The sequence below is a fragment of the Macrosteles quadrilineatus genome, unplaced genomic scaffold (genome assembly GCF_028750875.1).
Source record: "Macrosteles quadrilineatus isolate MER2022 unplaced genomic scaffold, UCM_ALF_1.0 Scaffold_1__1_contigs__length_201487025, whole genome shotgun sequence".
Classification (NCBI taxonomy): Eukaryota; Metazoa; Arthropoda; class Insecta; order Hemiptera; family Cicadellidae; genus Macrosteles; species Macrosteles quadrilineatus.
Genome location: NW_026542594.1, coordinates 160,633,732 through 160,777,910, shown reverse-complemented (window position 1 = coordinate 160,777,910; position 144,179 = coordinate 160,633,732). Strand labels below are relative to the sequence as shown.

Genomic DNA, 144,179 nt, shown 5'->3' with positions numbered 1-144,179 from the left:
GGGAAACAGGTCCGCGACGTAGGAAGTGGTGAAGGAAGTAGTCAAGGCGAGCTGTCAGGAGTGAGGGAACTGTTTATGGCGATTAGATAAGGGTATGGGCAATCCTAATGCTATGGGAAGGGAGGGAAACAGGTCCGCGACGTAGGAAGTGATGAAGGAAGTAGTAAATGCGAGCAGTCCGGAGTGTGGGGACTGTTTATGACGATAAGATTAGGGTATCTGCAATCTTTAAGTGCAATAGGAAGGGAGGGAAACAGGTCCGCGACGTAGGAAGTGATGAAGGAAGTAGTAAATGCGAGCAGTCCGGAGTGTGGGGACTGTTTATGACGATAAGATTAGGGTATCTGCAATCTTTAAGTGCAATAGGAAGGGAGGGAAACAGGTCCGCGACGTAGGAAGTGATGAAGGAAGTAGTAAATGCGAGCAGTCCGGAGTGTGGGGACTGTTTATGACGATAAGATTAGGGTATCTGCAATCTTTAAGTGCAATAGGAAGGGAGGGAAACAGGTCCGCGACGTAGGAAGTGATGAAGGAAGTAGTAAATGCGAGCAGTCCGGAGTGTGGGGACTGTTTATGACGATAAGATTAGGGTATCTGCAATCCTAAAATGCTACGGGAAGGGAGGAAAACAGGTCCGCGACGTAGGAAGTGGTGAAGGAAGTAGTATAGGCAATCATAAAATGCTATGGGAATAGAGGGAAACAGGTCCGTGACGTAGGAAGTGATGAAGGAAGTAGTAAATTCGAGCAGTCCGGAGTGTGGGGACTGTTTATGACGATAAGATTAGGGTATCTGCAATCCTAAAATGCTATGGGAAGGGAGGAAAACAGGTCCGCGACGTAGGAAGTGGTGAAGGAAGTAGTCAAGGCGAGTAGTCCGGAGTGCGGGAACTGTTTATGACGATTAGAATAAGGTATCTGCAATCTTTAAGTGCAATAGGAAGGGAGGGAAACAGGTCCGCGACGTAGGAAGTGGTGAAGGAAGTAGTCAAGGCGAGCTGTCAGGAGTGAGGGAACTGTTTATGGCGATTAGATAAGGGTATGGGCAATCCTAAAATGCTATGGGAAGGGAGGGAAACAGGTCCGTGACGTAAGAAGTGGCGAAGGAAGTAGTCAAGGCGAGCTGTCTGGAGCGTGGGAACTGTTTATGATGATTAGATTAAGGTATTTGCAATCCTAAAATGCTATGGAAAGGGAGGAAAATAGGTCCGCGACGTAGGAAGTGGTGAAGGAAGTAGTCTAGGCGAGTTGTCCGGAGTGTTTGAAATGTTTATGACAATTAGATTATGGTATCAGCAAACCTAAAATGCTACGGGAAGGGAGGAAAACAGGTCCGCAACGTAGGAAGTGATGAAGGAAGTAGTCAAGGTGAGCTGTCCGGAGTGTGGGAACTGTTTATGACGATTAGATTAAGGTATTTGCAATCCTAATGCTATGGGAAGGGAGGAAAACAGGTCCGCGACGTAGGAAGTGGTGAAGGAAGTAGTCAAGGCGAGTAGTCCGGAGTGTGGGAACTGTTTATGACTTTTAGATTAAGGTATCTGCAATCTTTAAATGCAATGGAATGGAGGGAAACAGATCCATGACGTAGGAAATTGTGTAGGATGTAGATGTGTGGATTTATGCATCTCCAATACTACGGTGCTTTCAGAGTGAACTAATGATTTTCCCCGAGCAAAGCTCGGTCCCCAGGTACTATAATCAAATGACGACACTAGCTTGAGGTTCGTGACGTATGAAGAGGTTAAGGAAGTAGTAAAGGTGAACAGTCTGGAGTATGGAAACTGTTTATGACGATTAGATTAAGGTCACAACGTTCCTAAAATGCTACGGAAAGGGAGGGAAACAGGTCCGCGATGTGGAAAGTGGCGAAGGAAGTAGTAAAGGCGAGCTGTTCGGAGTGTGGGATCTGTTTATGACGATTAGATTCAGGTATCTGCAATCTTAAAATGCTATGGGAAGAGAGGGAAACAGATCCGCGACGTAGAAACAGGTGAAAGAAGTAGTAAGGTGAGCAGTGTGGAGTGTGGGAACTGGAAACCGTTTGTAGCAGTTTTAATGTATCTGCAATGCTGAAATGCTATGAGAAGGGATGGAAGCATGCCCAAGACATAGGAAATTGTGAAAGAAGTAGTAAAGTCTAGCAGTACGGACAGTGGGGATGTTTGTTGCAATTAGATTAACGTATCTAAAATACTAAAATGCTATGGAAAGCGATGAATACAGGTCCACGACGTAAGTGGTGAAGGAAGTAGTAAAAGCTGGCAGTGCAGAGTGGGGGAACCGTTTGAGCAGATGGATAAATGAATTTGTAATACTTAAATGCTATGAGAAAGGAAGGAAACAGGCCAATGACGTAGTAAATGGTGAAGGAAGTAGTAAGGCTAAAAGCGCAGAGTGTGGGAACTGTCTTTGGCAATTAAATTAATGTATCTGCAATCCTAAAATGCTATGGGAAGAGAGGGAAACAGGTCCACGACGTAGGGTGTGGTGAAGGAAGTAGTAAAGGTGAGCAGTGTTGAGTTTGGGAATGGATTAATGTATCTGCAATGCTAAAATGCTACGGGAAGAGACTGTAGACTGTAATATGTTAAAATGATTACGAAGCACAAATCGATACATATTTTCGATACATGCAATCGTTTACAATCGAAATTTACAACTGAGTTGACAACAGCTGATTTTTACTCCATAGAGGCTAAAAACGATTTTTACTCCCTAAATATTAAAAATGCTACTTTAGACCCGCAGCGCATGCATGAAAAAATACTGTTTTTACTGCAGTAAGACAAAAACAATATAATATGAACCCTTGATGACTCCGCTCAATTTTGTGGATGCCTCTGCGAACGCCACCTAGTAATGACTACATGGTTGCGGGAGATGATCAGAATGTTGGCGCGATCATGGAAGAATATTAACGTTCTGTGACCGATGCAGATGGCCTACACGTCCGCAGGAGATAGTAAGGATTTGGACGACATCATTGTGGGAGACGATGATAATGTTTCCATTACCACTGAGCGGTATTCAGGGTTTTGCCACGACCGCGGGAAATAGTGCAGGTTTTCCTTGACGAAGGAAGATATTTCAGATTATGCAGTGATCGCTGAAGACGATGAAGACTGTCCCAACTGTGGAAGATGATCACAACATTACCTTGAGTCCAGGTTGATCGAAAATCTCAAGCTAGGCCTATAATAAAAGCTTATTTATAATTTTTGTGTTTGATAGATCTTCATTTACTTTTGTTAGGGTAGTTGTTTTATGTGTTAAGAAAGGAATTTAAATTGGATTAATAGTATTTTTCATTGCCGCATTAATTTTAAATCACTTGAAAACACCCTATCACTCCTAAATTGCTTTTGGAAGGATATAAAGTAGTGGTGTAGTATAACCAATTCATACAGAAAATTTTGTAAACTTTACAAAAATGGTATCGGTATTATGAATTGGTTCTCAAATATCGGTATCAATAATTGAGACATTTCGCTATCGACACCACTGATTTCAATAATATTTTTATACTCCTAATAATGCTTGGGTACGGCCTGAATTTGTAAGCGTCCTAGACACAATCTTTCGTCTTAATGACTTAATTGAATTATAATCACATTGAACTCAACAAGGTACCAAGATATTATCAAGACTGATGTATACAATGTCCTGTTGAGTATTTTCCATAACCAGGTAGCATTGTAAGTTTCCTGGAAGAGAAATATTATCACCACGTATCTTATTGATGTAGTAACATCTATTGCGCATGCAACTCTGCAATCGGTAGTCACTTGTTGTATAAGAAACAATGGTCTTTTACAGTTATCTTTGAGTAAAAACATGTCCCTTAAGTTATCTGTTGATTAAGTATAAACTAGTGTACCTGTTGCTCGAACTCGAGCAATTGCTAAGTATTACAGGCGTTATTTTAAAACGAATACCATCCATAATTTCTTATGACTTTAAAAGATTCGACTCAAAGACTATGGAAATACTCAAGATGTACATAACAGATCGATATAATCAACATTTCTTATAAATATCTTATCACTTTTCAAAAGCTGTTTGTTTTAGTGTTTTCTTCAAATAGCCTTACTCATAGCCGCAATAGGTTGTCCATAATAACGATTATAAATAAAACAAAAAAATATATTTCTATTTCTTCTCCTTGGTGTTAATTCAGTTTTCTTTTTAGAACATCAAATTATCCAGGCTCTCTCGTTTTTTTCCCATTTGTAATATTTACGCCAACCCGAATTCAAATAGTAAATAATTAATTTAAACCAAGTCAGTAAATATGTAGAAAACTGTTAAATTAGCAAACTTATTGACTGTTTAAAATCAACATAATTTCTGACAAGAGCAGCTGGAGTTCCATAACAATGTTTGTTTCCTATGTTAATCTTATGGATAAATACAAACACTTTAAAGTGCCCCAGGGACTCACTCTCTTATCATTTCCATAAAAATAAAGTTTCCTGCACAACTTCACGTTACGCTCTTTCCAATGACACCAAAAACATGTAAATAGTAGTTTCGGAGGAGTAATTGTCACAAAAAACCTGCTTGCGTATTAAATAAGTATAGATAATTACAACTAACACTTTGGTAGTCAAGAGGGCCCAACGTCACAAGCGTTTCAACATAATTTAATTATTTTATAAATTTACCCAAATCTACACGTATTTTGTGGCCGAAATTAAAAGCCTATAGTGAGGAAATTACCCAAGAAATGAAATCAGTAAATCTCAAAGTAGTTGTAGAGTATTATTCAAAGCCCGGCGAGGAAAGAATTGTCCAGAAATATGTTAATTAAACCGCCTCCCCAGAGTGGCCTGGTCTATGTGAATGTTCGCAATGAACGTCCAAGTTTTTTAATCAAGACAAGCATTCTGTACACCTGGCGTCTTAAATGCAAACACTCTCATTGGCTCGCTGGCTCACACCAATTAGGGCGGGTAATTGTTATATGTAATGATATGAAATTGCACCTTACACTGGTAACGTCAAACATAAATATATTTTGTTTTATAGTTATTTACCTCTAAAAAAGTTAAAATTACTCTGCGGCTAAAATTAAAGTGGAGGCTAACGGAAAATACAACCATAATTGTAGCGTCTCGATTGAGAATACATAAGCATTTATTTTTTATTCTTAGCTATAGAGGGCCCACTACATGTGTTTGTTAAGAAGAGAAATAAAATCTCGATATTGAAAGTAAATTTAATAACTCATTTCTTTACAATAAGGGGAAAAATGTTTACGTGTCGTCTAGAAACCATAAATTATTTCAATACGCCATTCATTTGAAAAAGGGCGTTTGAAATGAAATGAAAATCCTTTATTTTTTCAGGCAAAGTTAGGGCCACATGGCCCTTTCTTACACTTAACCTGACATTAAAAATATAACAAAAATAATGTGACATAGGGATAACTTAATCTAATTAAACATAAAATATTTAACAATTCAAGTACCTACACATCTAAAAAAAACACATACAAATTTAACAAATAGAAAAACACATTCACACACTCTCGCATACACGCATCAGCAAACGCGCAAGGTAACAGTAGCCCTAGAAAAAAAGGGCTACTACATTATGAAGCTACAAGCTATTAATGTAGTAGCCCTGCCTAGGACACGCCAGCCGATACCATCTTCTCAAAATAGAGCTTGTTGCTTGGCGTTTGTTGTGATTTCTATAAATGAATAAATTAATTTTTACATATTAGTTTTGATTCCCCAGTAAATGGGCCTTGATATAAATCAAAACGTTTTTCACGGATTATTTTCCAAGGGAGATTATTAATTTTATTCGCTTTAAGCTGAATATTTTTACTTTTCTTTGTAACGAAGCTATTTATTTTCTAACTTTACAAGATTTTTAGATAAAACTGCGGTGTTAGGCCTACTTATTGAAATTTTAATAATGAGTCCACTGTATACCGTTGCTTATACACAAACAAAGAGATTGTTGTTTATAATCCAAACCAAGGCACACCCGCCCTTGATAAGGGTGACGGATCTGCGCTATTCTTCTCTTTACAACGAAGGTCACATTTGCATCACAAGAGACTGGTCCGCCTTTGAGCAGAAATAGAGAGGTTAACTAAATTATACCACTTTTTATATCAATTTAAATATGGTATGCGATCATCCTCTTTATAACAGGCCAATCACATGTAGAGTCAAGAAGTACATACAATCAACATGTACATACAACATATGAACAGGTACATACAATAAATATGTATACTTGCTAATACATTAAAATAAAATAAACTAAATCTAAGTGCAGTACATTAAATTCAAAGTTTGAATGTGAAAATTGCGCACTCATCAAGTGAATATAATTGATTATCAATGAGCCAATTCTTTAAGGTAGATTTGAAGGGTTTCAAAGAAATCAGTTGTACATTCTGAGGATCCATTTAAAGATGTAAAGCCATACAGACACCTCATTTTTCTGACAGTAACTCTACATAAACCAGCGAAACAAGAGTCGTACTTTACCAATCAGTTATATGTTGTATTTGAGTTGTTTACATTATTATAAAGTTTTAATAGTTTTCGCGCGTGTAAGGTCTCGCTGCCGGTCCAGCCAACTTGGACAATTTGTCTCAACTGTCAACTGCACGAGTTGCTTCCTCCTTCCTTCGAGTTGGGCAAATGTAAGGTTAAAAGAGGCTGCCAACCTCTTAAAATACAAAAGTAAACTCATACATATAAAATACCTTTCATTGCAAACGATAACTTTAATGTGCTCAATTAACCGTTATGGTTGTAAATATAGCTATTGTAATATTATTGTAGTCGATAATATACAGAATCTTTCAAAACACTCAACCAACATTTAATGAATAATTCATATAATTTTTTATCCATAAATGATAAAGCCTAGTCAAAATTTTTCATCGGTTTTCAATTCCTAAATTTCAAATTGAAGATACATTTTTTCTTGTTTAATGAGAGCATCATTGATTTGTTAGACAAAATATGAGTTTAAAAAATCTTCACTTTTCCGAATTGGATAAACGAGGCATCCGACGAAATATATAAGATTTTTCCCATGAGCATTTTATGTTTAAGCCTATTTAAATGTTGAATAGCTTTGAACTACACGAACAGCTTGAATATGCGTTTACGATTTCAATTTTTACACCATATATTGCTGTATAACGTGTTTTGGGGGGCTCAATGAGAAGTGGTGGTACGCTCGCACCTTAGGTAGTACGATAACCTAAGCACAGACAATATAATACTTTAATGTTTATTCCATTGTCTGTGACCTACGTTTGAACAATTATAATGCTTCATGAGTTTTCATGACATTTACGCACTGATCATAGTTGTCTGGATGATGTATGGATGAGTTGTCTTAATCCATATCATTAATACGTTACATGAAACTTTGTGAACAATAAGGCTTTTTGTTTTATGATTTAGCCCTCACATATTATATATCAAAATGTTTGTCTAGGTGTGTAAATTTTGAAACTGACCTTACATTTTTGAAAAAGTTCCTTAGTCTCTCTGCCCTAGTGGCTTTTAAAGTTCCCATGTTATCCTTATAAAGAACATATTTGTTTAAATTATGATCAGCTGGATAGTTTAATAGCTGTTACTATTTTAGTTGCAATTTAAGGAAACCTGTGCTACAAACATTTACTAACTTGGTTGAAATGATATATTTACTACTTAAATTTTAGTTGGCGTAAATATTACTACGAAAAAAAGCGAGAAAGCCTGGACAATTTGATATACTGTACTAAAAAGAAAACTGAATTAACATTGTGATGCATTTCTTGATCAATCGTTGAAAGAGCCAATTTGCACAACAATATGGGAACATAGGAAGGTTATAGAACACCACTAAGTTGAAGAAATAGGAATAATCTTTTTTTATAATCGTTATAATGGACACCCTAATGCAGCTATGAGTGGGAAAAACTTTGTATAAAACACTAAAAAACAAGATCAGCTTTTGAGAAATGATAAGATATTTACAATGAATGTTGATTGTATCGAACTGTTATGTACATCGTGAATATTTCCATAATCTTTGAGTCGACTCTTTTAAAGTCATCGGAAATCGTTTTAAAATAATGGCTGTAAGTAATACTTCGCAATTGCTCGAATTCAAGCAACAAGTACACTAGTATGAACTACAAGGCAACATTCGGTAACAAACTTGTTAATACCAAAATGCCAAAGAGACGATACTTATTTACTATTTATATTATTTGGGTATGTTCGAACAGTTTTAACAACAGATCAGTTGACTAATAAAAACGCTTAAACACGGTTTAACCAACAGCTTTTGTTCACTCCTGAATAGCTTGTAAATATCGTCATCTGGTTAGATTATTGCGAAGATAAGTAATAATCGACCTCCAATGAAACACAGAAGGCAGCGGCAATTGCAGCAAAGCATTTGGCGTAGCATTGTCATGTAAATCTTAGCTTTGTTGCTTTTGGTATCGGAATCTCGGAAATCCGGCGCGCTTGTTAACCTCCCTTACTGCACGTCCGGGCTCGTTTGTCCTACTTGGGACAGGAAACTACCTCAGTCTGAGTGTACTTTGGCCAAACATCATGCGTCCAAGGAGATGAGTTCGTCTGTGGAACAGCCTCGTCCCACCACGCTCGGATAGCCAGGTCATTTAGAACATTCGGATTCAAGGTTTGATCTATACAACCATTACTTTAAATATGAGAGACTGCAATACTTCAAAGGTGTTATTAGGTCATTAGTCATTGGGATATCTAACTAAAAGGTCGACGTTAGTTAATAACAAGACCACGGTTTGGACAGTTACCTCACAGCGGGTAAAAAATAGCCATTAGCGTACAAACAAATACAATGTTAAATACAAAGACAACATAAATGGCAGTTCTGCAATAGCAGCTACTCTAAGGAAACAGTGAGAGAGCGGAAGTTTGTGAATTAATAGAATACCTACATTTTAAATATTAATTACAACTAGAGGTCGTCCAGTGGTCGAAAACTCGACCAAAAATATCTTATGTACTTCTATATTTACATCCCACGCTGTAAATAAAACATGTGATTGGAATTTCTTACATTTGTTTTTCTGTGTATACTTCGTTTACATTTCGTCATCAGCATAGCAACCCATAAGGCCCATGTTTATTTATTTTAATTTTAAATTAAATTGTTGTGCTTATTTTTGAGCCTTTTTTAATTTATAAAGGGATTCTGCACATCTACAGGAAATTATCTTTCAAACAATATGCGTAGACCCTGCGATGCACATGAGGAGAGAAAACAGGTTTTAAAGAAACATGTATATTAATACATATGTATATAGATAATGGATGGCAATATCAGATTACTTTTATGTATATCTCATTGAGTGATCAAAAACTATAGCTAATAAATTAAATTGTTTTAATGATCTATCAAATTGATGCGGAATTTCTAAATAGTAACACTCTATAACTTTGTTCACTATTACTAACGTGATAAGGTACTACAAACGCAATATTACTTATGAGAGTGCAAGCTCTGCACTTCTTACGATAAGACCATATAAAGAGCAATTTAGTCCCAGGAGACAATTTTCACTTGGCAAGTCATATCTGCTATTGACAGTTGAGATCCGCCAATCTAATATTCTGATGGAACCATCACGTCCCCGCGTGTTATGTCAGCTGTCAACTCAACTTCTTACCTGTTCAGTTTAAATATAACATCTAGGAAGTAGATACAATTTGCAGTTAAAACAACGATTACAGCAAGGCAAAGTTGGATATAAATCAGAGCTGTTACTATATTTCTGTTTGTTTGAGTTCAATAAATTGTGCAATTTATTTATTTTAAGATACTACAAGATCAGTATACAGGACGATTTCCAAAGGGCTATGCCTTTCATGCTTCCAAGATCAAGTTATTTTAATTAAAAAATGAAACCCCTGGTCAATGCAATTATTACGAGTTTGTTTATTTACTTGAAAGGATGTTTTTTTTTAATTTATTTTGTGAAAATTGTTGTGTTATTTAGGAAGAGATTTATGTTTGATTAAAAAAATGTTGTTACAGTTTTGTATGATATTTCTCACAGTTTTCTTGGTAATTAAAATAATAAACTATAGGCTCGACTAACATTGGAGAGTTAAGGTCAAACATATTTTTACAAAGCATCAATATCAATTAAGCCTAACTAGAGCTCGCCCCGTGGTAGAAAACTCGACAAAAATATGAATTGTGCAAACTTTTCTATTTTCACCCCATTCTGTAAATAAAACATGTAATTGGAATTTCTTTTTTTTCTGTGTATATTTTGCTGTTATTTCATCACCTATAATAATTAATAATTGTTAACATCACCATGTTAATAAAAAAAAAATGTAAATTCATTTTCTTCTTATTATTGAGCCCATTTTAATTTATAAAGCGATTCTGCACATCTACAGGCAAATATCTTTCTAACAGTATGCGTAGATTTTCCCTGCGATGCACACGAGCTGAGAAAAAATGTTTTAAAGAAACATGCTTGTCTATGAAATATGGCATGTACAGACTTCTCTTTTTTCACCCACACTGTAAATAAAATATGTGATTGGAATTTGTTTGGATTTTCTGTTTATCTTATGTTGTCATTTGTCATCAGCATGGTAACCCATAAGGCCCATGTTATTTTGTTGTTATTTCAAATACATTTTTCGTTTAATTTAGCCTATTTTAATTTATAAGGGGATTCTGCACATCTACAGGAAAATATCTTTCATTTGGTATCAACCACGTGTAATTCGGTTAGTTGTCATAAGTTTTACAAAAGTTTTTTTTAAATATTACGTCTAATTGATCTGGTATGCTGTTAGAATCTTTCGGAACTATTGACACCAAACATATGCCTATTGTTAATATATGCCTAAGCAGGGTTTTAAAATATGTAGGTCTACACTTTTAAGTAGGTTTATCTTTTAGAAAATATACAGTTGCGGAATTTTAAACACACATCAGAGCCACTTATACACTGTAACGGTTTCCTTAAAAATCTCAACCCCTTCTCTAATATATAACAAAAATAATATATTATACACAAATAAATGAATTTTACTACAATAAGTGGTAAGATTAAGTTTTGAATATATAATGAAGAATAGTTGTGTAACTATAGCATACAGCAGATCTAAAGCAGCATTATATTATCTTCCGCGTCCTTATCCCTCTGCGAAGCACGGGTATAGCAGCTCGTTTTTATATAAAAGCTGGTTGTTGTTTGCATAGCTACTAATCTAGAATGGTTTGAAATGTGTCTTTCTTTGTTTCACTTACAGATAATGTAGGCCAAAAAGGCCAGGTTTAAATAGTATAAAATATTATGAAATATGTAGTGAATGCAGACAAAAGAGTGTAATTTTGTTCAATTTCTCAGTAGTTTGGGAAATGTTATTATAACTTGTGAATTTGACGGCCGGCGAAGAACTGTATTCAGCGTCAATTGCCATCTTGGACTCTAACTACACAAACAGACATAGGTACGTAAAACTATGATATAAAACGAAAAATAATCAAAAACTTCATGATTGTGCATTATGTACAGGTAAAACTGTATTTTTATCTAGATGAAGGAACTCAGATGACAATTTATGGTGAAGATATTACCTGTAGTTCAACATAGAAATGCAAAGCTAACAACAGATATCAGCGTAAGCTAACATCGGTCCGTGTTGGCCAGCCTGGATGGACGGTCTCCTACTCTTGACAGAGTAAATATCCAATAGATCGAACTGGAATCACGTTTACACAATGGTCCGCTGAGGGAATACGGCACTAGAGATAACAACAGATTGTGTAGCAGATACAGCAAGTTGGTATCACAAATAAAATGTTATGGTTGAGGGGAGGATCTAAAACTGTAACTACTTCTTCGAACACATTGTTGACAACTGGTGTACCGGTACTGTTAAAATTCATTGCTTAATGTAGGGCATTTTCAGTAAAACACAAAATAAAGTCAATGATGCATTATCAGTGTTATAGCTACACAAGACACTTAACGATTCTTCATCATGAAATTCACACTTACCTAGGAATACGTAGCTGGAGAATAAAATCACCTAAAATTTGAACCACATGAGTATAAATTCCTTCAGACAGCAGCGCTATACCTGGGTTCTATAAGCTATGAATGCAGTCAATGCAGGGTGATTGTAGAAAGAAGTGAGATGATCTGTGTAGCTTTTTACTGAATGTAAAGAGATGTTTCTTTGGCCAGGATCTGATAATCTTTAAAGAAACCCCACTTAACTTAACATTTTTGTGGACACACTATTTCCAATACAAATTGAACGTGGCCTCGTTGATTAAAAACTAACAACTTGCTTGCATCAAGAAAACTTATAAAATACCAAGGATATTATTAAAAAATATTCCTGCTCCAGCAAAACTAGAGAGTTTTTATTATATTTACGCGTATAATAAAAGCGATAACTTAATTTTAGAGCTGAAGGTAGTATGAGGAATGCAAAGTTCATGTTGAATGAGTTTTCTGTGTAAATAACTGCAACACAATGCAGTTTTGTCGTTCAAAACTATCTAAAAGGATATAGAGTTACTCCTTTATTTCTTTTAACAATTGCAAGCGTAGTTCCAGTATTTTTTTTTTTTTTAGAGAAATAGTGATGGATCTTTCAAAAGACCTAGTTTTGTATCATGTTCGATCTGTTGTTCTGTTCCGCTCTATTTTGTATTTAGAGTGTTGTATTTATACATATCCAACTCTATGGAATAAGGTTTACAGAAGCATTCAAGTATGGTCTGTATGTTTGTACTAGTCTGCTATCGATTCCCTAGACTCAAATATGTTGATTTATTTACTTCATTTACTGCTACAACAATAATTTGTCAACTATGATGTTCAACTATTTAATGATGTTCAACTATGAATGTGTGTTACATTTTATACAGCTTCAGAAGCTATAAATAATCTTTTTTAATTAATAAACGTCCGAAAATTCAAAAATAAATTATGCTCAGTGAGTTGAAAAATATACCATTTAGATCCACTTTGGTATAAATCGTAACGATCACTCGTCTTTTCCCTTCATGAAGAATCTATAGAATGCTTATTAAACTATTATAAAATATGAATTGGCGATAACGATTGTTATATACAAGAACCTATTAGGAGCTAGTTAGACATAAATATCTTCCACAACCAGCGTTGAATGTTGTAACAGTTAGTATTTATGGTGGAAGTTCCAGTCGCAGTTTGTGAGGGCAATTATTATAACGGAGGCAGCATCTGCTGGCAATGATGCGGCGAGGCGCAGTACCTCGGCTCCTATAGTGTGTGTAACCGGAGCAGGCACACATTAAACAGCATAATTGGTTACTGTTGCATGCCAATATAACGTGAGTAGAATATCTAGTAAATTTAAAAATACAAATATTTATATCTAGCTGCTACTAGTGCTTCGCAACGGGAAGACGACGCGAAAGGAAAAATGCGGCTCTTTAGGTCTGCGTTATGAAATACCCTAGTTACACATCCATCATTCATTTTAGAAGCAATACTTATTTTTGCACCTAAGTCTAATACAGTAAACCCTCAATAGCAAGACCCTTGATAACAAGTCATTCTTAATAATTAGTGCCATTTTCAATATCCCTGATTTTTTTTCGTCATACTGCATCAAAAAAACGTTTTTAATGCATACGTTGCAGGTCTAAAGTAGTATTTTTACTCTCTATGGAGCGAAAATAGTTTTCAGCCCCTAGGGAGTAAAAGTCAGCTGTTGTCAACTCAGTTGTTAATTTTGATTGTAATCAAAAATACATATATCGAAAGTATGTAGCAATTGTTTAATTTATTGTAGTTAATTGTTGTCTTTTTGCAAACCGTTCAACATATCGATAGTGTAATGTACACTAACATAATCGTAATAGACAAACGATTGTTACTAAACACCAACTAAACACTAAACAGCTGCTTGTTTCCATTAACAAAATTGAATTGAAAACTAGTTAGAAGTTGTTTTAAGAGGTTATAAATGAAAACTATTTTAGTTTTATAAAATAGTTTTCATCACTCTGTATTCAATAATAGCCCATTTCCTTACAACTGAGATCTTCGAAAGTCGCCAATTTCCATACACCAAAAACTAATAGCTGACTTTTCCTGACATAAACACTACTTTCGCTACACAAACAATACTTTGCCTGACATAAACAAAGTTGCAACTGAAAATATACAAGAAAATCAGCTGAATTGTACACTAAAAATAATTGTGCAGCCGTATTGTGATTAAATTAGAAAAATGAATAGATTTCGAAATATCAGATAATCTTTTAAAGTTTTATGAAGTAGTTTTTTCATCGTGATAAAAATTATCGTTCAATACTCGTCACGAAAGTGTCCCATTTCGGGGCGCAATAGTGTTTCTCATGCTCATCTTCGACTCGCATGTAATTCACTATCTCGCCCCGAAATGAGTCACATTCGTGACTAGTAGTGAAATATACTATTATTCAAACAGTGGTGCAATATGACTAAAATTAAAATGCAAGTGGTGTTTATCGTAAAATTTAAGCTCGGGTCTAAAAGAGTCACTTTAGGCCCTAGATATTAAATAAACTATTACCCCTAGTCACGTGTTATTGCAAACCTCGATAAGAATCAACCTTGATAACAAGTCTTGTTTGATAATCCCCATGAAAGTCTTGTTATCGAGGTTTTACTGTGATAGTGTACTAGCTGCTAAACAGGGAAACGGAGAACCGGCCACCTCTGGCCCTAATCCGCATATAGAAGTTTGGTTAGGTTGGTTTATGTTAAGTTAGATTATATAAATATGGCCCCTGAATTTACGACCGGTGGCCGGGACCCCTACATTTGCTAAACACGTGCTTCGCAACTGGAAGACAACGCAGAAGGTAATAATGTGGTTCTTTAAACCTGCTGCATGAGATAATTATTACACATCCACCATTGATTGATACAAGTAAACCGTTCGGGTCGAAATATTCCGTACCACTCACGGCAATAGCCTCTTTTCTATGGGAAATTCGCTTATACGTGTTTACGTCCGACTTCTTTCTGTATGCCTTAAATCTGATTATATATCCTTGAACCTATAATATAAATACAGTATATACAAACGTTAGCTTACACAAATATTACTAAAACTTGAGAATCCTATTTGTCTAAAGTATCGATTAGAGAACGGAAACAAACAAATACATAAACGTCCTAGTCCGAATGAGGATTATTTATTTCTTAATGACCTTAGCAATCCAAGGAGGTTTTCAAAATAATGAAAACGTTGTTATCATAATGAAGAGGGATCTCTACACTGTGAGGACGCCCGGCATTGTGATGCAAATTCGCGACGTTGTTACGAGACGAAATTACGGATATCCGTCACCCTTATCAGCAAGACGAAAATAAGCAGGCTCTGTTTATGCTCGTTGTAAACCAAGTTTACTTTAATAAATTGACTTATTTGTTTTCGTGTTGCACTTGAGTGCATTGCGTGTTTTAAACAGGTTTAACTTGGATAAATCGTGTTTAAGTTGGTAATATTTTGTTGGTCTCATTTAATCGTTGTTGTTATTGCCTGTTGTAAAGTTACCGTCATTACTGCTTGTTACTTGTTACCATTATTACTAGGCATAGTCTTCTTGTTGTTATTTATTGTAGTTTTCAGGTCCCACTCATGTATTTATTGCCAGCTTCCTTATTTATTATTATTGGACGATTTTTGCACATACACACACACACTCCCACAAATTATACTTTTGTTAATACTTCTGTAATATTTTGCTGTCTTTTGTTATTATTTTCACAGTTTATAATTTGTTATCTTTGTTGCCATAGTCTATTTCGTTGGTCTTATTTAATCGTTGTTGTTATTGCCTGTTGTAAAGTTACCGTCATTACTGCTTGTTTCTTGTTACCATTATTACTAGGCATAGTCTTCTTGTTGTTATTTATTGTAGTTTTTAGGTCCCACTCATGTATTTATTGCCAGCTTCCTTATTTATTATTATTGCACGATTTTTGTAACCACTGATATTAACTTATTATTTGCTACTTATGTATAGTTCATAGTTTGACAAAATTGTATTAATGGAGAAACCGTTGGAATAAATAAATAAATAAATAAATAAATAAATAAATATAAACACCATACTTAGATCTTTACCCCCCTGAATCGAATTAATTGACATACGGGATTTTTCACTTGTGACTAGGGTTGATATAAAGTTAATAATCTTCATATTTCTAAATCATCACCAGAAAATAAGAAGAAAATAGTAAGACATAACAAAATGCGTTACAAAATGAATCTAAGGTTATACAGTAGTAGTTATATTCCACACTCAAAGATGGATTTCTGAGTAAGACCAATCAAATAAATTTTCATACATGCATGGTAAACAATTTTTTACCGTGGAAAAGATTTGAGCCGAGCCTGACAGATGGCACCATAAATAGGGTTTAAATTACGTAGAGTTTCGTCTAGAAATATATCGTATACGTCTGACATTATTCGTGCATCCCATTATTTATTAGATTTTTCCGTTTTGTAAAATCGCTGTCCTCAGCAATATTCTAGTAGCCAAAAGAACAATTTTTTCGGGTTTCGTGTTCAAACTCTTTTTCATCTTGTTAAAATTGTACACCCAGTGAGTCTACTAATAAGATATTTACACTCCTGAATTTGTAAACCAATAATTAAATAATTAGTTGAACGCCTCAAACTAAGGAAGTTTATGGAACTGGGATTAGCCTATATTGACAGTTTGTTTACGATGTTTTAGGATTGGTTTAAGCAAAATGCAAATATGATTTGTGCAATCTGCCCTAGCAACTCACCTGAGGTACGGCGAAACACACGAAAAATATAAACAAGACGTCTCAAGCAAGAAAAGAATCTCAAAGCAAACCAATCATTCAACTGCCTCAGGAAGAATTTTCCGTCTACTTGAAACGATTCTTCAAAATATACACACGTTTATCTTTCTTTTACTTCAAAGCGAGATACCAGATACGATCAACATTATTTCTTGAGGGCAAACGGCTATGACGTGCTTTCTCCTCAATCGCATGGTAATATCTCAACTATAATCTAACTATAACAACGCATCGTACCCCAACACATGTTTATTTCGTCTGTTCATGCATGCGGATAGTCAGCGCAATCAAACAAATAATATGACTTAAATTTGACATTCAAGTCAACCAATTCATAGTGTGTACATTGATATTAATATTTTAACATTTCGACATATCGGATTAACATTATATCTACAGGTTTTAAACATTACTTTAATGTTCATATCTATAGGCCTACTGATAAAGCTAGAAATAAAAGATAAATGGAAAATGAATAATGGAAGATGAATAATGAGATGATTATATAAATGGAAGATCATTTGAATTACTAGTTCTATGCATAGCTGAATGGTTATTCAAAACTTTAACCATAGACAAGCCTAAGTTGAGAGGGATGAAAAAATCCAAAATGAAAACTTCATTTGCGCTTGGACCCTATTCCTAGTAAAAAACCTTAGAAGGTTAAGAACCGGTATCAGGTGGCTCACATTTCTATATCACGTGAAAAGATCACGTAAGCATGTTTTTTTGGACCGCGATTATCAGTACCTAGGATATTAATTTGTAATCGTAATCTGCAAAGTGTTTTACCCTAGTGTGCTTTACTTCTTTGACTTACTTAGAACTCAGGTAGCAACCTTAAGGTCTACAGCTTGATGAATGTTATTTAAATGTTTCTGAACAAGGATAAGTTAGTTCAGTTTGCCTTAAAACGTAATTTAGAAACTATTTGTGTATTAATAAAGCAAAGTACGTCATTGCAGAAGCTTCGTGTGGCTATACATTTTGAGAGCGTCAATGACTAATTGTGCTAGTAACACCATTGACTATATACCATAACGTAACACATACAAGATTTTTCCTACCACCATAACTAACGTATCATAAAGTTGCAATAATTACTTCCTAAAAACGCCTTCGTTCAATAATAATACTATATTGTATGAGAATAAAGCTTGTTTCTTAATTTTTCTTGTGTAAAAACAAGGAAAACTTACATCACTTTAGGTGAAAAACCCACCATGAGCACCATGTGGTTTGCTTGAACTGGTTGGCTGCACTATCAGACAAAGGCATAGCAACAATCAACTGGTTGAAACATTCACCAAGAGGCTGAGACACCTACTAAGGTAGAAACATAGACTAAGGAAACAAAAGGACTAAGGAATAAAGAAACTAAGGAAACTGAAAGAACTAAGGAACAAAAGGACCATAGACTAAGGAAACAAAGTTTCCTTAGTCTATGGTAGAAATTGACAAAACCCATCTTGCCCTCTACCCCTTGCCTCTCCTTCTCCTAGGCCTACATGGATATACGGTGAATTCTAGAAGGGTGTTAGGTAAAAAAAATTTATTGTATATCGGTCCATCAAAGAATGTATGAAATAATAATTACTGTATTCCTATAAAACCAGTGTAAATAAATAAAGTAACATGCCATTTTTGATCGAAATAAGCTTACCTAACGAATCATATCACGTTTTCTGGGAGATAAATAAGGTTATCAGTGACAAGGGGGGTCAAACGAAAGTGTCGTCACTAGCGGTGATTGAATCAGACGCGGCTCTGGAGGGCTAGACGTGGACGTGAACTGAATTCTGTCTTCTTGTCAATTTATTTTTGTATTCGAGAGTTATATAATGTAATCATATTTATTTGACTTTCAAATACAATAAAAACATGACAAGTACTTAGTTTTTACCATTGTCACTTACTATGAAAAAGTTCGATACCTAATGGAGAGTCACATACATTAAACTGTGTATACGCGTTAAAGGTAAAAAAAAAACTCATAAAAGAGCTATTTTTTTTTTTTTTTTTTTTTTTTGTCCTAGGACGCTAGGCACGAGCCTGGGATTGTTTTTCACATTACTTCAGGCTAGACCTAGGGGTTGCGGCATTATCACTTAGAAATAAAAGACATAAAAGAGCTATAAAAGAATATTCGATTGCAGTGAAATAGTTCATTGGGTCAAGTCACAAACGAAGTATAGAAACGAAGATCGTAAGTATGGTGACTCTGGTATGTTACATTTTTCATATATATATATATATATATACTAGCTGAGTACCCGTCCTTCGTGCGGGGTTGGCATATAAGTATAAAATGCTTATTGTAGTTACTCAAGCTTTGCTTTTGCACAGTTTGATAAAATTTCCTTCTTTAAATTTACGGTATACTATAGTATTACACATCTACCATAGCCATAATGTTCTACCAATTCACCTAAACAATAGAGACAAAATAATTATTAAAAATTCGCAAAATATCACAGATTATTCATGAAATTATAAACATAAACATAACTGTAAACAACCCTACTTTGACAGTTCTCATTGTGTATCACAGTTTTTTGTTGCTGCTTATTAGTTATCTATCTATCTATCTATATATTAATAGGCAAGCATGTTTCTTTAAAACCTTTTTTCTCAGCTTGTGTGCATCGTGGGGTAAATCTGCACATACCGTTAGAAAGCAATTTTCCTGTAGGTGTGCAGAATCCCTTTGTAAATTTAAATAGGCTCAAAGATAAGCACAAAAAATGAGTTTAAAAATTTGAAAAAATTAACATGAATCTTATGCGTTGCCATGCTGGTGACGAAATAACAACGAAATATAAACAGAAAATCAAAACAAATGGAAGAAACTCCAATCACGTGTTTTATTTACAGTGTGGGGTGAAAATAGAGAAGTGAGTACATTACATATTTTTGGTCGAGTTTCGACCACTGGACGACCTCTCGTTTTCATAAATGCAAAAAAAATAATAGTGCTGCACCCTGTTGGTAAATCTTATTACTTTTTAATGCTTTTGCATATCATAGAACCAACATTTTTAGTTTAAACAGCTGACTAAATTCTTTAATTCCTTTTAAATATGAATACTCATAAGGTTAACATGGTGAACAACAGAGCCTCTGGGGCAGAGCCCGAAAGGATTTTTGAGATAAGAATATGCCTATATGTTAATCGGGAATGTGAGCTATCATCATGTCAAATTTCAGCCCAATCCGTCCAGTAGTTTATGCGTGATTGAACTTCAAACAAACAAACACACAAACTTTCACATTTATAATATTAGTAAGATAAATATATATATATATATATTAAATTTCTTACTAAGTAGATGTACCCATGAACCTCAACTCACGTATTCAAGAATTCAGCGTTAAGAGCTCCACCCTAAGGCTTGGTCCCTTTGATTATCAATGCACTGCATATAGACACGAGCATAATCTTTATAAATTACTGTACTACACAAACATATTAAACAATGATACTGTTGATGGATGTTTAAATGTACTGTGTTTTATTTGTTATTTTATTTTGTCGATGTGGTACTGAAATGAGAATATATTAACACGATTAAACAGCGATCTGTATCAACAGACTTTTCAACTTCACACACTGGCGATTATCATTTTAATTTCCACCATATAGCTCCTCTTACAAATATAGAATTTAACACAATGTGGATGTTTTGCTTTATAAAGCTGTTCCACGAAAGTTTGCAATATTCAAAGTGATTCGCTAAGCCTTTTACGCATTTCTTTGAACACACAAGAACGCTGATGGCAGAACGAGCGTTTACATTTAAATCTGATATTTCAAATAGCTGAGCTTCTTTTATCGTTCTGTGGAGCTGTTACGAATGACTCTCAAGGTTGTAATTTGGAACACCTGAAAAGATGTCACTGTCAATATATTTCTGAAAATTAACCTATGTATACTGGAATAATGACTTGGGTTTAGTTTACAATATCCGTTTATATGTATGAAGCAGCTTTAAGACGGAGCAATACGTTGAACAAACTATTCCAATGTGTATTTAAAGTAGCAGTGACACTTTGTGGGGGAAGTTTACACTGAGTAAGTTGAAACTCAATGTTTATTGGGAGAAAGTTGGTATCAGTGACATTCAGGCCAACCGCCTTGGTGCAAAACTACCAGGATTGGATGTTGGCTTCGACAGCGAAATGGTCGTATTGTATTGTTGTATTCAAATTTGTAAGAACAAGTCTTTTAATCTTATCAATAAATTTATTAATAAACTATTAAGCTAATTACATGCCAGGTGCTAACTAAATATAACACCAATAAACAAAATAGAATCTTCTATCAGAATTAATATTATTACTGTTTACAAAAAACTATAAGCCATTCGTTTACATAAAATAAGAAAAGTTTAATCCTGATATTTCAAATTTAACTATGAAATCTCCAAGAGCAGCAGTATTTTTTTGTTGAATTAATATTATTGTCATCGACATAAAATGATAAAACATAATATAATTTTTCCAGCAAAAGTTTTTGTATAATGTGTTTTTAGCACTAGAACAATAAGAAAATTTTATGTGAATCTGGCATGGGTGATTCATACTCCAAAAAGTGCATACACTTAAACAAACCGAAAAAATTGTTGACATATTAAATTAAAAACAATTTGGAAAGTCAATCGCATGAATTATTTTTAAGTCCATAAGTTTCTTTACCGAGCAAGTTTACTCCCAGGATATTGGGATGGCTACTTAGTATTATTTGATATTTTTTACTACAAATAAAGGTTATTTCTTGAGTCTTGGAGTTTTATTATTAGAAACATACCTCTGTGTCAGTTCAATCTATCTCAGTATTTTCGATTGAAATCTTTAAATAATAATGACGTTTTAGTTCAAAGTTGCTCTTCAGTGCTTTGCTACCGTGGGTCCAAAAGTAACTCGCCTTTGGCTCCTTCGGTTTTGGGCCCCAGGCCCCCTTTTAATAGTAGCCGTAATGAGAAATGGTCACGGGGGACAGGATGTTGCCCGGGAATTACTTTTCTGCGTCAAAAACCTAATGATAACTTTGCAGTTGCAAAACATTTCATAGAGGAGTTGTTTGTGGTGCAAACCAAACAAGTCTTGACATGATAGAGTCTTGATGTTTGGGGCTGGTGCTATAATGGATGAAAGATGAAATTCTCTGAAAGTCTTCATCTCAAAAAAATTCCATAGCTCAATAAGCATAAGCATATATATAAAGTTATAATGTTAGGAGTTTGAGAAAGGTAAAATATTTTCAATAATCTTCGGACCCCTTCGTAGGTGGTGGGGAGGGGGGTTAAAACTATCGGTATGAAGAATGGCCCCCCATTGGGGCTGACCACGGTGTTGCGTTCAAAACATGAAAAGTAAAAAGTACACTTATAGGAAACGTTATTATTATTGCTAATAATTGTCCCGTTTCCTGAAGAGGGGGGGGTTAAAATATAAGGGATTGACATAAATGAGGATTTTCTAAATGGTTCTAATTAAAAAATTACCGTTCCAGACAATTTTGGTATGTTTCTGATTCTTTTTTAGGGCGTTTAAAAACGTGGTATTTTTTTTAAAGAATTTGTATTTATAAATTATTTGTACCCGAGGCCTGATCCAATAACGTCTCTTCTTGCGGTTAAGCATCTTTTGATAAATTTATTTCTCTTTCACACACATCCTCAATATTAAGTAAGTAGTGCTGGATGAGGACCCAAAAAAGGACGAAATGGCGACAAGAACTGAGCTTCAAAACTAGGCGATTAAAATAGTATTTTTAGCATATAGATTACTGAGCTTAGGTGGTCAGGGAAGCAGGTTATTGATTTCTTAAATTTATTCCAAAACTAAACGTGCTTGTGGGACGTTTCTTTAAAGAAGTAAGAACATCAAATAAGCAGCTTACAGTGATTTGTTACAAAACCTCACAGCTGTTCTGTTCCTTCTCACACATCGTTAATATCACGATCACCAGCGGCTGACAAGCAACCTAGTATGACCCGTGCAAAAGCCGCTGCTTGGTGTTGCTGGTGCCAGCTGCTGATCACCAGCGGCTGCCGAGCAGCCTAGTGTGACCCGTGCTTTAGGTGGCCGGGGAAGCGGGTTATTGATTTCTTAAATTTGTTCCAAAACTATACGTCCTTGTGGGACGTTTCTTTAAATAAGTGAACGTCAAATAAGCAGCCAGTGAGGTGTTGCAAAACCTCACAGCTGTTCCTTCTCACACATCGTCAAAATCACGATCACCAGCTACTGACAAGCAGCCTAGTGTTACCCGTGCAAAAGCCGCTGCTTGGTGGTGCTGATGCAATCCGCTGATCACCAGCGGCTGGCGAGCAGTCTAGTGTGACCCGTGCTTGACATTGTCGGTCAAAGATTAAGACCTCAAGTATTTCAAGTAGGTAAGTAAGTAAGATGCTAACTTTATTGTTGGTTCCGTCCGGTTCCGCTAGAGGATCGTGATTTAGTTTACTTACAATTTGTTTCTTGTTATTACTGAGATGTAAACTTAAATTTAAAAGAGATGTGTAAAAGAGATGAGATGTAACTTAAAACTATATAATCATTAACAATAACTCGTCATCTAGTAAAGTAAAGCACAAATCGTGAAATTAACTCTATAATAATAGAAACAAAATCTCGTAGAAACTCGCCACCAGTGTCAACGGACATGAACTAGACACGAAAAACGAGCTTAAAAATTTACAATGGGATGGGAAGTCTACTTGTGTTGGATAGTCTATGGTAGGGGTGAGTTTTCTATTTCTACTTTTCACATCAAATTTTAAACAATAGTTTATAGTATAATCAATCAGAGGAAACTTATACTTTATTACTTTTTCTGTTTCACTCAACTGTTGTGAGTTTGAATAACATATGTTTTCTCCTTGTCATTCAGTCTCAGTCAGATCAGATCCAATCCAGTCCAGATTCCAGAAATCCAGTCTGTCTCGTCCTCGTCTGTCTTTCTGTTGGAAGTTCGTTCGTATATTGTGTAGTGCGAAAAATCCGTATAATGAGACGTATTACCTTGAGCTTAATGTAAACATTAATTTATTGGATAATTGCTGTAAGTTTTTCTTTTATTGTAATTATATTCTATAGTATGTAAAATTCCGTTTGATTGATATAGTTATTCCACGTCCTTGGCAGATTTGTGTGGTGTTGACGTTTGTCTTGAGTAAGATTTTGTGTTGTAAACGTGTGACACTGGCACTATTCGAAACTGTCATCTTAAACTAAGTATTACTTGCAAGAACACACGTCATAATACTTGCTCATAACATTTTCTCATTATCTAGATCCATTTGGCAACTGCATGTTGTTTTGGTTATCTTGATAAACAATCATAAGTTTAGGTGTAGGCCTAGTCATAACATTTCATGTTATAGGCTTAGTAACTTGCTGGGTAATAGGCCTACCTCATGATATGCTTAGTATAGCTTAGACCTTCTTAAAGCGAATTTTCATCTTGGAAAATTAAGTTTATTAAAATTATAAGTTGATTAAAGGTTAAAAGTTTGATAAAAACAGTCCTAGCCCCAATGCAATAAGTTGACACAATTAGATAGTCGGCTGCACTTTACTTTAGGTCCTACACAAACAATATATCGTTTGGTTAGTTAGGTTAGGTTAACCTTACCTAACTAACCAAACGATATATCGAACAATCGATACATCGATCGATATTTTCGTTCGAATGAGTGTAGGACCTAAAGTAAAGTGCAGCCAGATAGTCTAACTTAGGGCTGGCGTGCACTATCCCGACCACTACCACGACTCCGACTGGTCAGTTTTATAATAGGCGTAACTTAAATGGAACAGCACGCACTGGTCGACTGGTTGGACCCTGGAAAGACCCTAGCAAAGTCCTTGCTGTTAGGTCGGGCCCGACTTGCTGGCTGTTGCAGCCAAAAATAGCACAAAATGTAATGGGACCACGTGCACAACCCCCGACTTGTCTCTGCCCCGACCAGTAACCCCAGTAATTATTCCTAGATCAATCAAACGGTGAGCACTTTTTTTTGTGTAGTTTGTGAAGTGACTTCTTTTATAAAATGTTGCAGGATTTTGACACTGAGAGTTTTGTTATAGCCTAGCTATTAAAGAGAGGCCCTGTTTATGGGATCTAATATGTTCACATATTAGAATTTCCTAATGTTTTTTTCTATAATAAACTTACCTATATATGTAATTACCTTATTGTAACTAGGAGTTTTTCTTCACTTCCTAACTTATACACTGTCTCAATGAAGTGTCTTGTCCCCTGATTTCACCAGCAACTTTTCTAAGTAGGTACGGTAAGTCATCAAAGCTTTTTTTAACAGACATTCTTGTGTAATTAAAAAAACCTGTCTTCATATTGACATAGCTCTTCATAAAATGTTACAAGCTGCCCTTTTGTAGACCTGACAGTTAACATTGGATGTACCCAGTCTTGTTTCTTCTTCCGCTTAACGTACTTCGATACAGATGCACTTCTTCAACATCCATCTTGACACTGAAGTTGGTAAAACATTCGTTGCCTTGGTCGAGTCGTGCTCTGGTGGCATGGTATGTAAACGACAACGACCGGTCGGGCGTGTGGTCGTGGTCGGGATAGTGCGCGCCGGCCCTTAAACACATTCACTTAAAGCCTTTAAGTTATCCATCAAGGTAATGTCAGACGCACATAAAAATTGCTGAACTCTACAATCTGTAGTAAGTTATCTAACACATGAAGTTTACCCGGTTGTCTCCAGAAATACGGAAGTTTAGGTATGGTAACTAAACTTAACTTAGTTTATTGTAATAAATTTCCAAAGATGTCTAAGAATATCTAGGCCTACAATATTAACTTAGTCCTAGTTTTAAGATTGACAAGATTTGATTTTAATGGCTGCTCAAAAAAAAATATTAGAACATCTAAATTTAACAGTATCTTACTTTATATAGCCTATTTAAATAACCTGTCAGTCATCCTCTTACTGAATAAAAGAACGTAGGATTGTTATGTTTATTGACATGAACAATCCAGTTTTCTCTGGGTAAAAGTTCACGACAGAAGGTAAAAGGTAAAGCCTATCAATGATTATAGCATTAGGCCTACACATGTCCTAGTATAAATTTACTTACTTACTTACTCCCTCGACGTCGTTGACCAGCTCTTGCTGGATGGACTGAGTCAAATTAAAATAATAATAATATATATATACATATTTACAAGTTTGGCTGCAGGTTAGACGCAAATTTTATAAAACTCATCTAGGGAGTACAAGGGTCTTGCCAGTAGCCACTCCCTCAGTTCGTTTTTGAAAACTGAGGCCTCAAGGTTTTTAAAGTACAGTGGCAGTCGGTTGTACATCCTAATTGCCAACATAGGAAAGCTGTCCTTTTTTTTTGTTTAGTCTGCAGAAAGGGATATCAAGGTTGGATTTTGACCTTGTATTGTGATCATGTTGGTCTTCTCTCAATGCAAGACTAGAGATGTTGGTCCTTACGTTGTTTAGGGTGATTAGAATGTACTGGCTGTATACTGTAAGGATATTGAGTTTACTAAAAAGAGGTCTGCAATGTTCGTGGTAGTCAGCGGACGAAATAGGTCTGACTACCTTCTTTTGTAACAAAAGTCCTTACATCCAGCTGCATGGCCCCAAACCTCCAACCCATAGCTGATATGGCTGTGGAACAAAGCAAAGTAGACAGTCAGTAGGTATTGCTTTGTCAGCATAGGTTTGAGCTTCCTAAAGAGATGCAATGTCCTCGATAGCTTGGTGCACACTTTCATGGTGTGTTTTTCCCAGGTGAGTTTGGGGTCGATTATGAAGCCTAATAATTTTACTTCAGGCAGGTTATCAGGGATGGGATTCCGAGCTAGACTGCAGGTCATGTGTTGCGTTTTGGTTTCATTTAGGCAAAGCTTATTTGCTTTGAACCACGTCTTGGTTTTCTCAAAGGACTGTACAGCCTTGGCCCTGGCTTCCTCAGGAGTGCTTGCATCCGCAAAGATAGTCGTGTCGTCCGCAAAAAGCAAGACGTTGCCTAACTGTCCGAGGTCGTTTACCATCACCAAGAATAGCACAGGGCCCAACACAGATCCCTGGGGCACGCCATGTTTAACCGGCAATGGTTGTGAATTTGCCCCTTTTACTGCCATGATCTGTTTTCGATTTAGGAGGTAGGATTTAAAGGCAAGCAGTGCTGGCCCCCCAACGCCATATAGATGTAACTTTTCTAGCAGTTGAATGTGGGAGACGCAATCAAAAGCTTTGCTTAAGTCAGCTAGGGTGAGTGCAACTGAATTCCCCTCTTCGAAAGCATCGACTACCTCAGTGACAAGTTTAAGAACTGCAGTAGTTGTGGTTCTACCAGACCTAAAACCATACTGTGAGTCACTAAACAGACCATTTGTTTCAAAGTGTTGAACAAGCTGTGTTTTCATTATAGTCTCATAAATCTTTGCAAACATGGGCACTATGGAAATCGGTCGATAGCTTCCTACATCTTCAGGGTTGCCCTTTTTAAAAATGGGTACTGTTTTAGAAACTTTTAAGACATCAGAGAAAACCCCATGGGACATACAAAGATTAAGTACTTTTGCTAGGGGATCAGCAATAATGTCCGCAACATGTTTCAGTACAATGATGTTTAAGCCATAAATATCCTGACTAGTTGTGTTCTTGAATTGTTTGATTATTTTAATGACATTTTGAGGCGTTACATAAGCCCAGTTATCTAGAGAGTTTATAATAGGCTTGTCCGGTATTTTAGTTGCAGTATTTACATCACTGTCAGGGTTTACTGAGTCAACAATTTTGTCAATTTCCCCCAGAATATGTTCATTGAATTCATCAGGATTTGCGGGGCATTTAAGAGTTGGGGTTGGCTTAGAAACACGATTTACCAAATTCCATGCCGCCTTGCACGGATTTTTCGCAGCTTCAATCCCAGTCATGTTTGCAAGTTTCTTTGCCTCGTCCACCTTTACTCTATACAACCTCTTACTTCTAATGTACAAGCTTAAGTACCTATTTCTATCTATTACCTCAACAGCATGCTTATGTCTATCGTTAAAAGCCAATACGAGTTTCCTCAGTTGATCTAGGTCAGGTGTGTACCATGACTTACCACAGATTAGCTTACTCTTAGTAGTTGGTGAAGGTTTAGGCTTAAGCTTAGGCTTACGTCTAGGCACTATTTTTTGAGGAAAGACTTGGTCAAAACAGTCCATAAAAATACTAAAAAAGGAGTCAAAAGCTGTCAGTGGGTCATCGGTCTGAATTTCCGCATTCCAGTCTTTACTTGATAGAGATAGCCTAAGATAACCAAACTTATCTTCACAAACAGGTCTTATAATTTTGCTGTACATAGTAAACCAGGGTAAAAAATCAGAGTTACTCACCCATTGAGTGGGAACATCCAGGATTACCGGGCAGTGATCAGCCACTATCGAGTCAGCGACAGAAGTCATACAGGTTCTGGTGTCGAGCGAAGTTGCAAAAGTATCCAAGCATACAGGGCCACGTGTAGGAGAGCGATTCGTCACAAATAGCCCATGACTTTTTAGCAGAAAATCGAGTCTGTGCGTTCTTATTTCATCTTGATTTAGATAGATATTAAAATCACCACCCAGTATTATTGGAGTTTTGAACAAAGTCAGCCACATTAAGCATCGGTCCAAATTTGAAAAGAAAGTTTCAATATTCCCACTAGGGGCTCTATATACAGATATTACTAAGAGTGAGAGGTCAACCAGTTCCACTCCTGTAAGTTCAATGTCTGTTTCAGAACAGAATGCACTTAAATTAATATGCTTGTATTTTATGGTGTTATTGAGATATATTGCTACACCACCATTCTTACAATTTGTTCTATATAGGCCGCTCGCCAGTGACATTGAGTTTATCTCACTATAAAATTCAGCCTCATTCTCTTCTAGCCAATGTTCACTCAGACATAGAACATCAGGAGACACATCATTTATAAATAAAGATAGCAGATTTATTTTAGTCCTAAGGCACTGCACATTTACACAAGCCAGCCTAAGCTCACTTTGACTTAGGCCTAATCTAGGCCTAGGCCTACCCTCCAAATATCTATTAGTCTCAGCAGAAGGTAGGTTTAAGTTACCTGTCGTTATTGGGGTGGTTTGTTCCGGGGTCTTTTGAATAAAAAACGTTTTAGCAGGGAATTCTTTGGCCACACTGAACAGTTGAATAAGTCATCTTTCTTGTCAAAATCAACACCAATTTTGAAACTAGCATTTTCTCCTTTACTGTCGAGCTTCTCCACCGATGCTTCAGTTCCAGCAAAAGAATCCGATATGAACTTTTTCACTGCCTCAGCTGATGTGTCACTTCTTAGCCTACCTAGATAAAACCAGGCTTTTTTCTCACTAGCACAAATTGTAGTGCCATTACTAGTTCCAATAACAACTTGAACCGATTTTCGATCTGAATTTCTATTTTTGAGAACATTTACAGCATCCTTCTCGCCATGTTTGCCATTCAATGTTGGTCCACGGCCACGTTGATTATGATGTTCATTGGTTGTCTGCCGCTGGTTGCCACTTTTCTTCTTATATTCTACTTTACTCCACTCTCCCTCAGTAGCATAGGTTTTGTTGGGAAATTCGGGGAAGTCTTCCTTATTTAGAATAAATTCATTGTCACTCTTCTTTCCACTTTTTGATGCTGTTAAAAGCAGGCTAACATCGGTCTCTTGTACACTCAATTCCGCAAAAGATCGATCAGAGCTATCGGATGATCGGTGTGAGCTACTGGATGAATCTATCGGATGACTTGCGATAGCTGTAGTTTTAGGACATAACCTCTCATGTTTTTCAATATTTGTAAGTCTATTGTTAATTTGTACATTAAAACTTTTCACTTCTTTGACCATTTTTACTACGTCTTCAACAATTTTCCGAAGATCAGCATGCTTTACAGCTTCAACTTCAACGTCCTGTTTCTTCATGAGTAGTAGTTTGCCGGCACAGGCTACACATATCCACTTCACAATGTCTTTTAGATCAACTATCTTCTTGTAATCTTTGCTTTCTACTCCAACACAGGCAATATGATGCCATTTGTCACAGAAACCATCACACTGCAAAGCTTTATCACTATCTTTTACTCCAATTTTACAACCGGGGCAAACGAGAACGTCTTCACCTGCCGCCATTGCCACAGCCACCTCAAGTATTAAATAAGTCAACCCTACGTAGGCTATGTCATTTCATTTTCATCCAAATGCTGAATTTGTGTCACAAACAGTGAATGTTTACAGCTGTTATGTTAAGCAAATGGTATTATACAAAAAGCTAGTCTAGAATGTTAGCGTCGGCTGCTAGACTTTAAAAAATAATTAAAACTTACTTAGGCTAGTAAAAAAAAAAAAACTGAAACCCTAAACTAAAATTATGGCTTCAACATTCCCTGGTTCTCAAAACTATCTTTTTCTCAACACAAAAATCATGAAAATCCATCAAGTGGTTGATTCAAAATCATGAAAAAACCCCTGTCACATTTTAATATACTGTATAGTATGATAATTTTATCAGGTGTTCCAAGGATAAACTGCACCAACGACCGACCATGGTAACTTTGGGAAGCCTGTGGGGATGAGTTGCATTGTTGGAATCCTCCTATTTTACTGAATGAAGCAATAAACTTTTTCAATCAATTCCCTCTCAATTTTTTTATTTTTTTTTATTGATTCCTGGCCACCAAACTGTTTCCTTTGCTAAGCCACGGCATTTTGAAATACCCATGTGTTTATTGTGGAGTTTGTCTAAAACCAATTCTCGCAGGCTGTGAGGAATAACAATCCGACTGCCCCCGAGCAATATCAATCCCTCATGATCAGCCAGGCTATCTTTGTATTGCGCATAAGCAACCTGGTCCCAACCGGAATGTATGTATTTCCTTAAGAGTTGGAATGTTTAATCTTAATTGTCTAATAAGTTCTTTTGAGCTCATATAATGTATCTCGCACAGGAAGATTTACCAATTGTTCTGTGACATATTCTTGAAGTTCGTGAGAAGTAAACTCGTTGATTTCTCGAATATTAAGATTCGTTTGTCGGGACAATGTATCTAGAACAGTCAACAGTTTGCCTGGTAGCCTACGTAATTAATCTCATAATCAAACATCTGCAACCGAAGACATAAACGTAAAAGTCTAGTGGAAAGCTCTTGAATAGGTTTATTCCCCAGTAATGTTGTCAAAGGTTTGTGGTGTGTCTGAAGAAGAAAACATTTCCCAACCAAATATATTTTCAGTCTTTCACACACCCACGTACAGGCTAAAAATTCTCGTTCAATTTGAGCATACCTTTTCTCTGTTTCTGTCATCGCTCTTGAAACATACATTACAGGAAAGAACTTTCCATCATGTTCCTGCTCAAGTAAACCACCCAGGGCAAATGAGCTATCATCAGCAGTAACTCTAGTTGAAGCATTGACATTGAATGGTTTTAAAACCGGAGAGCTGGCTTAGGCCTAGTCTTCTGCAACACTTGCTTCTGAGCAGGTGACCAAGTGAAGTCGACGTCTCTTTCCAAGTAACTCTTATGGTTGAGCAATCAAAGCCGCATTGGGAACAAATTTTTTGAGATAAGTTACCATTCTAAGGTAGGCCTACCTCTGTACATCAGTCTTGTGGTGGTTGAAAACCCACAACTCTCAATAATATAAAACAATGACAAACAACATGTTTAACCAAGAGGCTACACTAAATAAACAGGTCGTAATGCTCCTCAAGCATGACGTCATCATAGGCGAGGGCTGACTATGCTGATGTCTTCAAGACCGAAGAAGATATTCATGATTTTGCAGCAATCATGGAACAAGATGACTTTGTCCATGTTGCTGCCGGTTTTACCCATTAAAAGGTTAATAGGCGGTGTCCATACTTTTGCCCAATCCTGTATTATCTGTCCAGTTCACTGTTATTTGGTCTACATCTGCATTAAATAAATTAGGCCTAGGTTTATTTACGGGCAGAAATCCCCCCTCCCCTGAACCTGATGCATGGCCGGGGGTACAATTAATTAAATTATTCTGGCAACCGCATTTTGTAGAATCATGGTTTGTTAAAACAAAACTCGCTTAAAACCATTTAAACAACCTTAATCTTCTCTATTAATCCCCTAACTTAAATCCTCGAAAATAAAGTCAGCTTGAAACATTATTTCGTAGTCAAGGTTATTCCATGTAACCTTATGCAAACAACAACAAAACAACAGTTGTAATAATATTCAGAGGATTCGACAGACCATTGATCTACTTTCTCTTGCCGGTTTATGTTGCAAGCTGAATACAGGAAATGAATTGGGCCCGTTTGTTACTAAACCATGGTTACATTAATAATTACCATGTTATTTAAACTTGAACTAACCATCCGCCGATGTTTTGGTCACAGGTACCTACCTTTTTCTTATCCTGAATTAAAAAGTTTATTATTATTAATATTACTATTTGAGATGGGTATTTGGCATTTTATATGAAACAATTAGGCTGTAGTAAAACTGAGAGTAATCTGTTGTTAAGTAATCAGAGTTATTAATAATTACTACTGTTATTTCCTGTACAAAACAAACATTAAAAGGACCTAGGCCTATAAAAGATTTTTGACATTAAACCTTTAAGTAAAACCTGTGTTTTTTCAACACTATACAACTTGGGATCTATCAAAAAAATTTAATTGATTCATTGCATTTGAGCAAGGCCCCACTAGAAAAAACAGGCCATGCTGCAGCGCGAGTAGCACAACGCTACGTCACAGTGGTGGATAGTTGTACTAAACTCTTACCATTAAAATCTTACAAACAGCCAGCTTGTTTATTTACCTAAAACATATGGGAATGGTGATGGCAATGAATTTATCAATGAAATCTATCCACTAGTGTGACGTCATGGATCCTGCAGCATGGCCTGTTTTTTCTAGTGGGGCCTTGATTTGAGGCAAAAGAAAAGTTAGTTTCATGATTTAAGCTTGCTCAATTTACCTTCTAGTAAAGTGGATGGTTGTAACAAGAGATTAACAAAACTATGTTGTACACATCCTTGGTCTTTAAGAACACTGTCCAAATATAGTTAAGATCTGACAATTAATTGTTAAAAGTGTACAGTACACACCCACAAAACATACAATTACATATGCTGAGTTGAAATAGCTATTTTGACTTGGTTGTCACACTTTGATTTATAAATCAGGTTGTTGTGAAATGTCAAGGAACATTTTTTACATTTATTTTTCATTGGTTTTGATTGTCTCCTATGATTCCGGCAACACCCGTAAACATATCTTTTGAACTCGGCGTCACTGCTGAGAGTTTCGCGATTGCGGGATGTCTGGTAATCGACCTTTTGGTAACCAAAGGAATTACTGGGCTTTGGATAATCAATGCCCTACAGTAAATGCTATTTTTATATTTTGGTGTAGAGTACCAACATCAATACTACAACCAATTACAGTAGTATGTGCTAAATTAACATGGTTTTTTTGGCTTTTGAGGGACTAAATGGGAAAAGTATTATTACTTCAACCAAGATCTTACCACAATGACTTCATTTATATCTACTTCCTTAAGGAGCAGTTTATTTTAGCAAATTTTTTTGCGAATGGAAAATTGGAAAAAATTGGAAAATGGTGATAGCTTATAAGCTATCACCGTCAGAGGTCTCATGGTAAGACCTAGACTCGGGACTGATTTTCTGAGGACAAATCACCATCTGTTCAAATTCATATATACAGGGTGTCTCACGAGAGGTGTCTCAAATTGATTACGGGAAAACGGCTTAACGTACAAGGATGAAATAAAATTATTTCCCGCTAAATCGACCCCAAGGAATAACCTAAAAATATTTTTAACTTTTTCCCAATACAGGGTGTGCCAAAAACTGAGGGTCACTAGTTCGAATCTCGGAATTTCCAAATGTAAACATATGTCATGTTATACATCATTTTAAAGGTATTTGATTGACAAACATTTTGGCGAAAACAGAAATAAGTTATCTTTTCCCGTTTCAAAATGGCGGCAGTTTTTTTTTGGAAAAAATCTATATTTTGTTAATACTCTGTGTTTCCTATACCAATGCATTTATCCCTTCTCCGGTTGAATTTTCTTACTCGTTATGAAATTAGCTTTACTTTGATATGCTACAAGTAACGGTTTTTTGAAATTATAAAAATTCCAAAAAAATTTATTTTTGAAAATTTGCAAATGCTCATTTTTCAAAAATTTCAAATAGCAACATATGTCAAGTGGCACATCATTTTATAGGTTTTTTAATTCCTAACAACTTTGTAATTTACACTTACTTCGTATCTCTTTTAGTTTTTGCGTAAATAACAAAAAACCTAATTTTCCTATATCAAATGCATGTAATTTGGGTTTGACGTGGTTTAACACTTTATCAAATTGGGCCTTTAGTGTTATTTCTGTTTTCGCCAAAATGTTTGCCTATCAAATACCTTTAAAATGATGTATAACATGACATATTTTTACATTTGGAAATTCCGAGATTCGAACTAGTGACCCTCAGTTTTTGGCACACCCTGCATTGGGAAAAAGTTAAAAATATTTTTACGTTATTCCTTGGGGTCGATTTAGCGGGAAATAATTTTATTTCATCCTTGTACGTTAAGCCGTTTTTCCGTAATCAATTTGAGACACCTCTCGTGAGACACCCTATATATATATATATATATATGTGTGTGTGTGTGTGTGTGTGTGTGTGTGTGTCTGTTGGCACGATAACTCGAGTGAAAATCCTCAACTTTTGATAAAAATACATTACAAACACCTGTAAAACTACCTACATTCATTTAAACAAGTTCGCACACCAGCATTATCAGACAATAGGAACACTTTTTATGAGGTACTATTTGACTCCCAAAACTTTTAAATAAAGAAAGAAAATATGTATAATAGATACCTAATTGAAACCTAATACAACCATCTACCATTTAAACATAAGATAAAACAATCAATTTATACAGTGAGCAAGTTAGTTTCTAAAATCAAAATCTTTCAAAATATTTTGTAGAGATTAAAAAACAAATAAGTTAGAATGTTGAAATGTTTTTGTGAGCCTGTAGTTACGGGGGAGAAATTAAAAAAACTGTAAATTTCAAATTTCTTATGTTGTTCTTATGGATAAAAAATAAACTGTCGTAGTGTTCTTGGATATATTTTGATAAATTTTGGCCAATTTATTTATTTCATACCAAGCAATTGACATTTCAATAAAAAATGAACATACATTCCCTATATCAGCAAACTTAAGTACTAGTTGTTACAATTAATGTTATTTTTAAATAGAGAACATTCATCTGTTAATCATAAAGATATTTTAGTGAAAATAAAATCAGTCAAATGTGCTTAGTCTGCAGGCTTTCTACGGCGGGGGTATTTTAAAATAGTAATAATTTTATTTTATAAACAACATTTGTGAATCAAATACATAATAGGTCTACTATGATTTTTTCTCTATTAAGAATAAAGGGCAAATATTTTGCTAGAGTATTTAATAATTATGGCCTAATAGCTATGAACAACTTTTTATGAATAATATTACTTTCAAAAATAAAGAAAAACAATAAGTGCATTGAATTGGACAAGTATAGTTTTTGGCAAAGAGTTGATGCTAGAAATATCGCAAGCACTGAGGAACCAATGTAGCTCAAACTGTAGTGCCTCGCTGAGATGTTTGCGTCCGTGTAGTCCCGACTGTCTTGTGTCTAGTCTAACTTTATAACATGGACTCCCGGCGGCGCCCCCCAGGTAACTTACAAATTTGTGTAAAACTTGTGTATAGGTACAGACTTATTTAACTCGCCTTTTAAATTAATCATTATCTTAAAATTCTGCAGTTCAATCTTTTATATAGAATTAGTTATTTATGGAACTGTACGTTCACCACCCATCATTTAACATTTAATGTGAATTAATTTATTACACTCCAAAATTTACGTTCTATCCACTCATCCAGTAGTAATAAGTTTATTTTTATTTCTAACCAAATAACAATCATCGTTATTTTGTGAAAACATTGTAAATTGGTGGTTTTGACTTAATGTGGTAATATGTTTTTGTTGTCCTTCTTTTCTCCTTGATTTATATAACACCAAATAACAATTTTTAAATTGATATACGAGTCTATAGAAAGTCTTTAAACTGTTATTCCTAAAATTAATTATTATGACCCATTATTGAACTTGTGTTTAAAAAGAATTAAAAAATCAAATTGAGGTTTACTGTGGACGAAATGAGAGCATTCTATTATAAAATTAAACTGTCATAACGTAACCTAACTAACAGAACTTGCTGATAATATAAAAAATACATAAGATAAAAATCAAATGAAGGTTTACTAATCTAAAATATAGGTCTGTTCATAAAATAAAATTATAAAGGCGTCAAATTCCAACAATATCTACAGTAATCGCATTCTAAGCAAAATCTTTGACAAAAAGTTAGTGCCACTGGTATGATTCGAACCAGGTACCTCTTGGTTATCAGACCAATACTCTAACCACTACATCACGAGCACCGATGGCAGCACCACGTATTGTTGTGGTAATGGTGTGGTGTTCATTATGCCTACATTATAACATTCATTCAACCATCAATCGATTGAATCAAATCCATTTGGTCCTAAATAATATCGATAATTAGTATTTCGATATTGAACCGATAGTACACGGTTTTGTACAAAAAAATGCTCACCAAATTGTATACCTGAAAACTATAATCTGTGTTTATCACCTCAGTAGTACTCCAGCCAATTATGTTGTTCATGCATTAATAAAAAATATAATATAAAGAATAAAAAATATTCCAATCAACAAAACAAATAGGCTATTGATATTTTTTTATTTGGAATCATTTCAGCTCCTTGCTAGTTTCTAAAAACCCAATGACTTTGTAAACGTATTAATACTATAGGACATATTATTTATCAATATAAAAATTAAATAAAAATATATTTAATTCTTACTGTCTTCACAATTAGAGGTGATATTGCACTATGTGCACATTGTAGATAGCTTTTTGTTGGGTGTGTAGTAGTACACTAACATAAAATCTTGTTCTTACACTTAACAGGAAATGCCTTCATTTGCATTGTGTCAGAGGTTAAATAAAAATTTGACATATAAGAACAAGATGGTCAATCATAATAACCAAAAACATTTAGAGCACCTGCACGACTAATATTGTTACATTGTTTGTATATTAACATCAGGTCTGATTAATATGAACGCAAAGCCTTTCAATTTATTTTTTGTTTGTTTTAGAGAGACCACGAAGAAAACCTCGCGATAAATCCCCTGCTGTTGGTTTATTATCAGAGGGGTACAGTGTAGATGTAGATTCAGAAGAAGTACCACCAAGATTGATTGACAGCCAGATTGATAAAGTTCTAGAGAGACCAGTCAGAAGAAGGACGGTAAACAAACGAGCTGCTGAAATTACCGAAGTTAAGACTGTACCTAAACAGACACCAAACACTACTGAAGATTCAAACGAAAGTGAAGGAGACACAGTCAAGGCTACATTTCAAGTTCTTGTGAAAGACGTAGAAATTAAAAAAGTTCCACTTCGAGAATTTCAACGACTAGCGCCACGAGAGAAAGAGGGAGAGCTTCAGAAAACTCTACCCGACAAAAACTTAGAAGTTGGGAGTTTCTTTCGACTCCACCATACTGTAAGAGAGGAAAATCAGTTACCCAAAGAAGGCGAGCTGGCACGGTTGGGGAAAAAGGATTTTGAAAAAAGACCGAGTGAGAAAAGGAAAGAGGAGGAAAAAGAGTCTGGTAGAGAAGAAATATCAGACAACATTGAAAGAACAATGTCCGAAGAACATGTAATAGCAGAGCCAGTACAGGTGGTGATTGCCAAGCCAAAACATCAATTTGAGCTTGATGAGGAAGCCTTGGCCAGGGTTCTGTTACACCAAGATATCAAAGACAAGCATGTGGTTGTTGTCTCTGTTGCTGGTGCTTTTCGGAAAGGAAAATCATTTCTACTTGACTTTTTCCTGCGGTATATGAAATCAAAGGTTGGTTTTTCTTAATACAGATCAATTTACTTTTTTAGGTTTATCATTACGTTTAAAATTGCAAATGTTTTAAATTGCAGAGTTGTACCATCATAATACGCCAAAAAGTAAATAGTTGTTCATAGTTGTTTTAATGTGGTAAGAAATATTTTGTAAAAACACTCCTACATAAACAGATTTTTTTTATGAGCTCCCAAATTTACTGAAGTTTTACCCCATCAAAGCTCTAGTATCGTAGAAAAGTCCTCTTGGTTCTTACATTCCTCCTCAGGTATAAAACAAACTGTTAGTCCAGTTTTAATGAAAAGTAAAAGTCAACATAAAAGTTAAAAGTTAGAACAAGCCTAATTTAAAGAAAGGAAGGGTTTATATCGTTAAAATAGGTTTTTTTCCTTATTGTTAATTCAGGCTTAAAATACAAACAAAATAGTGCACATTACTCTACACCGTATTCTACATCATTATCTACTTGCAATATTTACAATCAGGCCATACATAGTTGGAGATGATCGAAGGGAATTGATTATTTCCCATCCAATTAGCCAAGGTTAGGTTCTATATTTTATTTTGATATTCTACAGCAACTAAGTAAGCTATAAGCAATGAGAGATTCAGTTTTAAGTACTAGCTGTTGTTTCCAATCACTTCTGTATCTTCTTATAAGATGCCAACCTAACTGTCTGTTATTTATATTTTAATCTAAATATTTAGATTAAATAGGGTTGGTACGGTCAGGGATAATCTGGAAAACCTGGAAAAGTCAGGGAATTTTGTTGGTCTGAAAAACTCAGGGAATTATGAAACAATTCTGGAATTTCTCCTAAAAGACTACCTTTTTACAAATATGCTACATTTTGCTCTACATTTTTTTGTCAGGGCGATGACTAATAGCAAAAAGAAGGACATAAGCACTGATGCACATTTTTATATAGATAGTTATCGGTACAGAAGGAGAATCGATATGTATATACCGGTAGTTTGAAACAAGTTTTGTTTGGGAGTGATTAAAAATAAGTTATATATTTACATTTGTTCTAATATTATATTGATTTTGATAAGTCAATCTTGACTTACGGTATTCCTAGAAAAAGTATAATATCAGTCTGGAAAATCAGGGAATTTTATTTTCCAAATCTAGTACCAACCCTTTTAAACTATTAAAGCTTACATTTAAATTTAATATGAACCTGTTTAACCCTTTGCGGTCGAATGGTGAGTATAGGTCGCCGCCCACCATGTTCCCGACTGCTCTAAAATGAGAACCTATACTAAGACAAAAAAAATCAAAAAAGTATATTTTTGATGTTGAATGTCGAGTATAGGTCACCGAGTGCCATTTCCCAACTGCTCTAATAGCAAACTATACTCGGCGAAAAATAGGGAAAAAAATTCAACCTCGAAGGGTTAAACTTAAGTTCATAAAAACATTTGTTGAAATAGTGGTAGCCTATAAATTTGTTCTATTTAAAGCCAGTTTCATCATTTCTTTTTTACTTCTACCTGATTTCTAAAGAATTAAACTCATTTGATCTATTTCTCTTCTTCCCAGAATGTGTGCATTTTATGATTGATAGTGAAAATAATATTTGATGGCCCCACTTTTAGTATTCCTCGATCAGTCTTGGCAGCAAAGGGGTAGACTGGCTGGGACCAGATGATGCTCCACTGGAAGGCTTCTCTTGGAGGGGTGGTTCTGACCGGGAAACTACTGGCATTCTGGTGTGGTCCGAAGCTTTTGTCGCTCCTCTACCCTCCGGTGAAAAGGTTAGTTGTTTTAGCCTATCTATATAATCTGTAATCTTATAATAACTGATTGATGGCAATTCTACAACTATTGAACATTTAACTGAATTACTAACATAAATATTGATTTATTCATTCATTGCCTCCAGGATTGATTTTTGATAATATAAATTGGCTTACATACGTCATCAATCCTAATTTAGGCGACTAGTTTCAAAACAACAGTTTCATTGTCAAGCCCCTTGTTTCATAACATCATTGGAATATCTTGTCGTCATCAATACAAAAAAGTACAACATTTACATACACAAACACAGATATCATTTAAATGATGTATTTTTGTGTATGTATGACGACAAGATGTTCCAATGATGTTATGAAACAAGAGGCTTGACAATGAAACTGCTGTTTCGAAACTAGTCGCCCAAGACTACATTAAGATTGATGACGTGAGGTATCTAAACCTCTTTATATTGTTAATTATTTATGATGCGGAAAGTTTCTCTTTCGAATATACTATATTCAAATCTGATAATGAGATGGAATAGTGATGGATTTGTAACCTGTGCAGGTGGCAGTTCTGCTGATGGATACCCAAGGAGCGTTTGATCAGGAGAGCACTGTCAAGGACTGTGCCACTGTGTTTGCTCTAAGCACTATGGTCAGCTCTCTGCAGATATATAATCTATCACAGAACATACAGGAAGATGACCTAATGAACCTTCAGGTATTGTCCAAGAGTGTTGCAAGTAGATCAAAAGTAAATCCTTATGCTGTTTCAACGAGTTAAAGTAATAGAAGTTATTCAATGATTTGTGTGTTGCTTAGTGGTTAGCGTCTTGGACTTTGGTGCGGGTGAAACGGGTTCAATTCCTGTAATATAATTTTTCCTTTAAACCTTTTAAATTGACATCATTATTTTATTTATGCCACTGGCGTAGACACATGCAAAAAAGTAATTGAATTGTTTTACATTCAGCCCATATGTATCAGTCCAAATCCTTGTTAAGTTTTGTAAACAAACATTTATTTACAAAGATGTTGGTCGATATGTATATGGCTGTAAAAAAACGGTACTTTCCTGTTAAAGGGAACATTCATTATCGTCGATGATTTTTTTCTCAATATATCGATATTAACAAATTGAAACATATCAGCTGACAACTACGATAGCCTATATAAATATTAAACAGAATCAACAAACAATAATTTTAAAAAAATATTGAAATGAAACTGTTCTAAACTAACCTAACAAAACTAACCAAACTTGCTGTAACATTTAAAAACTCTGTTTAATATTTTCCATTTGCCTTTTCTGCTATCAAACGGAATTTTTAAATGGTACAGCAAGTTTGGTTGGTTATGTTAGGTTAGCTTAGAAGAATTTAATTTCTTAATCCATATAATAGACTATATTTTAGCATTAAGATCAGCTGTCAATTTGTAATGTATCGTAGGAAAACAAAAATATTGATATATCGAGAAAAAAATCATCGATAATAATGAATGTTCCCTTTAACAGGAAAGTACCAAAAAAACTTTTAGTCAACATTGGACGTCTATTGATGTACTAGTAAATATTTTTAAAACCTATAAAATACATTATTATCATAAACAGTCATAGTATTGGCAATTTGATTATCATTTTAAGGGATAGAGTTTAGCGTGTTTCGGGTAATTGCTTGTAGTATTAATATTTTTACTTCTACTACATGAGGGAAGACAAAGTAAGGGTGATTTCAATTCTTTCTTATCAATTATGTTTTAGTTGTTCACGGAGTATGGTAAACTCGCTCTGGAGGACTCTGGAAACAAACCGTTTCAAAAACTGATGTTTCTAGTCAGAGACTGGAGCTACCCGTATGAGGCCAAGTACGGTTTGCAGGGGGGAGCCCAGCTATTGGCAAAGAGACTACAGGTAACTAAAAAGTAGTTTCTCCAAAGAGTTTCTGGACTGTGGGTTCAGAAACACCCATCAGTTAATGGAAGAAAAAATGTTTTTTAGTTGTTTGTACCAACAGTGAAGATTGAATATTAGCAGTTCAATTTGCAATTTATTGTAAACAGTTAAATTAGCTTTGATTAACACTAGGCTATAACTGAATTCTGTGATACATTTCAGAAGTCAACCAAACCCAGAGTTTACACTAAAGAAGCAATAAAAATTATCACCCTTATAAATGCTGCAATCAGTTTTTTAAAGATCCTCAAAGCATTAAATAGACCCTTGTTGTGAATAAGATGGATAGGTTTTGGGACCGGATTATCAGTTGATGATTTATTCAAGTGAAACTTAAAACAATAATAACAGTGATTTCTGCAAAAGCGCTATTTTGAATGCACTAAAAAAATATTGTTTTGAAATAAAGAATACGGTACTAGAAAAAGATGCAGGTTAAGAAGGGGTTTAATAATGTGAAAATTTGGTTATTTATTAGTGATAATTTTTCTCTGCAATTGCAGAACAGCACCGTATTGGTTTTAAGCTTGACAAATTCGTAATGCTAACGCAAAACAAGAAAAAGCATAACCAATGAAACTCATGAATGTCGAACGACTATAAAACATTGCATAAGATGCAAATGAGTCAAAGTCAGCAATTTTTTGTTCCTAAATTTATACTGTCCACCGTCTTAATCCGTATTTCTAAGACTAACAAGATACCTGTTGCACACCTTTGTGCCATTTACAATAGACAAAACACACATGGAAAAATATACACAAAAGCCTCTCATAGACATAGTTTCTTAATACAGGGTGAGGCAGTGAAACGGGACGATTCCAAAATCAGATGACAAGGAATTGGGGGCTATTAGAGTACGGTGGAGATTACTATAGGTGTCGAGACAAGTGGAAATTTCTCTAGCCTTGGAACGTTGGACGAGTGCACAACATGCGTTTACTGTAAAGGCATATTACAAAAAACGTGGATATTATGGTTTGTGCTCAGCGCACTTTCCGTTATGAGTTCAGTCTTATCGCCTCAGGCTCCCGTGCCATCATGGAAAGCTACCCTGCTTTGGATGAATAACTTCGAAGCCACTGCTAGTATGACAAAGCACTATAAAACGATTGCAGACGTTATGCAAATGCTAAAATACCCCCGCCGCAGCAAACCTGCAGACTTAGCGAATTTCCATCTGCCTGATTGGATTTAAACTAAAATGTCTCCTTAAAAATATCACATTTTTTCCCTATTTAAACAGAATTAGTTTAAGTACTTAGGTTTGCTGCAACAGGGAGGGTAAAAAAGTTTTTTTTATGTAAAATATTAAAAGGTACTGTGGTTTAGTAAAAAATTAATGTATTTTCCAAATTTGATCAAAATATGTTCATAAACAAGCAAACTACAACAGTTGACTTATTCTCCATAAGAATAACATGAGAATTTTAAAATTACAATTTTTTTGAATTTTCTCCGTAACAATTAGGCGCATAATAACGTTTCAATATACTAAATTATTTGTTTTTTTAAGCTCTACAAAATGGTTTAAAAAGAAATTGTGAAATTTTGTGTTTTTAGGGTCAAAAATGGGAAAAACCTAATTTTACCCCATAAAACCCCCCATAAACCCCCGTTCCCATAGTCCGATCATGCTGGTTCGCGAACTCATTCAAGTTTATCCCGCCTTACACCTTCAAACCAAATTTTATCAAAATCGGACAAAAATTACTCAAGTTATCGTGCGGATGGACACATATATATATATATATATATCTATATATATATATCTCTATATATAGATATATAAAAATTTGAACGAATGGTGTTTTTGGCCTCTGGGGACATCAAAATGAAAAAGTAAATCGGTCCCGGGCTTAGGTCTTACCATGAGACCTACGGTAATAGCTACTTCCCTATAGGGAAATTCGCTAAAACGTCATGGGCTGATTTAAATTAATAATTCAACAATGTGTGCAAAACCCAAGTACGCTATTTTACTGACACTGTATTAAAAAATATAATTATTTTTAAGTTGAAAGATTAATTTATACTCATGAACTTAGGATTTATGTCAAAAAAACTATCCCTTTTTTCTAAATGAATTATTTGTGATTTTTCAAAATCGTGCTGTTTTACTGCCTCACCCTGTACTTTCATGCTGCAATAATTTTTATAAAAGATAATGACAAACAGTGTAAATCCTTACCAACGTTGTTTTCAAAGAGAAGTCATAAGCAGTGTATGTGAGGCTATACACATTTTATCACTAATCTGTTGATTAAGCTACTTTACTAACTGAGTAGAAACATTCATATACAAAGTAAGTTCAATCTTATGTCTATCTGTTGTTTCAATCATGCAATATGGCTCTTTAAGGCACACTTTTTACACCACTTTTCTTGACCAACATCAGAACATTTTATATGTACTCTTATTGAAATAATTTATTTTATGGATTTACTCATACGAGTGATTTTCCTCTCAATCTGAAACAGTGACTGTGTTGAACAGATTAAAGAAGACCAAGACCCTCAGCACCAAACGATCCGAAGACATATTAAAGAATGTTTCACAGACATCAGTTGTTTCTTGTTACCACATCCTGGGTTCAAGGTAGCGACCAACCCAGAGTTTGATGGCAAGTTGAAAGGTAAGCAGGGATCCATCAACACCAATTCAGTATATAATGCAAAATCCCTAAAAATAAACATTATGGTGTATGATGTTAATAATAAACATTCTATTATAAAGTAAAAAAAGTAATAATAGTGATACAATGAATTTGGAATCGCTTTTTTTGAATGAGTCGGCTAAATTTGTGATCGTGTCATCCAGTGCTTAATAAATATCCTAGGTAGTTTTTTATCTGCCTAAGAAAATGAGTCAATGAAGTTGCCATTGTTTTCTCTATTGATGCTGATTTAACAAATGTAGTAATAGTAATAATTTAACTCTTTATTTGACATAAGGATATAATATCATTAATAAAGTACTGTAAAGAAACACCAGAGTCAAATAATCAGAAAATATTCTTACAACTTTTCAACCGATAGACACTTGTCAATCATTACTGGTGGGTTGATGAAGCTTAAGACTGTTGATTCATTCAGCTACCAGCTGGCAAAGATCACTCACTGCCTTCTAATGCATCTTCGGATGATTGAATTGCTAAACACTAAATGAACGTACAAGATAATCATTAGTTCACATCAAATGTGATCAACCATTCCCACCCAGCAAATAAAACATAAAAATAATGGCCCGAACCCCAATCTTCTTACTATTTAACACCAACATGTACTAGTATCTTGATTTGTTTATTATCTATTCTTTGATTGTTATAATTTATCTTTGCTGATTGGTATTTGTACCTGCTAAAGTCATAATTTGCATATGTTGCTCCGTTGCTGGTTATCTTTCTTGATGATCTTTCTCTGATGATACCCCAAAGTAGATGAAGTTGGACTTTGTAGGATGGATCTAAAATATATCAAAATCGTTCTGTAAGAAAATTTATGTAGAAGTTAACACCTGCAGGCTAATTAATTTGGTATTTCCAAATTGTTAAAATTTATTCAAAAATTTTGTTTTTCCTCTTTATGTTTAATATTTATTAGACGACTTATTTTAATTTTTTTTTGTATTTTTTCTAAACTTTGGTTAAATTAGTTTAATCATACTAATATATTAGAAAAGTTTTGCTTAAGAGTCGGCAGGAGTCAATAATTTTGCATTGTTGTTGACCGTCAGATGCCAAGCTAAACAGTGTCCTAGCACCTATCAGCAAAAATATGCATTCACGACGTTCACGTTAAAGCAATAATCATGCACCATAAGCTTGATTACCGAGCAGAAAACGTTATGTGATTCTTAAATATATTTTCCGTGTGAATTGGTTTTTGGATTTTTAAAACTCTTGTTTTAGAGGTTGAAAAAATCACAGTTTAAGTCCACATATTTATAGTTTGACAAAATAATAACAATTAAAAGTAAAACGTAGATAGCAAATCACAACCGTGGTTTCAATAGCTTTAAAATTAGATATTTTGCAACTTTTTATCTTAATAAACAATACTGTGATATGCTTCAACCATTAACATTACCGTTATGGGCAGGAAATCCAAGATGGCCGGCGGTCCTGCCGACTCTTAAGCTTTAGTTCTAGTCACTAAATTTAGAAACTATCGATTATTAAAATTAATTGTTATACTACAATCAGTTTATTATGAGCGAACATCTGTTGTTGTTGCTGAGACATTGTGAACATCTCCTGCGATTGCGATGAAATTGTGAACGAATTGTGCGATCATGGCAAAACCGTGAACATCTCCCAGAGTCTCGAATAAAAATAAATTTAGTTAAATTAAGCAGAAGACTTCTTAACCAAGTAAAAGAAAGAACATCTTATTCAAGGCCTAGACTATAACATAAATATGTCACAACAGCTATCGGAGCATGAGAAAATACAGAGAGAATTGAACTTGAATATCAGCACACTTCATGAGAGGATTGTTCAACATTTAAACACAATAATCCAAAATTATAGGATGCCTATCTTCAGTTTCCTAATGTCAATGTTGCTAGGTTTAAACTACAAAATACATTTTAAAATCTGAATTTGTTATGAAAAAGCTTATAATTTGTAATGTTTTTTTGTGTAAATTGATTTGAAACTCGAGTTCCTCATGAGGCTTACTCGTTAATCTAAGTCAGGCGTGACCCAACTATGAATCAAGACTAAACCAATTATGTCTTTCAATCTATGCTAATCACAATCTTAAGCATGCTGTCACAGACCCGACTTTAAATGAGATGAAGGTGTGTCAGCCATCAAAAATGTGAATTGCCACTCTGAGAACAGTAATACAGTCTATGGAAATAATTGGGACATTACAATAGCAGTTTTAGAAATATTTCAATAATAGTGTTTCTTATGTATCTTATCCTTTCTGAGTAGCATAGCCTATATGTTCGAGAAATTTATCAAAACGTGTTTTTTTTTCAGATATTGAACCAGACTTTGTAGAAAACCTGAAAACATTGATCCCTATCTTACTATCCCCTGAAAATTTGATTGTTAAAGAAATTGGAGGACAGAAAGTAAAAGCAAAGGAGTTGATGCAATACTTCAAGTCTTACATGAAAATATACAACAGCAACGAACTGCCAGAGCCAAAAACCATGCTTGTGGTAATATTTACAATTCATCTTATTTACCAGTATTCTGCAACATTACAGTTTGTACAAGATTGACACTCCATAATTCGTATGTCAAAGAGAGGTTAAATAATAAAAGAGTGATTCTTAGACCGTATGCTACAATAGTGATTTATCAAAAAAAAGGACCTGAAATCTAAAATTTTCCTATAAAAAAAATCTATTTTGAGATTTTAACTGTGATATTACGATCAAATTCTCATTTTATTAAGAGGTTTGGCGCCTTGAATGGTGTACACTTTGATTATTATATTTTAAAATACTTGCTACGTCAATCGTGCAGGGGTCAAGTTGTCCTGAAGATGGCAATCTACATTGTGGCTGAATCATCACCCAATGAAAGTGTTTCATCGATTTTGACACATTCCAAAGACCACTAAGCCACAGTAGTAAGACTTGTTGTGTAAGACTAGATTACTTACGTCAATAACTCATTGAATATCACTTCATGTTTCAGTACATGTTTTGACACATTGTCATCATCAGCTGAGTACTAGTGAAGTTTTTATTCACCATATGGTTTCGTCAATGTTCAATTAAATAAACACGTAACACAAATACGACACGACATGGAACATATACATTTACAACACGTAAAGCTTTAAGACATGCAGGCCTGCTCAAACAAAACACACGGTCACGCCGTGGGTCGGGGACAGAATAGATCTGAGAGTCTGTCCCCGACCCGCGGCGTGACCGTGTGTTTTGTTCGAGCAGGCCTGCCTGTCTTAAAGCTTTACGTGTTGTAAATGTATATGTTCCATGTTGTGTCATATTTGTGTTATATGTTACGTGTTTATTTAATTGAACATTGACGAAACCATATGGTGAATAAAAATTCACTAGTACTCAGCTGATGATGACAATGTGTCGAAACATGTACTGAAACATGAAGTGATATTCAATGAGCTATTGACGTAAGTAATCTAGTCTTACAATAATATCTACAGCTCAGGGGCTTAACAATGAATTTAAATAAAGACTTGTTGTGTTGTGTCAAGTAGGATAAAGATTATTGAGTGAAATTTTCAATATGAGGATTGTTCAACATGCCTCAATGCTTGTGGTAGGCAACTGCCGAGGCCAACAACCTGTCAGCTGTGGCTGCTGCCAAGGAGACGTACCATCAGCTGATGGAGGCTGTGTGTGGGGGAGCCAAGCCTTACCTCAGTTCAGCCCACCTGGAGACTGAGCACCTTCGTATCAAGGACAAGGCCATGGAGTTGTTCATCAAGAAACCCAAGATGGGTGGAGAAGAATTCTCTAGACTCTACAAGGAAAAGCTGGAGGAGGTAAGTGTTGATACAAGTAGACTCCAACAGAATGTGCTGATGTCAATAATTACTGATTTATGTTGGGTACGCAAACATTTTAACCAAAGTGAATGAATTACTTATCTTAAATTGAAGCGTATTTTATGTTACATCAAATATCACAGTACAAAAATCGAAAGTAGAAAATCAATTTTCGATAGCAGTTGGCTATTCTGTGAATGGCTCATTTAACTGTTATATTTAATACCAAATACAGTAGAACGCCTAATTTCCGACCTTGGAATTTCTGGTCCTTGGTTTATCCGCCCACTTCCATGAATTGATAGCAAAAATGTTCTCACAGCTGTACATGTAGTCTCCATGATTTTAGTGTTCTCACGGTTTATCTGTTTCCAGAGCAGGTTCACTACTCAGTTGAGCCAGTAGATTCCCAAAAGAGACTTAAACACTACTTTTAACCAATTACAAGTTGTTATTAGGGACAAATCCGTTTTGATAATAAGTTGGTTTATCCGGCCAAAATTTTATCGGGCCAGGGGCTTGGTCCCACATAGGCCGGATGAAGGGTTTTACTGTAATTACAATTTGGACGTCTATTGTTTGTGTATATAAAAGTCAATGCTATTACCAAATCATAGGCATACCTTATATAGGAACTCTCTGAAACGTCACCATACCTACCTAATGTAATAGAAGTTCTAGTAAAATCTTAGATAAAGAGTAAATCTAAAATCATTATTGAAATTTTCTTTGCCAAAGAAGAACTAGTTAAGAGTTTTGGTAAATTACATGTTTTTTTAGCCCCTGAGCTTTAATATGGTACGATATAACTAAAAATAGCTTATTCCTATATTGAGGAATACTTCCTCCTGTTCCTTATTGAGGTGTGTTTTATTTAGCTAATGGGCTTTACTTTCTTCATTACAAAAAGTTTGAAAAAGTTTAAAGTTTTACCCTGTAAATCTTTTAGGCGTACCAGTACATTAAAGGTATTTGACTTACTTGTACCTTAGATGTTGCATATGTTGATTTTTAAAGCCTTGTAAACATTTAGTAAATATTTTAATGTTTTGTTCATTTTTGTTTGAAGTACTCCAGAACAGTAAACTGAGAACTTACGTACCTAGTAACATAGACATGCTGTGGCAAAAGGTTTGTACATTGGAAATGTGCTTTGGGCACTGTGTGCCCAAAGCACATTTCCAATGTACAAACCTTTTTTTACTATATCTTACTTTAAACTTTTAGGAACTACTTAGATTGGAAAAGTACTGTAGACCTAATGTTTTTGATAGTGTTTGTTTACATAAGCTTTACTCAAGCTAAAAATGCTTATAATTCCATAGTTAAAAGCACTATCTGAGAGATTTTATGTCAACGATTTCATAATACTCCCTTTTTCTAAGTAATAGGTAAACCCATATAGGTGTTGAAGTTGCACTCATACATGTGGTTTATTATTTTATTTTTTATTTGGTTTACTTTTAGTTTACATTTTATTTTGAGCTATCAGCAATGATAATGTAGTTCCTTGCTATAATTGGTGTTGGTGTTCTATCTATCAGTATATCCTGTAGCTTGTCCCTCCTATACAACTGTGAGTAGTATGATCCGCTGTACATAATGGCACACATTGGGATCCCCTGCACTTTACAGCAAGATTGTAATAAAGCTTGGCAGAATTTAGTTGGTAAAGGAGACGTTCGCCTCTTCTGCATCTGTGCTTCTACAAATAGTATAGGTAAGCAGTGTCGTTTTAATTTAATTATTTTTTATCTTACTAAGTTATTTTAATTAAATGTAAAAACTTGTTCGTTCCTATTTTTCTAATAAGGCCCATTCTACACGAGCATGAAAACCGTGACGGGATTCTTGCATGAATGCACCAAATTTGTTGCAAACTACATGTGGTGGGATCCCCGTTGCGTGGAGTCCGATTGAAACCCTCAGGGCCATACTACATGAGGCGGTTCAGACGCCGGAAGGACTTGGTGGAGCTCGCTTGTAGAGCTGACCATCCATTAAGCTATACGACTGCTATGGTTGGTATCCATCTCAAGCTATTCAAACTGCTTTGGAAGAAACTAAAGAAAAGATGTGATGGTGGACTCATCCAACTTTATCAAACAGCCTCATCAGAGGGACAAACTATGCCATGTTTAGTGACCATTGGAGGTACCTGGAAATGTTTTTTTTTAGTTTTACAGATTGTCGAGAAATTCGATGAAATTGCCAACTTCGTTCCAATTTTGTGCCTTTATTTTGCGATTAGAATACTCCTTGCTCTTCACATTATATAGGGCACGCCCAGCCTCCGTCTTGCAAAAAAACTAATCCGTGTCTAACATCACACCGCACCATAAAACTCAAAAGCAACTGGAACTGGAGAATAGATGTTGGGGTGTGAGCTTCCGCGCACGGTTACTGCTACGTGTGAAATGGCTGGCGGGATTGACGCCAACATGGACGTCAACTCCGCACTCCCGCTTACGGACGTGTCCAACCACGACGTTAATCCCGCTCGTGTAGGGACACCAATGGTATCTGTTGAGCGTGTAGCCCTGATGTGGGAATCCCGTCACGGGTTTCATGCTGGTGTAGAATGGGCCTAAGATAAAATATAATAAATTAAGATAAATAAAGCTCGTTTTTCATTAAAAATTCTGAAATGCATTGGTTAAAAGTGTAAAACTCCCCTTTTTATTATTTTACCATAGTTGTCATAATACAATTTTGTCTAAGCTGTTGCCTTCTCATAATAATTAAAACCTTTTTACTACTGAACATCCGTCACCTGAAAATAAAATAATTCTGATTTTTACTAAACTGAATGATGTAGCAATTCCTAGGTCATACAGGCTTCTAAACATCATTTATAGAGAAGAAGCCCTTTTTAACAACAATACGCTCGGCTATTCCTGACTGGTTTGGTTCCTCATTTCAGTAGGCAGTCTATTGAGCATATGTAAGGTGAATACCAGATTGGCCTTTATAGTTTAGTTGAGTCTGCAGCATGGAATGGTAATTTCACTCCTGTTTCCAAGGTTGTAGTTAGGTAAATTAAGAGTAGTGCTCTCTACAAGGAGTCAAGGGTATGAGAATGGACCTTGAGAATATAATAGATGTTTTACAACAAGAGGACACTATTGGCTGATCGAGCTTGATAGTTAATGTGATTGTGAAGGAAAGCAATTTCTACCTTGCAGGCCGGATATTTGACTATCACTTTTCCACAAAATCTTTCACTGGTATAAGATTTTCCAATATCCAATAAAATTTTCAGGTTTGTTTGCACTGAGATTGAAAACCCTCTTTTTATTGACTGTTAGTTTCAGTGCTGAGTAACTGCCATTGTATAGGCCATACTTTGACTTAGGTCTAATAAGCACTTTTATTGTTTGTATCAATAGCTCTTTATTTGTATTTGAATTTCTTTTACATGTATTTCCACCCATAGGATTAGAAATTAATTTGTTCAATACATTTAAAAATTATATCATCGTTTATCTTAGGTTTTTGATGTTATTATGCCAATTTTAGGGTTTTTTTGATTGAAATTTCAGTTGTTTAATCTTTGTAATTTGGTAATCTGATATGGATAGATGGGATTGTTCCATTACTCGTATTCTCAGTTTTATTTGATACTTTAAAATAATACGTATTATGTTCACGATATGACGAAAACTTTTCATTACAATATTGAGCCGATCAATCTTGTCAGTACACTTTTTGATATTGATGTACTGATGTTAAAATTCACTTCTTCCAATCAATTTATTTATTCTAGTCTCGTGTTATGTTTCCAAGTTTCTGTGTACACCACTATTTATGACGGTGTACATGTATTGTCCTAAGGTACGATTTCCCTAACCTCATTTTAGACTGTTGTGCTACCATTTCCCCCATCACATGGGTCATCTATGGTTTTTCTATTGTGGATAGCACTTCATAGTGGTTGGTAGGTGCCATGTTTTCAAAATAATTGCAGTAAGGTTTCTTCACTCAGCTAAGTATTGTTCATAAAAATGAATTCAATTATTGTTCCCTCATTTTTGTAAATATGTTCAATGGAAATCCAACAAACAAATCGATCATGTGAATGGCCTAAACACAGACAACCTTTTTGTTTGAACATTCTTTCTTACGAAGAGCAGCCTAAAAGAAAACAGATTTTGCTGTCTTTGTACTGTACATATATTTTCCCCTTTATTAAAAAGGGTTAAACTATTTAAAAGCCTCATTGATTATTTATTACTGTACATCCAATTAAAACTTTATCTTTCTTAGTATGATAAGTCATTCGAAAATCATTGCTGATAACATTATTCTTAGTTACTTTAATTTTCTTATTATTTATATTTTTAATTCTTTACTATTACTATAATTTTTGCACGTATAATATTTTAGTTATTTGGGAGTTTTTTCCAAATTAAAATTATATCTTAAGAACTATCTACTGTAATATTTTAAATTAAATATTCATGTGACCCATGAATTTATGTATACATATTATATAGATAAAAAACATCAGAGTGTGTATTTTCAGGCAAATATGAGTGAAAGACTAGTGGTGAATATTCAGATTTTACACTTTTGTTACTTACAAAGACAAGCAGGTTCTTCAGCCTAAATCATTTATGAAAAGCCTAAATTCATCTGGGTCTATTTTTAAACAATCAAAATGCTGATGATACATTCATTAAATGGAGGCCTATAATCAAGGTGTATAAAAGAAGAAGTGTGCATGCAATTTGTTGATTCAAGGAAATCCAATTTTCCTTAGTCCGCAGTTTATTGCACTAACCACTCATTTAGAGAAAATTTTCTAAACAGTAAGGCTCGAACGTAATGACCGACGTATATAATATTTTGAAAAGAGAAGTAGATTATGACGAGAAAATTTTTCCGAAACCTATTATTATGACCTGGACCAGAAATCGAACATGTAGAAGAGTAAAATAGCTTATATAACACTATATTCAATGCTAATAAGTAACTAATGTCATTGGGAAATTACAAGAAAACATGTGGTTTGGTAAAATAATAAACGTTCAGCAAGCAGTTTGTGTGAGCGGAGCCGGCGAGGCATGGTTGGGGGCTTGCACGTGAAGTAGCTGTGCAAACTGGACGATTTTATGCCTCGCTATACACACACCTTCTTTTATACGCCTTGGTCTATTATAGAACTATTAGTAGGTTAACTAACCTATTTTAATTGCCTAAATTCTATTTGGGTTGCATATGAAAGATCAGATATGTGTGTAAACTGTAATACTAATGTAAAATAATATTTAGCATGACTATTTGTGGCTTTGTCCTCAAAGTAAACATGTACTCTGTACATATCTTTGAGGAGCTCATTATTGTATAAATAGCTGTAAGAGTCCCCCTGTATTGAGGGAGTACTTGATGATTGATGGTGAGCATGCAGCAGTAGAAGGGTTGTTGTTTGCCAAGTCAGCAGGACTCTGACACAGATTCTAAGCCAAATAAAATAAAATGTATTTGTAAAAAAAACTTACAATTTGCATCGTTAACACTATACTATATTGAAACCCTGATTAACCTAAATAGAGAGGTGAGACCCTTTCAGATAACCTATTTTTTGGGTTATGTAATTTAACGACTATTTCAGTTCAAAGGGATCTACAACAGTCGTGTTTTTAAATTATTCCAATTACCGTCATCTTAAAATTTACAACCGTGAACACAAATATATGTTTTTTTGTTTTATGAACTTAATACCTATCACAGCATAAAATATGTATCATAATATTGTAAAAAGGTTAAAATACCTGTAACTGCCTCGAGATTCATCTGCTCCTATACTGGACTACGCGCTTTTCAATGCATTTGCATCATCATCAGGTCACAAAACTTGAAGAACTTAAACCATTCTTGAATTGGTCACATCGAAGTTTACACAAATTACACAAAACATTAAAATGTGTAAAACAAAATGTTAAAAAATTAATGTTTTGTGTAATTTATGTAAACTTTGTCACGACCAATTCAAGAATGGTTTAAGTTCTTCAAGTTTTGTGACCTGATTATGATGTAAATGCATTGAAAAGCGTGTAGTCCAGTATAGGAGCAGATGAATCTCGAGGCAGTTACAGGTATTTTAACCTTTTTACAATATTATGATACATATTTTATGCTGTGATAGGTATTAAGTTCATAAAACAAAAAAACATATATTTGTGTTCACGGTTGTAAATTTTAAGATGACGGTAATTGGAATAATTTATAATATTATTGTCAACTAGATTCGTAATAAACAACACAACATGAAAATAAGTATCGATATTCTCTGTCGTCATTCCGTTGGCCATCTACTTACGCCACGGTTGACCATGTTGCTTAGCTAATTTTGTAATCACAGAAGGTTACCTGAACATCTGATATACATCTTTAGCATCAGTTTTACGATATACTGAATCTTAACAAAATTTAATAAGATTTTTTAAGTGAATAAAATATATTCTCTGTAAACAAACTTACCTATGACAGTTTTGTTTTTGTTTTTTAACTAGCATTTTAGTTCAATTTTTAGAATCAAAAAGATTCACTCCTCCGCATTGTTTGCTTACCTTATAGTACTAGTGTCGTAAATTTTATTTAGTTTGTTTTGATTTAAGTGTTGTAAATAAACTGTTTCAATACATTGAGTATTGCTAAAAGACTTTAAATATTTGCCTAATTATATCTGAAACAGTACTTTTGGCAAAAGTGCTGCCAACATTACCTATTCCCTGAAAAAAAGTAACAGAAAGAGTAGAGGCTATGAGGTTTTTTATAAAAGTAAACGGTAGAATGGTAAAGTAGTGCAAACAACTCGCATAGTTAGCCATTACGGCACTCGGAGAAGTTTTTAAGGCACAAGCCAAGGTTCGTACCTTAAATTTTCTACTTGTGTCGTAAAGACTATCTTCACATGATCGTTGCGTAAACTATTACAGTTGTATGTTTAAAAATCCATTCAAAATGTATGTTACGTATATGTACAGACAATTTAATAAACATTTATGTAAATATTTGTAACTTCTAGTATATTAAAAAAAAAACACAGGACGAGCAATGATTGGATCTTATAAATTTTAGGTTCCATAAATTATAATTAGAGCACTTCTGGAAGAGAATATATTTGTTTGGTATCTAAAAGATTCTAAAGTGTAAATATTTTTTGAACCTTGAAATATTAAAATTCCAAAATGTTTGTATATAAATTAGATATCCTAGAACGTTAATTCTTAGCATCAACTTGAGTTTTAAACATAACATAAAATAGTTGGTTTCTTTGTAAATGTCAAAAGCTGGTAAAACTCTCTTACACACCTACCTGTAAAAAATGAATAGAGTTTTAAGTCATAGAGTTTTCAATTTGGAATACTACGTCTTTTCTTTTAGTATTTTGTGTTCATGAAATTAAAGTAGTTGTTATTTTTGTAGGATATGGACATCATGTTTTCAAGTTACCGTTCACAGAATGATGCCAAGCAGCTCACATTTGGAAGCATGTGGAAGTACATTGTTATTTGCTTCTTCGTCTTTGTATTGGCAGCTTTGATATCGGGACCAGAAAAGAAAGAGTCCTCTTCGATGTTCATGTGCCGAAATTCAAAGAAGTGTTCTTGGGGCAATGACGATAGCTCATACTTTTTTTAAGTTGATTATTATTTTAATTTTTTATTATTTACAAATTGGTTGTGAGTTTTTCTTGTTGTCATATATTGTATATAGGCTAGTAAAAATATTTATACAATTCCAAATAAAATAGTATGAAAAAAAAAACTGATAATCAAGTCGTCAAACTACCAAAGTGATCAAAGCAAGTAAGCTATTAATATTCATCTGGTTGCGGGGCTTAGCTATGGTAAATATGTTAAATTCACTGTAATACTCCAATTCAGGGTTTAAGGATTTTTTGGTGGATACGATAAACAGCAGGCTTTTAGGAACTTCCTGATGAAAATAAATAAATCTTTATTGTCAAATAACGTTTTCATAAATAGTTAAAAGTACTGCTTGAACTCATGAAACTTTGAATTGTCAGCACTACTACCTTCTTCAGTTGTAAGGTAAGCCTGCTGTTCATTCTACCTATCACAAAATCCTTGGAGAGATAATTTAATTTTAAATTTATTTAGAAAAAAAACATGGAACATATTAAACACTGAATTTAACAACTAAGAAAAACAAACAGAAAAAAAATAGATTTATAACAACCATGCCAGTGTTGTTATGACCAAAGTTTGAGATGTCCTGGAGCAGCTTGTGTGAACCCCCACGAACAAAATTAGTGGGTGAAAGATGTAAATTCTGAGGAAATTTTTTTTATTCAATAGCTTATATTCCAATTATGAAGATCAGTATGTTTCATAGTCAAAGAATTTTTAGTCAAGAGTCCTTCTCTTAGGATTTTTTGTCGGGTCACACTTTCAATAGCACTTCTCTACAATTTGCATGGATTGAAAGATGTATTTCTTTAATATCTGGTTTTAGACTGAAGTCATTCGACATTGCTTGATTGTACATTAAGTTGTACATTATACATAAAACTAAACTTAATGAACCTAACAGCCCAGACAATATTAAAGAGTGGCATGTTCCCAATATTGTTTATTTAAACAATCATTAAGAATTTGATCACACCAAAATATAAAAATGTCAGCAGAGGTAAGCAGCAGTTGTTCACAGCAGCCGGCCATTCCTGGTGTTATTAAATCCGACATTCAAATTAATTCACTGGACGTCTCATTCATACATCAGGTACTTTACATTTTTGAATACATAACTTACATTAAGATGGCACAACGCAACGTTTGGTTTTGTCACTTAATGTGTAGTGTTGGGGATCATGACAACAACAACACAAATAAATGGAAATGTAAAACTATCTGTGATCCTCGTGTTTGTTATTTTTGAATAAAAAATTTTGTTGTATGTGGATTGGATATTTGGAACCTACATGAGGTCCACAGTAACTTTTACTTTTAAAATTCCTTCCACATTAGGACATTGCTAAAAAACATACTTCATTTTATTTTCATAATGAAAGATTCAATTGATTATATTATTCTTTATGTATTATTTAATATTTTTATTTACCATACAGTATTATCATGTGATTTATGTTAACTAAAGAGTATAAGTACCGGTACATTAATTTAAAAAATAGAATTATAGAAAATAATCTATATTTGAAACTCTTTACACTTTGGTACATGGTTTTTCATTCACCAAACCATTTAGGCTACCTTACTCACAGTTTGTTTCCAATAAACATAAGTTTATTTACTTGCTAACTAGTGACCGTTGAATCCAGAAAATGTTATTTGTAAATTCAGGAGTCTCACCTTTCTGAACATGTACCATTCTCTTATAATGTCTAAATTTTGTGCTCCTTTTATTTGAGTTTAAAACATTCAAACGTGTTTTTTTACAACAGGAAAGTAGGCTTGCTTTTCCTATATCCTCAAGTGCTAGGCTCCTGTGCTTATTAGTTATATAATGGCAATATAACTTGTGATTTATGTATGTTTACAACAAAAATATGTACCTTTTGAAGAATACTTTTACAGCAGTGTAGCTTACAGTTGTTGTTTAATGTTTATATTATCCCTGCTTTTAATTATTAGCTTTCCAAGGTAAAGGTACCTCAGTAAGACAGGCTGCAGCAGAGGCTTGAATCTTGGCCATTGTATTTTGAATTAGGTTTTATTGTTGCTTGTTTTTCTCTTGGTCATGTTGCATTGTTTTCTTTGTTGCATTGTTTTCTATTTCAACTGTTATGTTTGCATATATTTTTTATGGGTTGATTCCACTGAATATCTTGATGTTTAGTTTCGTCCCCATATGGGAAGAATGAGCGTGCTCCTAGTAAACTATATAGTATGTAAATATGAGTCTTACTATTCTTCTGTTATCCAAACAAGTTTTGATTCATGCTATTTGCTTAAGCACACATTATGAAGAATTGGGTCTAATAAACATATCTCTAAAATAAAGTAAAAAACGTCATTTCGGAATTGGTTTTAAAACCATGTATTGTCATGATGACATGGCCTCTGGATTGTCTGAATTAATGTATAGTGGTTTATGTTACCTTGTTACTGTCCAAAACGATCCTTTGTAGTTTGTTGTGACTACAGCTGTTTCGTGCTTTGGATGGAGCAAATCATCGGGTCAGAAAACCAGAAGGTCATTTCTGACCCGATGATGTGCTCCATCCTTAGCACGAAACAGCTGTATTGTCTATACATGTATTGTCACCTAAAAATAAGTTCACCTAACTTTGCAAACACCTCTCATCAGAAGACATTGTTGGACCTTGTAAACCTATTTCCCATATAAGTAACAAATCTCTCGTTACAAGTAAGTAAATGTGGTCACCTGATAATGCAGGTTATAATGTGGTTATACTGGTTGTAGTGGTTATGTCATTTACTGTTTCATACATAGATAATTTTACAACTTACGTTTTTTGGTTTACGTTTATATATAAAGCTTTTGTATACTTATTCATCACACGACTAATCAAGCTAAAGTAGTTGTATCGAACAAACATTGTTTATTAAGTATTGAATTAAAATGTTATTGGCAAAGTTCATACATATACATGATCATGGATTAGTTATATTTCAAAGTGTGAGACCTCATTGTCGATTGAAAAGCTGTATCTAGCATTCCGATCTGTTATACAATGTGAATCTATAATTTATATTTGCAAACAGTAGTATTATAATATGTGTTCCTACTATATTTTGTACTTTTTTAGTTCATAAATAAATATTTCAACTATAGTAGCATTTTATTTTGATTTGAACCTTATGATTACACCTTTCTCTCACTAATATGTGGACCAGTCAGTGAATATCCGAATCTTCGTATACACACCGTTTTTGTTTTGGATTTTGCAGGTTTGATTGCTCTGTACTGTGAAGTTTGAATTACTCGACTAAACTAATTCATTCCATACCTGATTTTCAAAACTATGTTTAAAGCCCCCTATAAACAGTCCGACATGTCTGTTGACTCATCTGACTTACTGTGGTACATACGACGAACCATGTGTGGGTAAAATAAAACCGGGTCCGCAGATATTGTTGATATTCTTCGATTTTGTTGACAGGCTTCTGGTACTCAACCAAGAATCTGAGACAAAACATAACCTTGTCAAAACAAACTTATAAACACACCCTGCCATTGGTGTAAAAATCAGCTATTTGAAATCACGGAAACAGATGGACCAACCGTTAAGTTTTGCACCATTCTTTTTTAATAACCATGTAGTATATAAAAGCCCTCAGCTTATTTTCTCAGTTCCTTCAACAGTGTCATAAGGCTGTAAACACCTTGTTCATTCAACCATTTCTTTGTCCATCCTTCATTTTTTACGATGAGGTTTGTTATCTTCGAGACAAAAGAAGTAAGAGTGTGATCTCACTTAAAGCAATTTTGTCCCGAAGTGTGAAGGTCCTATGCTGACCGAATAAATCCAAGTCAGATCGTGTGTGGTAAAAACCAGACTGGACATGTTGGACTGTGTATGGAAGGGCTTTAAAGTTCACTGGGAGGGATTCGGAAAGTTACCTTATAATTCCATACTAAGCACTCCTTGAAAATCAGAAATTCAAATCAATTTATTAGTTTACATTTTTTTTACAAAAAAAGCCAAGTTTAATGAATGGAAAACATTAATAAAATTTCACAATTGTAAAGGCATCAGATGATGACTCTTTAAGTCCAGTGTTGGATTATTACTGTGTCGTGTCATGTTATTTTGTGCCAATTTACTATGGGTACTATGGTTTCGCACCCAGTATGCTTCTTCCTGTGAATATCCATGTATCACATCAAACCCGTCACACCATACAGGCTAAACTTACACATCGGCCATGTTGGTCTGCTGCTGTTCTAATTAGCATTTCATGATTGGTGGCGTGTTAGTAGTTATTAGTTAGTATATATTAGTTGGTTCTAGCGTTTTCCAATCTCAATTCCAGTTTATAGTCCATGAAATCAATTCTCAATACAGAATAAAATATTTGTCCAGAAATACCAAACAAGACTTAAAAACTGTTTCTAAGGTTCTTTGAAAAGCGGTTTTTTTCTGCAATGCATTCACATTTTCTTAACACATTTAATACAATTTATCTGTTTAACATTACAGCTTTCACTGTCTCAAGCCTACTTCCTTTCAATGCTTACTTATCTCTCAGGAACATAAAATACAGTCTCATGAGCTACTAGCAAGTCGGGTTAGTAGGGTGGATGTTCCAACACAGGAATCACATGCTTGTAGCTTGGTTAAAAATGACTTGACAATCTGAGAGTGCAGTGTTAAAGGATTCATTATTTACTCTCCCACAATTGATCGCTGTCTTCTTACGAACAACCGAAGAGGTGCTAGAGCCTCAACGCAATATTCATTCTTAGTAATGTAACACAGCTAGTGTTGTTGCATTATTGCTCTTGCATTGTAACTCATAATAAGCATAGCATATATAGCAGGCTGCGCAGGACGGAAAGCTAGAGAAAGTGTTTCTAGAAAAGTGTCAAATCTGAATCTTGGATCCACTGAACATCAGCAAAAAAATTTGAGCTTTCAAATCTCATATAAGGTTACACGCCGTTTGTCTGCCAGTGTTTGTTCAGGGCAGCAAATGTAACGGAATCTAAATAGTTGGGCCAAGTGGATAAAAATGAGTATTTGTCTTTTCATAATTTGAGTATTTACTTACTTCAGAAGTGAATAAGCATGAGTATTTACTTGTACTTGTAACTTTGTAAGTATAGACCCCCAAAGGAGTTATACCCTCTGAAACCTATAAATTTGGTGTTAATAACCACGAGTAAATACTTGCCCAAAGAGTAAATACTTGTTTTTAAACCAGTTATCAGTAACCCATGTTTGTTTGAGTTTACTTGTTGAAAAATGCTTGCAATATTTAGTATAGTATTTGGTTATTATACCATAGGTTACCAGCTAGGTTTATTTATTTTTATTTGCCTCGTAGCTTAGAAATCGCTCATTTAAGCATATAACTTTATTTTTATGGGAGGACCCCCGGACCACCGCCTAGTGGGTAATCTTACCCTTCCCCTTGTATAAAATAATTATTTCTACCAAGTTACTTTCCAATTAAATTATCTACATAATGTCTCTCACCACAATATCAACAATACCTTAATCCTGTAATCATCCACGAGACATTCAAAATTACCAAGCATATTGTTATTCAATTTGTTACGTTTTTATTGAGTGTGTAAGTTAATAATGACTTTCTTTTGTAGGACATTGATGAACAGTTCAACGCTTTCAAAGCACATAATGAAAGCAAAAACATCTTTAAGGCAGCTCGAACACCGGCTGTGTTCTTTGTGATTGCGACTGTGTTCTATGTGATATCAGGAGTGTTCGCATTATTTGGCCTTTACCCTCTCGCCAGCACATGCAACATGGTCATGGGCATCGCTCTTCTAACACTCATCCTCTGGTCATATATTAGGTAAATTAACTGTTAGCTCACTCAAGTTTCAATAAACCATATTCATCATTTCTTCTTAACAAATTCTAAAGCCAAGTTACTTTTTTCCCTTCAAAGTACAGTATATTCTAAGGATAAAGAGGAAAATTGAACCAAGGATACTTTGGAATTAAGGAAGTTTGAATTAAGCTAGCTCCAATGAAATGTTTACCCCAAAATGTCTATGTTTGGCTGCTATAAAATAAAGAATTTGAACGTTTTTATTGCTTACATGCAAAAACTAAGTGAATACTATCTGTTTAATTCATTTTGATTAAAAATATCTTCTTCGTGTTAGTTTATTGTAAAATAAATATTTTTAGGTTCACACATTTTAAAGGCACTTGATGTTACAATTACAGGTACAGTGGAGAAATGAGGGAACTTGGAGAGCAGCTCGATGAAATAGCAAACCTCATTTGGGACAATGTATGTACAGCATTTTATTTTTATTTTATATAAACTAGTTCATCTGTTGTGTAGATAGATTATATCAAATATTTGCATTGAATATGCACAGTTAAAAATGAAATCATAAAACATGTTTATTTATAGGTTGATTTAAGGTAAATTTGTGGATATTTGGTAGTTCAATCACCTTGCAGCAGCTCATTTGATACAATACAATAACATAGCTTATTAATTTGTTTTGTACATTATTAAAATTGTTTTATTTGTTACTCTTAACTGTAATTTCCTGCAAACATTTGGTATCAAATTCAGAAAAAATCCAGAGCTCCAGAGCTTTGTTGCATTGGCTTTTATAGTGTTTTTAAACCTTTTTTTTTAGATGGCATAGTACCATCATTGCAAAGGCATCTGACACATAGCAAAAAACAGTTGTTTTGTCATTGTGATTTTACATTAATTTTATAACTCCATAGCATACTTTTAACAGTAAATTCAACATGTCACCAAAGCTCTAACTCAATATCATATCACATCTGTTCATTTGTATTTGTGATGTGTGTAAATGTGCGTTTACCAGACGACTGGTTAAAGTAATATCTTCCATAAAATGTTTAAAAGCATAGTTACAGTAATTAATACTGTTTCCACAGCATGGTATCGGTTTAACCCAGCATTTAGACTTGTTGAATTAGGAAAATCGTTTGTGTTCAAATAGTTCAAACAAATTCTGTTACCGAAATAAGCTGCAAAGAAACTCTCTTGATTAAGAGTATTCGTTTCTTTCAAATAACCGTAGTTGCAATCATGATTTCATAGAAAAGTGTTTGTTATTTCCCACAAACATTATGTGATTGTTGACTGCAGGTGATGAAGCCGGTGTATCAGCTGTTTGTAGAGAAGAGTCTAGAACACGCTGCCAGTCAGGCTGCCAACCTTGCTACACAGAATGGCAAGGTGAAGGGCTCGTGATAGCGACCACTCACCTACCACACTCACCAGTGCCTCCCCCCCAGTAACAGATCCATAGGTTGTTAAAAACTGTTGTGAATAGTTAACCAAAAAGGCACGATTGTTATCTTGTAAATATATATCTTTGTTAATACATATTTCTTCCCTGGTTATACTTTGCATTTGTTTTTATCACATTTCATCTTCTTATGATAATTTCTATTATAATTAAATTTCTAGCTGTACACCTGTGTTTAAAATTTATTGTGATATCGCTTTTTGATTTATTTACTATTTATTTACTTATAAAATTAATCCTTTATTACTGTTTGTATGGAGTAATGTTTTTTTAATTGGTTTTTGTCTAGATGTCGATTTCCAATTTCATTATTTGTACGTACGATCGGGTAATTTAGAGTAGCATAATTTTATACATTTTTATTTTGTACATAAAATGTCCGTTTTCAAAACATAGTCTTTCATCAAATAAATTATTTAAGTGTGAATTTGTGGTTTGTTATTACTGATTAATGAGTCAAGCAAAAATATATTGTACTTGTACTATATAAAATTGTACATTATGATGATTTTAAATGTATTCAAATGTCATCTTAAACTGGGTACTATGTTTAAATACATGTAAAATATGTCTTAAATACACAACTACAAGTATTTAAATATTTCTACTTTTGTGAAAAATTATATCAAATATATAAACTATAGGATGAAAACCCTTCAGAACTATTTCCTTTAAATATTTTACCCACACATAATCATAATGAATCATTACATTTGATCCTTCCTTATAGTAAAAAAAGAGAGATTATTGATGTCTTCATGATTCTCCCAATATATATGTAAATAGAACATGAACAAAGGTTTATTGTACATCACTATTTAGATTCTCTTCAATATACAGTGCCATTTGTTAGTAACTATTCATAGCCATAGACAAGCAGCTATAGTATTGCCTAGTGCCTTACCAGTGTATTTAATTGTTTGTGGCATAAAATGTGTTTCATGTATTAGTACTAATCAAAAAGTTCAGTAATACTTCTAACGAAACCGAAATAGTTCATTAATTTGTTAGTCTAGCATTCCTCCCTCTGTTTTAAAATGCAATTCAGTTATTTCGTCTTGAGTACAGTAGAACTCCAATAATCCTAATTTCAACTAACCGAATCACAGATTATTTAAATAGCTTACAGAAAGAATTTTAATAGCCTAAAACTTAAGTAATAAGGAATTTTATAGAAGAAGGCAGATCACCAGCAATCACACGACAGCTAGAATTTTTCGCAATATCATCTTTAATAATTATGTTGCGTGAAAATCGAGCCACTCGCACACCTTTACTAAACAACTTATACATCATTTTTAGTATTTGCAGGTGTATAATCTGTAAAAATGTTCTCATTTTATTCACCAGTATTTAAAATTTCTTTCAGTACCAAAATTTAAGTATTTCCTTTAAAATGCCCCAAATTTCGGAAACAATAAAATTATACACATTTGTTATCATCCCAATTTGGTATGGTCCCAGTTGATTGGATAATTGAAGTTTTACTGTAGCTATGTATTTAGTGTATTTGGCTGTCTAAACTTTTATTCTGTACTGAAACTTACAGAAATGAACGCAATATTTGTTTGCCACAATTAACATTTTACTAGTTACAAAGACCATAACTCATCTATTGAGGGTTGTGTGATCAATAAAATCCTCATAGAGTAGGGCTTCCTCATTACTTAGTTTATGAAGGGAGCTACCTTTTGATCATACCATTTCGGTAATTAAAGATTCTCTTAACACATAATTTTACAAAACATTCATTTTTATTCTACAAGTCTATTTTTTTATTTTTGTTTTTTTACATTAAGCCATTATATTGTTAACCCCTCTTACATTACAATAATTCTACAAATACAAATAAATTAATCATAAGGCAAAACATCCGCTAATCCATGATTATCACACAACTTACATGCTTATAATCTTAAATATAAGAAATTTGTTCAATATAAGAATTGTTTATTGCTTTTAGATGATGAAAATAACTATGTTTAAATTTCTGGAATAAGAGTAAAAAAGTTTAATCTATTATTTGTTTAAATTATATTATTTTAAGGTTATAAAAGAATTTAAAAGAAAAAAATATTTATTTTTGTACGATATAGATAATTATAGCCTATGTTAGATTAAATTATTATTCATTTTTTGAACAGCTTTAGTTGAACTTATCGTGCAGTATTTTTTTTAACAGTTATGTTTTAAAAACTTTCCTTCAAAGTCTTTTTGCTTGACAGTTTTACTTATTGTTTTTTTTTTTATGTGTGTTATGTCTGTGTCAATAATTATAATATTAATATTATTATTTTGCTCACTTCCTGTTACATTGTTACAATAATCAAAGTTTTAATTAGTAAGTGATCTTGTGATAAAAATGTTGCCAAGTGTAAAAATGTTGATTGGGTCTTTTGGTAAATAAACCTATTTTTATAAAAATGCTGATGTTATTTACAACCCTTTATATCCTCATAAATAAAAATGAAACATTATACAGGGTGAATAAAAAGTAAAGACCCCCCCCCCTCTAATATTTTTCCAAGTAAATATACAGAGATATCCAAAATGGTAGCCCGTCAAATGTTGTGGAAAATCAATGGTAATATTGGTTCGTAATGGTAATACTGGCTACCATTTTGGATAGAGAAGAGATAGCGACCTCTAGTTTTCACCATTCTTTAAGTTTTTCTAAACACTTCAAAATGAGGTGTCACTTAAAGGGGGTTTACATTTAAAATATTTGAGTTGCCCCCGAAATTCCCCCTTTTGGGGGACTTTCAATTATTTCAAAATCATAAAATGAAACTTCCTGCTTAGATTGCACGACCACCAAAAGGATATATATGTATATTTACTTGGAAAAATATTAGAGGGGGGGGGGTCTAGACTTTTTATTCAGCCTGTATGTATATTTGTCTAATTTAACCTTAACATGTATCCATCTTTTCAAAAAGATAACCACATGAAGCTGTGAGCCTCTCCTAGGATATTGGGATAAGTTGGTCACGGTGCACCCATAGAACAACACTACTATGTAAACAAAATGATGGACGTTTAAAAACCCAATTTCGTGTGACTTTTGTCAAGTTTTCTCCCAATGTCTATCACATAATCATCTATGAAATAATGAACAGCTGTTCGGATCAAGATTATTTTTTCTCACTGTCACTTATATGTTTACATTAAATGTTGTTTACAAATACCGCAAACATTTCCGATGATGTTTTGAAAGAAAAATCAAAACCAAGTGAGATTAAAAAAGATTTTCCTTACATAAAAGATTTAATTAATTGCAAGTTCAATAATTTGTATTGTAACCGTAAATGAAATTAGAGATTCTTTGTGTGTAAAATTGTTCTGAAGTTTTGATAACCGGGAAAAAGACTTTGAATCAGTGTTGTATAGAGCTGGGACACTTAATTTATTAATTCATTGTTGCCAAGAGCTTACTAACAGGGTTTTCACTCATTGACGGTGTTTCAATGCAGTTGTATAAAGTGAAAAATCACAACTGCAGTGAGTGATTGTAACAGAGGTTTACGGATGATGCTAAACTCACTTTTCCAATGTGTCACTTTCTGTTTCTACTCACCGTGTGTGTGATGCAATCGCTCGACCATACAGCCAATAGGCCCATAGCCTGTATCTTGGGTACGTAGGCCTACCCAGTTATTCATAACAACCTATTTGACAACGATCCTTAATACCGGTACTTTTCCCTAGAATACATGGACTACCTACTTAGGAAATAAAATTACAAACTTCCAAAAACCCAACATTGTGTGATTTTTTCACATTTCATTCTAATGTTTACTACATATACCAAACATCGTTTAGAGAATACTTCATCTAAAATTGTTTGGATAAGGTTGTTTTGTTGCAACTGTCACCAATATGTTTACATTAAAAGTTGTTTACAAATAATGCAATTAATGAGAAATAGCTTTGATTTCCGATAACTTTTTGTGAGAAAATCCAAAACCAAGAGAGATCAATAACCTCGGGACTTGATTAACGCATTTAATTGGTCGGATGTACTATAGTTCTTAACTACTATAAACGTTGGTTTTCGGTACTGGTTCTTTTCCTTAAGTGGTACCAGCAAGAATCATTTTTACGCCATACTACACTGTTTTAACGAACTTCCCACGCAAGTATTTAGTCCAGAAAACAGCTGTTTGCCGCCAGCTTAATCAAATGGGGTTTCATTGCGTACTACTGTTATGCAATGAGTTTTACCGGACACCAATCAGCTGATTATACTGTATTTGGGTGGCAATGAGTGATTGTAGACAAAAACATAACCTCGCTTAGAGGTTATGACTAGTGATTTTTAGTCCTTTAGTTGGTGGTAATATATAAGGATTTGTAGAGATTTAGTAGTATGGCGTAAACTATCGTACGTAACTCGTCCAAAATGTGTTTACCGGACTCGTATGGCAATCCCGTACTCGACTTCGTCTCGCACGGGAACGACCACACTCGTCCGGTAAACACTTATTTTCAGGACTAGTAACGTAATATACTATTACATACCAACACATCACTATTTAGAAATTAGTTATCGTTGGTGTTGCACCTTATTTATTACAGTCTTATTCAATTTAATTGATGTCTTAATGTAAGTTTTGCTTTTTCTGTCTGTATTCCAAAATGTTGTTTACCAATCTAAATCGTCTTTAGTACTTCGTTTCATATAGTAAGCCGTCATTTCGACAGCATTTTGGGTCATCTTCGGACTAAGCAAATATTATATTGTTATGATAAAATTTGATAACACTAACAAAGATTTCAAATACTAATACAGTAGAACCTCTTTAATCCGAACTAATTGGGACGGGGGGTAGTTCGGACTATTGAATAGTTCGGATTATAGAACATATTGTTGTTTTTACATAACAATAGCTAGGGAAAAGTGAAAATACCTTATAAAGTAAAATACAGTGTTTTATTAAATACAGTAGTAAACATAGGGAATAAACAGTACTACAATTGAAATAATTATGGTGCGTATATCAATTAATAGAGTATACAATAAAGAACTTCTGTACTGTGTATAGAGTACAGCAATGAGGCGTTCGGATTAGTGGACGTTCGGCGGATTAAAGAGGTTCTACTGTATTACATTTACTTTGCCATGGTTAAAGCGTAGCAAATTCCCCAATCAAATTCTGTATTTTTGTGTGTATATCTGTTGGTAACGCATTAATGTCCTTATTTCTCAGTGTTTCATGGAAAGGACAAGAGCGCCTTTGATAATGAAAATGTCAACTGGAATAAAGAGTTTAATGGTGAGGTTGAGGTAGTATTCTAACTAATTTTAACTATTGTGGAAAGTAACTTTTAACTATAGGCCTACCTTTGGGCTATGTCTCATTGATCTATAAAGCATTTTTTTTTTAGTTTAATCATTTTGGCTATAACATGGACCAACACGATCCAAGTGACATTTAATTGTGATTAATTTATTTTGGCTTGAAACTGTCAGATACTATATTTGTGAAGGTTTATAAATAATAGTTTTGCAAGCATACCTGAAAATATGCTGAAATATGCTGTTCAAAATATAATAAGGTTTCAACTGACTACTATAAGATCCCCGTGCGTAGAACGGACACACAGCTAGTCTATTCTAATTAAAGATAAACACTAGCAAAAAGCTTTTTTGTTTACCACAAGACTGTTGCAAAATGATGACATTAAAAATTGTACAGAGACTTACCTGAATCAGGCTCTCAATTTAAAATAATTTTTGGTCAAGTTAAACATTTTTGGTCAACAAACAACAAAATACTGAATTTTTACAATGGCTTTGGGTATTTAATATCTGTACATAGTATACAATAACATTACTCATGTCGTAACAAATCAATATAAACTCCTCCCTCTACTGGAACATTCTTTTTATAACATTAGCATATTTAATATTCTCTAACTCTAGTCTATGTTGGAGCGTTATCAGTCTTTCCCTAGCGACACCATTGTTAGGTTCAAGCTTTTTTACTTGTTTCAAGTCCATGACTGCCAGCTCCGTGTCGTTCAGTCTTGTGTAGCACTCTGATCTTCTGAGTAATGCTTTTACATTTTCAGGTTCAATGTTTAGAACTTTGTTGCAAAGTGTTAAAGCGTGAGCTATGCTGTCTGCCTTCAAATGACACCAAGCCATGTTGTTGCAAGCTTGGACATATAAACTCTTAGCTTCACTGTCTTCTTCGATTCCCAGAGTAATTAAAAGTTTAACTGACTTATTGAACCTCAAAAACGCATCCCTCCACCTCCCCATTTGAAACAATTGTACACCTTTCAGTTTATGTTGTTTTGCAATTTCTAATTTCATTTCTTTTCCCCATTTATAAATATCAGGAAACTGGATAAAAGTCAGCAATAAAATTTCCAAAACGATGCAACCAGTGAATTCTTTAAATGCTAGTGTTAAAACACACTCTTCTTTCAACACCATACTTCTCACACATTTTTCAATTTGCCTATCCACTTCACAATCAGCGTGACCAACTATAAGTTGACCAAATTCCTTTTTCAAGTACTCAGAGTCCGCACCTTGTGGATGACCTTCTTTTATCCTTATCTTGACTTGACAAGTCGCATTTTCCTTAGGGCGTTCACATAATTCCCCCTTAAAAATCACCTGTTTAGTACATTTTCCGCCATTAAACTCCCACTCCTCCCTTAATGACGCCATTTCCGATGTAAGGTTTTAGCCACCCAAGAGTAGATATCCAAAGTTTGTCTTCTAATTCAACAGATTTTGCTAGAGCAGAAACTTCTGTGTCCCTGCAATCACTGCAAACAGTTATAAAAATGAGGATGGAGAGATGATTGTTTAAATAGCATGAACAGTTGCAAAATTATTAAAACTATCAAATTTTCACACAGAAAGAACCGATGGCACACATAGATTAATCTCAACTGCAGTTTAAAGATACGATAATAACCTCTATAGTTCGGCAATGTCACAGTACTGTATATTTATATTACGACGTCAATAACCTCTATGGTTAGGCAATGTCACAGTATAGTGTATAATATTACGACATCAATAACCTTTATGGTTATGCAATGCAAAGTATATGTCTTATAATTCTATAAAAAAAATTTGACTCTCAAATTTCGTTAATTGAATCTCTAACCCGAATATTTTCTTAAAATTCGGTGGATTCGAGATTTGACACATCCCTATCGTTGAATTTGTTTTCACATTGTAATTACTGTATAACTAAATTTTTCCTAAACATATCTACTCTGTGATTAATTCAAGAAGCATATCCGCAAAGCAGAACACCGAAAAAAGTCAGAATTTAAGAATATTTTTTTAAATCCCACAGTTGTCAATTTTAACAAAGATTTATGCATCTATCCCAGGTCAGTGTTATATTATAACCAGTTTCAGTCCCACAACTAGTGTTTAACTGTGAACATTGCTACGAGTTCAACTGAAATCAAAGTAACTTTATCCAACCCCAAGGATTTTGTTACATACAGACCGAATAAAGATTACTGATTCTGATTCTGATTCATCCATAGATTAATAAAACAAGTGAATCATAATCTTTGTAAGCAAATTTGCAACATAGAAATAGTTTTTAACATTCACCTGAAATATTTTCCAGAGATATTTGAAAGTTGTGGGTCACTGAGCACATGAACTGAAGTTTGCGCTCCTTGGCACGGCGTCTTGAATGTCAGCCACAGCATAAACCGAGAATAACTCCACAGTGGCAGATCTCTTATAGCAGGAAAGTGTCTGTGAATGTTTGACCGAACATTTCCAGGATTTACACTGTTTACTGAAACTCCTGATCCTATAAATGAAAAAAAAACATGAAGTTCAATTTGTATACTAAAAGTCTTACAGAAGTGAATACAGAAAATAAGATAGATCTAACAGTAAGGTGCTAAGTTAGTAAGGTGCTAAGTTAGCACCTTACTGTTAGATCTATCTTATTTTCAACCTGCTAAGGGGATAAGCACAACACTTCTGCTCTGGATCCCACCAACCACTAAAGTTATCTAGCTATTGACCCAATGGCTCATGTGACAAACTAACAAAGTGAAATGTTAAAACTTAATAACTTTGTTTCTCTGGCACAATATTGTAAGCATAAGCTCTAAATTATTGTAGTGCTATAATATATTTGTTTTGTTTTATTCATACAGTGGAGCATTGATTATACAAGTCTTGTCATCCAAAACGTCATTTAAGCGAAAGGAACAAACAAAAGAACTAAATTAAATTGTGTGCCAATCAAAAGATTAATGAGTGACCACTGCTCAAGTGTAGTCTACGTGAATGGATGTACTTCTGCTATGGCTGTGCAACCCATTCCCACTCAGTTGCCTATGGCCATTCGTCAGTGATAATCCAACTTTATAAGTTAATGCTTTGTGTTTCTATTCAACTTACAACATTAGCAGAGTTAAAAATGTGCAAATTCATTATGTTTAGCCCAGGAACAGGGAATTGGAAATGTGACAATATCTGACATTAATAGAACCGTGGAGAGCTATCACAAAATTTGTATGTGTGTGCTTGACAGCGAAAATGGGAGTTAAAATGGAGAACCATGTAAATGGCAAAAACCCATTTAAAATACACATGAAAAAATCTTAAAATAATTTATATGCTATCAAAGTTAAATTATATATCGGTGTATTGACCACAATTTTAATCAGTAAAATACAAGAATTACAAAAAAATCCTAAACGCAACTACACAAGCCTGATAGGGGCTAAAAGACAAGTAAAAATGAAGCTGTAAAAACTTGTCCAATTTGTGTAAAGCAGTGGAAAAGTATATCTACAATAGTAAACTTTTTGTACACATACCAGAAAAACACTCAATAAATGTATTTCTTTGTTTAAAGAAATTTGTGAGAATGTCAAAAAAATAGCAATAGAAATGTAAAAATCAAAAAATGTTAAAGCATGAAAAGTTGCCTATGATTTTCCTAGTGTAAAGACCATAATGTTTTAGTTCAGCAATTCTATTTTTTTAACTACAGTTCAATAAATAGCTTACCATTTAATAATTTTGCTAGTTTAGAGGTAAGCAGCATGATACACAGCTTAGTAGTTCCATAAAACATAAACTCATCAAAATCACCATGCTCATTGTAGTCCTTGATAACTTCAGAAATATTCAAACTAGTCAGGTATCTATGACTCTCAGAACCAACATTAACTATTCTCGAAGGAGAACTTTCCTTTAGTATATCCAACAATAGATAAATCAGGAGAAACGGGCCTGAAAACATGAAATAGACACAAAGGTTTTAATCACCGAAATTCAACAGATAAACAGTCTTTAACTCACCTTTCAATTATATGTACTGTACCATATATACAAAAAACAAAATATACCCTCAAAATACCCTTTGGCTACGGAGGAATGTCACAGTTAATCACAACATAGGGAGTCACTAATTGAAGCAAATGATGTTAACATACTGTGACGGTCCCAAAAATTCCCAGACCCATTACATATCAGTTGGGGAGGTTTTGGTTACACCCTCAGGAAACCCTGTCTTTACCGTCACAGAAGCTTTGCTTTATTTCAAATATAAAAAGAGGGCATGTAATATTGGACTGTTAACCTCCCAGCTTTTTGCGTCAACCAGTTGCCTCACCATGGAATATTCCGTCAGCGTGGCTCAGCGCTGGGTCAGGCCAACGTTCTCGGAAAGTGTAACGCGCATGGCTGGAATTTGCTGATACAGCTCAGCAAGTCGCTCGATGAAATCAGTTAATGCGCAACTATAGTTTGCCTAATGCCCTGATGAATCGTTAGGCAGCAGCACCGTCCAGGGCTTGCACTGACGTCACGCGGCATAGCCGCAACGTGATTGGCTGGTTCCCCTCCACGCCCAACTCTGGGCTATGGGAAGCGCGCACTCAGTTGAGTTAGTCTAAATTCTAAATCCAATTCAATCGGTCATGTAAATTCCGCGTCGCGTCGCCTTTCCCCATAGCCTCCTCGGGAGGCTATGTCCCCCAATAACTTATTTGTGTTGTAAACTAAATTTATAGGATTATACAGCAAGTCGGAAGCTAAACACTTCACTATTGTTTTTATCATAAATTAAGTAAATAAATTATTATTCGTAGTGCATTTTCGTTGTTTCATTCGGCTACCTGTCACATTTGGTGTCAGTGCGGGGTTAGGTTCAAGAGTCCTAAATTAATTGGCTATTTAATTATTATCGTGCAATCAATTACTTAGTCAGAAATCATAATTTCGTTGTAATTCCCTGTCGCGACTCGCTCAGTCTGTTTCAGTACTGCTCCCGTCGTTTTACGTGTTTTAATTCGTTTCGCTCCCACTGCGACTGCAATGAGTCGTCGTCGTCTGCAGTTTAAAACTTCGAACTTCAGAGACTTCGATCGACTTCAGCTTCTGGCGTCTGCTCTGTTGCGGAAAGGTTAGATGTGCGTAAAAAGGTCAGGTGAGTTTATAAATTAACTAACTGGCTTGAATAGTTTTATTTGTTTTTCAAAAATATTTAATTGGGAAGCTTACCAAGGCTAAAGTTTTTCTTAAATAGTTAATTTGTTGTGTAATCAAGGGGTGAAATAATTGAAGTTGTTGGCTTAAGTAGGATAGGCCTTACGTTGTTCCTGTGATTACTGTCTGAGCTTAAGTTAACAGTTGACTAGGCTAATTTTTTTGATGGTTTAACCTAGTAGCCTATTCCTGTAAAGTTTAGGCCGTGCCTTGGTGAAGTTTAACTTATTGGGGGAAGGCGGAATAATTAGATTTAATTGGAGATAAACTAAGTTAAGTTTTGGTAACTCGTATAAAGTTAGGCTATGAATATTTCAATTAAGTGTTCAGAGAAGCTGAGGCAATAATTTTGACTTAAGGAATTGTTTTCTATTATAATGACCGACCGTGAACTTAAATTATTTTGATTAATGCCTACCGGTACAGCTAAAATTATAATAAATTAATGTTGGAATATAGCCTTAGCCTAAGGTAAGAGTAAGTTAAAGGAAAGTAGGGAACATTTTAACTAATTATCGTGGAATATGTAATTTTGAAGCTTACTCAAGAACTTTTGAAGTGTATGGTTACTCGTAAAACTAAATTTATTTTAGCTGCGTTCCAATGATGGCCATCATGTAGGCCTAGCCTACTGTGGCAGGACATGTTCAGATTCTATGTGGTTAGCTTGTTCATTTTAAACTGTTTAAGGTAACATATTTTGTTATTCGGGACAGCTCATTGGGTCGTTCAGTAAACGCCAGTGACTGTTAAATGTCCTTTGAAGTGGTCAATAAATAGAATTATGAAACAGAATATAATTACTGTTGTCTTTGAATGATTAGCAGTGTAGTCCATGGGAATTATTGATTAAAAAATTATTAGTTTAAATGATGTCAGCATTACTGGCCTACTGACGGGCTTGAAGGTTGGGAAATGCCTTGTCTCTTTTGACATAATTTTGTTCTCTAAAGACTTGCCTTCTCACCTCAAAGCCATCCGGGATGTTGCTTGCCTCTGTATTGATGCCTTGCCATTTCACTCGGGTATGGAAAATAAAGTAGGCCTAAGTAGGAAAAAATTTGTTTTTTTCCGTGATGACTGTGCACGTTTATAAATAAATTACTTTTAAAGTAAGGATATCTAGAAGATGGTTTATTGTGATATTTTAGGTACGGTACCTGAATAAATTCCAACTTTTCTTTTACCAGACTTAACAAGTTTTGTGGAACGCAGCGAGAAATAATTTGAGTTTGTATGATTCGTAATGTGATTTGGTCTCTAAAATTTGTGTATATTATGTAAAGTGGACAACTAATGAGTAACAAGTAAAAAAAAAGTAAAAACGAAATACGTAAAAAAAATTGAAGCAACCCTTGGGGTTTTGCTAGAAACTTGGGTTAGCGTGTAAAGGCCGCGGCGTGGGCCAACAAACCTAGCCGCGATTTGTTAAGATATTACGTGATTCAGCAGGTGCTCTGTTGGAACTGTTAGGGGTTCGCAGACCCTCTGATGAGACGTCGGTGTGTACACAAAGTAGGTGTGCAATGTGGAAGGACTAAAAAGAGGAGTTTAAATGTTTTTTTTGTGTAGGTATCCAGGAGAGGGATTAATTTTTGAGTTTTTTTTAGGCATTGCAAGAGGTTTTTACCATTCGTTAAACGCTTGGTCCAAGACTGAGTGAGTATACTGAGTAATTAGAGATGTTTGTGTTTAGTTGCCATTCTTTTTTTTTCATACTGAAATAATGTATTGATCTTTATTTATTTACATTGGAATAATTAGAAATTGGTTATCGGATTTATAAATAAAAACCGAAATTTGAAGAACTGTTGTTTAGCTGCTATCATCAGCTAGCACTATTGAATGATTGAAGTCAGTTCAAAACTCATATGTGATGTTACAGAGGTAAACTATTAATTTGATAGTTTTGACTCACGAGCTGAAAATATAAATTTTTAATTCATTCCGTATTTGTAAAAAAAAAATATAATAATAAATTGTTTTTGAGATGAATTGCTTTTATCTACAGAAGAAACATTAGTTTCCGATATGTTGAGTTTCTAATGAGCCGAGGGAAATGTCACAATTTTCTCACAATGTGTGTTCGGTATGGGGGAAGATTTGGAGTGTATCTTCTTTTGCTCCTGCTTTGGACAGGACCTTAACCTAAATAAATCCGGTACGGTAACATTTGTGATTAAGCCGTGGCTAACCCCTCGCCAGAGGATTCTGTGGTGTATAGTTAGAAGAATACAAATACCGTTGTCCTTGTTTCTTGTTAAGGGAAAATAAATCAAGCAATGCTGATGATAGTAGGAGGAAAATGTTTTTTTATAAAAATTCAATGCTGGAGGTGAATTAGTAGCCTACCAATATATTGATGTGCATAGGATAACCCTTTTTTTGTTTGTTATACAGCCTACAGTTTTGTATAGGAGTGTGAGCCAGTCTCTTGCTGTCTCCGTTGATCGAGGCACATGGAGTCTCCTTGCGGTGGACCAGCTGTTGAAGCAGTAGTTCAACATTGTCCCTGCGGGTGGAATTGGTTTGAGTAGTTGTATAAGTATAATAATAGTAAGTGATTACAAATTATTGGCCCTGAGCTAAGTTGGGGTAAAGTATACTCGCTTTAGCCTTGTTTTTAAATTCTTTTATTTTTTATTTTTTGTTATTAAATAAATTAAATTAAAATTTAGACTCCTCTGGAAAAAAGGTAAAAAAAAAAAGATAAGAATTAAGAAGATATAGTTAATTTGTACATTGTAGGCACGCCCCATTTAGTTATGGGCTTCCTTTGATTGTGCATGGTTGTAGTTTGGTCTGAGCCCTAAGGTGGCTGGCCGTGATTGAGATTGCCTTGCTTGTCCGTACAGTATTACAATACACACGGCGACATGGTGAATCTCCTGTGGACTAGGTCCGGATTTTGTTGAAGCGCTGTTTTTTTTTGTAGTTTGAGATCTCTGATCAGAACCATTAACGATTTGGTTGCTAATAGTTACAGAATGCCTGCCTGATTAATCAGCAGCCTTCTGTTGTAAGCGCTAGCCGTGTTGTTTTTTCTTTTCGGTGGGGGACTGTTCGTGAAGTTGAAGTCGCATGATATGCCTGAGCTCCAGCAAGGACTCTGCATTATGTGAACTGATGAGTTTTGGCCTGCTGTTCGTTCGGCAGCAATAAGCTCGTGTAGGACTCTAATAGTCCTGGTTATTTTTGTTTTATTTTTTTTTTTGTTTTAAGAAATTTTTCTGTCATTAGTCCCTCCCGATGACATGCGAGAGATAGAGTGCATATTTTTGCTCGTGCCTGCGTATGTCTGCCCATCGAAACCCGTTGGCAACTTCCAGCTGCACTGGAGCCGGGAAGGGGAGAGGGAAGGAGAGCCTCCCCCGGTGTCAATTTCATTTTGACTGTTGCTCGCGCCTGCGTACGCCTGCCTGACAGAACCTGTTAGCCGCTACCAGCTGCGCTTGAGCTGTAGACGGGGGTGGAGCTAAGAGCCTCCCTGGTCATGGCCATGACGTGTGTATTTGTGATGTAATGTTTAAAGGACGTCCTTGAGAAGTAGCCAAAATAATTACCAGCTTGGCACTCTGAGCGTAAAGGAGTATTCTTTTGAGAATGCCTTCCAGCTCCTCAGATTCCATAATTTGCAACTAAAGAATGTTGAAAAGTTGAAACTGGGTGGCCTCTCCATCTCGATTATTCTAATAGCTGTTTTTCTCGTTTACAGGTGGAGACGCAGAGCAGCCCTGTGGCTGCGAGCCGCTGTTGCGAGAACTACACAAGATCAGGAAGAGGCACCAGCAGTAAGGGAGATGGAACCGGAGCGCTCCAGTGTAGAGGTCAGGCCTTCCGCGGAGGATAGACAGGGCATGCCCAGCCTGCAACTTGTTGCTGAACTAAACCGCCCCCGATTGCAGTCACATTGGGTGGCGTAAGTTGACTAGTGCAGTGCGCGCAATAAGTAAGTGGCAGGACACTTTTAAATGGAGCTCCAGACATTAATAGATTCTTCTTTTTCTATTATTATATAATTAGTATTCTTTCTGTGTAACTATTTCATAAGTATTTTATTAATGTACTGTTAAAAAGGACTATCGGTTTTACAAGTAGGCGCCATGGGACAATGCACACTCGTGTATGATGTTTGGTAGTAGCCGATGCCTGTAGTGCTGCTATAAATTAATTGATTTTCTATTTTTATTCACACCATTGGGCACTGGTGTGTCCTTATTGTTAGTTTGTTATTGTTAGTTATTGTTAGTCCTGATTGGTTAGTTGATTGGGTTGGCTGTGCTTGTTAAAGTTTGATCCGAAATTTTGCTTTACAGCTATTTATAGGAGGAATTTAAATTCTAAATGAAGAAGATGTACTCCTCAGTGAGTGTGTATGGCCCAAGAGTCAAGGCAACACGGAAAAGTAAGCAGCTGCAGTCCTACTAACTTCCTAATTACCCTTATCCTTCCCTACCATCTAATAATGCTGGACCGTACCCTTGGCCTTGGACTATGATATTTTCTTATCTGATAAAAATTATAATCAAATTTATTTCAATTCAAATAACAAAGGTAACTCTATTTTGGACATTGTCAAGCCAATGTGCCTTGTTTGGAGGTAGGCCGGCACCTTCAACCTCGGTAGCCAGACCCATGACCCAATAAATTGTCATTTAACGGATTTTGCTATTTATTATTATTTATTTATTAGATTTATTTATTTCATTATTTGTTTAGGTAAGTGTTATTTATTTAGATAGGTATCTTTGGTTGGCTTCTTGTTTTAACCATGGAAAGGTTAAGTTGAAGGAATGTAAAAGTTAATTAGAGTTGAAGTAAAAGTAAAAAAGTGAGTTTTAGGAGTTATCAGTTTCCATGTTTAATTAGGAGTTCATGATTGCTACTGAATTTATTTGCATGAACTCATAAGTATTATTCTTTCTTTTATCTAATATGTTCATTAGATTCCAACATGTTGGAAATCCTTGAAAGTTAGCAGAGGGATTATGTTATAGTAGTTTTTTTTCCATTGTTGTTGAAAATTAGTGCCGTGTTCGGCTCTACAGTGCTTGCTTCGTTTCGGCATTTGGTACATTATATTCAGTATTAACGAAACTAAATTAAGTTGAAAATTGTAAACGCCCCTTATATTCGGCTGAGAAATATTTGCTGCAAACCGTATTCGCTTTACATTCAAATTTATCAACCAACTTGTAATACATCCCGTGGTATTACCGGGGGAGAATTTATAGATTAGGCTGTGACTGCCTAAATTCACTGTTACCTTTATATTTCTAAGGACTACTAACCAGCATGGCAGGAGCGCTTGCTCTGAATCATTACCGAAGATAAGTGGGTCTGTGTATTCTCTCATCCGAGGGAAGCAAGCATTGTCCGAGATGAACATAACTATTATTGTTTGTTTAAGCTGTTGATTTATAACTGTATTAATGCAGTAGCGATAATCGTTTAAATTTTACTTGATGAGGATAGCTTTGAATCTGTTTGTTTGATTTTTATTCTTGAAATTTAAAATTAATGTATCGTTACTAAAATGGTTTATTACTGTTAGTGTTAGGTCCAGTCATGAAGGATTTTATCTATTGTAGTTTGTTGTGGTTTATTGTTTTTCATTCTTTTGCTTCGACTTGCTGTTTAAATTGAATAACTTTATATATAATGTAAGGATTGTAGGTTGAATGTTAGTGTTTTTGGAATCCAGAGTTATGGATGTAATTAGTTAAATTTATGGCATTAGCAGGGAAAGGCGATGACGTTAGAGGGTTCAATTATATGATTTTCTTTTAATGGGTTTTTTTTGTTTGGAAAATTTAAATTCATCAAGTTACATTTTACGAGGCGTTTAAATTGGCCTTGGTGTGGCGTTGGGCTTCGCTGACCGGATTTCTGTGGCTGAGAACCATAGTATGGAGATTTGAGAGTCCTCAGGTGCAAGGCTCGCTCACTGCTTCCTGCAGTACCTCTTGCTGGGGTCAGCAAGGTCTGAGGAGGAGGGGGATGTGACGGTCCCAAAAATTCCCAGACCCATTACATATCAGTTGGGGAGGTTTTGGTTACACCCTCAGGAAACCCTGTCTTTACCGTCACAGAAGCTTTGCTTTATTTCAAATATAAAAAGAGGGCATGTAATATTGGACTGTTAACCTCCCAGCTTTTTGCGTCAACCAGTTGCCTCACCATGGAATATTCCGTCAGCGTGGCTCAGCGCTGGGTCAGGCCAACGTTCTCGGAAAGTGTAACGCGCATGGCTGGAATTTGCTGATACAGCTCAGCAAGTCGCTCGATGAAATCAGTTAATGCGCAACTATAGTTTGCCTAATGCCCTGATGAATCGTTAGGCAGCAGCACCGTCCAGGGCTTGCACTGACGTCACGCGGCATAGCCGCAACGTGATTGGCTGGTTCCCCTCCACGCCCAACTCTGGGCTATGGGAAGCGCGCACTCAGTTGAGTTAGTCTAAATTCTAAATCCAATTCAATCGGTCATGTAAATTCCGCGTCGCGTCGCCTTTCCCCATAGCCTCCTCGGGAGGCTATGTCCCCCAATAACTTATTTGTGTTGTAAACTAAATTTATAGGATTATACAGCAAGTCGGAAGCTAAACACTTCACTATTGTTTTTATCATAAATTAAGTAAATAAATTATTATTCGTAGTGCATTTTCGTTGTTTCATTCGGCTACCTGTCACAATACTTTAAAAGTTTCTTATAAAATAGTGATCCAACAACTTCTAAAGTAACGATGAGTCCACAACTGAGGAAAGAAGAAAGTAACAACAATCTCAAAACTTGTTAGCTGTACATCCAAGATTGCCCACCTTATGCTCAGATAGCATTTGAAAAACATTTTAAAATCTAATACATTAAAATACAGGATTTGCAAAAAAAGGCTGTGGTTTGCTAGATATAATTAATTTGGTTTTGCTAGTAATATTTACTTTAGTAATATTTGGCAAAAGACAGAGAAGGGTGGAAGAGGCTGGTACACGAGGCGAAGAATCAACTGAGATTTGTGGAGCCACGGCAGTAAGTAAGTAGTAATATTTACCTAGATAGTTAGTTTGCAAGGTGACATCAAATCCATCTTTGGTTAACTGGTAAGGAACATGAAACAATCCTGCATTATTCAAAAGGCCATAAAGCTTACTTCCTGCAACAAATAAGCAAACTGACAACAAATATTCATGAATATTCTGTACAACTTGATATAGTTTTAAAAGTATCACAAAAATAAGTGATATTTTGATATTTTTGTATTATGTTGTTTGTCTTAATCATGCTTTATGGACTAGAGTTTTGGGACAACTGCACACAAGTACAACAATATTCAAATAAATCAAAATACAAAAAAGGTCCTTCGCAACATTTTCAGGTCATAGACAATTCTGTAGATAGGCTATCTATAAAAAACGGTATTCTATTAAAAATTTTCAATGTTTTTGTGAATGAAAACAAAATTCAAGACTACTCATGACATAACTTGCAACTGCCCATTCACACTTGTTTCATTTGAAAATCATGCCTATACACAACTAGAAATCATTAAAATTGGCAAAAACCACTCAATTAAAATTGAAGTCTTTAATTTTCTAACAAAGAATGATTAGACTGTGTCTGTATTGTTTTACTGTTAAATGATTAATAGGAGATTTATGGGAATATTGAACTATGTCAGAAAAATGTATAAAACTTTAGCAGATATTGAGCATTCCATGACAGAACTTTTGAAAGAAGCCATTACTTTGGTTGGTGTGCTTGTCGGGAAGAATTTGATCTGAAACTATTCAAATAATGAACTTGTAATAGGCCTAACTTCAAACAGGAGCCTGGTTAAGCTTTGTTGAATACAAACTTCACTATCTCTGAGGTACAAACTGCCTAGATTCTACTGTGTGTCTGGTCAAAAGACCAAAAGACCCAAAGTGATCAATTATGAATGCTGTTTACCTGTTTGCTTGAATCTGTTTACAAAATTGATGATGCTTTCAAAACTAGACAGGTCTAATTCCTCACTTCGGATCAATGTATTGCCTGTCTTCTGTTTAATGTCATTCACAGCTTCACGTCCCTTCTCCAAACTCCGACAAGCTAACACCACTTCAGCACCTGCAAAAACAATGATTGTGTTGATGATTTTGATCACTTAATATTTTTTAAATTCTTCATATTTTATTAACGATTTTAACTAATAATAAACCTAAACCTAATATGTTTATTTGATTTATTTTTGTTTTTATTACTTGATACAGCACATATACAATGAATTTATAATACAAAAACTGCATAAGCCTTATAAAAAGGCTTGTCCGCAGTGTTTCTTATAATACTAATTGTCTTTTCCATCCTTATCTTGATCTCGAGTCAGTGTGAACTTTTAACTGTACAAGAATATATTTTCTACTTCTTAAACAGTAACAAATTTGGCTTACAGTAGACTCCCTCTTATACGGACACCTTTTAACCGGACATCGGTTTAACCGGATGATTCGGCGGAAAAGACATCTCTTTTCCGGAAATTTTTATCAGCACATCGGTTTAACTGGACTAGATCGGCAGGAAGTGGTTAGTACTGAAACGATTGTTCTCGTGGGAAAGATTTGAGAACAGTGATCACGTGTCTAAATACAATGCTCTCCTAAATTTATGTCATTTAAGTATGCATTTATACGGTCCGTTTCAACAAGTTTTTGAGGACGTCGATTTGTCAACTAGTACATGATAATTATCTACTAGTTGGTATATGGCCTTAGAAATTCTATTTACAGTAAAATATTTGTTTAGGATGGATCCTTCGTCATAAAAATGTAGGAATATTTCATTGATACAGGTGGCACAACTATTTGTAACATACTTACCATTGGAAAAAATAATAATAATTAGGCCTACCTAAGTTCTAAAACATCTTAAGCTCCTGGTACAAGTATAAAGTCCCATACAAGAATGTTAACAATTAATTAATTTAGGGCTATTGATTTGATTTTCAAAACCATGGAGGATAAAAAACATCATAGGGGTAATCCACTTAAATCGCAAACATTTGTCAGTAGCCAATCTTAAGATCAATGTAGTACCTACTAACATTTTTTTATTCCACAGGCTATCGAGAGTATAATTTCTTGCAACGCAAAAGATACTAAAAACAAATTGTACTAGTTTGCACTGAGTAAACAAATTGGAGAATCAGAATAAATCATAACTGAGCTAAGATCATTTTATGAAAATGACACTTTTTCTAAGTTATTACAGAATAAATAAATCACATTAGCCTACCTCTTGAAGCTAGTATTGTGGCAGTTTCTTTGCCGATCCCTGAATTGCCTCCAGTTATTATTATAACTTTGCCTTTCAAGCTAACATTGCAGTTACATGATTTTCCGTTGTAGTATTTCCTGCAGAAGTGTGTATCAATCAACAATTCATTTTTTAATCACTAACTTAAAGGCTCTAATTTTCATAAACGTTTAAACCAAGAGTACCCGGAAAAAGTCTGAAACCATGGAAAACATAAGTTAACTGACCAGTAGACATTATGCCAAATTGGAATGTTTATCAATAATACGTTACTCATTTTATCTTCAAAAAGGTATACGGATGTATATTTTCACCAAAGCAAGAAGTAATTGCCCTGAAACCTGGGTACTAGAATCATCTAGTACTAGGTAGGTATTTGATAAAAATGTTCATCATATGTTGTACCTATTATCATAAATTATCTCTTGAATATGTTTGAGTTAGTGGAACTTTGATATACGGTACTCTGAATTTATAAGGAATAAAGACTGGTATGTAGAAAAAATCTATATATTAATAGGCAAGCATGTGTGCATCGCAGGGAAAATATATGCATCCTATTGACTTGGTTAAAATTAAATATTTACTATTTGAATTTGGGTTGGCGTAAATACAATGGAAAAAAGCGAGAGCCTGGATAAATTGATATACTAAAAAAGAAAACTGAATTAACACTGTGCTGCATTTCTTAGTAATCATTGAAAGAGCCGATTTCCAAACTATGGAAACATAGGAAAGTCATAGAATACCACCAAGGAGAAGAAAAGAAATAATGTTGTTTTTTTTATATTTATAATCGTTATTATGGACAACCTAATGCGGCTATGAGTAAGGCTATTTGTAGAAAACACTAAAAAAACAAGACCAGCTTTTGAAAAATTATAAGATATTTACAACAAATGTTGATTATATCGATCTGTTATGCACATCTTGAGTATTTCCATAATCTTTGAGTCAAATCTTTTAAAGTCATCAGAAATTATGACTGATATTCGTTATAAAATAACACCTGTAATACTTAGCAATTGCTCGAATTCGACACTAGTTATAAATACTCTTCATGAAATTTTGTGAACAATAAGGCTTTTTTGTTTTAAGATTCAACCCCACTATTATATACCAAAATGTTAGTCCAGGTGTGTAGATTTGCAACTGACCTGACATTTATTGAAAAATTCCATTGGGCTCTTTTTCAAGTGACCATGTTATCCTTATGAAGAACATATTTGTTTACATTATGATCAGCTGGATAATTTAATTGCTGTTAATATTTTAGTTGCGTTAAGGAAACGTGTTCTACAAACATTTTACTAACTTGGTTGAAATGAAATCTTGTATATTAACATTGACAAAAAGAATTAAATATAGACTGTCAGCCGTGCTGCAGTTACCATGGTTACCATAGGTTTTGACGCACACGCCGTAACTAAATGGCGCTCCCAGGGGTGTGCGCCAGAACCTATCGTAACGGCTGACGGTCTATATTTAATATATTATTAAATATATATGTGTCCGTTAGCGCGATAACTCGAGCAAAAATGGTCCGATTTTGATGAAATTTGGTACAAACGTGTAAACCTACGTTTAATATGTCTTATTAATGGAACAGGGTGTCTACTACATTCTGGATAAAAAATTCATGGACAATTCCCGTACATTTAAGGACCTTTGTTGGTGTGATTACAGAATAATATTCCTGATTTGTCAAACTGTATTAATCTTGTTCTTCGTGGTTGTTCCAGAGAGAAAAGTAAAATATAATAGACAAGAATTAAATTTCAAAATAGAAACTTATTGAAGTAAACAAACATATACTTTAGGTACAGCTTTTATAGTTTAACACGTTCGCTGCGGGTGGGTCAGTACTGACCCACGGCGATCGAATCGCTCATGCTGCCGGGTCAGTACTAACCCACACTGCAGTGAATCAATATGTTGCTCAGTGCTAGCCTAGCGTCAGTCGAAGGTGGACCTAAACCACGTTAGCGTGTAGTGTGTGACTTGCTTTGTTCACCGTTGAGTTGGTTCCCGCGTCTCGCTCCCGCCGTGGCGGCTGGGTCGGTACTGACCCACGATACTGTGAAAGCCCCTCGCTTTACTACTTTTTTGTGCTTTATGACGTCATATTCAATTTCAATTATTTTTTAAACTATTTTATTTCAATAATATTAACATTTCAAATCTTTTATATATATCTCATTTTTGTTTTATATTTAAATTTTTTATACTCCGGTTCTTTATGGGTCAGCACTGACCCATGTATATGACGTCAAATTATGAAGTCATAATCAATTCCAATCAATTGATATACTATTTTATGTTGGTTATTTTATCATAATGACCAAATATATCTTTAGAAAATATATTTTTAGTGACATATATAATGTATTCAGTGACATTTCCATTTTTTCTGACTCTGGCTCCTGATGGGTCAGTACTGACCCATTATTATGACGTCACTTTTTGACGTCATATTCACTTCCGATCGTATTATATAATATTGTATTTCAATAAGGACACAAAAAGGAATGTTATACAACAATAAAGTTTTTTAGCAATACGATTCGATTTTATAATTTCCTTTAGCAGTGAACGTGTTAACAGAAAAACGCAATCAATGTCTCCTGCAATAGCGACAAAATCCTAAATATCTCCATCGGTCACGGAAACATCATAACATAGCTTATCCGATGCAGGTGGATTAATTTGGCATTATTCGCCCTGGCACAACGTTAGGTCCTCAACTACTTTTGAAAAAAAAAAATCTTTAATGCATATGAATATATTGTAACTCGGTTCTAGGTACAAATCGGTACCAGTAAGCACAGAGTAAGATTATTGTCTTTTCATCTGCAAAGTTAATATCGACACATAGCAATCATTACTTTATCTTAGGCTCAATTACATTTTCTTAGTATATTTTACAGCACTTTCAAAGAATCAAAATACCCAGGCCTAGGCCTAATTATTTAGGAGGGCCTATATAAACTGAGAAACAAACTAGAGGTCGTACGGAACGAGGTGAAGCTTGGAGGGGAATAGTGGTGTGGCGGGGGAAGTGTCGCTATGCGAGGCGGTGATCGGCTCGTTTCTTACCCCCACCACGGATTTCCCCGCTTTAGACCGTTCCTGCCGAAAATCTCAGGCTTCACCTCGTTCCGCACGACCTCTATGAGGTTATACAGCAAAGTCACTACAATAAGATAATAAGATAAAAAGATAGTTAATAATAGTTAATAAGATTTAGATTGCTTAAAGCATACAACTCAATAAATAAATATGGGAAATAAAAAACATTGAAACCTGACTGCCAACAATGTACAAAGATACAGAAAATGCTATGACATCATTTGAAACCAAGTAGGCCTACGTAGTGATAAAAATGTAATGCAAACAATGATGCTTTTGGTTTTGTCAATTGAAAGATAAAATATCCATAAAAAAAGGGTTTAATTTAGTTATGTTTAAGATTATAGTTACATGTTTTATATGAAACCATAAACAGTTTTATGACCCTAGGCAATGGCCAGCGGCAAATTGAAGTACAAGTAAGAAGTGAAATTTAACAACCATTATAAAACTATTATTTCCATGATAAAATATGTTTGGGATCTAATAATGATTACCCTAGTAATAAATAAATGTTGTAAAGGAATAAAAGTGATACAGCTTTTATGAGCTAAACTACTACTGAATCAACAGTTCTTGGAAGTACTTCATTTGACACTTGATTGTCGTGATAAAATATTAATGGGTTTGAGAATGCTGGGGTTTTTATTGCATATTTGGTTTTTATTAGGGGTTTTATTACTCTAGTAATAAATTATGAAAATGTAAACAAACATCTGATAAACCTTTTATGTGCTCCTAACCAACTAGCGATCGATAAAATTATGGCCCATTAAAAATTTAAGGACATAGTCTGGCATTTAAGGACAATTCCCGTACATTTCATGGCCAGTAAAAAATTAAGTACAATTCCCGGTTTTCCCGGTTGGTAGACACCCTGTGGAAATAGTTTAGTAAAAATGTAATCAGGCCAGGTGAAATTCGCTTAGTCTGTAGGTTTGCTGCGGCGGGGGTATTTTTATATGATATTAAAAAACGTTTGCAAAACTTATGACAGCTAGCCTAACCATACTACTGGACTGAATTATACATGGGTTTTACCAAAAGAAAGGTTATCGGTCCTATAGGTGCAGATTTTATTTGTAATTTGAAAATATTAATGTTAATTGGGTCAAAAATGGATGTTAAACTTTTCTTATGGAGATTTTACATGGGGCTAATTAATATATAAAATACGCAAGTGTCGGCAGAAGTCCTCCGTGGTTTCTCATCCGATTTTGTTAGTTTATGGCTCATCGGAAAGATCTCATTCAGTAGATATCATATAAGGTCTTGCATGTTGAACAAGTCACCTGAGCTCTGCCTCAGTGGCTTTTAGAGTTTCCATGTTATCATTATTTGTTTACATTATGATTAGCTGGATAATTTATTTGCTGTTAATATTTTAAATTACAATATTCAAGGAAACGCACATTTCACATTTCCACACATTTCCACACACATTTCCTGACTTAGATAAATTGTGGTTTTGCTTTTGTATCAATATGGAAAAAGGCAAGAAAGCCTAGGCAATTTGATATATTTCACAAAATAAGAAAACTAAAATGACGCAGTACTGTATTTCTTGAGCAATCATTGAAAGAACCGATTTGCAAATTATGGAAACATAGAAAAAGTTATAGAACGCCACCAAGTAGAAGGAATACAGATAATTTTTTTTAGTCTACATAATGACACAACTTTGGTTCCTACAGTACAAACGGTGAATGAAAATGTTAGCCGAAGTGCTACAATTTTTTGAAGGACCATGGAATTTGTGATCATTGCAGAGGAAACCCCTCTAAGGCAAAGGAAAACTGGTACTTCAATGATATTTAATCTCTGTTTCCATAAAAGTCAAGTGATTTTAAAGTTAAAAATTAACTAACCAAAAGAATGTTGAAGCGAATAAAATTTTGACGGACGGATTATGCAGGAAATCGGGTAGTAATTTGAAAATGTTTTATAATTGCTATTTAAAAAATACTGCATTTTGTAAACATACTGGCGACAATAGACAAATGGACAATGGATACCATGTAATATCAATGATGAATCACGTACAACTTTATGCGATAAATCGGAAAACATTTTTAGAAAACACTAAAAACAAGGTCAGCTTTTGAAAAATTATTGTTATTGTTAACAATAATATAAATAAATTATTATTGTGAACAGTGTGATTATTTCCATTAGTTACATAAGCTTTTAGTTAGGCCTAAGTCTTTTAACCCTAGGACTGCCCTGATGGTTTGGATGAATGTCCCAATTTTTATTGAAATGATGAATGTCAATAAAAACACAATCCTTTATTGATTTATTAGTCATTGCCTAAATGGTGATTTTCGTCAGTTCAAATGTCAGCTTATTTCTAAATATTATTTCCCAAATTGTCTGACATAATCACATGATTCTTGATACAAAAATAAACTCCAGAACAAAGTGTTAGGCCTACTATTGACACGAACCACAACCGGTTTCATGTAAGATTATCGGCGCTACGATTTATTAAACATGGAGTAATGAATTGACGTGGCAAACTCAAAATCGTCTCGCACCTAAATTTTCATTCAAATCGTAACGACAATAAAATTGGTCTGTTAAAGCTATAAGATTTGTTAATATAATATGAAAATGAAAGTTAAGAATCACATCTTTTGAATAGTAGGCCCTACCTATCAAAATTATTTTGTTTTGAAATAATTTTAAATGAGTTATAATAAGCTGTTTAAAAGAAAGTGACACTATATGACGATTTTTGTCATATGGGTATTTTCGAAGTACAGACACACATACATGTGACGAAAATCGTCATATTGCCAGTTAAACTCATTGAAAATTATGACTGTTATAAGTTTTAAAATAACTCACATGTTTTATATATTCAGCTTGGGGTGAAAATAGAGAAGTCTATACATTACATTTTTTTTCACGAATTTCCCTTATAGGGAATAAGCTATTACCGTAGTACTCATGGCAAGACCTGGACCCGGGACAAATTTAATTTTTCATTTTGAGGTCCCTAGTGGCCAAAAACACCATTCGTTCAAATTCATATATATATGTGTCCGTTAGCGCGATAACTCGAGCAAAAATGATCAGATTTTAGTAGGCCTATATGAAAATGAAACAATTTAGTATATTAAGCGCTGTTGTATTCTTAACGGTCACGATGAAAATTAAAAAATAGTGCAATTTAAAATTCTTGTGTTGTTCTTATGGAGAAAATGAAAATTGTTGTAGTTTAATTGTTTATTGATACATATTGATAAAATTTGGCAAATTTATTTATTTCATCCTATACTATTGACGTATGGTCAAAAACACTTTTTACCTTCCCCGTAGCAGCAAACCTAAGCACTCGTTAAATCTAATGTTATTTAAATAGAGAATAAATATGTCTTATTTATGGAAATATTTTAGTAAAAATGTAATCAGACAAGTTGAAATTCGCTTAACCTGCAGGTTTGCTGCGGCGGGGGTATTTTTAGTTTTTGACCACTGGACGACCTCTAGTATTAATAAATCCCTGCACAATTAGCATGACCTAACAGCTAGTGTTTGTTATGCAGTAATTACATAGAATTAAAATCAGAAACGGCCAGTATCTGAAAACTAGAATTTAAGATTACAGATACATGCAGGGATCTTATGGCACTTTGACGAGACCAGGCCTAAATTTTGTGAGGGAGGAAGTCCGAGGTAACATTAGGGAAGATCAAATAGTTTGTGACTATAGTTGGTGACTAAAGAATAGGCTAGCCTAGCCTATATTGATATCTTACAATGGCACATCACCTTTAAGGGTCCGCCCTACCTCTGCCGTTTTGTGTAAACGCAAGGGTCTGGGGCAACCGTGTTTCCGAAGGCTACACTTAACGTAGAATCAAAGTTAGGGTGGCATTTGAAGAGGATTAAATTATCTAGAGTGTTGTGGTTTCAATATTTTTAATATCGTACCATAAAGCCTGAAAATCTTCTTTGAATGTAGACGAAAAACAGCAATTTTAAACTGCTTTAAAACTCATTATAGAATTGTTACTTTAAAACTCTAAACCAGAGAAGCATAGATTGTTCTTTGTTCTGTAAAACCCCACTCATTGTTTTTTACTAGCATGTATGGGTAGTTAACAGAGGCAGTTGCCGTGAACGTCTGCAAGCGCTTCTCACGGCCCTGTTCAATCGCGTAACATAGCTACCAAAGCCTGAGCTGAGATTTCCAAGTGGATGTCCTTAAGGAAAGAGGGGAATTTAGTAAAATGACATAACTAATTTTAGAACACTTTTTTTAGAACAGACTATTTTTAGAACATTAATGTTTTATTTTAAAATGCATAACAGCAAAACTAACTTAAATAGCCTAGTATGCTTTAAGTGAGATACTTACTTTATTAAGTAGATTGTAAAAACCGAGCCTGTCAAAGGAACTAATAAAAACTTGATCCACATTTCAAAGACTGCCTAGTGCCTCCTGCAACTAAACAAAATTAATTTTGATTGTGAGCTAGGACGGATTCTTACTTTTTTATGCCCCCCTGCCTACAACATTACTCTAGCCTATTTGTTGAAACTTAAAACTAGAGGTCGCCCTGTGGTCAAAAACTTGACAAAAAAAAAGTATTGAGCAAACTTCTCTATTTTCACCCCACGCTGCAAATAAAGCATGTGATTAGAATTTCTTCTGTTTGTTTTGATTTTCTGTTTGCATTTCGTTACTATTTCGTCACCAGCATCTGGCAACCTATGGATGTTATTTTTATTTGTTTTAAACTCATTTTTGTGCTTTTTTTAGCCTATTTTAATTTAAAAAGGAATTCTACACATCCACAGGCAGATGTCTTTCTGTACACAGTAAGCGTAGATTTAACTTAAGATGTTAACTTGCATATTCCGGTTTGTCATTTCTAATAATTGAAACACAAGGTAATATGTAACTTATAGGCTAATTACTTCTAGGCCTTAACATGAATTAAATCATCCACTTGAATTTTTCCCGTACGTCTAGGCAAAGGTTTACTTCCAACCATGTCTTACCCTTCCTTAGGTTGCATGAAACGGTACTTTCGTATTGTACGGAGGCCAACCTTATAGAGCGCATTGCGGCGGAAAAGATTAGGTTGGGTTATCATAAATTTTGTATAACTCATCTGGTAGTCTTACAAACATGATAAGCCAACCTAACCTAACCGCCGCAGCGCGCTGTAAAATGAGTAGCCTCCGTATAATACAAAAGTACTGGTGAAACTATAGCAGAGTACCTAACTTAAATTTGTTATAACAAATAATAAGTTTCCTATTGTCGTAAGTAAAATTTATACCTCACAAAGTAGGGACCTAACTTCAGTTAATCCAAATTTTGGTTGATGTCATTTTTTGCCAGTAATGCGGCATTGTCAGGGTAAAAAACATAATAAATGTGTGGCCATGCATTTTATCGTTTTTGTTTGTGTACGTGTTATGTGTTACGTGTTTTTCAAGACTCATGACGACCTCCTAGGACCGATTTTACGTTCAGCTTGACAATGATGCCATAGACATCGAAACCGGTTGCAGTAATGACGACTTAAGGATTACTTGGACAGAATCAAGGTAACTTAACCTTAACAGTTTAATTTATTTCTTGTACAATTCATGAAGTAATCCGGAAGGCAAGACACAAGATAAAGTAAAAAACATACGTCATCATTACTATTTTTCGAAAAATGGCTCACCTTAATTTGTTAATCCAAGAGGTGAGCGGATTGCTGTCACACACACAGCACAATAACTTAAATAAACATGAACAAAAATTAGGCCTATCACACATCCACTTTGTGTGATGGGCCTAACTTAATGTAGGTAACTTATTTACTTAAAAACTGTTCGTTCATGTTTATTTATTGTGTGCGTGTGACAGCAATGACGTGTGTGGTTTTTAACCTGACGATGCCACATTAAGTTAACAGCGAAACTTGTAGATTAACTTGTCTATTGTCTGATATCAAAAAAAAATTGGGCTGCACTTTACTTGACGTCCTACACTCATTCGATTGTTTGTTCGATTCGATATTTTCATTCGATTGTTTCATTCGATATATCGTTTGGTTAGTTAGGTTAGGTTAACCTTATTAACTAACCAAACGATATATCGAATGAAGCAATCAATTAATCGATATATCGATCGATATTTTCGTTCGAATGAGTGTAGGACATCAAGTAAAGTGCAGCCAAAAATTGGATTAAGTCAGGCCTACTTGGAGGTAAATTGTAGGCCTACCATACGGTAGTAGCCTAAGTTATATTATTAATTAGTCATCTTAGTCTAATTTTGGTAGAAAAGGCAAAAAATTCATAACATAGGCCTAAGTAGTAAAAGTGTTAAAGATATAGTTTATTCATATTATAATGTCCATAATAAGTTAATTAGCCTATAGGCAGGAAAGAACATATGATAATTCCTTGGTAACAGAAATTAGTTGTTTGTTATATTTTGATGAAGTAAGATGTATACACAAATCTAGGTTTTCATTCTATCTGTTTTACTATTAAATTAACTTAATTTTTGATCCACAAGATGAGTTGTTATTTTAGACGATATTTACAACAAAAAGTTCATAGTCCAGGCGCTAAACGGGTTGAGTATGCACTGAAAGTCTGACAAAATTTGACTTTTGATTATTGTTGGGGACATCTAGTAGATGAAAAAAATCGATGATGTCGCATTTCTAGGGTGGTCACAACTCGGGGGGGAGGGGGGTAAGTTGCGCGGGTCATCGGTTTACGTTTCCGCGTCTAACTCACAAACGGTTAATGATAGAAAGGTGAATTAAGCGTCTATCTACGCCTAGATATATTGTCTTTTAAAAAGGTTATTACAACCTTTATTCTATCTCTCATACTTTAGGCGCTAATCAACATTTATTGCAAAAAATAAAATTTAAAAATACTTAAAAATGAAATATCGGAAATATTGCGCTTGTTTAGGGCACGTTAAAAACTATTTATGGTTAGAAAAACTAACAAGTATTACAACAACACCAAGTTTAAAGAAATCCGTGCAAAAACAACAGAGCTACGTTGATTTCAGTAAGAGTAAACGTGGAAAATTCGTAGTAGTACCGAGGCGCGCATGGACGGTACGTAGCCCACAGTCGATATAGGTTTGATGTTGTAATTAACTATGGGAAAGCTGAATTTTTCTATGCTGTTAGACCATGTTGCGATTATAATTTTCCCGAAAGTCAACACTCCTCCCCCCTTGTGCTTTCCTCTAACCCCCCTTTTTAGATAAATTTACAGCCTCTTAGCAATTAAGCTATAACTTTAAAACGGGTAAGGATAATAATGCAATATTTTATTAATCATTTTGCATTACGATAATCTACAAAAAGAATTATTAGATGAATAAATGATGAAGAAGACAGATGATGAAGAAGAAGAAAATGTGTTCATTGTAATAAAATATCAATACAGTGTTTTCTTTTTAAATGCAAAGAACAATGGTCAAAGACCGTCTGTTTTGTGTTAGACACACTGATTTTAAAATATTTTAAAACCGTTTAAAAAATGCCATGAATCACATACAATTATTCATAAAATAAACTGATTTCCACTACAGAACATACACAAATAGCACTACATACTAATAAAGATCAGATAACAATTGAATGAATAATAAAATTTTAATGTAGCCTACTGAGAATCTGAATTTTTCCTACAAACAGTTAATAATTCATAAAACAAACCTGTTACTTTTATAATTTACTTTGATAGATACTTAACAAACAATATTTAAAATTTTTTTAAAATTACATAGATTTTTCAAATTTTTGTATCGATATCTCAATTCTTAAATTTAATAATTATACTCCATTATCAATTCCCACCCTTTACTCCACGCCTCTTTAAGATAATTTCCAAGTGCCAGCCAATCTTTGCCATTAAAAATTCAAAAAAAAACTCATATTCATTTAAATATAACTTGTTAGACCACAATTGACGTATCTTTTTTTAAATTGGAGATTCTGCTATAAAAGGGTACACGTTTCATCTCGGTTGAGATTACATAGTGAACATACACAAATTTTATTTTCCATATAGAGTTAACTTTTTATTAGACGACCCCTTTTAATTGTAAAAAATGTTTTTAGGGATGGTTACGAATAAAAAAATATATCCACAATTTTCCAATATGGCCAACAACTTTGTTATTTCTTATGGAATACGCTGTATTTTAGTATTCTTTTACAATTTAAAAGCTATTTTCTTATTCGTGACATTTTTTCTCTAAACCTACCCCATTTAGGAGTTACAGCGTGTTATATCTAAAATAAAGGCTTGTGGTGTACATTCGGCATCCTGTAGCTCATAAACGAGTAAGTTGAGAGAGAAAGTGCAAAGAATAAATAAGTCACATATAAGTCCTCGTTCAAAAAAATATATAAAATACGTTACAAAATACTGATTTTGTTGTTTTAAAAATGGCCACCATTTTCAAAGATGCTAGCTTACTTTGATATTGGAACAATTTATTTTATGGTTTTTTTTTAAATGTAGATGTGATTTGAAAACTTGTTTATTCTTTGTATTTCCGCTCTTAAACTTACGTTTATGAGCTGTGAGGATGCAGGATGTACTCACAAACCATTTCTTTTTCGATGTAACTCCTAAACAAGTAGCTTTAGAGAAAAATGTCAAAAATAAAAAGGTTTAAAAGTTGTGCGTTTACATTCTAAAACAATCATAAAATACAGGGTATTCCATAGGACTAACAAAGTTGTCAGCCATATTGGAAAATGGCGAACATATTTTTAAAATTCGAAACCACTAAAAAAAAACATCTTAAAATAAAGGGTAGTGTCCCATAAGAAGTTAACTCTATATCTCATTATAAAAAAGTTATCTATTGGTTCACTTTAGGTGAGACACCCTGTATAATAAAATGAGGCTCTGGCGAACAGCAGCAAATGCACGATATTCATTCATATGTATCCACTACAGTCTGTATAATATGTACTGAATGAGGTACATAACGTTAATATAATCTATATAAAGCGGCAAATTCAAATACAAAAACCATAATATACGTAATTTTTTTTCATTATTGCGGTGCACAAAAAAGCCTGAGTCCTGTAAAATCAATACTATCTATAACTACTATATGCAAACAAACTGTTAATAACTATGTATCATTTAAAAATGTAAACTATGCACCCCAAATTTTGTATCAAACATTTTGTTGTGCAACCTCGTATAAAAAAATCTACAAAAAAGTTTAATAAATTAATCCGTAAAAAATATTTTTTTATGTTTATGATATTTTTAAACTATGAATATTTACGATACCATGGTAAACACTTTTTGTAGAATATCGTAACGCAAAATGATTAATAAAAGATTGCGTTATTATCCATACCCGTTTTAAAGTTATAGCTTAATTTCTAAGAGACTGTAAATTTATCTAAAAGGGGGGGGGGGTAGAGGAAAGCACAAAGGGGTAGGAGTGGGGACTTTTGGGAAAATGCTCATCTCAACATGGTCTAACAGCATAGAAAAAGTCAGCTTTCCCATAGTTACTTACAACATCAAACCTATATCGACTGTGGTCTACGTACCGTCCATGCGCGCCTCGGTACTACTACGAATTTTCCACGTTTACTCTTACTGAAATCAACGTAGCTCTGTTGTTTTTGCACGGATTTCTTTAAACTTGGTGTTGTTGTACTACTTGTTAGTTTTTCTAACCATAAATAGTTTGTAACTTGCCCTAAACAAGCGCAATATTTCCGATATTTCATTTTTAAGTATTTTTAAATTTTATTTTTTGGAATAAATGTTGATTAGCGCCTAACGTATAAGAGATAGAAGAAAGGTTGTAATAACCTTTTTGAAATACAAGATATTTAGGCGTAGATATACGCTTAATTCACCTTTCTATCATTAACCGTTTGCGAGTTAGACGCGGAAACGTAAACCGATGACCCGCGCAACTTCCCCCCCTCCCCACCGAGTTGTGACCACCCTAGAAATGCGACATCATCGATTTTTTTCATCTACTAGATGTCCCCAACAATAATCAAAAGTCAAATTTTGTCAGACTTTCAGTGCATACTCAACCCGTTTAGCGCCTGGACTATCAGTATTACCCAAAAATTATTAGTAATGTTAGCCTAAGTTACCTTGCTTGAAAACTTTTTACCAACCTCAAGTTGTAGGTATTTTCCGCATACCGGAATGAGATGAAAATTAAATTAAGGAAGGAAGCGGTAATGAAATGAAACGAAACTCAAACTAGTCAAACTTCTAATTCTACTAACAAATCTAAACAACCAACCAAACCACAAAAAACACGAAGTCCAGTGCAGTGACCAATCTTTCGTTCGTTCCCGTTCGTAAATAAATACAAAAACAAAGTACAAACACAAACTTAACAAACAAACACAAATACCAACCGGTTAGCGGAATGGGCACACGGGAGGGACTAAGGCTATGGGTGTAGTGACGTCATATCTCTAGTGGCTAATGTCTACTCTTGAGGCAACACGATTACTGTAACGAAACGATGTGTGTTCTAGGTCCGTGAAGTTAGCCCCCCCCATAAAAGCACTAACAATAAAACTAGTACCGGTATTAATAGTTAGTGCTTCGTTAGTGCTGGTTAGTGCTTCAACTCCCATCGTTAGTGCTCTTAAGGTTCAGGAGCTATAACCGAAAAACCACAGTGGGTGGGGCCAACTTCACGGAAGTTAGCCCCCCCAGTAGTAATATGTGAGCACTAACCTTCAAAACTGTACCAACGGTTAGTGCTTCGTTAGTGCTGGTAAGTGCTCCAACTTTCATCGTTAGTGCTCATACGGTTCAGGATCTATAACCGAAAAACTGTGGGTGAGGAAAACTTAATGGAAGTTAGCCCTCCCCCCAGTAGTAATATGTGAGCACTAACTTTCAAAACTGTACCAACGGTTAGTGCTTCGTTAGTGCTGGTTAGTGCTTCAACTCCCATCGTTAGTGCTCTTACGATTCAGGAGCTATAACCAAAAAAAACTGTGGGTGGGGCCAACTTCACGGAAGTTAGCCAACCCCAGTAAAAATATATACAGTACTAACTTTCAAAATGGTATCAATGTCTAGTGCTGGTTACTGAATGTCCAGGAGTTGTAATGAATCTCTAGTTCCGAGGCCATATTCACGAGGCGATTCAAAGACAGCTCCACCAAATTGTATCAACTAGGCTCCCCACATTTTTTAATGCTTGAAATGAAAGGAAAATTCCTTAGAGAAGTTATCCTAGTACATGTAACCTATAAAAACCCTTTTTACAATTGAGCATAGTTCAATTGTAGTTTAAAAATTTTAATCTTCATATTTTATTGACTTATTATCAATCTATTTATAAAAAATATAATATAGTCCATATACAGGGTGTTGAAAATGTCTGGAACCAACATTATATCTGGTGGTTAGTTAAAGAAAAACAACTGATATTTTGTGTACGGATATACTATGCTTTTACCTATCTTTTGGTGCCTTATGAAAATTTTTACCACTTATAGGGAACATCCTGTGGAGGATGCAGTAAAAAGTTTTAATGGAAGCCTATAGAATTTGATACATCATTTTAAAGGCCATTTTTTTCTGAGTAAGGAGCCACAAGTTTCATCTCAAAAGGACCACCCTAGCAAAAATGGCGACTGTTTGAAATTTTAAAAACCACTTATAGGGAACGGAATTTTTAAATTTCAAACAGTCGCCATTTTTGCTAGGGGTGTCCTTTTGAGATGAAACTTGTGGCTCCTTACTCAGAAAAAAATGACCTTTAAAATTATGTATCATTTACCATAGGCTTCCATTAAAACTTTTTACTGCATCCTCCACAGGACGTTCCCTATAAGTGGTTTTTAAAATTTCAAACAGTCGCCATTTTTGCTAGGGAGGTCCTTTTGAGATGAAATTTGTGGCTCCTTACTCAGAAAAATATGGCCTTTAAAACGATGTATCATTTACCATAGGCTTCCATTAAAACTTTTTACTGCATCCTCGACAGGACGTCCCCTATAAGTGGTAAAAATTTTCATAAGGCACCAAAAGATAGGTAAAACCATAGTATATCCGTACACAAAATATCAGTTGTTTTTCTTTAACCACTCACCAGATATAATGTTGGTTCCAGACATTTTCAACACCCTGTATATTTAAAAATAGCTTGTTCAAAGCTAACTAAAATATTTAGTAAACATTAATAAAACTAGAGATTGTATTAGTGTTTTTAATTAAACATTTGTTATATAATAATTGGTTTATTATATATTATTAAAATATATATAAAATAATATATAATAATTGGTTGATAAAATAGAATAATACACTCATTAGTTTCATTCATGTTAACAAAATGAAAAACTGTACTGTTTTTAAATAGCTAGTACTGTATATTATTAAGTCAATGAAAGATTAAGATTAATACTATATTGTCTCATTTAAACTCGTAAAAACTGTTTTTTGACAGCTCCTGAACCGTAAGAGCACTAACGATGGGAGTTGAAGCACTAACCAGCACTAACCGTTGGTACAGTTTTGAAAGTTAGTGCTCACATATTACTACTGGGGGGGGCTAACTTCCGTGAAGTTGGCCCCACCCACAGTTTTTTGGTTATAGCTCCTGAACCGTAAGAGCACTAACGATGGGAGTTGAAGCACTAACCAGCACTAACCGTTGGTACAGTTTTGAAAGTTAGTGCTCACATATTACTACTGGGGGGGGGGCTAACTTCCGTGAAGTTGGCCCCACCCACAGTTTTTTGGTTATAGCTCCTGAACCGTAAGAGCAGCGGCGTTCGTGGCATGGTTAGTAGCGTTTCGTTTCGATTTAGTGTTCAGGAGGTCCCGGGTTCGAATTCCACTGGTAGCACTAACTTTTTGTCAACAAATTTTTCATATCAGCAAGTTTGGTTGGTTAGGTTAGGTTAGGAGTTTAATTTTATAATAATAAATTTTAAAATTAATTTTATAATTAATTAAAAATTATAAGTAATCATTAATTAGATTTTTATCTTATACGGTTTTTTATATTATCAGCAAGTCTGGTTGGTTAGGTTATGTTATGACAGTTTTATTTTAAAAATTTATTTTATAATTTTAAAACAATATTTTATAATTAAAAAAATCCAGTAAATGGAAATTGGCTTAGTCTAATTGCCTTTAAAGATTATTAACGTTCCCTCTTCTCCTATTTAGGTATTATTATGTCCAACAAAACTGCACATCAAAACTAAGCCTGCCAAAAATGAACTAGCAATAAAAAAATCATTGTTATGGGCCCTGATGGCTGATGTATCTCATGGTCATGGGCATGGGCTCATGGGCTTCGTGTGAATGGCTGTCTGCTCCTACTGCTGTTTTCTTCTTACTTTCTATCAATTTTTAGGTTAGTTTAGTTATAGAGGGTCAATGGTCAATGCAAGGGAGGGGTACGGGTTTGTTTTTGTTTGTGTACGTACAGTAGTATATTTTATTTTATTATATTCTTGTGTCGGGTGAAGACTTCTAACATAGACCGGTTGACCTTATTCATATTTTATGTAGTTGTATTGAAAAATAACAGGAATTCGAGAAAATGTCAAGAGCAGCAGGGAAAATCAGGACTGTGAAAAAGGCAATAGAGAAGATTGAACATTCAACCAAAATAAGAACTTTTGTTCCAGCAGGCAAGGCTTCGCCTAACCCTCCTCTAGGTCCCATGTTGGGGCAGGTAAGCCTACGCCTAATAGGCATATGTATTCAAAACCTGTTATCAATAAATTCTGGTACACTTCCATATCTGTTGGCACAAACAGCCGAATGAGTAATTGATTATTCAATTGTTTAATTCTATTAGTTGTTTGTGCCAACAGATATGGAAGTGTACCCAATTGCTTTGCGATCAATAAGTTGAATTCTATAGCCTATATTAATTTGGTCCAACCCGTTTTTGGTTAGGCTTACACTATAGGGAGAGAGACAGAGATTCTTCTTTTTACAATCGTCAAGATTGAAAATTTTGTCATAGAAATACAGTTTACATCTGTGACGTAATGTTGTTATAGGCTACAAAATATCATTTTTACGTTTTTTGTACTCTTTGATGCTTTGAGTAAGTTAGCAGCCATTTCAGTAGGTAACTTAACTCCCTACTTGCCAGGGTCCCCAAAGCAGAAAGTTTTTGTTTAGCTTAATTTCATAATTAGGTCTATTTTAAATTTCAGACAGTTAAAGTTCATATGGCTGAACTTTAGGTCCTGCACTCATTCGAATGAACCTAACTAACCAAACGATGAATAAACAATATTTTCATTCAAATGAGTGTAGGACCTAAAGTAAAGTACAGCCGTTCATATGTGTTTTGCAGATCAATCAAATGAAAGTTATAAGTTAGCCTACTGTAAGTTATATTCATTCAATTGTTCCGCGGGACACTTATGAAACTGCAGCCTGTAAAAGATCTGTGTGTGTGATAGTTTTAATGAATATTTGGAAATAAATAAGTTTTCAAATGCTCGTAACCGCTCAAATACACCTAGGGACTGTTATTAAGTTACATTGAATGGCTTTAGTAATTTGGTTATTCTATGCGTTCTTATTCATGATCAATGCACTGAGTATTGAACAGTTTCATTTTATAACCAGCTGGTAAGTTTAGTTAATGTATAATGTATAATAGTAAATGTAGGACGTAAACGAAAGTGCAACCATAGCGTTAGGCTACTGTTTGCAGAACGGAGAATTTTTCTGTAGAAAATAAATATGTGGACTTTCTACAGTATAGGCTAGGGCCTAAGCTAACTTAGGCTAAGTTATTTTTTGCAAAAAAAAACAATTTTATTAGGTAGGCCTAACTTCTTATGTAGGCCTAGCATTTTCAGCATTACTTATACAGGTTAATTGTAAGAAAGAACCATGTGGCCCTAACTTTGCCTGTTTTAGCATTTTTAGACGTTTTGTAGCTTTACTGTTTGCAGGACTAGAATTTTTCTGTAGTAAATAAAGTTGTAGACTTTCAACATAGTATTTTCTGCAGATACTAATACAGGTTAAGTGTAATAAAGAACCATGTGGCCCTAACTATGCCTGTTTCAATATTTATTATACAAAATACAGTTTTTTTTTTTTAAGTTGAACTGTTTTAAAAAGTGTGTGATAAGTTTATTTTGTATAATGATCTAGCCGTTTGGTAATATTATGAAGAAACAATGTTTCAATTTTTGAATATTTATATATTTTTTGCAGACTGGGCTTTCTGCAGCTCTTGCCGTCTTTCTGCAACAATGTCGCACTGTCGCCCGTAGTTCTGCTTTGGGGGCAGTGTCAGGACTTAGGCTCTTCATTTCCTGGGGAAAGCATTAAAGAATCTTGTTCCAGCATAAGTTGGTTTCTGCTGAAATCTTGTCATGTCATGAGCTGGGAGGTTGAAGTCCTGTACGTGTCTGGTATTATGGGTAAAAGGGCTGGTACTATGGACATCTACATTATGATGTAGGCTCATTGATGTGGCAAGGCAGATGTACTCCAAAAGATACAGGTTACAACGATTAAAATTTCTAGGTCTCTAAAGGCACATCTGCAGCTCTCCCTCCCAATTCAAACAAGAAGTCCAACAACCTTCTCTTGAATTTAATAAGTAGGTTTTTGTGTCACCTGGCGTCCTCCAGGTTATGATTCCATATAGTAGATGGCTCTCTAATAAAGAGCTGTAGGTGGTTTTGACTGCTTCAGAGTTTCTGATACCTTTTTACTCTTCGATGAGTGAATAGGGCACTAGGCTACTTAGCTTGTTGCATAGTCCGTCCAGGTGATCTCTCCATGTCAGGCCGTTTTCTGTTATTACCCCTAAATGATTGGAGGCTTCAACTCAATCAAGATTGGAGAAGGCCGATACCTCTTCCCGCAATATTCCGAGAATTGAGCTGTCGTGTCTTTGATTTGTTGAAAATGTGGTCGTTCGTGTTGCAAAATTCAATAGGTAGCCATTTTTAGAACAATATAAGATTTTATTTCTAGTGCTTCGTTGTCTTTATCAGATATAATGATGACCAATGATGATGGGCAATTTGCATACATTATCCAGTTTTTACCCTGCTTGTGTTTAAGATTTTCTTCCGTCCACTAGCGGGTGTTCCCCTGAGGAGGTGACATATAATAGCATTGCAAATTTAATGAATCTTTGTCTAGCTGTAATTTTTGACTCGGTTGTCTGTTTGAGGTCCGGTTTGCAGCATTGTGTTTTACTAAGAAAGACATTTAATTTGATGCGCATATCAACCAATGCTTACATTTAAGAGTTTCGCCTGTCACCAGCCGTCCCCCTGAGGAGGTAGCATATCACTGAATAATGTGTTAAAATTATTTTAATGCTTAGTAACTTTGTAAGTACCAATTTTTGTAGCTAGGCTATATCTTTAATACTTTTTGAAATATTTTACTGTTCCGGGACATTGTTTTCACTCTGTAAATCTCGTAAGAGACTAAGCTCAGTGCTCGATTTGCGGCGGAATGGCGTTTTGGTACCTCTCTTTAAAAAAGATGAAAATATTGGCATAAATAGGTATTACATAAGGTACACATAAGGTATTACATAAGGTACTCTGGTAGTAATGACATAAAATAGGTTACAATTCCGGCACTTAATTTTTTTTACAAATTGAGCTCTGACTAAGCCTACAGGTAGGCCTACTGTGAATGCCTGCTGTTATTTTGCTGATAAGTTAGCTACATTTTTCATCAGTTCCATAGCTTCTTCTTATCTGTTCCAGAGAGGAATAAACATTGCAGCATTCGTAAAAGACTTCAATGAAAAGACCAAAGATATAAAGGCAGGAATTCCACTGCCCATCAGAGTATATGTGAACCCAGACAGGAGCTACAGATTGGTCATTCACAAACCACCCGTCATGTACTACTTGATGCAAGCAGCTGGTATTCAAAGAGGAGCAATGCAGCCAGGTAGTATTTTATGTACATAATTTAGGGAAATGTTTTAATTCAGTGCCACTACCACATAGGTAACGTTTTTTTTTTTATTTATTAAAACTTTGAGCTACGCCAATTTTAAATAGACACTAAGCAAAATAAAAATATATATTCCTTTTTTCAGCATCAGTTAAGGAGTTGTAAGTTTGTTAGGTTTGGCTATGATTGATTGACATTTTAAAACCGAAACAGAAAATCAACAGAAAATATAATTTTTGGTTGTCATGCAATTATTTTTTGCGACCGAAGAAAATGAATATGACGTCTTCGCAATCACAAGATATAGTGTTTATGTTTATACACAAGTAACACAAGTTTACACAAGTTTATGTTTATGTGATGAAAGTAGAATCAAAAAGAGATTTGGAGAGCCTCTGGATTGTTATTGAACATGATTAAATTTAAGGCTTACCTTACGATCCAATTTATAAATTAGATCGTAAGGTAAGCCTTAGATTTAATCAAAAAGAGATGTTTTGCTATTCAACAACAGACAACTGTTACTGATTATTTTCAAAGAAAGTAATTCAGTTTGTGCCTTGTAAATATTTTATTTGATCTTTAACACTGTACATATTCTTTGTATTTATATTTGTTATTGTGTTCAAATGCGTGGGTTATTCATTGTGATTCCTGTCAAATACAACATTCAGGATTGTAATGCAATTACCATCGTTTAGTACCGGTACTGTTTTGTATTTTAATGCCCTTTCCTGTTCAATAGTTTGCAAACTAACTGCGATTTTACATATATCTGGGAAGCCTTGACCTTACTTTATCCCGGCTAAACGGGAGTAGAGCATATGCATATGTATGTATTAATGTATAAAATAATTCAACAAGCTAACTATATTATTTTGTAGTGTTATGAAAAACAAGATACTAAGAAATAATAAAATTCTGTTTTACTTCTAGGCAAAGAGGTAGCAGGAAAAGTAACTCTAAAACATATATACGAAATTGCAAACATAAAAATGGAAGATCCACCAAATATTTTGAAAACACTTGAACAACTATGTGAGGAGACAATACAATGTGCTCAAAATATGGGTATTGAAGTTGTAAAATCTTTAGACGCAGAAGAATATCAACAGTTTCTAGAAAAAAGGAGAGAAGTTGTTTTGGAGCAAAGAAGAGAGTTGGATGAGAAGAAAGAGGCTAAGCTTCTGAGGACAAGCTAAACCGGGTAGATATTGTGTTTCTCGTAGTGGATTGTTATTTGTAATTGTATAGTTCAAACTTAATGTAAAATATTAAAAAAAAATTGTGTACAAAGACGATTGTAATTATTTTAAGTCCTGGAACATTAGTGTAAATTATATTACGACTTAGTTCTAATTTTTGAAAAGATGTCTAAACTATCTTAAGAGAGCAATCAGTCTTAGGGAACATTCAGGGCCAATTTCCATTTCTGCAATAGGTACTAGGCAAAATACTCCCTAAGTATATTGTTATATTAGGGCCAGCGCGCACTATCCCGACCACGACTCCGACTGGTCAGATACAGCCAGTTTTATAATAGGCATAAATGGAACCAGGGCCGTCTGAAGGTTTTGGGCAACCTTCAGGCTGAGGGGGCGCTGCGGCTATTTGTATTAACATAGTATTTAAAATATGTGAATGCGACTATTACTGGTGGGGGGAGGGGGTGCCACGACCACGTTTGCTCAGGGCGCTGCCAACCCTAGGGACGGCCCTGAATGGAACAACGCGTACTGGTCTACCCAAAGGACCAAAGTCCTTGCAGTTTGGTTCGTGCCCGACTCGCTGGCTGTTGCAGCGAAAAATAGCACACAATAAAATGGGATGACGCGCACTACCCATGACTTGTCTCCGACCCGACCAGTACACAGCTCAACCCATGGGATCTATCAGCGGTAGATTATTCCAACAGAGGGATGTAGAAGGAAGCTTGAGAGGTGATGTTTGGTGGACGTGATGATGCTACTCAGAAGGAAAAGTCTCAGTTAACATTGGATGTATCCAGTATCGTTTCTTCTTCCGATTAACGTACCTACGATACAAATGCACCACAGCAGCTACTTCTTCAACATCCATATTGACACTGTAGTTGGTAAAACATTCGTTGCCTTGGTTGGATCATGGTCAGGTCGTGCTTTTAAGGCCCTTAGCTCTATGCAGTGGCGGATTCAGCCGTGGGACACGGGGAGCAGGCCCCCACCCTCGGCCAAAATATAGCTTGCGATCGATACTACCTTAATCACAATACCAAGTTTCATAAGAACAACTGTATTATTTTTAAAACAATATTTTTTATGAAAAAATACTACTGTAAGTGGTATTGGTCCAAGGGTTTTTTGTTGGAAAAAATTTAGTAGGCCTATATATAATTTTCTTTTTTTGCCCCAGAGAACCCATTTAGTCCTACCGAGTTTTTGTACCTACTCATCAAACACTAAATACATTATTGTATCAATTTGAATTTATCATTGTGTTATATTGATCAATATTTAAATAAATTGGCTGTAGTGATGAAATTTAATACTGTGGAGCACTAGCTGTTGGTCCATGATAATATGCAGGTATATGATTTTTAGATGTTACTGGTCGGTTAAAGATGAACCAATAGAATAGACCTAAATTATAATCTAACAGCTGTCTGTAAAATAGATTTTTTTTGTCGATTTGACTGAACACTTATTTATATTATACTATGTCTCATGTTTAATGCCCCATAAGGATTAGGCAAAATTAACCACCAAGCTTGCCTAGTAGTCCAGGACCTGACTACGGTTCTGTGTGCATGTCGTGTATAGAGAATTTTGCTTTTGCATTTCAATATGGGTGTCTTAGGAAGTGTTTTCCACTCGGGTGTCAAGTTCGCACCTGGTACGTTTTCGAGCTATGACGTCATCAAAATGGCGGCCATTGATTTTTTTAAATCGTATATTTCGCAAACTATTTGTCGGATCGGAATGAATTTTTTTTTGTTTGAAAGATAATTTTAAATGCCACCTGTTTTACTTTTACACATTTGTTGTGTGTTTAGTACATTCTTCGTAATTTTGCAAAAACCTGTATTTTTAAATATTTTTGAGTTATTTTTGTTTGTAACGTTTTATTGATACAATTTATAAAAAACCACCAATGAAAAAAGTTGTAGAACATTTAAAAAACTTTACAAAAATACCAAATTCGATATGTTTTACTCAAAAGATTACGTCAAGAAACTAGATAAATCTCATAAAAACGCCAATTTTGGCGCAAAAACGCCTATTAGTCCGGCATCTAGGGCAGTTCGCAAGTCTTATAAAGACAGTTTCACTATTCAATGTTGATGTATGTGTCTAAATAAGTGTTTTCAACTCGGGTGTCACGTCTGCACCCACTGCAGTTTCCGGTTATGACGTCATTAAAATGGCGGAAAGGGCTATATTAAAAATAACGATATTTTACATACCATGTATCGGATTGGAATAAACTTTTTTTTGTTTGAAAGTTTACATGCTATCTTTCTTACATTTGCACTTTTGTTTTATGTTTAGTACATTTTTCGTAATTTTGCAAAAACCTATATTTTTAAACATTTTTGTGTAATTTTTGTCGATAACGTTTTATTGATACAATATATCAGAAATAACTAAAAGACAAAGTTGTAGCACGTTAAAAGAGCTTTACAAAAATACCACATTCTATATGCTTTACTCAAAAGATCACGTCAAGAAACTAGAAAATCGTACAAAACAACCTAATTTTGCGCAAAAACGCATATAAATCCGACATCGATGGCTGTGTACGAGTCATACATAGACAGTTTTACCATTCAATGTTGATGTATGTGTCTAAAGAAGTGTTTTTAACTCGGGTGTCACGTCTGGACCCACTGCAGTTTCCGGTTATGATGTCTTTAAAATTGCCACATGTTACGATTTCACCAGCTATTTTACTTAAAATAAGACCATTACTCTCTTTTATGCAAATAAAAGCACAACAAATCAATGTAATTAGTCCATAGGAATGTTTCCACTATATAAATACCCCCGGTGCAGCAATCCTTTCGACTAAGCGAATTTCCATTTGCCTGGATTGATTTTCAATTAATCTATTAAATTAACATTAAATTAACGACTCAAACAATGTTAATTTAATAGATTAATTGAAAATCAATCCAGGCAAATGGAAATTCGCTTAGTCGAAAGGATTGCTGCACCGGGGGTATTTATATAGTGGAAACATTCCTATGGACTAATTACATTGATTTGTTGTGCTTTTATTTGCATAAAAGAGGGTAATGGTCTTATTTTAAGTAAAATAGCTGGTGAAATCGTAACATGTAGCAATTTTAAAGACATCATAACCGGAAACTGCAGTGGGTCCAGACGTGACACCCGAGTTAAAAACACTTCTTTAGACACATACATCAACATTGAATGGTAAAACTGTCTATATATGACTCGTACACAGCCATCGATGTCGGATTTATATGCGTTTTTGCGCAAAATTAGGTTGTTTTGTACGATTTTCTAGTTTCTTGACGTGATCTTTTGAGTAAAGCATATAGAATTTGATATTTTTGTAAAGCTCTTTTAACGTGCTACAACTTTGTCTTTAAGTTATTTCTGATATATTGTATCAATAAAACGTTATCGACAAAAATAACACAAAAATGTTTAAAAATATAGGTTTTTGCAAAATTAGAAAAAATGTACTAAACATAAAACAAAAGTGCAAATGTAAGAAAGATAGCATGTAAACTTATCTTTCAAACAAAAAAAAGTTTATTCCGATCCGATACATGGTATGTAAAATATCGTTATTTTTAATATAGCCCTTTCCGCCATTTTAATGACGTCATAACCGGAAACTGCAGTGGGTGCAGACGTGACACCCGAGTTGAAAACACTTATTTAGACACATACATCAACATTGAATGGTGAAACTGTCTTTATAAGACTTGCGAACTGCCCTAGATGCCGGACTAATAGGCGTTTTTGCGCCAAAATTGGTGTTTTTATGAGATTTATCTAGTTTCTTGACGTAATCTTTTGAGTAAAACATATCGAATTTGGTATTTTTGTAAAGATTTTTAAACGTTCTACAACTTTTTTCATTGGTGGTTTTTTATAAATTGTATCAATAAAACGTTACAAACAAAAATAACTCAAAAATATTTAAAAATACAGGTTTTTGCAAAATTACAAAGAATGTACTAAACAAACAACAAATATGTAAATGTAAAACAGGTAGCATTTAAAATTGTCTTTCAAACAAAAAAAAAATCATTCCGATCCGACAAATAGTTTGCGAAATATACGATTTAAAAAAATCAATGACCGCCATTTAGATGACGTCATAGCTCAAAAACGTACCAGGTGCGAACTTGACACCCGAGTGGAAAACACTTCCTAAGACACCTATATTGAAATGCAAAAGCAAAATTCTCTATACACGACATGCACACAGAACCCTAGTCAGGTCCTAGACTATAGGCCTAAATGCATTTTGCTAAACCCTTTCTAATCAAGTAGCTAGGAGCAAGAAAAATGTAGCTATCCCATGTTAGGTTTCAGTTCTGTTGCCCGGCAAGCATAAGAAATATTATATCTGACATAGTGATTTTGTATGAATTCTAAACACTAAAAACCAAGGATGGTTGGAGTTACAATCCACCAATTTCAGAAAACTATTTGGAAATAAAAGTAATATACCTACATATTTTGTTTTTAGCACGAACAGTTAGTTGTGATATTGAAAATTAATACTAAGGATAAAAATAAGTAGGCCTACCATTATATTGATCTGTCAAAAAACTTTTTTTTACAAATATAAAGTTGACACAGCTAGTTCCTAAATATAAGAGTTTTTAAACAAAGTAAAAAATTACAAACATTTCACTTTAGCATTAGTCTTTTATAAGTGGTGTTATGCTATCGGAGCATTCTCGTAAAGTGTGGCTCTGGCGAGATTCTGTGTAAGAGCCATACGCACCAGACGATGCTTCTCTTTGAGTGTACTGAGTGGTGGCGCTCTAGGATGGTCTACTCTCTCCATCTCCAGTTCCTCCAAGGCCACCATCAACGTTACTGTGTCTCTGTAGGAGAACACCGGCATCTCCTTGGACTCCAGCAGAGGGAGGGAGTCTGTCAGTAAGGTCAACCAGAAACTGAAAAAATATACCCTCTTAGCCTATACATAACATAATTTTGGTTCACAATATATAGGCATAATCTGTGTGTCAGTATATGTTTGCAAAGGATCTCTGAAATAAATATGGAGCATATAGGATTAGCAACAATAACCCTGGAGCATGCAGTCTTTTTATGCTGTGGTGGGTTCATTTATTTATATTATATTAGTTGGTTTTACTTCCAAAGTAAACATTTGATATGAGTAAATCAGGTTTATAGTCTGACAAAGGTTTTTTGTCTGATTCTGTCTGTTTTTTGCGCTGATTATGAATATGCCGGGTGCCACTTTGGCACCCTTGGGCAAATGCCGCCATATTGAAAAAATGGCAGCCAAAACTGGTTTTTCTATAAATACTCCAAAACTGTTGGTTTTAGATATTTTTGTGTCCATACATGAAATAAAGAGCCTAGAATGTTACACAAAAAAGATGTCTTCCGTAATTTTGGTAACCTCATGGTTTTCGCATAATTTATATGAATACCCATAACGTATTAAACAGATTCTTTAGTAAACATAGTTATAAAATGCAATGCATACAGGCCTATTTGTACAAGTTAGGCCCTGTACACATGAGGGCGGCAGCCGCCGCGGTTGCCATTGCGCGGGAACCGCGGCGGTTGAAAGTACAAAGGAGCAAATGGGACCGTTCACATGCAACCGCCCACTTCCAATCAACCGCAACAAACCGCGGCGGTCGTAGATTTCCCTTCGACCGCCGTGGCTCCCGCACGGTTGAAGTTACTAGAGTTGGCATGAGAGCGTACACATGAGGGCGGTAGCCGCCGTGGTTGACTGCAGTTGCTACTATAGGATCACAGACATCTGCGCGCTTGCCCTGCGGACATCGCTCTCTGTGTTGGTGAAGTGTGTAGCTGTGGCTGGAGTTGATGTACAGTGCTCGTAGTGTAAGTTTACAATGGCCATGCGTGCTACTGTGGAACCAGAAAACTTTGACACTGAACTGCTCATTAAAGAAGTACACAAAGAAGATTCGTTTAGGATATAAACTAAAAAAGATTGCGTGGCTTGAGAAAAGAGTTTGTTGAGCTTTTTGCTGAAAAGAATTGTCAAGCGTTACGCGTTTAAAAGAAAAATAATTGGGTAAATACAGTACTGGCTGTCGAGCGACGGTCAATTCACACCGCAACCGCAGCGTAACCGCGGCTCCAACCGCTGCCATGTGTACGGTCCTAGGCGGCTGCCGCCCTCATGTGTACAGGGCCTAACCTTTGTTAAAAATAATTGTTGGTCCCTTCCAACACCCCTCAACCCCTCTCCCCCCTTCAGCAACTACACAGACCACCAAACTAAATGAAAGGCTCAGCATCTTTGCAACTAGTACTCTGAACATTTGATTAAAGTATAAATTTGGTAATATGATTTTGTGTTTATCCTACTATTTCCAACCCTCCTTTTCCTTCTGTTCTTGATGCTATTGCTGTATGCTTGAGACACTGGCCGGGACGGCGGTGCGGTCAGTCTTCTGCTCAGGGGCATGTTGGAGGGCTGTACTCCAGCGAGAGTTGGAGCCCTCTTGCCACGCTCAAACGTAGCAATATAGAATGAAGGGATGCCAAATTAAACCATCAATTACATGTAACTGGCAGAGACCCAGTACCACTTCTAATACACATGGGTGGTTAATGCACATGGGCGGGAGGGGGGATGCCACAAGTTCATTAAAAATCAACCAACGAAGAGGCTGATATTGTTGGTACTAAATTTAGAAAAAAAATTCCCTGACTTTTCAAGGTTTTCCAGACTGATATTGTATATTTTGTCCAGGTATACCGCAAGTCGATATCAACTAATCAAAATCAAGAAATATTAGAATAAATGTAACTTATTCAATTACTCCTAAATACAAAACTTGTTTCAAACTATATACATATCGATTTGTCCTCCATACCGATAACTAACTACTGATATAAAAATGTGCATATCTTTTACTTTTTGCCATTAGACATACCCCTGACAAAAACATGTTAAGAGCAAAACGAAGCATATCTGTAAAAAGTTAGTCTTTCAGGAGAAGTTCCAGAACTTTTTCATAATTCCCTGAATTTTCCAGACCAACAAAATTCCCTGACTATTCCAGATTTTCCAGACTGATATTGTATATTTTGTCCAGGTATACCGCAAGTCGATATCAACTAATCAAAATCAAGAAATATTAGAATAAATGTAACTTATTCAATTACTCCCAAATACAAAACTTGTTTCAAACTATATACATATCGATTTGTCCTCCATACCGATAACTAACTACTGATATAAAAATGTGCATATCTTTTACTTTTTGCCATTAGACATAGCCTACCCCTGACAAAAACATGTTAAGAGCAAAACTAAGCATATCTGTAAAAAGTTAGTCTTTCAGGAGAAGTTCCAGAACTTTTTCATAATTCCCTGAATTTTCCAGACCAACAAAATTCCCTGACTATTCCAGATTTTCTCTGACCGTACAACCCTGATACAACAGGTAAATAGGGATGCATAGTTACCATTTACGAAACAAATAATGGTAGTATGTGACGATACTCATGTTTCTCTTTTACTCTGCCACTATTACCAAAAGACATCTTCGCCTTTCGTGATCGTGAAAAAATTCTGATCATGTAAATATCATTATTGTCTCCCGGAGTCTTGGACACATACTATTCGACATCTTGCGCGAATGCGATCCAAAAAAGTCGGATATGTTTCAGATATCAAAACCGAATCAGACCCGATTTTTCAGATATCCACACATCTCTAATTTATTCTAAATTATTCAATTTGGTAATATGTTAGCACAGAATACACTACTGTACCTAATTATGTAACAAAGCTACACAGATCATCTCACACCATTCTACAGTCACCCTTCACTCATATTTGGGTTAAAATACGCACATAGATGGCCCCATCTCAACTGGTTGTTAATAGTAATAAAATTAGTTTTTAGTATAGATAATGAAACTAAAATACTAACTATTTTGGTGAAATCTTTGACTCCAAAAGTGATATCAGCAAACCAGCAGCTTTCTTCAAATCTCCATTGCTGAACACTTGATGAAATTCACAGTACTTGCCTGAAAAAAAAAACAGTTAATTGTTTGATTTAACAAAATTTTGGAATGTAACAAAAATATTAGTAACACTTCTCAGGTATTTTTAAGTAATTTTACTTCAAAACAAAGGCCTTAATCAGTAAAATGCAAGGCTCTATTGGCTTAAATTGTATTTATTAATAAATGTTTTGTCAATGAATCCAGTAAAATGAATACACTTAAGCTACAACCTTTGTTGCAACTAACTTAATTAATCAGTTTTAAAATTGACCGAATACAGTACATATTTATTTAGTTAATTTTGGATTGTGTGGAAGTTTTTGTCAATGTTGATTAGTGAACAATACATTGTCTGCCTGAAATAAAATAAAATTGTTATTTTAGTACAAAAAGTATCAATGCAGTTATCAATGACTAAATTAATAAGCAAACAATATAAGTAGCTATACACTGCTGTTCATTTCTCAATTTTGTAAATTTTAGAAAAAAATTAGGAAAATTACTTTATGCCGTCACCTGATATAATTATTTTGATAATAGGTAGAGTTTTGACAAACTGAAGTGAAGATTCATGAGAATTACAAAATTTTCTTTCTAGTTTTAAAACTATTCTTTCTTTTCGTAAAATTTATATTTGTCTTTTACGATTCTTTACTGACCTAGGAATGTCAGACGGTCACAGACGAGCATACATGACCCTAAGTTGTCAAGTAAATCCACTGAGCTGAATACGCCTTCTCTTGCATAGTACTCAAGGATATTGTCCGCAATAAATGTTGCAAAACCAGGATCCTGTGACTGCAGAGCCCAGTAAAGTGCTTGGCCTAGCCTGCGCCTACGCAGTTCCTTCATGCCTGCAACCTTGCACACACTTGCCGCTGCCAAACATTACACAAACTATATGTAAATTCAAGCATATTGTCTGCAATAAATGTTGAAAGCCCACAAACGAGTATCCTGTAATTATAGGTAGCCTATATTGGTTGAAGAGATAATACATGGTATATAAATAAATAGTTTGAAATAAAGCATGATTTAGTAATAAATGAAATCTTACCTATAATTTTAGCGGATTTCCCATATAGGGAATATACTATTGCCGTAGGTATCATGTCATCCAGATACCATCAGGTCTCATGGAAAGACCTCTGACCGATTTAATTTTTTGTTTGATTTCCCCAGAGGTTAAAAAAAACACCATCCAATCAAGTTCATATAGATGTAGGCTATATACAAATTATTTAAAACAGAATAAAAAAATTATACTATGGTTTATCTTTCTAACAATATTTATTACAGTAACCCTACATATTATATAAAATATGACTGTTAGCACAATAACTCGAGAAAATAAAAAACCTTACCAATGTCGAGCATGTTTCTGTCCACTGCTGCCTGAATGATGATGTTAACACGTGATTGGGAGGTGAGTGGTACCCGAGGCAGTAATAGACGGAGCCATGCTGAGCCTAGGGTAGGACAGTAGTCTAGGTAACTCAACCCAGCCTGCCACAGTGACTTGTGTGACATCAGGAGACTTGCGTAGTCAGCCACCAACCACTCGTCCATCCTCTCAGGCATGTCACTAGAACATCAAACATATAACATACCAGCCCAGGGTAGGACAGTAGTCCAGGTAATATAAATACCCATACCCAGCCTGCCACAGTGACTTGTGTGACATCAGGAGACTTGCGTAGTCAGCCACCAACCACTCGTCCATCCTCTCAGGCATGTCACTAGAACATCAAACATATAACATACCAGCCCAGGGTAGGACAGTAGTCCAGGTAATATAAATACCCATACCCAGCCTGCACAGTGACTGGTGTGACATCAGGAGACTTGCGTAGTCAGCCACCAACAACTCGTCCATCCTTTCAGGCATGTCACTAGAACATCAAACATATAACATACCAGCCCAGGGTAGGACAGTAGTCCAGGTAACTCAACCCAGCCTGCCACAGTGACTGGTGTGACATCAGGAGACTTGCGTAGTCAGCCACCAACAACTCGTCCATCCTTTCAGGCATGTCACTAGAACATCAAACATATAACATACCAGCCCAGGGTAGGACAGTAGTCCAGGTAACTCAACCCAGCCTGCCACAGTGACTGGTGTGACATCAGGAGACTTGCGTAGTCAGCCACCAACCACTCGTCCATCCTTTTAGGCATGTCACTAGAACATCACTCATATAACATACAAGCCTAGGGTAGGACAGTAGTCCAGGTAACTCAACCCAGCCTGCCACAGTGACTGGTGTGACATCAGGAGACTTGCGTAGTCAGCCACCAACCACTCGTCCATCCTTTTAGGCATGTCACTAGAACATCACTCATATAACATACAAGCCTAGGGTAGGACAGTAGTCCAGGTAACTCAACCCAGCCTGCCACAGTGACTGGTGTGACATCAGGAGACTTGCGTAGTCAGCCACCAACCACTCGTCCATCCTCTCAGGCATGTCACTAGAACATCAAACATATAACATACCAGCCCAGGGTAGGACAGTAGTCCAGGTAATATAAATACCCATACCCAGCCTGCACAGTGACTGGTGTGACATCAGGAGACTTGCGTAGTCAGCCACCAACCACTTGTCCATCCTCTCAGGCATGTCACTAGAACATCAAACATATAACATACCAGCCCAGGGTAGGACAGTAGTCCAGGTAACTCAACCCAGCCTGCCACAGTGACTGGTGTGACATCAGGAGACTTGCGTAGTCAGCCACCAACAACTCGTCCATCCTTTCAGGCATGTCACTAGAACATCAAACATATAACATACCAGCCCAGGGTAGGACAGTAGTCCAGGTAACTCAACCCAGCCTGCCACAGTGACTGGTGTGACATCAGGAGACTTGCGTAGTCAGCCACCAACCACTCGTCCATCCTCTCAGGCATGTCACTAGAACATCAAACATATAACATACCAGCCCAGGGTAGGACAGTAGTCCAGGTAATATAAATACCCATACCCAGCCTGCACAGTGACTGGTGTGACATCAGGAGACTTGCGTAGTCAGCCACCAACCACTTGTCCATCCTTTCAGGCATGTCACTAGAACATCAAACATATAACATACCAGCCCAGGGTAGGACAGTAGTCCAGGTAATATAAATACCCATACCCAGCCTGCACAGTGACTGGTGTGACATCAGGAGACTTGCGTAGTCAGCCACCAACCACTCGTCCATCCTCTCAGGCATGTCACTAGAACATCAAACATATAACATACCAGCCCAGGGTAGGACAGTAGTCCAGGTAACTCAACCCAGCCTGCCACAGTGACTGGTGTGACATCAGGAGACTTGCGTAGTCAGCCACCAACAACTCGTCCATCCTTTCAGGCATGTCACTAGAACATCAAACATATAACATACCAGCCTAGGGTAGGACAGTAGTCTAGGTAACTCAACCCAGCCTGCCACAGTGACTGGTGTGACATCAGGAGACTTGCGTAGTCAGCCACCAACAACTCGTCCATCCTTTCAGCCATGTCACTAGAACATCAAACATATAACATACCAGCCTAGGGTAGGACAGTAGTCTAGGTAACTCAACCCAGCCTGCCACAGTGACTGGTGTGACATCAGGAGACTTGCGTAGTCAGCCACCAACCACTCGTCCATCCTCTCAGGCATGTCACTAGAACACCACTCATATAACATACCAGCCCAAGAAAAGTAGTCTGACCAGGTAGCTCGACTGACACATGAAAAGGGTCTTGGCAAAATGATTGATTTGAACTGCACTTGAGCAAGCAGAAGCCAGAATAGAGGCCCATCTCCTCGGTTCCATGATAGTCTTGGTCAGTTCCATGCATTCTGGGTGCATAATAATACAGCTAAAGTGCAAGTGTGGGGAGTTGTGAGGGGCTGAGGATTCATTTAGATTGGATGCAGGGAAGTCACTTACTTCAGTGTCTACCTCACCTCCAATGAGGCCATCTATGACTTCAACGAGAAAATAGTAAGCCTGGAATAGAGTGTGTGCAATAGCACAGGGTCAGCATGGTGGGGTATTTCAAATTCAAATAATCTTTATTTGTAAGTAGCATATAACATACATAAATAGTGTCAAAATACAGGTATGAAAAAGTATAATCAAAGGTTTCTTAAAATTATCAATGCTTAAATTAACATTATTTCCTACAACTCATCTAAGGAAGCTTTGTTGATACATTCATATTTAGTTTATTTATTTAAGAGGGAGGTTTAGAAATTCATCCAGCGAGTAATACCTCGTTAATTAAATAAGCTTTCAGTTGTCTTTTAAATTTAATTGAATTTTTTTCTTTATTAATATTTTCTGGGATTAATTTTTAAAACTGTTCACCAACATATGTTGGTTTTTTTTTCATAGAGCTTCAGTCTGTGCTGATTTTGCCTTATAGAGTTCTTTTTTCTAGTGTTATAATGATGTGTGGGTTCGTGAGGGACATCATTAGGAATTTTGTTCTTTGCACACAAAATGACGTCAAGAACATATCGGCCATAAACCGTCAGTATTTTTAACTGTTTGAAATGTTCTCTGGTCGAATCATCTTGATTAAATTTCAGCATTACTCTTATAGACCTCTTTTGGAATCTTAACACACCATCCAAATTTGCTTTTTTTGTTGCTCCAAATAAACAAATACCAAAAGAAATATGAGAATGTATGTAAGCAAAATAAATATTTTTCAATGTTGTTAAATTACAATAAAAAGACGGTTTTGAAAGCGCATGAATTCCAGAGTTCATTTTTGTCAAGATCTTGTTTACATGTTCATTCCAATTAAGGTGTTTATCGATAGTCAATTAGTCAGGCCAAGAAAATTCCTGAAACACCAATGATTATTGTCAATGCTAAGGCTTGTTGAGAGCAGAGTGACTCTTACCAACTCCCGGGGAAAGTACATCCTGGACTTTGCTGCCAAGTCCAGACTTGTCATTAACGAGGACAAATTTCCAGCTTGCATGCGCCGGTGCTTCCTGCCGCACCTGGCGTCACGCAGAGGCGTCAGTTACATCTTTGATGGGACTGATTATCTCGGGTTGCGATGAGTCTATACCCCATAAGAGACCCTGGTGCGATAAGCGACTGATATACTGCCGAGATTTCGGAATTTTGTCAAGCTGCCTACTGAGCTAGAAACTCGAGACTCAAAGCTTGACTTTGACCATGATGTGGTTCTAGGTTAAACTGAACGACAGAAACTGCAAGCTCTGACGGCTTAGGTCAGATGTTGATCTGACTTGAAGAAATATTCCAGGTCCAATAGAGAAGAGTAGTTATTATAGAGGTTATTATATTTGATCTTATATAGAGAATGTGTTTAATTACTTGCATTTAACTTATTTGCCCAAATTGTTCTAGTCTGGGTTATGTTTAGTGTTAAGCCTTGTTAATCTATTTGGCTCACCTAATGAGTTTATTGTCGATGACATTCAGTCTGGCGCAGATGTAAAGCAGGTTGGTGAGGTGAGCTGCTGCCCAGCCACTGTCCGAGGTCTGCTGCAGTTTCTTGATGGCATCATGTAGGTTGCACTCCAGCAATGAAAGGATGATGTGGTCCAGCTGTGTGAGATGAGAAGTGCCACCAAACTGCATGATGCACTTGTTGGCATGATAGATGAGATCAAACGACTTCACTGTGGGCTCTGAGTACATGAGAGACGAGACCATCAGCTCGTACCACGTACTGCAGTGTTGCTTCATCTCTGTAGCAGCCTCTCCTAGGATCATCTGCAGACAGAACACAATCAAAACTAATTCCAATAAACGAATTAACTCAGTTTTAGAGAGCTCATAGAAAATGTATGGGTCAACCATAAATATATCCATAAACAAGCAAACTACAATAGTTTACTTTTTCTCCGTAAGAATAACATGAGAATTTAATTTGTACAGTGTAATTATTGTCATCTTTATTTATTGTCACTTAATTCTTTGGATAAGTTTAGTTATGAAACCTAAATTAGGGTTAATAAAAGGAAGATCTACCTATCGTATTGTTAAAGTGATTTGGTTGAAGAAATTTGCTCACAGTTTTCTTCGTAACTTGGGACAAAATATTTAAACTGTCATCTACGTGGTTTTTGCCATCACATTTTCCCCCTTTTTGTGTCCAAAACACTAAAGAAGTTGTATTTAGGAGCACAGTATTTACAGTAATTACTTACTTTCATAACAAGTTCAAGATTGTTGCAGCTGGAAAATACTCTAGCATTCAATCTTGACTTGAGAGTATTCTTCCATGAGGCAAACCTAGTATTGAAATCAGCAACAGACAGTCCACCAAACACCTAAAGTAAAAATTAGGTATCAATGTTAAATCAGGTTTTTGTCTATTAATTTAATGCTGAGTGTGCTATATGGCAGGGATAGGGGTCTCAATCCCGAAATCCCAAATCCCAGTAGATTCTTGATACCTAGCAATCCTGGGATTGGTGTCATGTAATCCCGGGATTAACGGGATGCAAAATCTATGTTTATATTGATTTTTTTGTGAATTTGATGAGTTTTACTTACGGAAAATAAACAAAAATACATCCAATAACACTTGAAACAAATATAATGTTTATTTTTTTAACGATAAATAAATATATGAAATGGTATAAAGTTGTGATCTACTTTGATTGGAAGATGTAACTATCGTTAAACTCAATAGGCGAACATATGTAAATATATGTTTCATGTTTTTAGACAAATTGGAAACAAATTAACTTTCTGTAAATGTCATTACATGAATTAAAAGTTAATTATAGTAGGCCTATAGGTTATTTGGAGTTTTACTTTTGACATTAAACACAATCGGTAATTGAGGTATTATTTTCTTAATAACATTGAAGCCCTAAAAATTAACTAAAAAACACCATTATTATTTCATTATTAAGATTGCTTATATTTAGCGTCTATAAATTTATTTTTGTATTTAATTATTAGTGTGAAGATTAAATTTTTTACAATCCTAAATTAAATTACGTTTTTCGCTACTACATAAGCAGTTGTTTTATTGTTTTACAGAACCTTATATTGTTTTATTGCTGTCAGTCAAAATAAAATTTTTACGCTGCTACTTGTGATTCTTCCCATATTATCTTTTTATCTTTATATTTTGATTTACGTTATTTAGTTTCCATTAGGGGTCTGCGGTACAGAAAATTTAACGTCGGTACGGTACAATATTTTGTACCTCGGTTCTCGGTACAAAATCGGTACGGTACGGGGCTACCCATATTTTTGCGGTTTCTGCGCAGAACTGTATTTAAACCATTATTTTTTTAACTTTAATACATTGACATTACTATGAAAATGGATAGTATCCTACATTCATGGTTTTCTAAAAACAGTTACTGTACCACACATTATTAAAACAAAACCTTTTATTACTACGAGGATTGTGTCAAGAAAAAAAATTATGCAAACAACTTTTAAAAATTATGCTTGTGGTTTCATCAACAGATTTCATCAATTTCAAAATATCTATAACAAATATTTTAACTTATAAAATAAGATTGTAGATTAGTTACAAGTTTAGTATGTAGCCATAAACAGTTTTATGGCAGTAGGTAATGGCCAGCGGCAAATTGAATATTCACGAAAATACTGACTGAGTTAGAGATAACATTTAACAGTCATCATAAAACTATTATTTTTATGATAAAATAGAATTGGGGAAAGTTGTAAAGAAATAAAAGTGATAAAACTCAACAGTTCTTGGAAGTACTTGAATACAACAATATTGTCCTGATAAAATGTTATTGTCGTGATAAATATTAATGGATTTGGGACTGCTAATGGGGTTTTTATTGCATCATCACCCTAGTAATAAATTATGAAGATCGTAAACAAATATCTGATAAGACTTTTATGTGCTGGAACCAACTGTCATTGACTGCGACAGTAAACTGAAAGTAATTTATTATTATAATAGGCTGTACTGAACCAAATTTGTACCGTGTAAAATGCTGTACCGAACCGATGACGGTAATTAAGCTTGCACCGTGAGTACCGGCTTTTTCGGTGCACCGCAGACCCCTAGTTTCCATACTAGCATGACATGTAGGCTACATGCGAGTGCGGTTGCTCGTGATAAAAAACATGTATTTATTATGTTCTAGAGTGACATATCAACATTTATATCTATTTATATTAGTTGCCATTAGCTGTATGGGCTATTAATTACCAGCTGTGCCTAAGGAATGTCGGCCTTAGTCACTAACAAGACTACAAATCGCGCCACTTGTCCTACACTCATATCCATTCATACTTAGCTTAAAATACCTATTTTGTATGGTCGCCATTTAATAAGAAAGTATTAAAGAAAGTATTAAGAAAGTATACACGTAAATAAGAAAGACGGGTGATGAAAGTTCCAGCAAAATTCCGCAGTGTAACACTGATAAGGCCAGTTTAAAACATTAAAGGAATTAACGGGAGGGGACTTTTCGCTCATTTAAAATGACTAATAAGTTAAAATCATAAAATTATGTAATCCCGGTATTGATCCCGAGATTGGCTGATACGAATCCCAAAATACCGGGTGTGGATTGAAGGCCCAGGATTGAGACTCCTAGGCAGGGATCTCCTACCTACACTCTGCAACTGATTTGGACATTAGTAAGCTTTCGAGAGACCTACTTAACAGGTTGATATTTTTATAACTCACCAACATTTTGGTATGCCGACATACATACATTCAAACTAGGGATGGGTCGATACCAAAAGTCAATTAATGATTTTACCAAATTTGATATTATTATTGTCCAATTTCCGATTTGTCTGCCAAGATCGTGTGATCAGAAAATTACCACTATTGCCACGATCACAGAAGTCGACGATAATGTCTAGCGACCGCGGAAGATATTCATGATTATGCCGCAATGGTGGAAAACGATGATGATGTTTCATTACCACGGGGTTATTCAGGGTTTTGCTGTGAACGCATTAGACGATGACGTTGTCTACACGACCACGGGAAATCATATGAATTTTGCCGCGGTAGCAGGAGCTGATAATGATGTCAACACAGCCGCAGAAGAGGATAACAATGTATTGACGGTCACGAGAGATGATCATAATTTAGCCGACCTGAATCAATAAATGTTGGTATCGATACATCACTAGTAAAACATATTAGTTTCAGCACTATAAACTATTTTTAACTTATTGGAACCGGAATCAAGAATCGATTTCAAATAATCAGAACCAGAATCGTAATTGAAAATATCTGGAATCGGCCCATCACTAATTTGAACATAAAAAAATACCTACCAAAACCTAAATCGCTTATAACTTAAACAATTAAGCGACAGTTTGCTGAAAAAAATATTTCCTTAACACAAGTTAACATTTTCATAGCATAAACCTATACTTACACAGATTACATTTACAACAAATCTTGGTTATATGCAAGTGTTTGAGATGTATACACATATACATATCACACTACTACATCACACATATTTCCTGATAACGCAAATCCTTTGCGGTAGGAAAAAACCTACATTTTAAAGTGAAGTGGTAAAAATATGTAAGCCAACACCGATGATCAATATTTTCATTTTTGTAAACTAATAAATTCAATTGTAACATAAACATTTTAATGAGATTTTAAAAGCATCTGTTAGTCAAACCAAATGAAAATGCACTGAAAATCAGCTGCTAGACTTTGTTTTTAACAAAAACAGTAACCCAAAATTGAAATGATGGCTTCAGCAATCCCTTCCGTTCAACACCAGAACCATGAAAATCCATTAAGTGGTTGATTTTGAATTCGTAATAAAAAACCCTCCCACGTTTTAATATAGGTAGGCTAAAAGATTGCTGCCAAAACGTCTGTTTTAAATACAGCAAGTCACAGTTAATTTTCGTTGTCAACATGGAATGGTTATAAAATGTAGGCCAACTTACATTATAAACAGGAAGCGTTTTCAACATTTCTTCTGCAGATATAAATGCATCAGAATCTGCCATGGAGTTAAGTCTCAATAAACCTCTTGCTGGTTCTATGTTGCCCTGCAAAAATTAAATTAAGATTAAAAAACAATTGAAGGTACATCTAAAGCATTTATTTATGGCATTGATTAGTGTTGTACTTGAGTAGGGGTCTCAATTCTGAGGCTTTAATCCAATCTGGCGAGAGTGCCGTTTCATCTTTTCACTATTTTGCAATGTAAAATGAGTGTGGTGTCCCTTTGTTGACCCCCTAATTTTGTTTAACTGGACTTAACAATTCAACATTGTACACTGTTGCCGCCTTTTGAAGTTAAAAATAGTACCACACAGACCTTTTATCACCCGTTCTTCATATTAAAAGTTTTGATTCATCAGTCATTCTAGAATTTATTAAATGCACATAAATGAGAACTCAAATAACTGCACGCTAATGTAAATGTAATTCTTCGCTCAACACTAAACTCGCTAAGTCACACAGTTGTATTTTTCGACCTTTGTAGAACAACTAAAACACATGTTGCTGCTCAGTTCAAAAAACCAAAATTAAAGGATAAAAAGATATACAGGAAGAATCAGTTGCAGCATTATGTTGATTGTTGATATTAAAAAACAATTTAAGATATAAATAACGAAAGATCTGTTTGTGTAGCTGTGTGTGTATGAATTATGCAGTTTAAAGTTACAATATAATTAATCAGCGCGCTACTCTAGAACGGTTAACGGGATTGAGGTCCCTATACTCAAGTTGTCTGTTGATAAAAATTATTCTGCTACACTGAAAATTTTGTTGCACAAAATAATTACTGGTACTTTAATAAACAAGCCTCGAGCCTTGGACATTCACCTGAACTATAAGTTATTAGGTTATTTGGCCAGATGCGAAATTCCCCCCCCCCCAGGTTTTATGTTGCCCTTTGTTTAAACCTCCCCCCTGTAACTTACTGTACAATATATAAGGTGGCGTACATTTTTTAAGGCTTAAGAATTCAAACAACTTGAAATGCACGTATAATACTTTGACAAAAATTATCTTGTCTCAAAATTAGACATATTAAAAGCAGAGTCACGAAATGGGGCAGACTAGGAGGGGTTGCTCACCACTGCCAGGCCTTCTACGAAAATCACCGGGTAAAATACCCACGATACCTTAATTACCATCAGCACCAAATTGTTTGCGAAGTAATCTTATAATTAACTTTGATAGCCCCAGAATTGTGTTTTATGACTAATGGTAATCATGGTAGAAACACATCTTGACAGACAATCCTTAACATGTACGGTAGTGTCGAATTTTACTTGCTACATGTTTTGGCGGTTCTTTAACTCCACCATCGTCAGGCTTACATAAGGATCCACTTCTGGAGATGTCGTCAGAATAAGTTACAAACATTTAACAAAAAACTATTACTGATGTTGAACACAAATGTTGAATTAAAACACTCAATTTTCACTTCAATAGTACATTACATCATCAGCTGTTGGATAACACAGACGACAATCCAGAGTCCACGTCATAGCCTGATTCAGGCTTATCAGTTCTGCCCACGACAATGTACATGTGTGAATTGAATGCGTTTTTACCATTATTAGAAGTAACCTTAATTACGAATAGCAAAATATTTTTGGTGTTGATAGTGAACTACTAAGAAACTCATTTTCGGGCTGCTTATACAAAATTCTACATTGCTTATGACAGCTAGCAGAAAAATATCACCCCCAAAATCTCCCCAGAAAATCCCCCCCCCCAAAATCTCCCCAGAAAATCCCCCCCCCCAAATTCTCCCCAGAGGGGGTGTACCCCTCTCTGGGGACCCCAGCTCAAGCATACCAGATTCGCTTGAAAGTCGCTTGAAATGGTAGGACAAGTTACCTGTAAGATTAGAGTGATGACAATATTCCAGTAGTCTGTGTATTTCGTATCAGCATCACACTCCAGTTTGTTCAATATTCTTATTGCTGTCATTTCACCACTAGGGAAGTGGAACCGAATCCACTCTTGCAGGTGAGGCAGAACAATATCTCCTAGAAGGTGATGGAAAAACTAGTACACACACAAAAGGACATTGAGCTGGTAAAGGGTATTGAGCTTTCTTTACTTAGGAAACTTAGGAAATGTATTTATTTATTTATAGAGTTTATGGGCTCTTAGCAATATAGGCCTGGATAGGCTACACAAAAAGGTCACACAAAATTGCATTGATATTTCTTCCAAGTGTAGGTGGGGCTTTATAGTATGGAGAAGTTGTTTAGAATCAGAAATCTTTAAAACTTTTTCTAAATCGATTTTCAATTAAATCTATTAAAATAACATTAGGTTTAACGAGTACCTAGGTTTGCTGCTACAAGGAAACTAATAAAGTGTGTTTTTTAGTAAAATATTAATAGCTTAATATAAAATAAATAGATTTACCAAGTTTGATAAAAATATATAGCCTACATAAACAAACAAACTACAACAGTTTACTTATTCTCCATAAGAATAACATGGGAATTTTAAATTTACAAAAACACTTTGATAAGGCCTACTAAATTATTCGTTTTTTAAGCTATTTAAAAAGGTCTAGAGGGAAATTGGGAAATTTTGTGTTTTGATGGTCAAAAATGAGAAAAGCCATTTTTTACCCTATAAAAGCCCCCGTAAACCCCCGTTTTCATGTTTATCTCGCTTTACACATTCAAACCAAATTTCATCAAAATCGGACAAAAATTACTCAAGTTATATACATATCTTTCACTATTAACAAAAATTAGAACGACTGGTGTTTTTAGCCTCTGGGGACATCAAAATGAAAAAGTAAATAGGTCCCGAACCTAGATAATAACGTGCGACCTACGGTAATAGCTACTTCCCTATAGGGAAATTTGCAAAAAAACTAATTCAAAAGGAAAGGAGCATGTTTGGGTTATTGATATTATGTACTCAAGTCATTAACAGTTTTCAGAAGTATGCTCATGGTGTCACTTTTGGTGACTGGCTCTGGCACACCATGGTTCAAGGTGTATTGGAACAAATAGCTGAAGTAATATCCAACTTTTGTCTTGCTCACCTTTTTGTCCTTGTCTTATTGGGTAATTCCATGATTTAAGATTAGGTACTACCTAACAATGCACTAAGTTTGGCATTTACACATTTTTCTAAAATAAGGATTCAGTTAAAAATGACTAGTAATCATTTATAAATAATATTTCATTCAAGTGTCTTGTGACACCTGCAACTCTTTATTTTTAACTAACGTATAAAAACTATTGATAAAGAAAATGTTCAAAAACTCACCAGGGAGAGCATTCACAAACATAATCTCGGTAAGGTGCCAGATCAATTCTATATTATAAAAGATTGCTAGATACTCTTTGTAAAAGTCGTTGATTGATTTCTTTGATACTTTCTGAAGATCTTCGATACAGGCTCGTATGACGGACCTTAAACACAAACAGAGAACTTTATTTAACAAAAATATAATATATTTGATCACTGACTAAAATTTATTTTGAACGATTAGAAATGTTGAATAAACCATAGTAGATTGTTCTAGATATTTGTGTGAATTGTCCAAGGGTATTAAGGGGGGGGGGGGGGTATTTAATAGGAAAAGTTGAAGGGATTGTGGAGGAGGTGCTGTTTTGGCTACCGGCTCTGGGGCTCCTTTATTCCATAATGTTCTATAGAAAAAATGAAGACAACTTAGTGACAGAATACTGTCATGTTTCCTTAAGAGTATCAGGCACAATGCATTACAAAATCAGCTTAAATTAATTCGCTCAAACTATAATAACTTAATAACTTATTCGCTTAAACTTTTGATTCTAAGCACAGGCAGATCAACTATTAAAGATCAAAGACTAAATCTCTGCACCATTCTTTGTTGTGGCATCTATAATGCCTTTCATTGTCAGATAAAGGAGAGTTTGCTGGATATTTCTTTTAAAATAATAATCAGGCCTAGTTGAGTTTATTAAATTAATTTAAAGTAGCACACAACAGATTATGATAGTAACTAATACTAATACTATTATAGTAATCAAGGGGCCATCAACATGGAATTTAATATTATAGTAAACTTACCTGTATTGGCGGCTCAATTTCAAGGCTTCTTGCTTCGCCCCAGAGCCAGATATAACTTTTTGTCCAGCAATAAAGGTTCCGTTGGCCTCATTGACCAGCTTACGGATAATGGGATCAAAGAGGATGGAATGCTGTCTGAGTTGATATACTTTAGCTTCACATGGGGCCAGAGCGCTCTCAACGTCATCTAAACACATTTGTTTGAAAATAAAAGTTGCAAAATAGAAAACAAGCAGATAAATACTATAAAAGATGTCCAAACTATCAATCAACAATGTTTTTTAAATATGGTAGGTGTACCTTTTAATTAGTTTGGAGTTTTTAATACCTCCGCTACAACTTTCCTGCAGACTAAGTGGATTTACATTTCCAGTTGTACAAATCTATAATATTAAAACGAAAGAGGGTTTTTTTATTTCACAATTCTGAATCAACCACTTGACGGATTTTCATGATTTTTGTGTTGAAAGAAAGATAATTTTGAGAACTAGGGAATGTCGAAGCCGTAATTTTAGTTTAGGGTCCCAGTTTTTTAGAAATTAAGTTTTAATTTTCAAAAAGTCTAGCAGCCGACGGACGAGTTAAAGTCGTTTTAGTGGTGGTTTAATTAACAGCTGGTTTTTAACTGTCATTGAAATGTTTATGTTAAAAGTTGTTTGTATACCATAGTTGTTTGTAAATATTGATCCAGAGTTTGCCTACACACTATTTCACTTTAAAATGCAGTTTATTACCTACCGTAAAAGATCTATGTTATCAGGAGATTGTGTAATTTTGAACTATACATTTTAAACGTATAATCAAGTTTTGTCATAAATTCAATCCGTCTAAGTATAAGTGCTTAATCCTTCAAGATATAAGTGGTTTACGTGTTGATACGTTTTTTCTAGATTGAATATAACTTAAGTATGACTGCATACAGTACACATGAAAATGTCAACCGGTGTAGTAAGTCTCCAGAAAACTGACCAGTATGCTGCAGGGTTTCAGTAGAAACCAAAATCGATTCATACCATATCATAACTATCCCAGTAGTACTGTATGATTCAGAAACTTGATAAAGGGGTACATTCCAAAAGGCTCAGATCTCGGATGGGCTGGGCAGGCTTTGCATGGCGGAGAGAAGATACTTCAACTTTTAAAAGTGTATTCCAAGGAGTACTACAAGGTAGACGACCACTTGGAAGACCAAGTAATGAAAGACATCTTCAGACTGGTATCTTCCTTAGAAATGGCAGGGGATAGAAGAGAACGGGAGGCCAGGATCATTTTAGAGGTTTCAGTGGCCAAGGTGGTAAAATAAGGTACGGTAAGTGATAGTAGGCCTATGTAGTGGAAGGTGGTATGTAGCTACCGTACTCAAAGCCAGTGTGTGTGAATCGGCCAACAAGTTGTAAACTAGGCTAGCTGTTCTGAATCATATACAGTTTTAATGGACTACTCGATTCCCGTACGTAGGACGGGCCAAACAGCTCGTTTTAATAAAAATAAAATCATTTTTACTCAAGTTAGGCTACTATGCTACTGGACACACATACATACATTTTATATGAATTTGAACAAGGTTTTTGGTCTCTATGGACATTAAAACCAAAAAATAAACGGTCCCGGGCCCAGTTCTTACCGTGAGACCTACGTTAATAGCTTATTCCTTATGTGGGAAATTTGCTGAAATGGAATTGGAATTGTCAAATTTGGTACATGTTTTGTAATAATTATGATTATTTTAAACTCTACAATTTAACCGAAAATGTATAGCCTACATTTTCAGACTGTAGGTTTATTGAAGAATAGAAGCTGGTGACATAAAAATTATCAAGTTGGACCCATGGATTAGACAGTAGAACCTTCACATTAGACAGTAGATTAACCCGTTCACTGCTGATGACTCCGATTGGAGTCATGCCGTAATGGTAAGCGTGCGTACAACTCTGGTAGTAGTCACGGTGCAGTGTTATACAAGTTGGTGACATCCGCATTTATCGGGGATCAACTAAAACTAAACTATCTCAACATGTTGTGCTGGTCCTATACTTTAATTTGGTGTAGATTGAATTTAGGTTGGTAGTAAAATTTCCCGTAAAATCCTGTCCAACGCTTTTTGCCCCGTTTTCAGTGATTTTCTCTCTTCAAGCCACATTACAAAGACACTGGCTACAGATCCAGGCAGTGCTGCTGTATGTGAGTTTTTCAGTCAACTACGTCCACTCTCGGGGTAAGACAGAACCATTACCGCCATTTTTTTGCCACTGTCAAGACTAAAATATAATTTTAGTGGCGCGCCGAAGCTGCGTCACATTTCCGACTGCCCCGCCAATGGGACTCGTGTTAACCATCACTCTCTGTTATCCCTCACCCTGCTACAATGGGCTGCTAAGATTTTTTTCAAATGTGATTTTATTCACTAGGTACAAACATTGAACAAGTGCAACAAACAAAATAATAATTCCTTACTACTCAAATTGTATATAAGTAATTTTAATATAAATAGGTATTATTCACTTGTTGGGGGTTTAATTTCTTCCAAAAACAAAAACCTTTTAAATCAACTTATGGTAGCCTACAGGTTTATAACAGGATTTCTGCTATCCGTCTATTTGGTTAACCGTCAAGCTCCCAGTGCTAAGGGTGACAGTTAATAAAGGTTCTTCTTAGAGTTAAAAAAATATAATGTTTTTTTGGCCCTTAACAGAAAAAAAGACGAACATTTTTCACAATCAATCTGTTTCTGGTGTAACATAGTAAATGGCTGAAATTATGTCTATAACATGTACACTACTGTTCTAATTCAGTTAAGTGGGTAGGGTAGAGTCTAGACAAGTCTTACTAACTTCAATAACATTTAGTAGGTAGCTTTACTATCGGTAAAAGGTACAGTTTCAACTTATTTTTAGAAATAACCATAACATAGAACATAGAAATAACATTTTATTATTTTTTTTTAAATAATAATAAAATGTTAATAAAACATTTAAAAAAATATATATTTTACCCTCCCTCATGCAGCAAACCTAAGTACTTGTTAAACTAATTCTATTTAAATAGGGAATAAAATGTTATATTTTTAAATGGACATTTTAGTGTAAATCCAATCAAGCAAATGGAAATTCACTTAGTCTGCAGGTTTGCTGCGGCGGGGGTATTTTATTGATACTATGACCTAGAACTATCAATATTCTTCGAATTTAGTGGTTTTTACCTTTACAGGGGGGCTTTTTGAATGTGTGGACTCCAATATGATTGACACCAGCCCACTGTGCAGATATTCCAGCCTCCTCAAAGGTTTTCTCTGGTAGTAACTAGACAGACACAAATTGCGTTGTATGAGTTCAATAAACCAATCAATGTAACATTTTTTTACAAATTAAAAATTTAAACAAAGTAGACCCTCAATAATCCGGCCCTGCTCAACTAATCAGGTAATCCGACATCTTTTGCCGGGTGTGTTGGGGCTTCAGGTTGAGTCAAGACTGTATTTAGGATACCGTACTTTACGGTAACGGAAACATCATTATCGTCTTCCGCAATTGCGGCAAATTCATTAGCATTTTTTGGCTACACAGACATCATACTCGTCTTTTGCGATCGCAAAAAAATTCTGATCATCTCTCCCCGCTAAACATCATCATCAACTCCCAGGATCACAGAATAGTCATCATCGTCATGCGCAAACACGGTTTTGTACAATTGTGCATATTAAGTGTTTTTATTGATGACATTCCAGTACCTAATCCGGCATTTTCACTTATCCGGTAGTATCACGGTCCTATATCTGCCGGATTACTGAGAGTGTACTGTACCTTTTGTGCTGTCATTGATCCTTTTTTTTTAGCTACTGAGGTTTTAAACCTAAAGGATCATTTCCAAGCTGACTTAGCTGATGGGAAAATCCTCTTCGTCCCTGGGATTATGAAGAGTCATCATAAAACACGGCCCAAATTGTAATACTGATAGACAGATGCATGGTGTGGCCAGCAGAAGGTGAGCATGACTAAGCATGCACTGTTACTGGAGAGTGACGTGCCAGCCCCCTCCCACTCATGCTGTCTTTGTCAGGCCCTGTCTTCACACTCTGGTATGAAGTCTGATCTCAACCCTAGGGATGAAGAAGATTTCTACAACTACTTGGTCACCTTGAAAATGTACCTTATGGTTCAAAACCCTTGTATTAGAGGATCTTCAAGACTATGATTCAGCTGCTAGGTATCTTATTATTTAACATAATGCCTACTTTAACTTAAAAGCTTGAGTATTTAGCTATTTAGGGATGTAATACCGTACTGTACAGTATTTACATAACTAAATAGCTTAAAACCGTGAATTTCAGTATCTAGGCCTAATTTAAAACAATTTTTACTATATTTTATTTATTCATAAAGTACAGTTTTGTACATTGAATGGCGTCAACTAAATCTATCTTAAATTAATAATTAACAAATCTGCATATCTTGCATCATTATGTACATTAAAAACCAAGAACCAGGAAATGAAAATAATCAAAACTGAATTAATTACTAACGCTAAGAGGGGAGGTGGAAAAATACAGTATCTTGGGCTTAACTGATTTAAACAATCAATAGGCCTAGCTCAAATTAAAACCTATAATATAATTTATTGGTTATATTAAGTCTAAGACATATAAAAAAAACATGAACAGTACTGGAGCTATTGATTTTTAATCATAGAAAAAATTTATGAAAAAAAATTTTATGTTGGTTGTTCACCTTGCGTTTGTTTGAAACTTGTACGATTCAAATAACTAGTTACCGGTAAGTGCTTAAATGCAAGCCGGTATTAAATGCACTGAAGGATATTTGTCCGAAATATATAGGATTATGTAATTATAACTGGTGAAATACATCTTAAATTGAAGTAAGAATTCAAAAATGAATCAAATAATGTTTTTTTGGTCGAGTAGGCCTAATACATTAGGTAGGTATATGTCGATGCTTGATGTGAAATCTTAGCGTGCATGCCTACAATTTGAGACCTCAATCATGAAAATCAACCGGGAAGAAGAGCCAAATGAACTCGTAAAAGAGAAACCAAATTTAACTCCCATATGAAATACATGGGGAGCAAATTTCATTTACGTAACTTATAAGCCGAGTGGGATTATAGATAAATATATTTTTATTTATTTTTTTTTCTCGTTTCTACGCCAAAGGTGGCATTTTTTGTAATGATGTCAAACACTTTTTAAGGGAAAGCGGTCCAAACCCATTAAAGTTTTGTGGATGTGCCGGGGATTGAACCCGTCCCTCCCGCACCGAAGTCCGAGACGCTAACCACTAGGCTAGCAACACACCCAATGTCAATGTTTGATGGCAACTTTTTGAGTGAATAAGTTTACCTTCAATTTGAGATCTCAATCGAGAAAATCGGTCGGGTAGAAGAGCCAAACGAACTCGGAAAAGAAAAACCAAATATAACTCCCATAGTCCCATAAGAAATACATGGAGAGCAAATTTGGTTTAAGTATAAGCCGAGTAGGATTATAGATAAATATATGCCGATGCTTGATGGCAAATCTGTGCGTGCATACCTTCAATTTGAGCCCTAAATCATTCAAATCGATCAGGTAGAAGAGCCAAACGAATTCAGAAAAGAAAAACAAAATTTTTTTAATATATAGCCTAAGATTTAGGCCCTAGGCCCTAACCTTCATTCATTTTATCATTATCAGCAAGTTTGGTTAGTTAGGTTAGGTTATGACAGTCTGCCGGACGCCTAATCCGCGTCCGGTTTATCCTCTGCCAATAACTTATTATAAGCAATTTATTCCGATTTAAATAACATTAATTTAAATCAAATCTAGGTTATAAGGTGTAGCCTAGGTCTTTATAGGTTAAATTATACCTGGTTTCGGCAACATAGGTACTCACAGTTGTTTGCATATTGTAATCGTCAGATTCTTCCATGATCAAAATATTTTGTTGGGAACTCTAAATTGCTATCCCGCACAGTGTCTGTACGGTGAAAATTAATTTGATGGACCTAAAATTTAAAACCAAAATATAAATAAGTTGTACCGGCAATGGGACAGACAGACCTCCACCATGTCCATTGACGACATTGACGTTTGTTTACTCGTTTTCGTTTATGATTGGATCTTGGATCTTGGATCTACCGTCGTGAAGTTAGCGGCTCTTTTCATCGGCGCTTTTTCGGTTTGTAATAGATGTGGGTTGGTACGCCTGCGGACGCCACAAACGTGTTTTGCAGGGATGTCGGAAACACAAATCAATGACAATACGATGCGAAATGATGTTTTTATATTTATATAATGTCAATAATACATTGATAAAACGTGTATACAAGTTAAAACTAATTAATTGACGTATTTTAAAAGGCATATTTGAGACCGTACTGTACATTATACGTAGCTAAGGCTTAACATAACGCGAACAATTAAAACTCCGAACATAAAAAGTGCATAATCTTTTTTCCCAAGCCCATCACATCAACTTTGAGCTATTCTAATGGTAATACACAATGTGTAGAATACTCAGTATAAATATGATTGAGGCAGTCCAGTGAATTACGAAGCTATAAGGCAAAATCTATATGGTTGATAGGAACTCGCATAAGGAAAAAGTGCACAATCTTTTTCCTAAGCCCATCACATCAACTTTGATGTATTCTAATGGTAATATACAATGTGTAGAATACTCAGTATACATATGATTGAGGCAGTCCAGTGAATTACGAAGCTATATGGCAAAATGTATATGGTTGATAGGAACTCGCATCAGGAAAAGTGCACAATCATTTTCCTAAGCCCATCACATCAACTTTGATGTATTCTATTGGTAATATACAATATGTAGAATACTCAGTATAAATATGATTGAGGCAGTCCAGTGAATTACGAAGCTATAAGGCAAAATCTATATGGTTGATAAGAATTTGCGTCAGGAAAAGTGCACAATCTTTTTCCTAAGCCCATCACATCAACTTTGAGGTATTCTAATGGTAATATACAATGTTTAGAATAATCAGTATGAGTATGATTGCGGCAGTCCAGTGAATTACGAAGTTATATGGCAAAATCTATATGGTTGATAGGAACTCGCATCAGGAAAAGTGCACAATCTTTTTCCCAAGCCCATCACATCAACTTTGAGGTATTCTAATGCTAATATACAATGTATAGAATAATCAGTATGAGTATGATTGCGGCAGTCCTGTGAATTACGAAGCTATAAGGCAAAATCTATGTGGTTGATAGGAATTTGCGTCAGGAAAAGTGCACAATCTCTTTCCTAAGCCCATCACATCAACTTTGAGGTATTCTAATGGTAATATACAATGTTTAGAATAATCAGTATGAGTATGATTGCGGCAGTCCAGTGAATTACGAAGTTATATAACAAAATCTATATGGTTGATAGGAATTTGCGTAAGGAAAAGTGCACAATCTTTTTCCTAAGCCCATCACATCAACTTTGAGGTATTCTAATGCTAATATACAATGTATAGAATAATCAGTATGAGTATGATTGCGGCAGTCCAGTGAATTACGAAGCTATAAGGCAAAATCTATATGGTTGATAGGAATTTGCGTCAGGAAAAGTGCACAATCTTTTTCCTAAGCCCATCACATCAACTTTGAGGTATTCTAATGGTAATATACAATGTTTAGAATAATCAGTATGAGTATGATTGCGGCAGTCCAGTGAATTACGAAGTTATATGGCAAAATGTATATGGTTGATAGGAACTCGCATCAGGAAAAGTGCACAATCTTTTTCCTAAGCCCATCACATCAACTTTGAGGTATTCTAATGCTAATATACAATTTATTGAATAATCAGTATGAGTATGATTGCGGCAGTCCAGTGAATTACGAAGGTATAAGGCAAAATCTATATGGTTGATAGGAATTTGCGTCAGGAAAAGTGCACAATCTTTTTCCTAAGCCCATCACATCAATTTTGAGATATTCTAATGGTAATATACAATGTGTAGAATAATCAGTATGAGTATGATTGCGGCAGTCCAGTCAATTACGAAGTTATATGGCAAAATCTATATGGTTGATAGGAATTTGCGCCAGGAAAAGTGCACAATCTTTTTCCTAAACCAATCACATTAACTTTGAGGTATTCTAATGCTAATATACAATGTATAGACTAATCAGAATGAGTATAATTGCGGCAGTCCTGTGAATTACGACGCTATAAGGCAAAATCTATATGGTTTATAGGAATTTGCGTCAGGAAAAGTGCACAATCTTTTTCCTAAGCCCATCACATCAACTTTGAGGTATTCTAATGCTAATATACAATGTATAGAATAATCAGTTTGAGTATAATTGCGGCAGTCCTGTGAATTACGAAGCTATAAGGCAAAATCTGTATGGTTTATAGGAATTTGCGTCAGGAAAAGTGCACAATCTTTTTCCTAAGCCCATCACATCAACTTTGAGGTATTCTAATGGTAATATACAATGTTTATGATAATCAGTATGAGTATGATTGCGGCAGTCCTGTGAATTACGAAGCTATAAGGCAAAATCTATATAGTTGATAGGAATTTGCGTCAGGAAAAGTGCACAATCTTTTTCCTAAGCCCATCACATCAACTTTGAGGTATTCTAATGGTAATATACAATGTTTAGAATAATCAGTATGAGTATGATTGCGGCAGTCCAGTGAATTACGAAGTTATATGGCAAAATGTATATGGTTGATAGGAATTTGCGTCAGGAAAAGTGCACAATCTTTTTCTTAAGCCCATCACATCAACTTTGAGGTATTCTAATACTAATATACAATGTATAGAATAATCAGTATGAGTATAATTGCGGCAGTCCTGTGAATTACGAAGCTATAAGGCAAAATCTATATGGTTTATAGGAATTTGCGTCAGGAAAAGTGCACAATATTTTTCCTAAGCCTATCACATCAATTTTGTGGTAATCTAATTGTAATATACAATGTGTAGAATAGTCAGTATAAATATGATTGAGGCAGTCCCCTTAATTACCAAGTTATATAGCAAAATGTATATGGTTGATAGGAACTCGCATCAGGAAAAAGTGCACAATCTTTTTCCTAAGTCCATCACATCAACTTTGAGGTATTCTAATGGTAATATACAATGTGTAGAATAATCTGTATAAGTATGATTGAGGCAGTCCTCTAAATTACCAAGTTGTATGGCAAAATGTATATGGTTGATAGGAATTTGCGTCAGGAAAAGTGCACAATATTTTTCCTAAGCCTATCGCATCAATTTTGAGGTAATCTAATGGTAATATACAATGTGTAGAATAGTCAGTATAAATATGATTGAGGCAGTCCCCTTAATTACCAAGTTATATGGCAAAATGTATATGGTTGATAGGAACTCGCATCAGGAAAAGTGCACAATCTTTTTCCTGAGCCCATCACATTAACTTTGAGGTATTATAATGGTAATATACAATGTGTAGAATAATCAGTATGAGTATGATTGCGGCAGTCCTGTAAATTACGAAGTTATATGGCAAAATGTATATAGTTGATAGGAACTCGCATCGGGAAAAGTGCAAAATCTTTTTCCTAAGTCCATCACATCAACTTTGAGGTATTCTAATGTTAATATACAATGTGTAGAATAATCAGTATGAGTGTGATTGAGGCAGTCCCCTAAATTACCAAGTTATATGGCAAAATGTATTTGGTTGATAGGAACTTGCAACAAATAAGAATGCATTATATTTTTTCTATGCACATCACAACAACTTTGAGCTATTCCAATTGTAAAATACATCGTAGTATATAATATTTATGAATATGATTGAGGTAATCAAGTCAATTATCTGTGGAGAAATCTGAGGTATAATCTGAGGAGAGGTAACCTTAACGAAAGGGAAACAAAATGAAACTGCCTTTTCAAAAAGATAAAAATTTAAATAAGCTATTTTATTTACTTTATAAACATATCGTGTATGAAAATAATCTATTTACACAACCTTAAACTATAAACGTAAGCAAAACATGTTGGAAAACATAAAGATAAAAAAACAACTAACTAGAATAATATCTAATTTGTTCCATTATACTGTAAAGTTTTACCGAAACTCTGATCCATGATTCCTCTGGATCAAATAATTTCATTTGTAGTTTTAGATTTTAGTCTAGGTGTCCGAATTTATTGTGCCGATTAGCTTATAGACTTTTCATCCTATTGTAAAACGATTTTTTATGTTTGTTTCAAGACGTTAGTGTCACTGTACGCTTAAGTCGACAATGTATTATTTTATTTTTCTGTGTGAGTTTTATGAGTAGCGCTTTACTGTTCCACTGTATTACAATAGTTGGATAATTTTATTTGCTTAATCAATGTTTTAAGTAGTATAACTGAAGTAACAAGATACCCCAGCCACAGAAAACCAGCGGAATAAGTGAATTTCTATTTGCTCGATTGGATTTTCATCAAAATATCTCCTTAAATAGTCATGTTTATTCCGAAGTTAAATAATAACCTAAGTTTAATGAGTTATCACGCGAGTTTCTACAACGAAGGGTAATTTTTTTTGTAAAATGTTAATAGATTATTACTAAATAAATTTATTTGCCAAATTTTATACAAATGTGTTCATAAACAAGCAAACTGCAACGGTTTAATTATTCTACGTAGGTAATGTATAAATAACATGGAAATTTAAATTTTGCATGTTTTTTATAAATGTTTTTCTTTAACTTTAAGCCTTAGCAACTATTCAACATAATAAATGATTTGTTTTTAAGACATTAAAAATGGGTTGAAAAGAATTTTATATAAAATTTGTATTACTTCAAAATTTAATAGATACGTTATATAAGGAAATAAAGACGATTCTTCTTTTAAAAAATTCTGTCAAATCAGTGGAGATAGATATCGAAGTTTAAATAGATTTCAACTGTAAACACCATAGCCGGCCTTGGATGGTGCAAACAAAAAATTGATGATAAAATAATTCCCCCTTTTAATTTTTTATAATTAATTAACATAAATATTGTAAAAATTTAATACTTTTAAATTATTCTGTATTTTAAAATTACATGATAATTCAGTAAAATACTATCATAGATAATAGTTATTTGTGCAACTAGTGAGCAAAGTTAGCAATTGGCTCACTCGAGAGAAATCCTTTCTCACGAGCCGTAGGCGAGTGAGAAATGGTTTTTCAAGTTAAGCTATTGCACTTTGCACTCGAGTTGCACATTATATTTTTCCTACAGTTACCATCAAACAAATAAATTGACAAAGAAACGTGCCTTCACGTCCGATCATGCTGGATCGCGAACTCGTTCAAATAAACGTAGGTTTACACGTTTGTACCAAATTTCATCAAAATCGGATCATTTTTGCTCGAGTTATCGTGCTAACGGACACACACACATATATATATATATATATATATATATATATATAAATATATAAATATATAAAAGCATTATTAAAAACTAAGTACCCTTTTTTTAATTCATTTTATTATAGTTGTTAAATAAAATGAATTAAAAAAAGGGTACTTAGTTTTTAATAATGCTTTTACATATCAAAATAGTAGCCCTAATCACTACAGTTTTCTTAATAAATATATATATATATATATATGAATTTGAACGGATGGTGTTTTTGGCCTCTAGGGACCTCAAAACTAAAAAAAATCGGTCCCCCGTCCAGGTCTTACCATGAGTACTACGGTAATAGCTTATTCCCTATATGGGAAATTCGCTAAAACTTAATTTTTACTGTGACAGCTGACGATTAAATAAATTGCAGACAAATGTAAACAAAACGTTGTCCAAAACAAATTTTTCTTCCTATACGAACTCCATGCTAACTTTGACCTTCTGTGGGGCGAGGCCCATTGGGCATTTGGCAAAATCGCTTCTTATTTTCTGCCTACGCTATGAGAGGAATATGTATGCAAAATCTCATACTTGTAGGTGCTGTGGTTTGGCCTGTGCGTTGATCGGAATTTCGCATTTAAATATATAGATTATTATAACTACATTATTATATTATAGTAGCCAGCGTCACGTAGTGACTTTAAATTACGTCCATGTCACTGGCCCGGCCATGACGGAATTAGTACATAAGAATTATGCTAATATTTAGTACCTATTTCGTACTATTTAGTACCAACAAACAAAAAATTAGTACCCCAATCGGTACCGGATAACTAATTAATTTAGAATTCCGGGCCGGTGACATGCTGGCCCGGCCATTTTCGAATTTGATCCTAATATGTATACCATCATTTAGTACCTATTTCGTACTATTTTGTACCTCCATTAATATAATTTGTACCTCTAAGAAAACCAAGCTACGGGCCCGTTAACTGTACAGGTCAATGACCTCTCAGCCCGCCCATATCGTAACCTATGGTTATAAAATATACTACTATTTAGTACTTATTTCGTACTATTTTGTACCTCCATTAATATAATTTGTACCTCAAAGAAAACCAAGCTACGGGCCCGTTAACTGTACAGGTCAATGACCCCTCAGCCCGGCCATATCGGAACCTATGGTTATAAGCTATACTACTATTTAGTACTTATTTTGTACTATTTTGTACCTCCATTAATATAATTTGTACTTCAAAGAAAACCAAGCTACGGGCCCGTTAACTGTACAGGTCAACGACCCCTCAGCCCGGCCATATCGTAACCTATGGTTATAAGCTTTACTACTATTTAGTACCTATTTCGTACTATTTTGTACCCCCATTAAAATAGTTTGTACCTCAAAGAAAACCAAGCTACGGGCCCGTTAACTGTACAGGTCAATGGCCCCTCAGCCCGGCCATATCGTAACCTATGGTTATAAGCTTTACTACTATTTAGTACCTATTTCGTACTATTTTGTACCCCCATTAAAATAATTTGTACTGTAGCTGTGAACTAGCATCAGCTGACTAGTGTCCTTTATGTTTACGATTTTGGATATTTCGGTTGTCATGGTGACTAATGGGTGTTGAGTTGAATTAATGTTTAAAGAAGGTTCGTTTTGTTGTCCTGTTTTTTTTTAGTGTAAAATATAACCAAGTTGTAGAAAGTTCTGAAGAGTTTTATTTTCCCACAAGCTATTTCGGCATGTCTGGAAACGGTACAAGATTTTCGGATTTGGTAAAGTTGTATGATGGCGAAGGAGACTTCTCGGAATGGCTGAAAAAGTTAGAGCTTGTATGTAAACTTCAGAAGGTTAAAGAACTACAATCAGTGCTTCCCTTGTTTTTGTCTGGAGGAGCATTTGCCGTCTACGATGGGCTTACCGACGCAGTTAAGAGTGATTACTCCGCCCTGACCCAAGCTTTGCAGCAGGCTTTCTCTGCTAACTGTTTCCAAGCGTATGAGGAGTTCATATCCAGACGTTTGCTTCCAGGAGAATCTGTTGATGTCTACGCATCTGATTTGAAAAGGTTGGCTAAATTAATAGATTCTTCAGTTTCTGACGAGTGGATAAAGAGTTCTTTTGTTCACGGACTACCCAGAGAAGTTCAAAATCAGTTAAAGGCGGCATGTTGCTTGCAAGACATGGAGCTGTCAAAAGTGTTAGAAAGGGCGAGAAGTTTAGTGAATGGAAGTGAATCCAATGTTGGAGCCGCCGCTCAGATGGAAGTGTCCGTAAATAAAAGACAGTATAGTAAAAAATGTTTTATCTGTAACTCGGAAGGACATCTAGCAAGATCATGCCCACAAAGAAAGCCGAGTAGCACCTCGAATGTAATTTGTTTCCGCTGTGGAGAGGCAGGACATTATGCTCCAAAGTGTTTACAGGCTCAAAAAAACAGGACAACAAAACGAACCTTCTTTAAACATTAATTCAACTCAACACCCATTAGTCACCATGACAACCGAAATATCCAAAATCGTAAACATAAAGGACACTAGTCAGCTGATGCGTGTGACGCAAGCAGTCTAGCGATCGGAGTTTGTCTAGAAATTGAAGGTGAGATAGTCGAAGATGCTTCGTGGCTGAGGAAGCAGCATGATTCAGCACATATCAATTTAGCAGAATTTGAAGCTATCCTAAAAGGAGTAAATTTGGCCCTGCGTTGGGGGTTAAAGAAGATCGTATTAATCACGGATTCAGCGACAGTTCATGCTTGGGTGTCATCTATACTGACGGGGGACCGTCCTATCAAAACACATGGGTTAAGTGAAGTTTTGGTTAGAAGACGATTAAGCCTATTTAAAGACATTATTTTGGAATGCGGTCTCAATGTACAAATAGAACTCATTAAGTCACAGTTCAACAAAGCAGATCTTCTTACAAGAGTGCCAAAAAAAAATGGTTAGCAATAAACAAAGAGACTAGCATTGCACTTGTGTGTGAGAATGAGAGTGTGGACCAAAAGACATTGGTGAAACAGGTTCATGACTTGCATCATTTTGGTGTTAACCGTACTTTATTCACCGCCAGACGGTGTCACCCAGACATTAACTTTACCACAAAAGTTGTTGAAGAAGTTGTGAAAAGTTGTAAAGAGTGTCTGTCAATTGATCCATCCAGCATCAAATGGGAGCCTGGGTATTTGGATTGCCAGAACAATTGGTATAGGCTTGCCATTGACGTAACACACTATGGTCAAAGCAAGTTCATGACCATTGTGGACTGTGGTCCAAGAAGGTTCTGCATTTGGCGCCGGATCCCAAAAGAGACGAAAGATCAGATTTCTAAAGTGTTGTTGGAATTGTTTACTGATCGAGGGCCACCACATGAGATTTTGATGGACAATAGTGCAACATTTCGATGCGAAGAGATTACTCAGCTCTGTGATAAATGGGGTATTAAAGTTGTGTTTAGGTGTGTCAACCGGCCAAGTGGAAACGGGATAGTTGAGCGAAACCACAGAACAATCAAGCGTATGGCCGCAAGAACTAAAGGGAGTATCCAAGAAATGGTCTATTGGTACAATTTGACACCTAAAGAAGGATTAGGTGGCGATTCATCGCCGAGTTCCCAGATTTTTTCGTACCAATGGCGATGTAAAGGTGAACCTGTAAAAGGTGAAGTGTATGAAGGGTCACATTTTACAGTAGGTGAACGTGTGTATGTCAAGCCGCCAAACCCATCCTGTACTTCGAGATGGAAGGAAGGAGTGGTTACTGGACAGTTTTCACCCAGAAGTGTTGAAGTAAATGGCAGGCCTCATCACATAGCAGATGTGCGAAAAGTAGTTGAAAGTAAAAATGAAAGTGTAAGTTGTGTCGGCACCTCGAGGGCGTGTGGTGGTGTTGACACCACGGGGGCGTGTAGCTGTGAACTAGCATCAGCTGACTAGTGTCCTTTATGTTTACGATTTTGGATATTTCGGTTGTCATGGTGACTAATGGGTGTTGAGTTGAATTAATGTTTAAAGAAGGTTCGTTTTGTTGTCCTGTTTTTTTTTAAGTGTAAAATATAACCAAGTTGTAGAAAGTTCTGAAGAGTTTTATTTTCCCACATGTACCTCAAAGAAAACCAAGCTACGGGCCCGTTAACTGTAAATATCCATGGCCCCTCAGCCCGGCCATATCGGAACCTATGGTTATAAGCTATACTGGTTATAAGCTGGTTATATAGCTGGTTATAAGCTTTAGTACTTATTTCGTACTATTTTGTACCTCCATTAATATAATTTGTACTTCTAAAAAAACTACTAAAAAAACTGAAAGACAAATAATTTTGAAAACTAGGGAATGTTGAAGCCATAATTTTAGTTTAGGGTTTCAGTTTTTTAGAAGATAAGTTTAAAATTGTAAAAAGTCTAGCAGCCGACGCTAACATTCTACATTCTAGAAATATTGATATTACTTCAGTTTTAGTTGACTACTAAATTCCCGTACGTAGGACGGGCCAACAGCTCGTTAAGTTTTACAACATAAATTAATTAAGAAAAAAGAAAGAAAAAATTAACAAAGTTGTGAACTTAATGTTGAATGAAATAAAAAAAAACACCACAGTACCCTCGCACCAAAATAGCCTAAACCTCGACACATTGATTACTTGGGTTGTATGAGTAGTACATATTGTTTAATATGAAGAACTAAATAGTTGGAGATAACCACCAAATAACTGCATCACTTGTTAATTATTGAGTACTAAATAATAGCATACCTTATAACTAGAAACTGTGACATGGCCGGGCTGAGGGGTAATTAACCACTAACAATAACATGATTACACATACAATATGTAACATAAGTAGTTTGTTTATCTTTGAGGTAATTTTTTTACCTCGAAAGGTACAAAAAAGTACGAACAAGGTACTAAATAGTAGCATAGCTTATAACTACAGGTTCCGATATGGCCGGGCTGAGGGGCCATTGACCTGTACAGTTAACGGGCCCGTAGCTTGGTTATCTTTGAAGTACAAATTATATTAATGGAGGTACAAAATAGTACAAAATAAGTACTAAATAGTAGTATAGCTTATAACCATAGGTTCCGAAATGGCCGGGCTGAGGGGTCATTGACCTGTACAGTTAACGGGCCCGTAGCTTGGTTTTCTTTGAGGTACAAATTATTTTAATGGAGGTACAAAATAGTACAAAATAAGTACTAAATAGTAGTACAGCTTATAACCATAGGTTCCGATATGGCCGGGCTGAGGGGTCATTGACCTGTACATTTAACGGGCCCGTAGCTTGGTATTCTTTGAGGTACAAATTATATTAATGGAGGTACAAAATAGTACGAAATAGGTACTAAATGATGGTATACATATTAGGATCAAATTCGAAAATGGCCGGGCCAGCATGTCACTGGCCCGGAATCCTAAATTAATTAGTTATCCGGTACCGAGTGGGGTACTAATTTTTTGTTTGTTGGTACTAAATAGTACGAAATAGGTACTAAATATTAGCATAATTCTTATGTACTAATTCCGTCATGGCCGGGCCAGTGACATGGACGTCTTAAACGTCGTGATATTTTAATAAATTCACATTTTCTACTGCTCTGATGTAAGTTGAAAATCATCTATTTTTTACTTGATAATATCATGAACGTATCACTGTCCTGTGTTTTTTTAAGCAAACCCTGAACATTGCTTGATGAACATAATTTTTTTAGGGTTTCCGTTTTTTTACAAATTAAGTTGTAAATGTTTTTGGTGTTATTGGAAAGAGCGCAACGTGAAGCTGTGCAGGAAACTTTCTTTTTAGGAAAATAATTAGATAGTGAGGCCCTGAGGTCCTTTAAAGTTTCGTATTCCTCCATAAGATTAACATGGGAAACAAACATTGTTATGAAACTCCAGCTGTTGTCAGATATGAAAAGTGAGAAGAAGAACATAATAATGTTAATTGTAAACAGTCAATAGGTTTGCTAATTTGACAGTTTGCTACAAACGTTTACTTACTTGGTTAAAATTAAATATTTACTAAGTATTTGAATTTGGGTTGGCGTAAATATTAAAATGGTCAAAAGCGATAGGGCTTGGATAATTTGATATAGGCCTACTAAAAAGAAAACTGAATCAACACTATGCTGCATTTCTAAGTTATCATTGAAAGAGCCGATTTGCAAACTATGGAAACATAGGAAAGTCATAGATCACCACCAAGGAGAAGAAATAGAAATATTTTTTTGTTTTGAATTTATAATCGTTATTTTGGACATAGACTAACCAACTAACTAAGGGAACTAGTATGTTTTATCTATGTTTTGGACGACCTAATGCGGCTATAAGTAAGGCTATTTGTAGAAAACACTAAAAAACAAGATCAGCTTTTAAAAAATTATAAGATATATAAAAGAAATGTTGATTATATTGATCTGTTTTGTACATCTTGAGTATTTACATAATCTTTAAGTCGAATCTTTTTTTAAAGTCATAAATTATAACTATTATTTGTTTTAAAATAACGCCTGTGCTGTAATACTTAGCAATTGCTCGAATTCAAGAAACAGATACACTAGTTAACATTAACAAGGCGTAGTAAAGGCCCGTTTTGCCAGAAGCGTCTCGTGCGTCTGACGCTCAGCGTCTATCGCTCTGCGTCAATCGCTGCCCACTGCTTTGCA

General features: G+C 35.0%; 4 protein-coding genes across 9 annotated transcripts; 2 read left to right on the top strand and 2 right to left on the bottom strand.

Moving 5' to 3' along the window:
* The first annotated feature begins 35,563 nt into the window (after positions 1-35,563).
* LOC128988576 (atlastin) lies at positions 35,564-65,504 on the top strand. 2 transcript variants are annotated; one of them, XM_054409978.1, is made up of 11 exons: positions 35,564-35,653; positions 37,168-37,931; positions 39,537-39,695; positions 40,246-40,401; positions 41,443-41,592; positions 44,131-44,269; positions 46,625-46,809; positions 47,907-48,128; positions 61,410-61,624; positions 62,005-62,071; positions 62,918-65,504. In XM_054409978.1, the coding sequence occupies exons 1-11, from the start codon at positions 35,629-35,631 to the stop codon at positions 63,020-63,022; spliced, it is 2,187 nt and encodes a 728-aa protein (XP_054265953.1). In that variant the 5' UTR covers positions 35,564-35,628; the 3' UTR covers positions 63,023-65,504. The 2 variants fall into 2 exon arrangements, with proteins under 2 accessions (XP_054265953.1, XP_054265961.1); XM_054409986.1 differs by lacking the exons at positions 61,410-61,624; positions 62,005-62,071; positions 62,918-65,504 and adding an exon at positions 55,563-55,826.
* Positions 65,505-69,585: 4,081 nt separating this feature from the next.
* LOC128988550 (retinol dehydrogenase 12-like) lies at positions 69,586-96,277 on the bottom strand. 5 transcript variants are annotated; one of them, XM_054409954.1, is made up of 8 exons: positions 96,168-96,277; positions 90,374-90,463; positions 82,858-82,976; positions 81,535-81,693; positions 80,636-80,737; positions 72,103-72,327; positions 70,678-70,885; positions 69,586-69,866 (listed from the first exon to the last, which is right to left on the bottom strand). In XM_054409954.1, exons 2-8 carry the CDS (start codon positions 90,433-90,435, stop codon positions 69,734-69,736), a joined length of 1,008 nt encoding a protein of 335 aa, XP_054265929.1. In that variant the 5' UTR covers positions 90,436-90,463; positions 96,168-96,277; the 3' UTR covers positions 69,586-69,733. The 5 variants fall into 5 exon arrangements, with proteins under 5 accessions (XP_054265929.1, XP_054265943.1, XP_054265935.1 ...); XM_054409968.1 differs by lacking the exon at positions 96,168-96,277 and adding an exon at positions 96,144-96,159; XM_054409960.1 differs by lacking the exon at positions 96,168-96,277 and adding an exon at positions 91,698-91,720.
* Positions 96,278-99,424: 3,147 nt separating this feature from the next.
* Positions 99,425-104,243, top strand: LOC128983080 (39S ribosomal protein L11, mitochondrial). The gene is made up of 3 exons (XM_054402237.1): positions 99,425-99,712; positions 102,750-102,939; positions 103,882-104,243. The coding sequence occupies exons 1-3, from the start codon at positions 99,578-99,580 to the stop codon at positions 104,145-104,147; spliced, it is 591 nt and encodes a 196-aa protein (XP_054258212.1). The 5' UTR covers positions 99,425-99,577; the 3' UTR covers positions 104,148-104,243.
* A 4,484-nt stretch (positions 104,244-108,727) lies between these two features.
* Positions 108,728-132,309, bottom strand: LOC128983079 (nuclear pore complex protein Nup85). Its single transcript, XM_054402236.1, has 12 exons — positions 132,071-132,309; positions 129,385-129,484; positions 126,186-126,372; positions 125,397-125,542; positions 123,993-124,144; positions 122,078-122,182; positions 118,345-118,467; positions 117,585-117,907; positions 113,534-113,754; positions 112,829-113,047; positions 112,091-112,190; positions 108,728-109,090 (listed from the first exon to the last, which is right to left on the bottom strand). Exons 1-12 carry the CDS (start codon positions 132,104-132,106, stop codon positions 108,850-108,852), a joined length of 1,953 nt encoding a protein of 650 aa, XP_054258211.1. The 5' UTR covers positions 132,107-132,309; the 3' UTR covers positions 108,728-108,849.
* Between the last annotated feature and the right edge of the window lie 11,870 nt (positions 132,310-144,179).

Bases quoted from the DNA above. Each gene is read 5' to 3' on its own strand.
- LOC128988576 (XM_054409978.1), top strand. From the start codon at position 35,629: ATGGACTCCCGGCGGCGCCCCCCAG. The intron at 35,654-37,167 runs GTAACTTACAAA...TGTTTGTTTTAG, and splicing joins CTCCCGGCGGCGCCCCCCAG to AGAGACCACGAAGAAAACCT. The intron at 40,402-41,442 runs GTATTGTCCAAG...ATTATGTTTTAG, and splicing joins ATGACCTAATGAACCTTCAG to TTGTTCACGGAGTATGGTAA.
- LOC128983080 (XM_054402237.1), top strand. From the start codon at position 99,578: ATGTCAAGAGCAGCAGGGAAAATCAGGACTGTGAAAAAGGCAATAGAG. The intron at 99,713-102,749 runs GTAAGCCTACGC...TATCTGTTCCAG, and splicing joins TAGGTCCCATGTTGGGGCAG to AGAGGAATAAACATTGCAGC. The intron at 102,940-103,881 runs GTAGTATTTTAT...TTTTACTTCTAG, and splicing joins AAGAGGAGCAATGCAGCCAG to GCAAAGAGGTAGCAGGAAAA.
- LOC128983079 (XM_054402236.1), bottom strand. From the start codon at position 132,106: ATGGAAGAATCTGACGATTACAATATGCAAACAACT. The intron at 126,373-129,384 runs GTAAAAACCACT...AAATGTGTTTAG, and splicing joins CAAAAAGCCCCCCTGTAAAG to ATGACGTTGAGAGCGCTCTG. The intron at 113,755-117,584 runs GTGAGCCAAATA...TTGATGTTCTAG, and splicing joins ATCGACAATAAACTCATTAG to TGACATGCCTGAGAGGATGG.
- LOC128988550 (XM_054409938.1), bottom strand. From the start codon at position 91,792: ATGTGTGATAGGCCTAATTTTTGTTCATGTTTATTTAAGTTATTGTGC. The intron at 81,694-82,857 runs GTAGGCTAATGT...TTGTTTTTGCAG, and splicing joins CACAATACTAGCTTCAAGAG to GTGCTGAAGTGGTGTTAGCT. The intron at 70,886-72,102 runs GTAAGCTATTTA...TTTCATTTATAG, and splicing joins ACTAGCAAAATTATTAAATG to GATCAGGAGTTTCAGTAAAC.